Source organism: Pecten maximus, chromosome 14 (assembly GCF_902652985.1).
Source record: "Pecten maximus chromosome 14, xPecMax1.1, whole genome shotgun sequence".
Lineage (NCBI taxonomy): Eukaryota > Metazoa > Mollusca > Bivalvia > Pectinida > Pectinidae > Pecten > Pecten maximus.
Genome location: NC_047028.1, coordinates 2192686 through 2336864, shown reverse-complemented (window position 1 = coordinate 2336864; position 144179 = coordinate 2192686). Strand labels below are relative to the sequence as shown.

At 36.0% G+C, this 144179-nt stretch overlaps 4 protein-coding genes across 15 annotated transcripts in view; 1 reads left to right on the top strand and 3 right to left on the bottom strand.

Moving 5' to 3' along the window:
- LOC117342310 overlaps positions 1–20269 on the top strand; it is a 21754-nt gene extending 1485 nt beyond the window's left edge. The window contains exons 2-9 of one of the 2 annotated variants that reach the window (XR_004535787.1): positions 1061–1177; positions 1817–2182; positions 3091–3301; positions 6683–6816; positions 12141–12284; positions 12908–13078; positions 13315–13878; positions 14208–20269. Coding sequence is in view for 1 of the 2 variants with exons in the window: in XM_033904429.1 (XP_033760320.1) it covers positions 1090–1177; positions 1817–2182; positions 3091–3301; positions 6683–6816; positions 12141–12284; positions 12908–13078; positions 13315–13745 (1545 nt within the window). In the remaining variant the exon portion in view is untranslated. Of the gene's footprint in view, positions 1–1060; positions 1178–1816; positions 2183–3090; positions 3302–6682; positions 6817–12140; positions 12285–12907; positions 13079–13314 lie in introns of both variants that reach the window. The other variant, XM_033904429.1, reaches the window with a different exon arrangement.
- A 19332-nt stretch (positions 20270–39601) lies between these two features.
- LOC117342818 lies at positions 39602–42005 on the bottom strand. The gene is made up of 2 exons (XM_033905077.1): positions 41902–42005; positions 39602–41165 (listed from the first exon to the last, which is right to left on the bottom strand). The coding sequence occupies exons 1-2, from the start codon at positions 41935–41937 to the stop codon at positions 40263–40265; spliced, it is 939 nt and encodes a 312-aa protein (XP_033760968.1). The 5' UTR covers positions 41938–42005; the 3' UTR covers positions 39602–40262.
- Positions 42006–47540: 5535 nt separating this feature from the next.
- Positions 47541–99995, bottom strand: LOC117341963 (ankyrin repeat and MYND domain-containing protein 1-like). 10 transcript variants are annotated; one of them, XM_033903861.1, is made up of 22 exons: positions 99914–99995; positions 98150–98420; positions 97596–97690; positions 91363–91509; positions 90330–91001; positions 86957–87331; positions 86262–86542; positions 85473–85644; positions 84583–84615; positions 79678–79818; positions 78882–78983; positions 78222–78329; positions 77673–77804; positions 77126–77233; positions 75697–75862; positions 74637–74826; positions 73811–73888; positions 68154–68308; positions 66808–66891; positions 60563–60687; positions 53116–53156; positions 50924–51035 (listed from the first exon to the last, which is right to left on the bottom strand). In XM_033903861.1, exons 2-21 carry the CDS (start codon positions 98355–98357, stop codon positions 53142–53144), a joined length of 3387 nt encoding a protein of 1128 aa, XP_033759752.1. In that variant the 5' UTR covers positions 98358–98420; positions 99914–99995; the 3' UTR covers positions 50924–51035; positions 53116–53141. The 10 variants fall into 10 exon arrangements, with proteins under 10 accessions (XP_033759745.1, XP_033759746.1, XP_033759742.1 ...); XM_033903854.1 differs by lacking the exons at positions 53116–53156; positions 73811–73888 and adding an exon at positions 73987–74001 and having other exon boundaries at positions 47541–51035; XM_033903855.1 differs by lacking the exons at positions 53116–53156; positions 73811–73888 and adding an exon at positions 73987–73998 and having other exon boundaries at positions 47541–51035.
- A 9776-nt stretch (positions 99996–109771) lies between these two features.
- LOC117341938 lies at positions 109772–143181 on the bottom strand. 2 transcript variants are annotated; one of them, XM_033903815.1, is made up of 5 exons: positions 142929–143181; positions 114387–114456; positions 112893–112976; positions 110932–111176; positions 109772–110396 (listed from the first exon to the last, which is right to left on the bottom strand). In XM_033903815.1, exons 2-5 carry the CDS (start codon positions 114397–114399, stop codon positions 110232–110234), a joined length of 507 nt encoding a protein of 168 aa, XP_033759706.1. In that variant the 5' UTR covers positions 114400–114456; positions 142929–143181; the 3' UTR covers positions 109772–110231. The 2 variants fall into 2 exon arrangements, with proteins under 2 accessions (XP_033759706.1, XP_033759705.1); XM_033903814.1 differs by lacking the exon at positions 142929–143181 and adding an exon at positions 115722–115847.
- Between the last annotated feature and the right edge of the window lie 998 nt (positions 143182–144179).

The following is a 144179-nucleotide window of genomic DNA, read 5'->3' as shown; positions in this document are numbered from 1 at the left end:
TGCTTGTCAATATCACTGTCAAATGTTAAATATATTGATAAAAGTAAATATGTGTTTTCTTATTATTAGCAAATATATCTCTACCTATTGTCTTTAATTCTGGCATATTGTGGCACTTGACATTTTATAGTCTACAGCACATGTCTCTGGTAGAATATTGATGGAATCTTCCTGTGCCCGTACATACTCCCTACATTGTCCCCAGTCTCGGTATAGTTGTTTGGTAAACGATGAAGCATGCTGAAATGAACCCCCCATAATGGCATGGTCAAGTGAAGCCACCTTATAATTTGTTTTCAATTGACTTTTCTTACTTAATTTTTTATCAGTTAGCTTAATTACATATTTCTCTTAACACGATAGATAAAAAAATCAGGGTGGGGAGCGGTGCTTCACTTTACCATGTATGGCCATGGTAAAATTTGTGAAGCATTTCACTGTTTTCTTAATTTTGTGTTATCAGTAGTTTTTTGTTTGTGCCTCAGTGGGTACCTCTGCGGTATGGGGCCTCCTGGCTAACCTTATCCTCCATAATCTCAGGTTCCAGTTTGTGGAATTGGTTTTTTCCTTGATGTGACAGTCATGTGACAGTCATGTGACAGTCATGTGATGGTTATGTTATCCGCTGTGGACTACTCCAATATGTTTAGACATACATCTAGATCTGTTGCTGTCAGCCTTCACAGATGATGATGTCATCATGATCAACAGATTGTTGATGAGAAAAAACATTTAAATGCTACTTTGTCTTCAGGGTTTCAGACATGTACATGCGCCTAAATAATGCTGGTAACACTGTCTGTATGTAATTATTGTAGAACTAATCATCAGATTTCAAAGTTTTTCCAATTTTGCTATAATTACTGTTTTATCTGGTTATATCTTTGAAGATTGGAATGTGGAAACAAAGAATGTATTTCTTTGATACATATACATATAGTGAAATAAATACAGGTGTTTAATATGTCATTCTCATTTGAAAAGCAAAAAAAAAAAAAAACTTATTTTGTAGAAATGTTATTAGCTGTTATTCTTAAACAATATATTTTATTTTTTGCAGCAGTTTTAAAGATGATGGTGTAGGTTGCTATGAAGATGAAGGGTTGTATCAACAGTTTCTGCCTTGCTGTGATATATAATATCATCTGCAGGGTATCACCAATACCATATTGTAAAGGTAAGATTGATGTCAATATTCATGTGAGGCATCATTCCATTAATCATTATGTCTTTAAGTTGGTGAGTATGCACATGTATGTGAATACTTCAGTACATCAAAACCAGAATTGGTTGCTTTAGGTAACTGGTTTCTGTGACTATGTTCTGTCATCTTCATCAAGCAAATGACTAGTGAAGCTTATTATGTACTCTGAGATGTGGATCAGAAAACAACATGGCCGACAGTCAGCCTTCTTGAATTTTGACAATTGAAGATTGTTATCACTATTTCTCAGAAAGTATAGTACAAATCTTTTTCAAATTTCATAATATATAAGTTCCCATTTGTCAGTAGTTATGCATATTGCATTTTGGGATCGAAAGGAAATCATGGCCGACAAGCAGCCATCTGGGCAGATTGAAGAAATCTTTTTCAAATTTGATATGTAAGTTCCCATTTTTCTTTAGTTATGCATATTGCATTTTGGGATTGATAGGAAAACATGCCCGACAGGCAAGTTCCCCTAAGTCCCTAATTATGCATTTTGCATTTTGAGACTGATTGGAAAACAACATGGCAGACAGGCGGCCATCTAGGACTGAAAATATCTAAGGTAAACATAATTATGTGTTGAAACCATTTTACTTTATTTTCCAGATCAGTGGAGTAATGCCATGCCTGCCAATACGTCTACTTCAGAACCCTGTAAGATTGAACAGAAAACTGGCTCAGCAGTGGACATGTACTGTGATGTGGATTCCACAAAATTCAGTTCAATTTCCTGGTATCATAAATTACGAGGATCATGGGTTCCTATTGTAATGGATTATAATCCAGAATGGTATCAAACTGTTTATCTGACTAACAGCAATAGGAATCTGACTCTTCTCAGTACGTACATTGATGACTCTGAAGAGGATTATTATTTCAGCTATAACAATAATACAAATGGTACCTACAAGTGTGAAGCAAATCAAGGGTCTGTACCCGATGCAACACGAATCATTGAACTGGATTTATATGGTAAGTGAACTAGAGTTTTATGGTAAGTGAACTGGATTTGTATGGTAAGTGAACTAGAGTTTTATGGTAAGGGAACTAGATTTGTATGTTTATGAACTGGAATTTCAGGGTAAGGGAACTGGATTTGTATGTTAATGAACTGAATTTGTATGGTAGCTGAACTGGAGTTTTATGGTAAGGGAACTGGATTTGTATGTTAATGAACTGAATTTGTATGGTAAGTGAACTGGATTTGTATGGTAAGTGAACTAGAGTTTTATGGTAAGTGAACTGGATTTGTATGGTAAGTGAACTGGAGTTTTATGGTAAGTGAACTGGATTTGTATGTTAATGAACTGGATTTGTATGTTAATGAACTGGATTCGTATGGTAAGTGAACTGGATTTGTATGGTAAGTGAACTAGAGTTTTATGGTAAGTGAACTGGATTTGTATGGTAAGTGAACTGGAGTTTTATGGTAAGGGAACTGGATTTGTATGTTAATGAACTGGATTCGTATGGTAAGTGAACTGGATTTGTATGGTAAGTGAACTAGAGTTTTATGGTAAGTGAACTGGATTTGTATGGTAAGTGAACTGGAGTTTTATGGTAAGGGAACTGGATTTGTATGTTAATGAACTGGATTTGTATGGTAAGTGAACTGGATTTGTATGGTAAGTGAACTAGAGTTTTATGGTAAGTGAACTGGATTTGTATGGTAAGTGAACTAGAGTTTTATGGTAACTGAACTGGATTTGTTTAAGCATTGAACTGCTTTCAGTTGGAAATTACGGGCTGATGAATGCCAACTGGACAAAGGCAAATTTAACGAAGCGCTAGCGCGCTTCATGTTGAATTTGACAATTTCTGACCCTCCATTATGATAGTGAAGACCAAAATAATCCATATCAATCTTTTTTACCCCGCAGAATGTGCTGTGAGGAAACACGTGCTGGTTCATATAACTATGAAAGACAAGCTCACAAATTTGGGTGGGACTGTGAAGAGTTCGTGTGTGGCAGACTATGGTTGTAGGAGTGGCCCACCCTACTCTGCGGACTGGTATTTACGACAAGGGTTTAATTATACAAAGGTAGCCGACCTGAAGGGGACTAGGTACCATGTGAAGACAGCCATCAGGTGTGTATTGAGTCAGCCATCAGGTGTGTATTGAGTCAGCCATCAGGTGTGTATTGAGTCAGCCATCAGGTGTGTATTGAGTCAGCCATCAGGTGTGTATTGAGTCAGCCATCAGGTGTGTATTGAGTCAGCCATCAGGTGTGTATTGAGTCAGCCATCAGGTGTGTATTGAGTCAGCCATCAGGTGTGTATTGAGTCAGCCATCAGGTGTGTATTGAGTCAGCCATCAGGTGTGTATTGAGTCAGCCATCAGGTGTGTATTCAGACAGCCATCAGGTGTGTATTGAGTCAGCCATCAGGTGTGTATTGAGTCAACCATCAGGTGTGTATTCAGTCAGCCATAAGGTGTGTATTGAGTCAGCCATCAGGTGTGTATTGAGTCAGCCATCAGGTGTGTATTCAGACAGCCATCAGGTGTGTATTGAGTCAGCCATAATGTGTGTATTGAGTCAGCCATCAGGTGTGTATTCAGTCAGCCATAAGGTGTGTATTCAGACAGCCATCAGGTGTGTATTGAGGCAGCCATCAAGTGTGTATTGAGTCAGCCATCAGGTGTGTATTGAGTCAGCCATCAGGTGTGTATTGAGTCAGCCATCAGGTGTGTATTGAGTCAACCATCAGGTGTGTATTGAGTCAGCCATAAGGTGTGTATTGAGTCAGCCATCAGGTGTGTATTGAGTCATCCATCAGGTGTGTATTGAGTCAGCCATCAGGTGTGTATTGAGTCAGCCATCAGGTGTGTATTGAGTCAGTCATAAGGTGTGTATTGAGTCAGCCATAATATGTGTATTGAGTCATCCATCAGGTGTGTATTGAGTCATCCATCGGGTGTGTATTCAGTCAGCCATCAGGTGTGTATTGAGTCAGTCATAAGGTGTGTATTGAGTCAGCCATCAGGTGTGTATTGAGTCAACCATCAGGTGTGTATTCAGACAGCCATCAGATGTGTATTGAGTCAGCCATCAGGTGTGTATTGAGTCAACCATCAGGTGTGTATTCAGTCAGCCATAAGGTGTGTATTGAGTCAGCCATCAGGTGTGTATTGAGTCAGCCATCAGGTGTGTATTGAGTCAGTCATAATGTGTGTATTGAGTCAGCCATAATGTGTGTATTGAGTCAGCCATAATATGTGTATTGAGTCAGCCATCAGGTGTGTATTGAGTCATCCATCAGGTGTGTATTCAGTCAGCCATCAGGTGTGTATTGAGTCAGCCATCAGGTGTGTATTGAGTCAGTCATAAGGTGTGTATTGAGTCAGCCATAATATGTGTATTGAGTCATCCATCAGGTGTGTATTGAGTCAGCCATCAGGTGTGTATTGAGTCAGCCATAATATGTGTATTGAGTCAGCCATCAGGTGTGTATTGAGTCATCCATCAGGTGTGTATTCAGTCAGCCATCAGGTGTGTATTGAGTCAGTCATAAGGTGTGTATTGAGTCAGCCATCAGGTGTGTATTGAGTCAGCCATCAGGTGTGTATTCAGACAGCCATCAGATGTGTATTGAGTCAGCCATCAGGTGTGTATTGAGTCAACCATCAGGTGTGTATTCAGTCAGCCATAAGGTGTGTATTGAGTCAGCCATCAGGTGTGTATTGAGTCAGCCATCAGGTGTGTATTGAGTCAGTCATAAGGTGTGTATTGAGTCAGCCATTATGTGTGTATTGAGTCAGCCATAATATGTGTATTGAGTCAGCCATCAGGTGTGTATTGAGTCATCCATCAGGTGTGTATTGAGTCAGCCATCAGGTGTGTATTGAGTCAGCCATCAGGTGTGTATTGAGTCAGCCATCAGGTGTGTATTGAGTCAGCCATAATGTGTGTATTGAGTCAGCCATCAGGTGTGTATTGAGTCAGCCATCAGGTGTGTATTGAGTCATCCATCAGGTGTGTATTGAGTCAGCCATCAGGTGTGTATTGAGTCAGCCATCAGGTGTGTATTGAGTCAGCCATAATGTGTGTATTGAGTCAGCCATAATATGTGTATTGAGTCATCCATCAGGTGTGTATTGAGTCATCCATCAGGTGTGTATTCAGTCAGCCATCAGGTGTGTATTGAGTCAGCCATCAGGTGTGTATTGAGTCAGTCATAAGGTGTGTATTGAGTCAGCCATAATGTGTGTATTGAGTCAGCCATAATATGTGTATGTAGTCTGTCATAATATGTGTATTCAGTCAGCCAGCAGGTGTGTATTCAGTCAGCCATCAGGTGTGTATTCAGTCAGCCATAAGGTGTGTATTCAGTCAGGGATCAGGTGTGTATTCAGTCAGCCATCAGGTGTGTATTCAGTCAGCCATAAGGTGTGTATTGAGTCAGCCATCAGGTGTGTATTCAGTCAGGGATCAGGTGTGTATTCAGTCAGGGATCAGGTGTGTATTCAGACAGCCATCAGGTGTGTATTGAGTCAGCCATCAGGTGTGTATTGAGTCAGCCATCAGGTGTGTATTCAGTCAGCCATCAGGTGTGTATTCAGTCAGGGATCAGGTGTGTATTCAGTAATTACACATCTATGTACAGAAGAGGAGGGATATTGTAGTGACCTTTGTTATCAGAGTTACACAGCATCTAACTTAATTGTTAAATGCAAAAAATGATTTCAACTTCCAATAATTACAGTGCCAGGTAACTGTAGTAATGAAGCAGAGTACTGATACATGTACTTTAGTATATGCAGATTAAACAATGCATGAGCTAAAGACTTATATTGGTTCCTAAAATTAATTTTGTTATGAGTAAATTTTGGTCCAGAGATGGAATTTATTAGCTTGTCTGGTCCAAAGCACCTATAAGCTTATGCACTGCCGCAGTATTCTTTGTCTGTCATCTTTTCCTGAAAATTGCTTCTTGTCATGAACAACTGAGTGGATTTTGACCATATTTGGTCTGACGCATCTTAAGTGGGTGATTGGGAACCAATTTTGTATAATTGGTGGGTATGGCCCCCAGGGGCTTTAGTGGTGGAGTGCAATAGAGGAAATTTAACAAATTCTTTAAAATCCTTCTTCTGTAGGAATAAAAGGATTTGATCCATATTTGGTCTGAAGCATCCTTGAGTGAAAGGAAATCAATTTAAACAAGTCAACTGAATAAAATCAAGGTCAAAGGTCAAGGTCAAATTTTGTATCACTGGTGAACTGCTTTTTCCTAAAAGATATAACCCATAATCCACACAGCTGCCTACTCCCCCCCTTTAACACATCCTCATTGACATTGGTGAAATTTTCCAGTATTAGTACTGAATTTAGTATTTTAGAAACCATCTCTGCTATATTTCTACAATATGTTAAACATTGGCAAAACCTGCTATTTTAGTATTTCAATGATTAGACACGTTTACTCATGCATTTAGACTTGCTTATATTTGTCCTTTATATTTTGCAGTAACGCAGGACGTCATATCGTAACTACACTAACAATTGATGATGTACAGAAAGTTGACTTTGGGGACAATTTTGTCTGTATTGTTTCTAACTCCTCCAATTCCAGTACTGAACACCCTCTACATATCAAAAGAGGTAAAACATATAAATGTGGTTTACCACAGTGTCGATGAAGTTGTTTAATGGCTGATGACATGGCATGAAGTGGAAGTGTCTGTCACAAATTGTATTAAAATGTTTTGCAGGGACTGTTATGTACTCACAGGATAGGATTCTGATATCAATGATAATAATAACAATTTGGAGTTTTATATACAGCTATATCACAGCAACATATCAGCATCAAAGGGGTTCACAAATTATTATCTATGGTTATTGGGCCTGCAGGACTCGCACAACTAAATCAGCCAATCAGCTGGTGTTTCAACTGAACCAAGTCCCTGAGGAAAATGTGTTTCTTAGGTTTGTAGTTGTTTTCCTGAGTAAATAACATATGAAATGGGTACTTTCTATTTGCGAGGATAAAGAGTAGGGTCTTGAGGTTTGGAAAATCAAAAATATACACTCCTACTGAAAATAGAATGGCGTAGGATTCGAGGTGTAAAAAGGCGGGAATTCCCCAGGTGGGGGTTCCCCAGTGTACTGTTAATGTCAGGGTTACTGTTTTTCGAGTACTCGTGTGTTCTTATATGCCATAAAACATATACAATAACAGCAATAATCAGATAGAAAAAACTTCGAACTTTAATTTGATATAAATTTCACATCATTTGAACTTCAAACAAGCGAATGAAGGGATGAGGTCACTAGTAATTTATATAGTAATAACAAATATATGGTAAATTATTTAGTTGTGTGAGTCCTTCAGCAACCAGCTAATGTCTTTCTGAACTCATTGGGATCCTACTGTAGCCGAAACTGCCCTACCACATACTCATTTACAGCTGATTCGACTCAAACACAACAGAGTAAAGTATATTGTTCAAAGATACAACACAGGGCCCGAGCGGGACTCAAACTAGAGACCCTTTGGTCGTGTAGCCCTACATCCCTAGACCACCGCACCTCTAATGAAGTCCTCTAACAGACAAAATAGAATCAAACTGAATCAGAAACATTAACAAAAAACCACAGACATTATTAAATCGGATTGGATTGGGACAGACATTTATACAAGTTTACAGACATTATTAAATCGGATTGGATTGGGACAGACATTTATACAAGTTTACAGACATTATTAAATCGGATTGGATTGGGACAGACATTTATACAAGTTTACAGACATTATTGAATCGGATTGGATTGGGACAGACATTTATACAAGTTTACAGACATTATTAAATCGGATTGGATTGGGACAGACATTTATACAAGTTTACAGACATTATTAAATCGGATTGGATTGGGACAGACATTTACACAAGTTTACAGACATTATTGAATCGGATTGGATTGGGACAGACATTTATACAAGTTTACAGACATTATTAAATCGGATTGGATTGGGACAGACATTTATACAAGTTTACAGACATTATTAAATCGGATTGGATTGGGACAGACATTTATACAAGTTTACAGACATTATTGAATCGGATTGGATTGGGACAGACATTTATACAAGTTTACAGACATTATTAAATCGGATTGGATTGGGACAGACATTTATACAAGTTTACAGACATTATTAAATCGGATTGGATTGGGACAGACATTTATACAAGTTTACAGACATTATTAAATCGGATTGGATTGGGACAGACATTTATACAAGTTTACAGACATTATTAAATCGGATTGGATTGGGACAGACATTTATACAAGTTTACAGACATTATTGAATCGGATTGGATTGGGACAGACATTTATACAAGTTTACAGACATTATTAAATCGGATTGGATTGGGACAGACATTTATACAAGTTTACAGACATTATTAAATCGGATTGGATTGGGACAGACATTTACACAAGTTTACAGACATTATTGAATCGGATTGGATTGGGACAGACATTTATACAAGTTTACAGACATTATTAAATCGGATTGGATTGGGACAGACATTTATACAAGTTTACAGACATTATTAAATCGGATTGGATTGGGACAGACATTTATACAAGTTTACAGACATTATTGAATCGGATTGGATTGGGACAGACATTTATACAAGTTTACAGACATTATTAAATCGGATTGGATTGGGACAGACATTTATACAAGTTTACAGACATTATTAAATCGGATTGGATTGGGACAGACATTTATACAAGTTTACAGACATTATTAAATCGGATTGGATTGGGACAGACATTTACACAAGTTTACAGACATTATTGAATCGGATTGGATTGGGACAGACATTTATACAAGTTTACAGACATTATTAAATCGGATTGGATTGGGACAGACATTTACACAAGTTTACAGACATTATTGAATCGGATTGGATTGGGACAGACATTTACACAAGTTTACAGACATTATTAAATCGGATTGGATTGGGACAGACATTTATACAAGTTTACAGACATTATTGAATCGGATTGGATTGGGACAGACATTTACACAAGTTTACAGACATTATTGAATCGGATTGGATTGGGACAGACATTTATACAAGTTTACAGACATTATTAAATCGGATTGGATTGGGACAGACATTTATACAAGTTTACAGACATTATTAAATCGGATTGGATTGGGACAGACATTTACACAAGTTTACAGACATTATTGAATCGGATTGGATTGGGACAGACATTTATACAAGTTTACAGACATTATTAAATCAGATTGGATTGGGACAGACATTTACACAAGTTTACAGACATTATTGAATCGGATTGGATTGGGACAGACATTTACACAAGTTTACAGACATTATTAAATCAGATTGGATTGGGACAGACATTTACACAAGTTTACAGACATTATTGAATCGGATTGGATTGGGACAGACATTTATACAAGTTTACAGACATTATTGAATCGGATTGGATTGGGACAGACATTTACACAAGTTTACAGACATTATTGAATCGGATTGGATTGGGACAGACATTTATACAAGTTTACAGACATTATTGAATCGGATTGGATTGGGACAGACATTTACACAAGTTTACAGACATTATTGAATCGGATTGGATTGGGACAGACATTTATACAAGTTTACAGACATTATTGAATCGGATTGGATTGGGACAGACATTTACACAAGTTTACAGACATTATTGAATCGGATTGGATTGGGACAGACATTTATACAAGTTTACAGACATTATTGAATCGGATTGGATTGGGACAGACATTTACACAAGTTTACAGACATTATTGAATCGGATTGGATTGGGACAGACATTTATACAAGTTTACAGACATTATTGAATCGGATTGGATTGGGACAGACATTTACACAAGTTTACAGACATTATTGAATCGGATTGGATTGGGACAGACATTTACACAAGTTTACAGACATTATTGAATCGGATTGGATTGGGACAGACATTTATACAAGTTTACAGACATTATTGAATCGGATTGGATTGGGACAGACATTTATACAAGTTCACAGACATTTTAAAATCAGATTGGATTGGGACAGACATTTACACAAGTTTACAGACATTATTAAATCAGATTGGATTGGGACAGACATTTATACAAGTTTACAGACATTATTAAATCAGATTGGATTGGGACAGACATTTATACAAGTTTACAGACATTATTGAATCGGATTGGATTGGGACAGACATTTATACAAGTTTACAGACATTATTAAATCAGATTGGATTGGGACAGACATTTACACAAGTTTACAGACATTATTAAATCAGATTGGATTGGGACAGACATTTATACAAGTTTACAGACATTATTAAATCAGATTGGATTGGGACAGACATTTATACAAGTTTACAGACATCATTGAATCAGATTGGATTGGGACAGACATTTATACAAGTTTACAGACATTATTAAATCAGATTGGATTGGGACAGACATTTATACAAGTTTACAGACATTATTAAATCAGATTGGATTGGGACAGACATTTATACAAGTTTACAGACATTATTAAATCAGATTGGATTGGGACAGACATTTATACAAGTTTACAGACATTATTGAATCGGATTGGATTGGGACAGACATTTATACAAGTTCACAGACATTTTAAAATCAGATTGGATTGGGACAGACATTTACACAAGTTTACAGACATTTTAAAATCAGATAGGATTGGGACAGACATTTACACAAGTTTACAGACATTTTAAAATCAGATAGGATTGGGACAGACATTTACACAAGTTTACAGACATTTTAAATCAGATAGGATTGGGACAGACATTTACACAAGTTTACAGACATTATTAAATCAGATTGGATTGGGACAGACATTTATACAAGTTTACAGACATTATTAAATCAGATTGGATTGGGACAGACATTTACACAAGTTTACAGACATTATTAAATCAGATTGGATTGGGACAGACATTTATACAAGTTTACAGACATCATTGAATCAGATTGGATTGGGACAGACATTTACACAAGTTTACAAACATTATTAAATCAGACATATCTGCTATACATACATGAAGTACTTTCTAAACTGAATTACATTTGTCATTGTTTTAAACAGGATGACAATGCGTTAACCTAATCAACTTGATTGTCATTAATATCTGTATACTGTATGATATTTTAGTCTGTGCATCCAATCAATGAATTATGGAGAAATTGTTTTATTTTCTTTAGCTAATGCAAAAGCAAAGCTTGTCAAATCATGCAAATGTTTTCTCAGTTTGAACATTTGAGTAAATAACATCTGAAGGAAAATGTAAACATTATTATAATACTTTGGTGTATTTTCTCTATTGACACAAAGGGGCCGCGGTGGCAGAGTGGTTAAGGTGTCCCGACACTTTATCACTAGCCCTCCACCACTGGGTTGCGAGTTCGAAACCTACGTGGGGCAGTTGCCAGGTACTGACCGTAGGCCGGTGGTTTTTCTCCGGGTACTCCGGCTTTCCTCCACCTCCAAAACCTGGCACGTCCTTAAATGACCCTGGCTGTTAATAGGACGTTAAACAAAAACATACAAACCAAATCTCTATTGACAGCCAACAATATCAGAGATTTACAGGATAGGTTGATATAACCACTAACATACATGTTGTATATCAATGTTTATTTCAACATGTTATTTTTTAACGTAGATACATTTATCATATTTTGTTTAATTTTTTCTCAGGCTTGCTTTAAATACTTTCTCAGATATTTAATTGTTCTGCTAATTTTTTATGTGTCTGAACCAACTCTTATTGTCGGATTATAACATGCAGTACATATTTTTCTGTTTAAGTTGATATGGTGAGGAAGTAACTTCCATTTCCAGGGAGAAAAATGATGATTCGTTTGATTTTTTCTGTTTTAGTTGATGTGGTGAGGAAACAGCTGCCATTTCCAGTGATGAAAGTGATGATTCCTGTAATTTTTCTGGTACTCTTTTTAATTCTGGCCGCCATCTTGGGATATAAACGTCACAACATCAGGCTGTTTATACTGTCGCGTTGTTATGGTAAATAGCGAACGTAACCTTCATAAATACTTTTCTGATTATCTAATGTGTTGTTTAACTTTAATGAGTTAAGTATAGCTACACCTGTTTGTTAGTATTAATTAAACTAACGTTCACATCTTAATAGACATTACGGACTGGTGCTCAGTTATGCAAGGGAGGTAACTTCATCAATCAAGTGAACCCCAATGCTCTTCACTTTGCTAATGTGCCTTTAAATTTGTTAAAAAAGTGATGAGGTACCTTTCCTGCAACTGTTTGACTTATAGTTTTGAATGTGTCAATTCCAATTGTTTGAATATATTGTGATGGTTCATGGATATGGGCATTTCAGCTGTATAGAGTCCAATATCCATTGGCTACATCCTATAGGTTTAGTGGCTTTGTGGTTGAGCATCATGTCTTTGTACTGAATTTTAGCAATGTACAGCTGATGCTGCAGTAATGCCTATTGTTTTTTTGAGTCTGACCTTGGACTAATGTTATACCCGTTGTTTTTTAGTCTGACCTTGGACTAATGTCATACCCATTATTTTTTGAGTCTGACCTTGGACTAATGTCATACCCATTATTTTTTGAGTCTGTCAACATCTCTCTAGGATCTCTTGTGCTCTTACTTTCAGATAACAAACACCATCACACAAACAAAATTTTCATTCTGTTGGATGAAGAGGAGGAGATGAATAAAAAAGAGGGCATTTTTGAGGATCGAAAACTGGCATTGGAAATTACCAGGAAGTTTGAAAAGTACTATGAAGTTGCAACATCCTATACATGTTGTGATCCTGGTCAGGGTAGGTTGTTTATATATACAAATGTACATCCACTTGTAAGCTCTGTGGTAGATTATCACATTTATCAGGAGGCAGTAAGTTTCACGTCGTTAAGTTGTTGTGTCCAGTTTTGAGACTTTATAGTTTATTGTCTTGACAACACGAGGCTACAATGTCAATTATAGAGAGACTTCTACATTTGTATTTATAGTTCTGACCAGATTAATATTAGCTAATTATTCGGTTTTTTTATTTAGATCCAGCTGAGGGTCAGAATGTCGAGATGAAAAGTTCCAGCACCATTTTTGTCATTCTTCCGGATTATTCAAACGTAAAACGTTTTAGAGAAATGGACTCTCAAGTATCATGTTTGTGTAAAACTAAAGACATTTGCCTGCGGTACCTGACAATTATTGACAGACATGAAGCAGTACCAAGTGAACTAAAATATTTATATTCTCTGTCCAAGTCACTGGTGCATGTCAAAAGACCACAAAAACAAGACACAGATTCATTCTATAAAAAATTAAAACAGAGAACATCTCCACTTCCTAAGGAACCGAAATATCAACCAAACCATTTAAGACGTCAACTGTGTTGCTGCTGCATTAGAGACAAAAACCACCAAGTTTATGTCGTTGATGATACTAAGTTAGTTGATGTAAATCAAGAACAAGAGAAACTCTAGTTGGACTACGTCATCATTTTATAAAGATTGAAAAAGAAAATGATTTATACACATATTGCCATTTTTTAACCTTTGAGTTTAGTTGAAATGATGAAAACAGGTCATTATGGTGTGTGATAGATCACCAGGACAGGTCATTATGGTGTGTGATAGATCACCAGGACGGGTCATTCTGGTCCGTGATAGATCACCAGGACAGGTCATTCTGGTCTGTGATAGATCACCAGGACAGGTCATTCTGGTCCGTGATAGATCACCAGGACAGGTCATTCTGGTCCGTGATAGATCACCAGGACAGATCATTCTGGTCAGTGATAGATTACCAGGACAGGTCATTCTGGTCAGTGATAGATCACCAGGACAGGTCATTCGATCTGGTCCGTGATAGATCACCAGGACAGGTCATTATGGTCAGTGATAGATCACCAGGACAGGTCATTCTGGTCCGTGATAGATCAACAGGTCATTCTGGTCCGTGATAGATCACCAGGACAGATCATTCTGGTCCGTGATAGATCACCAGGACAGGTCATTCTGGTCCGTGATAGATCACCAGGTCTGGTCATTATGGTCCGTGATAGATCACCAGGACAGGTCATTATGGTCCGTGATAGATCACCAGGACAGATCATTCTGGTCCGTGATAGATCACCAGGACAGGTCATTCTGGTCCGTGATAGATCACCAGGACTGGTCATTATGGTCCGTGATAGATCACCAGGACAGGTCATTATGGTCCGTGATAGATCACCAGGACTGGTCATTATGGTCCGTGATAGATCACCAGGACAGGTCATTATGGTGTGTGATAGATCACCAGGACCGGTCATTATGGTCTGTGATAGATCACCAGGACTGGTCATTCTGGTCCGTGATAGATCACCAGGACAGGTCATTATGGTGTGTGATAGATCACCAGGACAGGTCATTCTGGTCCGTGATAGATCATCAGGACCGGTCATTCTGGTCCGTGATAGATCACCAGGTCATTCTGGTCCGTGATAGATCACCAGGACCGGTCATTCTGGTCCGTAATAGATCACCAGGACAGGTCATTCTGGTCCGTGATAGATCACCAGGAGAGGTCATTCTGGTCCGTGATAGATCACCAGGTCATTCTGGTCAGTGATAGATCACCAGGACAGGTCATTCTGGTCAGTGATAGATCACCAGGACAGGTCATTATGGTGTGTGATAGATCACCAGGACAGGTCATTATGGTGTGTGATAGATCACCAGGACAGGTCATTCTGGTCGGTGATAGATCACCAGGACAGGTCATTCTGGTCCGTGATAGATCACCAGGAGAGGTCATTCTGGTCCGTGATAGATCACCAGGTCATTCTGGTCCGTGATAGATCAACAGGACAGGTCATTATGGTCCGTGATAGATCAACAGGTCATTCTGGTCCGTGATAGATCACCAGGACAGGTCATTCTGGTCCGTGATAGATCACCAGGACAGGTCATTATGGTCCGTGATAGATTACCAGGACAGGTCATTCTGGTCCGTGATAGATCACCAGGACAGGTCATTCTGGTCCGTGATAGATCACCAGGACAGGTCATTCTGGTAAGTGATAGATCACCAGGTCATTATGGTCCGTGATAGATCACCAGGTCATTATGGTCCGTGATAGATCACCAGGACAGGTCATTCTGGTCAGTGATAGATCACCAGGACAGGTCATTCTGGTCAGTGATAGATCACCAGGTCATTCTGGTCAGTGATAGATCACCAGGACAGGTCATTCTGGTCCGTGATAGATCAACAGGACAGGTCATTCTGGTCTGTGATAGATCACCAGGTCATTCTGGTCAGTGATAGATCACCAGGACAGGTCATTCTGGTCCGTGATAGATCACCAGGACAGGTCATTCTGGTCCGTGATAGATCAACGGGACCGGTCATTATGGTCCGTGATAGATCACCAGGTCATTCTGGTCAGTGATAGATTACCAGGACAGGTCATTCTGGTCCGTGATAGATCACCAGGACAGGTCATACTGGTCAGTGATAGATCACCAGGACAGGTCATTATGGTGTGTGATATATCACCAGGACAGGTCATTCTGGTCCGTGATAGATCAACAGGACTGGTCATTCTGGTCCGTGATAGATCACCAGGACAGGTCATTCTGGTCCGTGATAGATCACCAGGACAGGTCATTCTGGTCCGTGATAGATCACCAGGACAGATCATTCTGGTCAGTGATAGATCACCAGGACAGGTCATTCTGGTCAGTGATAGATCAACAGGACTGGTCATTCTGGTCCATGATAGATCACCAGGACTGGTCATTCTGGTCCGTGATAGACCACTAGGACAGGTCATTCTGGTCCGTGATAGACCACCAGGACAGGTCATTCTGGTCCGTGATAGATCACCAGGACAGGTCATACTGGTCAGTGATAGATTACCAGGACAGGTCATTCTGGTCAGTGATAGATCACCAGGACAGGTCATTATGGTCTGTGATAGATCACCAGGACAGGTCATTCTGGTCCGTGATAGATCACCAGGTCATTCTGGTCCGTGATAGATCACCAGGACAGGTCATTCTGGCCCGTGATAGATCACCTGGACAGGTCATTCTGGTCCGTAATAGATCACCAGGACAGGTCATTCTGGCCCGTGATAGATCAACAGGTCATTCTGGTCAGTGATAGATCACCAGGACAGGTCATTCTGGTCCGTGATAGATCACCAGGACAGGTCATTCTGGTCCGTGATAGATCACCAGGACAGGTCATTCTGGTCTGTGATAGATCACCAGGACAGGTCATTCTGGTCAGTGTGAACAATCAATGCAGTTATAATATACATTTTCTGCAATGATACATATGTACCAGGAGCATTTTGTGTGATCTGTGACAAAGCCAAACTACATGTGATTTCTGATGTTATTTTAAGGCATCATCAAATATTTAATTTATTGTTTCAAAGGGCATTTTATATATTGTTAGCTCAACTTGTATCATCTCTGTTGAAGTCGGTGGTCCACAGTCCATCCGTCCCCGTCCATGGTCCACGGTTCATCCTTCCGTCTGTCGCCCATGGTGCACTGCCCATCAGTCTGTCGCCCATGGTGCACTGCCCATCAGTCTGCTGTCCATGGTCCACGGTTCATCCATCCGTCTGTCGCCCATGGTGCACTGCCCATCAGTCTGTCGCCCATGGTGCACTGCCCATCAGTCTGCCGTCCATGCATGGTGCACTGTTCATCCGTCTGCCGTCCATGGTCCACTGCCCATCAGTCTGTCGTCCATGGTCCACTGCCCATCAGTCTGTTGTCCATGGTCCACTGTTCATCCTTCTGCCGTCCATGGTGCACTGCCCATCAGTCTGCCGTCCATGGTCCACTGCCCATCAGTCTGTCGTCCATGGTCCACTGCCCATCAATCTGTCGTCCATGGTCCACTGCCCATCAGTCTGTTGTCCATGGTCCACTGTCCATCCGTCTGTCGTCCATGGTCCACTGTCCATCCGTCTGTTGTCCATGGTCCACTGTCCATCCGTCTGTCGTCCATGGTCCACTTTCCATCCGTCTGCCGTCCATGGTCCACGGTTCATCCATCCGTCTGTCGTCCATGATCCACAGTTCATCCGTCCGCCGTTCATGGTCCACTGTTCATCAGTCTGTCATCCATGCATGGTCCACTGTCCATCCATCTGTCGTCCATGGTCCACTGTCCATCCGTCTGCCGTCCATGCATGGTGCACTGTCCATCGGTCTGCCGTCCATGCTTGGTCCACTGTCCATCCATCTGCCGTCCATAGTCCACAGTTCATCCGTTCGTTGTCCATGGTCCGCAGTCCATCCGTCCGCCATCTGTCTGTTGTATGTGATCATGCATCCTTTAACAATTCTGTTGTTACTATTTCTTGAAGTACTTGATGGGCCAATCTTTCTCAATTTCCATACGAGTGTTCCTCTTGCTCCCTTGTCATACCTTTTTATTTTGGAACTTATTATCAAAATGGCTGAAAGGTGTCCACCTTGAATTTTGATGATAAAAGATGTTTACCTAATATATAGCTATACTTCTGTAAAATTACTTAATGGAATTTTTTCAATCTTTATATGTAGGCTCCCCTTGGTCCCTAGTTGTGCCGCTTAGATGTTGGAACTGATCAGGAAAGCAAAATTGTTAACAGGCGGCCATATTTGATTTTGACTATGACAGTTTGTTGTCACTATTTCCTGAGAAGTACAGGAAGGGCATTTCTGAACCTTGATGTGTAGGTCTTCGTCTTTAGTTGTGCACATTAAAATTTTAGTCTGATCTTAAAACAACAAAATAAATATTGTCTAACAGGAGGCCATCTTGAATAATTATCTCTATTTCTTGAGTAGTACCACAAGGATGTTTCTCAACTTGACTGGATTCCTTTCGTCCTTAGTTGTTTCCATTTGAGTTAGTGTCTGATCAGGAAAATAATGGTCATCAGGGGGTCATTTTGTATTTTTAGCCCACCATCATCAGATCGTTGTCTTGGTCATCAGGGGGTCATTTTGTATTTTTAGCCCACCATCATCAGATCGTTGTCTATTCAATCCATGTATTGATCAATTACTGAACTGCACCCAAAATAAACAAGTGAGCAGTTTGTGTTTAGAAGTTATATGCATTTTATTATAACACAATAAAACCACTGTATAATCACAAAAGGGATACAGCTTTAATCACTTTAAAGTTGATGTCCAGACTTAGCTACAAACCTTGTACTCTTTACTCACTATCCCATCATCTTATTGAAGAATTTTCGGTCGCATGATATTGATACAAAAATATGGTATTATGGACTGTAATGATATATTCCAATATTTCCTTTGACATTTTTCAAACAATTGTCCAATATTTTATTGTGTTACATAGTACTGAATATTGTCTGTCATCACTAGTACTGAATATTGTTTGTCATCACTAGTACTGAATATTGTTTGTCATCACTAGTACTGAATATTGTTTGTCATCACTAATACTGAATATTGTTTGTCATCACTAATACTGAATATTGTTTGTCATCACTAGTACTGAATATTGTTTGTCATCACTAGTACTGAATATTGTTTGTCATCAATAATACTGAATATTGTTTGTCATCAATAATACTGAATATTGTTTGTCATCACTAGTACAGAATATTGTTTGTCATCACTAATACTGAATATTGTTTGTCATCACTAATACTGAATATTGTTTGTCATCACTAGTACTGAATATTGTTTGTCATCACTAGTACTGAATATTGTTTGTCATCACTAGTACTGAATATTGTTTGTCATCACTAGTACTGAATATTGTTTGTCATCACTAATACTGAATATTGTTTGTCATCATTAGTACTGAATATTGTTTGTCATCATTAGTACTGAATATTATTTACTATCACTAGTACTGAATATTATTTACTATCACTATTAAATTGTTTGTTCAGACTTGATTATGGTAATACTGTATCTTTATCCCGTTTTCATGGTTGAGTATGTAAATATGAAGTAAGGTATTACATTTGAAGAGGACAATATCTGATTTTTAAAACCACAATACTTCATTTTAATGATGACCCTTTGGTCAATAAGCCATGTTTAATTCTAAAACTAAAACAAATTAAGAAATTTCCTCTTAACCGATGCATCAGATGAAATTTCTAAACCTTGTCGGTATTTACGGATTTGTAGGGTACAGGCCGTACTGTATGGAGTGGTATCAGACAAGTATACATACTCAGTGTCCGGTCGGTCATAAGGAAGCTTTCCTGTTTTACATACCGTACTACATTGTAATAAGCGTACCTGCCCCTATAGAAGTGTCCAGCCGGCCATAAGGAAGCTTTCCTGTTTTACATACCGTACTACATTGTAATAAGCGTACCTGTCCCTATAGAAGTGTCCAGTCGGTCACAAGGAAGCTTCACTGTTTTACATACCGTAGTCCACATAATAAGGGTACATGTCCCTATAGAAGTGTACAGCCGGTCATAATGAAGCTTTCCTGTTTTACATACCGTAGTCAACATAATAAGCGTACCTGTCCCTATAGAAGTGTCCAGCCGGTCATAAAGAAGCTTTCCTGTTTTACATACCGTAGTCTACATAATAAACGTACTTGTCCATATAGAAGCGTACCGCCGGTCATAAAGAAGCTTTCCTGTTTTACATACCGTAGTCAACATAATAAGCGTACCTGTCCCTATAGAAGTGTCCAGCCGGTCATAAAGAAGCTTTCCTGTTTTACATACCGTAGTCTACATAATAAACGTACTTGTCCATATAGAAGTGTACAGCCGGTCATAAAGAAGCTTTCCTGTTTTACATACCGTAGTCAACATAATAAGCGTACCTGCACCTATAAAAAATCCAATTTTTCCTTGAAGTGATGACAAGATGTATGGTTTAATGCCGTTACTTTACGGAGTGTTTTTTGTCACATTGTCTATATGTATATGTACGATATTCATATAAAACATGATGTTCAGTTTTCAGGAAAAAGAATGAATAAGAAATACCTTACATTATGTTATTTTCAGTGTCATGGACTTTTAGTGTGTTTTTACATGGATTTAGTGTGTTTTACGAAAGACAGATAAAAATAAACGCTGAAGATGATATAGAAATGTCCGTCTTGAGTTCAGAGGTTCCATGCACGAGTCATGGTTTACATTAAAATCATTCAATGTCAATATTTCGACCAATAAGTAGCCTCAGCGTGGTTCTATGGCAAGAGAACCCGTGAGGTTGAATTTGCATCTAAAATTTTACCAACTGAATTCCTCCATGTGGTTCCTATGGCAATGAATCCCATGTGGTTGAATTCGAATTCCCCTATTTACCATTTTGCATCCAAATCCAATATCTAAACTTCGACCAATCAGAAGCCTTGATATGGCAATGATACCCATGCAATGGAATTTGCAGTCCCCTAATACCCCTATATATCAAATACCAATTGTAATCGAAATCAAACAATATCTAAATTTTCACCAGTCAGTGGCAAGTAAGTCTGTGGCGGCCATCTTGGTAGACCGATCGGAAAATAAAACGTCATGCAGTTGCACACCCCATGATCTTGAAGAGCACCTGTGTCAAGTTTTTTTTAAGTGGGGGATTTAATAAAGTATGATAAAACAAGCAAACAAACAAACCTAAGTTCATCTTAGTAACAGATGTACTCGCGGTATTCTAATCGATAAATAGTGACATATACCATCAAAGATAAAAAAAAAATGTCATGCATATCATATGATGTCAAAATCAAGGCTCCTAATGTGTTGTTCATAATGACAATAACTTCCACAAGTGTACACACAACCTTAAACATCACTTCTGGTCTGAACATGATATTGGGACAGAGATCACAATTAACTTCGATATATTTTATGCAGATAGCTGTCAATATTCATCTATAACCAAAGTGTAGATTATTTACATCTGGGTGAGGGTTAGAGGTCAAATCTACATCCAAAAGTGTGTTAACGACTGGTGCAACTCGCTCGGCCAATCAGCCGGTGTTTCACCTGATTCAAGTCCCTGTGGAGAATATGTTTCCCTGGTTTGTAGCTGTTTTCCCGAGTAAATAACACATGAAACGGGTACTTTATATACCATACGAGGATGAATAGTGTGTTGAGATTTAGAAAATCACAAATACACACTGTTACTGAAAATAGAATGACGTAGGATTCTGGGTGTAAAAAGGCGGGAATTCTTCCCCAGTGCAGTGTAAATGTCTGGCTTACTGTCTTTCGATTATACATACCCGTGTGCCCTTAGCGGAAACTGTTGCATCACGGACATGATGAACTTAATGTACCATATATGTCAAAACAAGATTAATCCTGTCTTTGGGATGGAGATATTTGTGAAAAATATGTAAAAAAAAAAAAAAAAAAAAATGTACCGAGAATTGTGTCGTTTGTATTTTCTCTGATATTGTAAAATTGTAAGAAATATAGGCAGTGACAGCAAAATACAACCAGCTCACCGAGCGCTACAAGTTCAATCAGACAAGCAGAACAGACGTAGTAACGTCACTCGTGACGTACGTCCGTACCTGTAATAGACTCTCCGAAATGTGTGACCTCGCGGTACATAGTACCTATGTTTAAAACCCTATTGTGACCGTTCTCTGATAGATATAGAAAAACTAAAGATACTGTTTTCTTCGGAATTACATGCACTTGTGATGTGTGGAGTTTCAATAAGATGGCTTTATGCGTTAATTCTCTAGGCCGAGTTGTGCAGAAACCAGCAGTCAAAGTGTCGATTTTGGCGTGTTTGTACTCAAAATATCTCCATAACTAGATTATTCCTAGATATACGGGATATGCCTGGACATACATGTAGATCACACCGAGTCTTATAAGTGTGGAAAGTTTTATCAAAATGTATAGAGTCGCTTTTCAGTTAGCTCCAGAAAGTGGTCTGAACCTTCAATACACTACATTCCACACATTCTTGTGACGTAACACTCGTGACGTAACATCCGCCACCTCTCGATAAAATACGACCCTTTTTCAAAACCCTATTGTGGCCGTTCTATGAAAGATATAGAAAAACTAAAGATACGCTTTTCTTCAGAACTATCTCTTCTTGTTATGTTTGGAGTTTCAGATTTTTGGATTGAAACGCTGATTTTTAAGGACCGGTTAAACAGAAGCTACCGGTCAAAGTGACGATTTTGGCATGTTTGACCCAAAATATCTCATAAATACGAATTTCCACAGGGATACCAAATACATCCAGACCTAGATCGAGCCGAGTTTTACAATGGTTCAAAAGACCATCAAAATTGTATGTGCCATTTGTTCCGCTCCCAAATCGCTACAATAGCCGGCAAAATAGGCGAATTAGCTCATACTATCATTACGTTCCGTAAGGAACGATAACGAGTTATCGTTCCTTACTACACTTCATTCTTTATTTGACAAAGTTTGAAATTTGAACTTAATTGCGAAAAATATTTTGCCATAAAGATAATAAAATACCTAATACACATATCAGCATTGATTACAGGTTTGGTTTGGTTTAGTTTGTTTAACGTCCTATTAACAGCTAAGGTCATTAGGTCGGTTCTCTTCAGGGGTGAACGGGTTGTCTGGACACAAACACGTTTTGTATTATACAAATCATAATAATTTAGCTAATTTGGCTGTATGAAGATGGCCAACAAACGACATACGACAATCAACAATCAGGATGTTGTACCGGCTCGACATACGACATACGACAATCAACAATCGAAATGTTGTACCGGCTCGACATACGGAATTCTTATACTATCTTCTTATAGGATCTACTTAATTAACAAAAATAAAGTTGCGATTATAAATAATCGGCAATAATTCAATGATTGAGTGATGCCTCTTTGAAACAGTATTAACAAGCATGCTGGTATTGCTAAAGAAATACATGTCCCCTAACAACCCCGCTAAAAATAGTAACAGTGACCTTTCATCTTGACCAAAAAAACCCAAAAACTCAAACTTGATCTGAAGCTTCTCATACTTAAGTTTCATACCAACTTTTACGAAAGTGCGGAAAACTGAGTGGACGGACAGACGGACAAGATTGACTTGGTATGTGATGTAGTCTTTTTTGTCTGTGAACTTGTGGGGTGCAACGCACAAGTTTTAATGAACTATGGACATCACATTTAATATCCGTTCATTCCGTCGCTAAAAAAGCACATACGCGGTGAGATTTAATGATGAATTATGGGAAAACACAAAATTACTTTAAATTTCATCTCCTTCAGGCGCCGAAGATATTTGCACGGAATGGATCGTTAATTCACCCCACAAGTATATCATAGTGAGTACGGCGGAGAGGAAGCCTGTTGTCCCCCGGTTTCAATGGTAGGGGACTAATAAAGTGAAATTAACTTTGACCAAATAGAGGTCAAATAAGAAGGATTGTACAAAACTTGTTGATGTAATTACGATTGTGATTTTGTTGACAATCTAATAACTCAACATTCAAATAAACGACGCACCTCACTGAATCTCCAAATATAGAGTAATGGAGAAAATAAACTATTTAAACTTATCAAAATTGCTACGATAGCGAACATATTTCTGTCAAAGCTCCCAAAAATAAAGTTCTGGGATAGAATGATAAGAAGAGGGCTTAACGAAAAGATATACATAACAACAAAAACAGACAACGTCTTGAAAATGTTCCTAAAAAGCTTCAGACTTGCATTCTGCATTGTCGCTTCATTCGGGTTTTCTGGGTTAAACCTGAGATCATTCACCGATTTCTGTAACTTTTTTATTTTATATATCAGGAAAATATACATGCAAATTACACTTATGTAAATGGGAGTAAAAATGACAAAAACTCCGTTGTTAACGAAGGTACAATTGCTGAGGAAATCCTCGACGTTACGACCATCCATTGAACATTCATGCAATGCAATACCAACCAACACGGAAATGTAAAGTACACAAGTCAGCCACGTCGCCATTATCGTGACCGTTCGGTTTTTATCGTTCAGCATTAATACAGAATGTGGGAAGTGCATTATGTGGAGCGTACGTTCCAGACAAATTAGAAATGTTTGTGTCAATGATATCAAGAATGCAGACATGGACACAATCGTCGCTAAGAAACATCTCCATGTTGGAATGAAGTCCAGTGTGCTCTGGAAATAATGATCAATTATTGAAGATCCGAATAAAATATCGCTGAAACTCAGACAAAGGATGAAATAAACACTCGTCTTCTTCCTCAGTGTTGGCATCGTAATAGTCATCAGCCAGATGATAAGGTTCCCGACTGTAGACAACAGTCCCTGAATTAACAGTATCAGAAGTAGGTAGGGTTTAATTGCTGAAACCAGGTCCTCATCAGCGTGCGTTCCATTTCTATAGTATACCTAGAAAAGGTAAAGTATTATTAGTATTGATATTTTAAATTATAATTGACGATTGTAGTGTGATCACTTCCTGCTGAAGTTAAACGTTTTAACATTTCGATACGTGTACCATGACATACTGCATGATTGGCCAATTGATGTTGAAGACTTGTGCATCATGTACCTTGGAATTCCTTAGGGTCTTCTTTTTTTCTTTTTCTTTTTTTTTGTGCTCAGACTGTTGGGCTCATCATTTCAATTTTGCTGGATTTTTTCCCTTACATTCTCATTTCTAACTATTGCACACTCCATACTCCAATATATACTATGCGCATCATCCTGCACCTTATGCCAAATTATACACGCACTCACATACGCCCACATAGGATTACGCACACACACGGTATCATGCACACGCACAACACATTCACCTATACAGTCCACACCTGCTCAATCAACAATCTCAGTCACACACAGAGAACGTGCACGCATACAAAATATATTCACACAATATGCATTTTACATACTAACCCGAACCAACAATCTCAGCCACACACAGAGGACGCGCACGCATATAAAACATATTCACACAATATGCACTTTACATATTAACCCGCTTCCAAAAATAACCACACGTACAATACACATACAAACAAATACACAAAAGCACATGCTACATACTCAATTGCATTCACATATATTGTTCACATGCATTTTGTAATTTATCATAATGTTATTTATTATAGGTGCGTAGCACCAAGAGCCTCCAGGGTTATCATCATAGCACTTTTTTCTTTATCTTATTTTTTTTAATTACTTTAATTTTTTAATGATAATTTATACATTTATTTTTGTATTACTTGCATTCATTCATTCATTCATTCATTCATTCATTCATTCATTCATTCATTCTATAGTTCAATTGTTGTTTCTATAATAAAGTATTTAAAACATTCTGAACATAGTTTATCGTCACTATTTTCTTTTTCTTCGATTTAATGTACATTTCTAAATTACTTACTAATAATGCTTTTACCTTTTCAAAGATAGAAGCGTCAGTCAATATATTTCTATTGTATTTTATATCGTTTCGACATTTCCAAATAGTCCATTTGTATGCAATTAAAGCAGTATTAAGGAGTATAGACAGATTATTATTCTCTTCGTATCCCAAAATTACAATTTCTACCGTTAACATTTCTTCTCTAAATTCTGGGATATGTTTTAATATTTGTGATGAACACATGTTCAGAATATTTTGTACAGTGTTACATTCATAAAAAAGGTGTACAATATCTTCGATATGTGTTTTACAGAAATGGCATTTGCCATTTGAAAGACTAAACATGCTAATTTTTGATTCAGTGTAAAGTACATTGTGGACACATTTCCATTGAAACTCTTTCATTTGCATCGTAATAATAGTATTTGTGATATTTTGCCATAATAACTCCCAATTGAATTGTTTTTCAAATTCAAATTCCCATTTATCTTTACATCTTGGAATTTCGTCGGCTTTTATTTTACTTGTAATCATTTTTGGTTTAAGGTTTTTACATGCTATTGGCTTCCCATCTTTTCCAATTATATCTAGATTAGTGTCTATTATAGGATATACACATTCTATCACTCTAGTATCATTTCTTTTCAATATATTTAACCATTCTATGGGGAAAGCAATTTTGAATTTTGCCAATTCTGATATACAGTTTCTTTTATCTGTTAACATATTAAAAATTTCAAGATCGCCTTTAAAATTTTTTCTACGCTCGTCCCATAAATCTTTGATTGCAAAAATGTTACTCTTTAGAAAGGAATTGAAAAATATAGCCTTCCTTTTGTACTGAATGAAATGATTTCCAAATATAGGCTGTTCTAAAATTTTATTTCTACTAAAATCAGAGATGCTAGATTTTTGAAATTTTGCCCACACTTCTATAAGTGTTCTGTAAAAACTTGGAATTTTTGATGAGTCCATAACTCGAATAGGGTCTTAAATTATTGCATTTAAGAAACAATTCCTTACTTTAGTGCGTATCGTGTCGCCTCAAAGCCGTAACCACATATAAACAACAGTAGTGTCCCCGTGTAAACAACAGTAGTTACCCTATATAAACAACAGTAGTGACCCCGTGTAAACAACAGCAGTGACCCCGTGTAAACAACAGTAGTGACCCCAGGTAAACAACAGTAGTGACCCTTGTAAACAACAGTAGTGACCCAATTTAAACAACAGTAATGACCCTGTGTAAACAACAGTAGTGGCTCCGTGTAAACAACACAAGTGATCCCCGTGTAAACAACAGTATTGACCCCGTGTAAACAACAGTAGTGACCCCGTGTAAACAACAGTAGTGCCCCCATGTAAACAACAGTGTTGACCCCGTGTAAACAACAGTAGTGACCCCGTGTAAACAACAGTATTGACCCCGTGTAAACAACAGTAGTGACCCCGTGTAAACAACAGTAATGACCCCGTGTAAACAACAGTAGTGACACCGTGTAAACAACAGTAGTGACCCCGTGTAAACAACAGTAGTGACCCCATGTAAACAACAGTAGTGACACCGTGTATACAACCGTAGTGACCCCGTGTAAACAACAGTAGTGACCCCGTGTAAACAACAGTATTGACCCCGTGTAAACAACAGTAGTGACCCCGTGTAAACATCAGTAGTGACCCCGTGTAAACAACAGTAGTGACCCCGTGTAAACATCAGTAGTGACACCGTGTATGACGGAGGACATTGTTTTATTGAACCAGTATGTTGACAGGAAAGTGTAAAGTGTAGTGAGTGGATGATCACTTACCTGGTCGACGGTCGGGGAAGTCGTTGTGTTGTTTTGCATCATCTACAATTACTGTAACGAACAGTTTATGAGTCAGCGATCAGCAGCTGTTGAGAGATTAGATTAAATTTAAATACATGGTATTCTGGTATTGAGATAATGTAGCGAACGGCTATAAACTAGTCCGGGTTCCGAGGGAGACAGAAACCAGAGTAATGTAGGGAAGTCAGAGAAGCGGGTCACATTCGGCCCGAACTGAGTTTCAGTGTTCTTCTATTCAACAATGGACAATTATATCCGGAACAACAAGGACGTCATTTTATCACGGATGTGTTTATTAAGCGACGATGGGAGCTAGTTACATCATATCTGTAGTGAGGCACCCTTAAAGATAATATCAATATTCCCTGATAGTTCAGTGGTTACCACCTCCTGTTATTTCCATTGTATGTACCATCATATCGTATGTTATACGACATGCTATAGTCTGTTATACGACATGATATAGTCTGTTATACGACATGATATAGTCTGTTATACGACATGATATAGTCCAATACAACATGATATAGTCTGTTATACGACATGATATAGTCTGTTATACGACATGATATAATCTGTTATACGACATGATATAGTCTGTTATACGACATGATATAGTGTGTTATACGACATGATATAGTGTGTTATACGACATGATATAGTCTGTTATACGACATGATATAGTCTGTTATACGACATGATATAGTGTGTTATACGACATGATACAGTCTGTTATACGACATGCTGTAGTCTGTTATACGACATGATATAGTGTGTTATACGACATGATATAGTCTGTTATACGACATGATATAATCTGTTATACGACATGCTATAGTCTGTTATACGACATGATATAGTGTGTTATACGACATGATATAGTGTGTTATACGACATGATATAGTGTGTTATACGACATGATATAATCTGTTATACGACATGATATAGTCTGTTATACGACATGATATAGTCTGTTATACGACATGATATAGTGTGTTATACGACATGATATAGTGTGTTATACGACATGATATAGTGTGTTATACGACATGATATAGTCTGTTATACGACATGATATAGTCTGTTATACGACATGATATAGTCTGTTATACGACATGATATAGTCTGTTATACGACATGATATAGTCTGTTATACGACATCATATAGTCTGTTATACGACATGATATAGTGTGTTATACGACATGATATAGTGTGTTATACGACATGATATAGTGTGTTATACGCCATGATATAGTCTGTTATACGACATGATATAGTCTGTTATACGACATTATACAGTCTGGTATACGACATGATATAGTCTGTTATACGACATGATACAGTGTGTTATACGACATGATATAGTGTGTTATACGACATGATATAGTCTGTTATACGACATGATATAGTCTGTTATACGACATGATATAGTCTGTTATACGACATGATATAGTCTGTTATACGACATGATATAGTCTGTTATACGACATGATATAGTCTATTATACGACATGATATAGTCTGTTATACGACATGATATAGTCTGTTATACGACATGATATAGTCTGTTATACTTGCTAATGTCTATAACACACCACAACCAAATAGCACCCGTCGCTATGGAATGACAACACACCTCCACAAAATAACACCCGTCACTATGGAATGACAACACACCACAACCAAATAACACCCGTCACTATGGAATGACAACACACCTCAACCAAATAACACCCGTCACTATGGAATGACAACACACCACAACCAAATAACACCCGTCACTATGGAATGACAACACACCTCAACCAAATAACACCCGTCACTATGGAATGACAACACACCTCCACAAAATAACTACTGTCACTATGGAATGACTACACACCTCAACCCAATATAAAACGTCACTATGGAATGACAACACACCTCAACCAAATAACACCCGTCACTATGGAATGACAACACAACTCAACCAAATATAACCCGTCACTATGGAATGACAACACACCTCAACCAAATAACACCCGTCACTATGGAATGACAACACACCACAACCAAATAACACCCGTCACTATGGAATGACAGCACACCACAACCAAATAACACCCGTCACTATGGAATGACAACAACACAACTCAACCAAATAACACCCGTCTCTATGGAATGACAACACACCACAACCAAATAACACCTGTCACTATGGAATGACAACACACCTCAACCAAATAACACCCGTCACTATGGAATGACAACACACCTCCACAAAATAACTACAGTCACCGTGGAATGACCAGACATTGTTTATTAATATAGAATGTTTAGTACCTAAACGCTGTCCCCAGGTCAGGAGCTCAGATAACAGAGTTTTAGACAAAGAAATCAATATTTAATCTCCCTTCTTACAGGACTAACATTACCTCTATATATAATTACTGTGGTTACGTACTCAGGTTTTCAAAAGATGGACATTAATATGAGTATATTATTAAACGTTGATGTTTTCCCACTATTTGTTTTTGCTACAATGTAAGGTTGTGTGTTCATGGTTACCAGTTGTGACAAAACACGCCGTCAAACGGTATACGCTAGTATCGTTGTACTGGAAACTGTTGTCAAGCCATGGAAGTGCAGGTTTTCTGAAGTCTATAAATCTATCCTTATGTTTACATTCAAACACTACAGACCAAACCATATCAGACAGACTATCTGGTAAAAATGGCGTAGATAGAAAAAATACATCAAGAATATCAAATATGTAAAAACAAATACTTGACATACTGTTGTCATAGAAACAGTACACGTCTACACTAGCTAATAAAATTCTTATGAAATTCCAACACATTGTAATTATATTGACAAGAAGCAATATTGTATTGTAGTTGTTTTCCCCATCCTTCTCCAAAACTGCTTTAGAAAATGGAAAACTGTTTCTTTGGTATTTTATTATGTACGAATTGTGACGTCATTTCCTGGATACGTTAAGAATATTACTTTCTAGATAATATTAGTCGTACCTGCTTGGTCCCTTTTACTGATTATACTTATACCGAGCGATAGTCTAACAAACGGTTTCTAAATGGATCAGAAAAGATCTCCTATTCTGACGACTAATGATGAGAGGTCGGGTGGCGCAATGACAACTCAATCGTCTTTCACAAAGGCGTCTCATGTTTAATTCCATTGAAAAAAAACCAGTTTGGGGTTCACTCATTACGGTTAGCTTGCGTAATGCTTCTCGATCACACGGGTTTTCTCTAGGTTCTCCGACCCCCCCCCCCCCCCCCCCCCGGCCCCTTGCGCACATCCGGGTCACTAGAGTGATCACGGCAATTGTTGTACAATTGATAGATTACTGACTCTGCAGTAAAACTCGATCTATTTAAGAAGATCATATATTGGAAGAGCGATCATTTTCCTCAAATAAAATAATAATGAATTATACGATCAGATTATTTGAGAATGATTTTTGAAGTTCAATAAAATAAACCCACAGGTCAAAGTCCAATGTTCAGTGTTGTGGGAAACAACCTTTGTCAAAGCTTTCTATGGAAGTGTGCAAGACAACGAGCAGAAGGAAATCAACGCAATTTTGATGACGTGACCGAAGAGAGAAGATCGGTCAGCATCCACAATGATCCTCATAATGATCCCCCTCCCATCCCCAAATTTATCATCGCTGAATACGTTTGACATCAGACTCGAACAATGCTGAGGTTATCAAGAGCTGATATACTGTAACCGACGCATGCTAAATAGTGCATAGGATTAAATAATAGGTATGTTGGAAAATACATACAATTGAACTAATAGGTAACCTTTAATCTATTAGAGGAACTAATAGGTAACCACTAACCTATCAGAGGAACTAATAGGTAACCTCTAACCTATCAGATGAACTAATAGGTAACCACTAACATATCAGAGGAACTAATAGGTAACCACTAACCTATCAGAGGAATTAATACGTAACCACTAACCTATCAGAGGAACTAATAGGTAACCTCTAACCTATCAGAGGAACTAATACGTAACCTCTAACCTATCAGAGGAACTAATAGGTAACCACTAACCTACCAGAGGAATTAATACTTAACCACTAACCTACCAGAGGAATTAATACGTAACCACTAACCTATCAGAGGAACTAATAGGTAACCTCTAACCTATCAGATGAACTAATAGGTAACCACTTAACTATCAGAGGACCTAATAGGTAACCACTAACCTATCAGAGGAACTAATAGGTAACCACTAACCTATCAGAGGAACTAATACGTTACCACTAACCTATCAGAGGAACGAATACGTAACCACTAACCTATCAGAGGAACTAATAGGTAACCACTAACCTATCAGAGGAACTAATAGGTAACCACTAACCTACCAGATGAACTAATAGGTAACCGCTAACCTATCAGAGGAACTAATAGGTAACCTCTAACCTATCAGAGGAACTAATAGGTAACCTCTAACCTATCAGAGGAACTAATAGGTAACCACTTAACCTATCAGAGGAACTAATAGGTAACCACTAACCTACCAGAGGAATTAATACGTAACCACTAACCTATCAGAAGAACCTTGATATTAGCCTTGATATAGTAAATTAAATCTTACCTTCGTACGTTCGTGGAGCCACATCGAGTATCATATTTGTTTTAAAATCACTACACTGTGTGACAACAGTACTGAGATGCCAGATTGTCATAATAATTATCAATACCAGGAACCTATATACATGTATATAGACGGTATTACAATGACTGGTACCTTGTTAGCGGGCGTTAGTGAGAATAGTGTTATATCATACAACACAGAGACGTACATCACTAACAATTGTAACGCCCATACATTGTTGCCAACATTTATATTTGACATTATATACTACGGAATAGCCCCGTCCCTATATTATAGAGAATTCTACGATATTTTTTCTTTGTTCCTATTTTCTAGTTAATATGTGTTTACATGTACCAATATATGTTTCACTATATTGTATGGAAAATAATTAATCTTGTCCTCAAGCTTGTGTTTAATTCTTTGTGGTAAACACCAATTAGGAATGACACTCGAACTCTCCACTTGTTAATGTTTTGTTATCTAAATACCTTGCCGAGGCGATGACATCACCTCTTGTTACGTCAGGAAAAGTTCACTCACAGGTCCAGCTTTATTTACATGTGATAACGCCTCTTTGTGTCATTCATCTTAATCATATACTCGCATACGTGTCAATATGGACAGTGGTCAGTTCCATTTTATATGTTTACGCCAGAGACCCAGGCAGTTGGACTCCCAACCAGCAAATGGACAACATGTACACTACGGTTACCAAGTGTGATCAGAACTCCATCATTGGACTTGCTTAATTTACAAAGTTGGATCGCGAACTATATACATTGTATTTATTGGAATACCAATACATGTGGACTTAGTTATGCTGTTAATTTGTTAAACTGTTGATATTGTGATTTAAAACTATTTGAAGAAAGAATATAAGAAATCATTACAAACCGATTTGAACTCTTTATTTTGTGTCCTGTCATACGTCCGATCATACACCAGTCCGAATCTAACAGACACAGCAAACCGCTGTATTAAACTTACATGGAATACCAAGGTGGGATTCAAGCTTATGTTGAAAATCCATTTGAAAGCATTCACAGTAATTTCTTTCAAAGTTGCCTAAAAACAAACATTTTTCTCTAGTTTGGTTTTGAAGAGGCAAAGTAGGCCTGTTATCCTTTTTTATACTAAATGTGAAGGCTTGCCACAAAGAGACCCCTTTTCCTAAATATTCCATTTTTCATTGTTAATTCATTTGATTATCCCTTATACCTGATTTTTATACCAACTGTCACACGATTTCATACAAGATTACTTTTCTAAAATGTGTTTTATTTGTACATTTATTTAAAAAATAAAAAGTATGATTATTTTTACCTTTCCGTTCACAATGTTATGAGGAGTGTCCACAATTTTGATCTACATTTCGTGTACATGATCCGGTATCTTCTCTGAGTATTAAAAAACCCATTCAAATCTGTGGAATAGTTTTTGGACGACTTGAATAAGCCAGTGTCATCAGTGGCACAGAGTCATAAAGACAAGTGACAGAACCCTTTCACAAGTGCGAGTCTAGTATTCGTCCAAGGTTCCGAATTGGGAGGTTATTATTTTTGGGTGACCATAGGGTATTCGTTATATAAGTTTGATATGGATACAAACTGGTAACGTCAACACCGCGGATCTGTTCGTCGCCTTTCACTGTACATGTGTGTTGTAACTTAAAGATACTCGTTCTTCCCCTTGGAGAACGAACCCCTGCTGTCGTCGAGTATCTCCGTCAGATCCAAGGTAAAGACGAACCCCCTCGTGGGTTGTCATCCTTCTGTTTCACGGGGCCTGGATATACCAACAGGGGGTCGTGCCAAGACTGATGTGGCTGTTGCTGATTTACGAGGTTCCCGTCACGAGTGTCGAGGGATTGGAGAGATCAGTGAGCAGTTACTTGAGGAGATGGATGGGAGTCCCACCAGGCTTCACTTCTGTTGGACTGTACGGTAGATCATCAAAACTCCAACTCCCGATTTCATCTATAGTGGAGGAGTTTAAGGTGGCAAAATGCCGGCTGGTTATGACGTTGAGGGATTCGTCAGATTCCAGAGTCAGTGGAGCAGGCATCCAGACAAGAACAGGAAGGAAGTGTTCAGCATCAACATCAGTGGACCAAGCCGAGAGTATGCTGGAACTACGTGACGTGATGGGAAACATCTGCAAGGGAAGGCAAGGGTTAGGAATGGTGCACTTTCAGCAGTGGAAGAATGCAACAGCAACGGAGAGACGAGGAATGGTACAGACTGAAGTTAGACGGGTAGAGGAAGACCAACGGAGAGCGAAGGCAGTGGAGCTGGGCAAACAAGGGATGTGGCTGAAGTGGGAACTACCCGAGCGGAGACTGTCATGGTCGGAGCTGTGGAGGAAGGACCAATACAGGATAGCCTTTCTGCTGCGGTCAGTTTACGACACATTGCCGTCCCCATCAAATCTTCACCAGTGGAGAATGACAGAGGACCCTAGTTGCCAGCTGTGCTGAAAGCGAGGGACAATGTCTCACATACTGTCAGGATGTCAGGTAGCACTCACACAGGGGCGTTACAGATGGCGTCATGACAAGGTCTTGCGTGAATTGGCAGGAGTGGTGGAGGAAGAAAGAAGGAAAAAGCGCCCAAGGGCAACAACAGGAATAGGAAAGAGTGTTTGTAAAGCAAGGTGAGACAGTCGAGGGAAAGAAAAGCAGCTAGAACATCACGGCTGGACAGAGGACAGGACTGGGAGCTGCAGGTAGACCTTGACGGAAGGTTGGTATTCCCGTGCATCGTCAACACAACGCTCCGGCCGGACATGTTCCTCAAGTCAACAACGTCCAAGACCCTCATTGTAGTGGAATTAACAGTACCGTGGGAGGAGAACTGTGAGGAGGAGAATGAGCGGAAGAGCCTCAAGTATGCAGATCTAATGGCAGATTGCAGAGACAAGGGATGGAGTGTTTGGCTGTTTCCGGTCGAAGTTGGCTGCAGAGGATTTCCATCTCGTTCAGTGACCAGGCTCTTACAACATCTAGGAATGTTGGGGAAGGCAAAGTCAACAGCCATGCGAAAACTGGGTGAAGCAGCAGAAAGATCCTCATGCTGGATATGGCACCGTCGGAATGACAAATGCTGGAAGCCGGGATCCGTCGAGTAGAGGTTTGGCCACCACTACTGACCCACCAACTGGAGGATGTCGTGGTTCAGGGTCGAAACATCCGAAGATAGTTGGCAACCACCTGAAGACGAAGGATACCGGCAATCGAGCACCGAGGGGCAAAGCAACCAGGCATTAACAGAAGATGCCAGGAAAATAGGCAGCAGAAGATCAGCTGTAAGTTAACAATTAACAGACAATTCCGTGTAACCGCAACCCTGAAAGTATGTTTAATACTTTGTTGTCGTGAAGGGAATAGAGCTCGAAGACTGTTCCGACGGAGGTATCTTATAGAAAACACACTTCGCAGCAGTGGTACTGGTAGTTGTATTCGGACACCGCCCCGATCTCAATTTGCTCGATGCGTCCACTAAGTATCTTCTTTTTTTTCTCGCCCTTGCCATTAAGTGCGTGCTACACGTGTGTGCCTCGATTTGGATTCCTTTGTCAGATGTGTGTAAAGAAAAAGAAAAGAAAAAAAAATCGTATGTCTTCTTCCTTGGCCTGGTCATTGTCAACGTGCCATTGCCCGTTTTTTCTGGTGTCAAACATCCTAACTATCTCTCAGCTGTATGTCGTCCGTGTCCACGAGATAATTAAAAAAATGTTAAGACGACCGTGATCATCCCCGCGGCCGTCATGTTGGCGAACGGATCCGCCCCCTGAACAATGCAGTAGGAACTCACGGCACGCTAGACAACTTTTCTTCGGTATATCGATAACGCTCCTTTCAATATTTCAACAGTTCCGTCAAAAGATTACCGTGCAGGTAGGACGTGTGGAAATCGTACCTGCTGCCCCCCCCCCCCCCCAAAAATATTGCTTGATCGTACGAGGCGACAAAATTTTGGATCTTATCTTTTGTCTTCTTTCTTAACAACTTTCTTCTTCCTAATGTCTCCATTGACAATGCCTCACTTTTAGCCTTAAGTTAAGCTTTCGCCGCTGTGAGGAAGGCTTTAGGGTTCTGTCCCCTGGCCGAGACATACCAGAGTCTTTAAAATGATAGGTGCTACTCCTACTTAGCGCTCAGCATATTAGGAGTGAGACGACTGGTTCGCCCGTTGTCAGTATAATGTGACCGGGTGGGGTGTCCTGCTGGGTGTCTTCGGCAGTTGCTTCAGTGAGGTAGCACTATAAATCGGCAAAAGTTCCGGCCTATCACAAGGAGACTTAACACGAACATACGTCAGCCTCCCAAAACACATACGCACTCAACACACCATTGCATATCCTTAGGCCGTCCCTAAATAAAACCAAACCAAACCTAACTGTTGAGAGACTGAAGATTTCCTCGGTCTCTAGTGCGATTCCATTGTTCAAAATTCCGTTTCCCTTCACGGACATTTTTTTTTGAAACTGTAGTACGAGCGCCCGGATAGAGTCTCACGAAGTCTGTTTTTCCGGGTGTTGATGAGTGGAGGGGAACACCCTTACGTTATCTCGATCATTCTGAATATCTTGTCTATGGTGACCAATATCATGGATAAGAAAGATTGTATATATAGGAATCTAATAGGGGGACCTTTTTCACCTTCGTGTAAATCTGTTCAATTCTCAGAGAAATGGGAGCCCTGGGCGCTATCCCCGGCTTTGCCTAATGTTCCAGCACGCAGTAATTGTTGAACGCCGTGAAGTTGCGAGCGACGATATTGTATCAGATGTATCTGAAGCTGATGAACAACTCGCAAAAATCCCCCGAAGACTTGAAAACGACACAAGTGTTCGAGGTACACGGGTAGCCTACAAACAGATACTGCACGTGACGAGTCCGCACCTTCCGTGGTTTTTGCGGCGAGCGTACAATAACATCAGGCATTCGAGCATGCAGTCCGTACATACGCATACTCTCTCGGTTTTTCAGTTTTGAGCCGTGTACACTGTATAAGCGTTTTCGCAACTATGACGATCTCTGTGAGGTACTGCGTCAAAGAAAAGATCATGTAATAACCGCTTTTGAAGAATCCAGTAATGCTCACCGTCTATCAACACAAATACCGTTTTCTGAGTTATGTCCCTGAAACATGACTGTGTTCTGTTCTTCCATTCCGATTATCGCTGTGTTGATCTTCAAAAGACCTTCAATTCTATTTGAGTCGAAAATACTCACACTGGGTTCTGGGTCCAGACCAGATTTCTCCATGGTATACGAGGGATGATTGATATGCTGTGAGTCTCGTATTGAAGAAGGTACTCAAGGATGTTCTTTTTAAGTCCTACTATTCTCTGACTATATAGGGCCTGTGTACCCAAAGACTGGTCTCATTTGATTGGTTTATATCGACGAGGTAGCACTCTAAAGTAAACAAAACAATCGGCTTTTGCAAAATAGACAAAATCGGTGAAAGAACAGTGATCCTATATTTGAATAAAAAAGGTTTGACACCTAAGGATATCTATAATGATATGATAGCAACACTAGGGAAAGAGATGTCCCTTATATGCTACAGTGAAAAGGTGGGTGGTAGGATTGAAACGCAGCCGATAGAGCCTTGAGGATGACCCCCGTCCTGGAAGGCCTGTCAATGTTGCAACCCCAGAAATGGTCAATAAAGTTTATGACATTGGTATGACTGACAGACGAGTCACACAAAGATATATAGCCAGTAGAGTTGGCATTTCTCATGAAAGACAACATTCCATTCTGACCAGGGACCTTGCAATGAGAAAACTTTCGGCCCGATGGGTACTAAGAATGCTGACAGTTGATCAGAAGTACGCCATGCGCACATTATCGCGTGCTAATCTGAACCTTTTTGAGGAAGATCCGGCCAACTTTCTTCAGAGATTTGTCACTATGGATGAAAGTGGGTCCATCATTTTACCCCTGGGGACAAAATCTGAACCTTTTTGAGGAAGATCCGGCCAACTTTCTTCAGAGATTTGTCACTATGGATGAAAGTGGGTCCATCATTTTACCCCTGGGGACAAATAACAATCGAAACAATGGACGCACCCTGGCTCTCCCCCGAAGGCCACCCACAGAGGTGAGCCCAACTATTTTTGCTATGATTCTGTGTCATTGTTATCTGTATATAAAGCAAACAAAGCTCGCAGCATTTACTGTATTTCTGTATTATATATAAAAAAGGAGTGGAGTAAGTTTTTCCTTGCCATGGGACACAGAGTAAAAAAACTGTTCCATCAGCTGGGAAGGTTATGGCCTCGGTTTTCCGGGATGCAGATGGTATTCTGCTTATAGATTATCTTTAAAATGGACTGACAAACAATGACACATACTATGCCTCACTTCTGAAGCAGTTACGGGGAAATATTGAACTTACGCTCGGCAGAAAGCTCACTAAATGTGTGTTATTCCATCAGGACAATGCTCCTGTTCACAAGTCTGATCTCGCACTATCAGATTTCCTCTATTTCCAAAACTGAAAACAGCTATTGCAGGCATCCACTTTCAGTCCGATGATGATGTCATTCATGAAGTGGATGATTTTCTAAACAGCCAAGAAAAGGAGTTCTATAAAAGTAGCATTGAGTCCCTTTAACACCGCTGGCAAAAGTGTATAGATACCAAAGGGGAATATATTGAAAAATGATACAATATGTCCGGCAAAATCCAAATCCTTCAATATGAGGCTCACAACATATCAATCCGCCCTCGTATTTGGCCTTCTTCCCCTGCATGTTGTTGACTTCTTTGGGATACGAGGACTTGCGTGTTCGGGTACGTACAAAGTATAAGCAAGTTGTTTTCCCACAGCTTTGTCACACCTACCCTTCTATTTTTATGATCCCTAACAGACCAATATTTATCTTTCCTCTCTGCAAATTAGTTGCATACTTCTTACGATTCCCCTTTGGGAATGCAATAGTGCCTAGTATGACTTCAAGATCTCCATATTTCAGCTCGGTATCTGACAGGACCTAGATTGTACACGTGCTATTGTACAAACACGAGACATTTATGATCGCGTTACGGGTAAAAATGTATGATACATCTTATATATTATGTAAGATATCTTATGTTCTTGTTGAGAATTTTTATAAAACATGTTAGGATGTCTAATGAACAAACTGTAACGATATATCTATAGTTTATAATTGATTTATAATATATTTTTTATTAAAATTCCGATCAGAAATGTCATATAATGAGAACGGAATAAATAAAAACGTGCAGTACCTTCAGGGACTGATACAGCAGATACAGCAGATACAGTAGATCAGATACAGCAGAGGCAGAAAGCAATGAAACTATATTATACATTATGTAACAATTGTATTACAGTATACATTAAGTAACAATTGTATTACATTATACATTAAGTAACAATTGTATTACATTATACATTAAGTAACAATTGTATTACAGTATACAGCATGTAACAATTGTATTACATTATACAGCATGTAACAATTTTGTTACATTATACAGCATGTAACAATTGTATTACATTATACAGCATGTAACAATTTTGTTACATTATACAGCATGTAACAATTGTATTACATTATACAGCATGTAACATATTTTTAGACAGGATGTGCACAATTTAATTACATTATACGGGATGTAAACGATTCTATTACATTATAAAGCATGTAACTATTTTCTTACATTACACAAAATGTATCAATTTTCTAACATTATACAGCCTGTTCACCATTTTGTTAAATTATACATTATATAAATGACTTTCTTACATTATATATATGTAACAATTGTATACAAATAAATATGTAACAAGCTTTGATCACCGAAGCAAAACAAAGCAATTTTTAAGAGCTCCCCTTTGTAATCAAAACAAAGCAATTTCAACAGCTCCCCTTTGTAATCAAAACAATGCAATTTTAATAGTTCTCCTCTGTAATCGCATCTTCTTAAGTTTGTCATAGTATTAATGTTTTTATCGTCAAACAGAACGACACGATGACGATAGCAATACTATCCGGTACATTGTGTCACGATATACACATTGTAGTCTGAATAACAAACATAAGCAATGTTTTGTTCTTCAATTTGTTACGTTTTGAGCTGCAACAATTGTGATTTTAAAAATTAGTTTATGTTTTTTTGTTCGGTTGACCGTACGCTTGTGGACAATATAATGAATCAACATTTAAATAAAGCGACGCACCTCTTCGAACCTCCAAATGTAGAGTAATGGTGAACATAAGCTATTCAAACCCATCAAAATCGCTACAATAGCAAACATGTTTCTGTCATAGTTCCCGAAAAAAAAGTTCTGAGTAAGAATGATTAGAAATGGCGTAAACGAAACAACATACATCATAACAAAAACGGACAACGTCTTGAAAATGTTCCTGAAAAGCTTCAGACTTGAATTCTGGATTGCGGCTTCATTGGGGTTTTCTGGGTTAAACTTGAGATCACGCACCGATTTCTGTAGCTTCTTAATTTTATATAGAAGGTAAATATACAGGCATATAACACCAGTATACATGGGAGCCAAAAAGAAAAACACTCCGTTTTTAACATAGGTACAATTGCTAAGAATATCCTCAATGGTGCTATCCTCGATGGTACATTCTCGTGACGCAATAGCCACCAACACACAGACATATCCTACACAGACCACCCACGTCACCAACACTGTGGTCGTACGGTTTTTATCCGTTAGTAAAGATGTCGAATGAGGGAAGTGCATAATGTGAAGCGTACGTTCCAGACAAATTAGAAATGTTTGTGTCAGTGATATCAAGAATGCAGACAAGGACACAACCGCCGCTAAGAAACATCTCCATGTTGGAATGAAGTCCAGTTTGCTCTGGAAATAATGATCAATTGTTGAAGATCCGAATAAAAGATCGCTGAAACTCAGACAAAGGATGAAATAAACACATGTCTTCTTCCTCAGTGTTGGCATCGTAATAGTCATCAGCCAGATGATAAGGTTCCCGACTGTAGACAACAGTCCCTGAATTAACAGTATCAGAAGTAGGTAGGGTTTCATTGCTAAAACCAGGTCCTCATCAACGCGCGTTCTATTTTCAAAGTAAACCTACAAGTAAAAAGAAAAGCATTATCAGCATTGTTAATTAATAGGAAAAGCTTATCGAGTTTCTCAGTTAATGACTGGTTTTAGTGAACTAATTTACTCAGAAAAGGGAGCCACTTCAGGTCTAGTTATATTTTTTGGAGTGAAAAATAAGGTTTTATGAGTAATATTTTCACTCCGATAAGAATAACAATTTTCATATTTTCACACACGCTTTTAACCAATCAGGACACAGTGCTGATAGTAAAAAAATATAATTTCTTGATCCTGAAGCATTAACATCAAATCGCTCAAGCATTGCACGTAAAGTATTTATTAAATTATGTTATTCAGCGGAATAATAATATCGCAAAAGAAGAGAGCCGCAGATTTAATCTGACATCGGTAAACGAGACCACAAATCTAATGAATAGAACATTCCTTGATTTTAGATAAATTAGTCGTGTTTCATCGAATTGAGGAGTTGTCTGCGTGATGCCTGTTTCGAACTCCAAAGCCACAATGTACCTGACGTCATAAAATGTAACTATGTGTATATGGTATAGTATTTTCTTTGAATGACCGACGGATTTACAATTGGAAGTGACGGAGCATAGGTTACATACTGTTCTTGTAACTTTTAGAGCGCAATCGTGATCCCTGAGTAAACAGCAGTATAACCCCCGTGTATGGCGGACTACACAGTATTATAGAATAAGCAGGAAAAGGTAATAGGTAGTGGGTGGAGACAAACACTTACATGGTCGACGTTCGGGGATGTCGTTGTGTTGTTCATTTGCAGTATTTATAACAATGATTCAAAACTAGACGTCTTCAGCTGTTGACTAGAATAAAAAAAATGAGCGTAGCCAAGTTATAAATATAACGTCAATGCTATAGATACCTACAAAACTCAAGGTAGCAAAGGCAGACACATCAAATTCTGTCTCATTAAAGTCATACAAGTTTTTTTTTCAACTTATAGACGCCCTCTACCATCATACAAATACATTACATGAAAACATTGAGATAGACATAAATATATATAGTATCTGACAAAGACACAAGTTCGCAAGAAAGAGTACAAGAATACATATAGAAATCTATTGCTGGATTTGATGTAGTTTTGCTCATGTCGGAACACAAGAAAGTTTAGGTACATGTATACAGAAAGATCTGAATTACCAAACAATAGGAATTCTAAATCCAAACCAAACCTAAGGCATTTAAACTTTGAAACATATATAATCTTTCCAATTCATACAATTTGCAATCAAAGAAAAATTAAAAAGCATTTTCGCAAGGATGTCCACAGGTGTAAAACGGATCATTAATAGGATTTACTCGATATCAATTATATTTGTGAACACTACATGTGTGCCTCGATCTAATACATGTAAGTAAAATGTTTAAATTTCTTCCATCATAACTGCCGAAGGGAGGGGGAGATGGTTGTACATTTGATTTTAAAGAGTTTTTGAACAAATTAAGGGAAGGCAACGATCGTACAGATGTGTCTAACAAGTTTCCAGCTACGAATAGTGGAAGGTATCAACGAGAGATTTGTTAGAGAAAGACAAAATTTATTTTCTTCATAACAGAACTGTATATGGCATTTATATGATACCCCCCCCCCCCCCCCCCCCCCCCCCACTTGGCGCTCGCATTAAAATAAATTTCAAGATGCATATGGCTATCAGAATTTTTTCTAAAACTCTAAATCTTCATCTATGTCAATATAATTTGAAATAAAAATTATCTCAGTTTTGTCAAAAGTTAACAACTACGTTTTAGACCACATGTTTAAGTATTCAAGATCCCTATTTAAGACAGTTTGAATTTCAAGACGTGATGAGGAAGATATTAATAGAGACGTTTAATCAGCAAACAGACAGCAGCTGAGTCAAGGACATCAACAACATCAATAACGTAAACTAAAAACAAAAGTGGACAAAGGAGCCCCTGCTAAATTCAAAACTAAATGTGAATAAGAATTGTTTAAAAATACTTTTGGCGCCTGTCAATTAAATAGTTTTCTAGCCAGGTTTTAGCGTCACCACTAAATCTTTATGCCACACAAATATCAGAAAACCATACATATATGTTTTGTTTTCTTTAAGGGAAATACAAATGTTGTGATAATTTTCTATCAGCTGATATAGGGTTAATAGGAAGGTGAATGCATCGGTGCCTACTGATTGGATATTCAGGTGAGAGAAGTCTCCAAAGTTTTATGTGTTGGCTTGGTAATACTTGTAGATGTAAAATATATATAAAAAAGTGTTTTTCTAGCCTGTTTTTGTTAGGGGGGTTAATCAAGTCTGTAATTTGTTGTAAATTTAGGTGAATGTTTGGTGCTGAATTCAATACAAGATGGTGGCCCCCATATGAAAAAAGTTTCAAATCGGTAGAATCTGCAAATATACTTTTTACAAAAAATGTCATTCTTCAAAATTACGGCTAGTGGACCAGTGCTGATAACTCCATTCAAGCAGGACAGTGGTAAACATTATCGTATATGGGAAATCATTTGGTTCCGTGGTTCCTATACAGTTGAATAGGCATGCATCAAACCAGATTGGTATTTGTAAAACAGTAAGCATTTTACAAAATAATTATACAAATGTTTGTAAATTACACGTTCAAAAACTTTACAAACAGTAGATAAAATAGAAATCGGTCTATAATTTGAAGGTGAATGCTTGTCTCCTTTTTTAAACAAAAAGCGTGACTTTAGCTACTTTTCAAGTGGTGGAACACACCACAACCAAATAACACCCGTCACTATGGAATGGCAACACACCTCAACCAAATAACACCCGTTACTATGGAATGACAACACATCTCAACCAAATAACACCCGTCACTATGGAATGGCAACACACCTCAACCAAATACCACCCGTTACTATGGAATGACAACACACTTCAACAAAATAACACCCGTCACTATGGAATGGCAACACACCTCAACCAAATAACACTCGTCACTATGGAATGACAACACACCTCAACCAAATAACACTCGTCACTATGGAATGACAATACACCTCAACCAAATAGCACCCGTCACTATGGAATGACAACACACCTCATCAAAATATGTCTTAGTAAAATCCGAATTTTATCTAAATTACATAAGATATATCATAAAGGATATGAGCTGCTCATTTAATTCTCTTTATGGATATCTTACATGCTTAATGAGATATACTTTTTAATCTGAAGATATATTTTAAAGAAAGCCATATAAGTTATCTTATATAATCATGTACGATATAATGTAAAATTTGGAAAGTTACTGAATCAACATTTCTCCATGAATTTGACTTGCACTCGGAATTTCCGTCATAGAGGAAACTTCTGTCACGCCAAGGAAGTTTCAGGTTTCTGTAGCAGGAAAGTAGGAAACGATAAAATTAATCTTTTTTTTTTATGTTTTCAAACCCTATAGATATTAAAGACAGAAATATTAACTGATAAAATGGCGTAAATAGAATAAACCATGACAACGTTTAGACATCAAGAATGTCAATTATTTAAATGAATAGATAAATAAAGTCCTTGAAATAACGTTTTGATACAATCAGCATATGAATGTGTAAACGACATGATTTAATTTTCAAAACATTGCAGTCATAACTAAATGAAATATTTCATTTGTAGTCGCTACTTTAGACCTACTATAGAAAATGTAAAAAAAAACACTCACATAATACCATTGTTTCTATCGCATTTGTGGTGTTGAATTGTCACCTGTTTAGTCCCTTATAGTTTAGTCCGATTATACTTAAACAGTTCTGAGCGATACGCCTTTGCGTCAGCAAATGGGTGATCGGGTGGTGCAATAGTATCGAAAGACAATCGGTGTTTGTTTTCATGATCGCACGTGAAAAGATGTAAAAGGTTTCACGTGGGTTTTCTCCAGTTCGAACAAGCAGGAGTGATCGCGGCAGTTATTGTACAATAAATCCAACACATTAATGGCTCTACAGATTGAATATATGTAAAAATGTGATCCATTAAAGTCGATCAAATTACAAAACGATGAAGTATCAGATACTGATTGATTTTAGAAAGATTTTGGAGTTAGTCCATTGTTGAGAGTCATAGGAAACAACCGTTGTGAAATTATGTTGTGGAAGTGTGCAAGATAACGAGCAGATCGACATGAACACGCTTTCCTTAATATCTGACAGAAATATTCCGCAATACACAAAATAATTGGGAAGCTCGGTCAGTATTGACAACTCAAATATTTAGTACTTAAATTTGTCATCAGCGTCTGTTTTGAAATATAATCGCAATGATATATTTGGTAAACAAATAACGAAAGCTACTTACCTTCGTACTGTATACAATGTACGTCCAGGGAAACACATCAGGCATCAAACCTATACAGCGAGTGTCCGTCGTTCACACTACATAAGCAATACCTGCGGCCTGCTAGCTAAGACACTAGGGAGAATGGAGCCTTGTTAACAGGTTTTGATAATACGTATTGTATATAACGGTACGGTATATTAACAGTACCACGCGACTCACTATACCGGTGACTTTATTGTAAATGATTCTCATTCGTTGTTACCGAACTTATTTTTACAGTTATGAACTCATTAACGCTTTCTGATTATGCTAAGTTTTCAGCAAACTCCAAAATTTGCCTAAATTTAGGCATGTGGGAATGATAATAGACCCAACAAACTTTCACGTAATTTGGTGGTGTGAAGCGACGTAACTACCGCAATGCCTAGTTTAGTTGGAATCATGAGAAACTGAGCTACCTTTGTAAACACAATATTACTGTTAAGTCCAGAATATTAGCATCCCTAGTTTTAGGAGTTTGGACAATTGGTGTCCAGTACGTTATCGAAAAAGTAACATCATGGTCTCGCTTTCCGTCTAACGCTAGCAAAGAATTCACATCAAGTATGATATTTGTATAAAAATCAATTACATTGTGTGACCATCGTACAGTATTCAGATGCCTGATTATGATAATAATGAGCGATATCCACAACCTGCTATAAACATCCCTACCATGAATAGCGCCACGTTGGTAGGATACATAAGGCGTTATTGTGTAGTCATACAACACAAAGGAGTCAATCACTAACAATTACTCCTACGCATTGTTACCATATTCAATGTTTAACCTATACAGGGAATACATTCCTGACCTGGTGTATAAAAGATGACAGAAGTAACATTGTTGACCATTTCTTATTAATTAGTACTAATTGATAAGCACAGGTGACAGAAGTAACCTTTTTGACAATTTCTGACTAATTAGTAAAATTGGTCAGCACAGGTGACAGAAGTAACATTTTTTGACAATTTCTGACTAATCAGTACTAATTGATAAGCACAGGTGACAGAAGTAACCTTTTTGACAATTTCTGACTAATTAGAACTAATTGGTAAGCACAGATGACATTTTCATTATTGGTTCTCTATCTCTGACTAAAACATACTATTGCCTAAATTAGTCTCTAGACACCTAAAGTAAATGTTACTTATGTTCCATTGTCATTTGAATGTTACAGATAGTACGATTATCAGTTGGGCCAGCAATAATTAAGGATATTAATACACAACCAATGTGATTCCTATAGAAAACTGTGGCTAAAACAAGTCTTTAATTATGTGTGTCATCGATAAATACTAAAAAACGTTATAAAATCTGATTCTAACTTTGGACAAAATTCTGATAGATACCAATAACTGACCTGCAGGTAGGGCGTAGTATTTGTACATGCTGTCCCATTGCTTGTTATAAGAGGCGACTAAATTTAGGATATTATCTTTTCTTTCTAAGCAAATTTATTCTTCTTGTCTCTCTTGACACTGGCCTTTAGTTAAGCATTCGACCCTTTGAGGAGGGCTTTGGCTTTTGTCCCTCTGACAGAGACTACGGTACTAGAATTGTTCACCTCTTTTGGGGTGAGATTGGGGTGTGTTTTGCCTCGTGTTTGGGAACCTAACAATCTCCCCCGAGGGTCGAGACCCCTCTATCTCATCCCAAAAAAGTTGAATGACTAGTAATACGTATCCAGCGAACATCTGTTTGTTAGGATCCAGTACCTATATTTGACCATATCGTAATTACTTACTAGACCATATATATATACACTGTACTGACGAACCAGTAATAAAGAACAGAAACAGGTATGCTAATTCCTTTATATGAAGTTACAGACGTATAATTATTTTGGAGAATCGGTTTTGTGTATGTTGCTGTAGAAAATGAGATAGCATATCATTTACCAAGCATATTGGCATCGTTGTATATTCTTTTCGTATCAACTTTGAATTTTCTCTGTGCTTAAGTTAAATGCGATTTAGTTAAATATGTGATTGATACAATTGTTATATCAGTAATAACGACAGACAATTTAAGAATACTGAAATCAATTTTATTATAAATCAGCTAAAACTGAGTAACGTCATAGACACGCAGAAATGCCTTTTGTTGACATTTACAGATTCCAGTAGCAGGACTAGAAGAAGGATAGGAAGAAGAAAAAATATTTATTTCATTTGGCAGATTTTTAAAATAGCCATTAAATTTTCTGGCCAAATATAGCAAAATGCTTTAAGCTCTAACATAGTTTCAATAAAGTATTGAATGCATCAATTTTCAATGAATATAAATAAATAATGCATTTAGACTATATAATAAACACACGTGTTTAGCCTGTTAACCAATATCAACAGTTTCCAACTTTGAATTGCATACAATTATATGACATTTTTTTCGAGTAATTTAAGTTAAAGAGCTTAATTGTAAATAAATCGAATGCGAAAATACTGCTGATATGTGTAACAGCAAATATATGTTACATATGTAACAACACATGTATACATCAACAACAAACCTATATATGCATGTGAAAACAGATCGCTAATACAAATACATTACTTCATTTTGTCAAAACAAATGTAGCATTCGATAAAATTAAGGCATGTTCATATATGTATGTATATATATATATATGTGATATAAAAATAAAAGTCAACAAGAAAACGAAATAAAAGAATGACTTTGTAACGATTTACACAATAACATGTTCTTCATTATTCTGGACAAATCTCCACGCTTATAATTTTATCTCAAATCTTCTATAGTGGCATTTTCTATCATTCAACAGCGTTCTTTTACATGACGGATACTTAAAAACCCGGTACATGGAATTACTTATTTGTTCATATTTTATCCACGTTTTATAGATTTTGAATTAGAATTACTGTTTCGTTATTTACCTACACTCACGTAAAAAAATGTCACACTGATTATTTCAGGAATATATGAATACTCAATATTTATTGAAATAATTTTACTACGAAATGTTTCTTCATCCGTCTCCAATCTCTTAAATGCAGGTTGGAAACTTTCACAAAAACTTTTTATGGAAGGTTTTACAGTATCAACTCTTGTTCGGATCAATGTACACATGGAGAGTTACATGGAAATTTAGACATTTGATGTTAACACAGCGTTAAAGCACCGCGTTACATCTTTAATCACATCTATAACGACCAGTGGATGTATCTTACACAGTCTTGAAATGCTATCATTCCCATAGTAAAAAAAGGTTCTCTTACACCACCATCACTAAATAAAACTAGTCATAAAGGCACTTTTGTCTACACATTGAGATACAAAGATATATAAATGTCTTCAGAATTTACAAACTCTAATATTTCTAATAGGTTCAAGGTGTGACCAACTTCGTCTTTAGATATTGCGGCATTTAAACAGTGAATATGAATTTCGTGAAAATATAATTAGCATGCTTTGATTGGATGAGGCGACAGATCTTACTTCCTTTGGCTGTCCAATTACCCTGCTTGTCATCGTTGTTGTGACAATTGAGATTCTTTAGAATACTGAATATGAATGGTACATATGTACGATGATAGCATTAACAGAGAGTCTGGAAGTAACCATAGAACTGTGCTCAGAAATCCAGTTTAAATTGCAAATCTTATTTGCATGCGTTTGCTTAAGTGATTGGTCTAAAAGATGAACTTTCGGAATGAAATAATACCTATATATGATAATCTAAACGGTACTCAAAAAGGTTTTGTAAAAAGTGACATATTTCCATTGTAATTCTCTAAAGTCACTACAATAAAAAAAATGTATGTAAAATATTTCAGACAGTGCAATTTTTACATTCAAAATGACAGGGTGAAATTGTTATATTCAGCAGTGTTGACCATGAAAGACTATCTATCACAATTGCATTCAGCAGTTAAATCAAGGAATGATTAATTAATCATAGAAAATTGACAATTTTCCGTTATGTTTATCACAGCAATTAAAATACTGAAGATTAACTATCAATAAAATACTGTCATACATAAGTATACGTTCGCATGTCAGTCGACCTTCCAATATTTCTGTACCAACTACATGTAACCTCGCTAACCGTGACCTAGTGAAACATCTATATAAAATAGTGAAAAGATGACAAATGTTATCACGTGAACAATCCTGTAACGCTTTGGCACCTATCTAGGTAAACATATTGCAACTCAATAGTAATCATTTAATCCGTTATGATTGGCTGGTGCTTACTTTCTCAATTGTCCGTAAATTGTCGCAAACGAAATAAAATTTCAGTGAAATTCATTTTTCCAAACACTTTGATCACATGCCATTCATAAGCGGATATAACTTTTTCGACTCATTTACCTTAAAGAAACGAAAGTCTGACAGTGCTTGACAGCAGTTTAAACGTGTTCATGTTTTTATTTGAAAAAAGTACCTAACGTTTCTGCGCGGTCTTCAAACACCACATGATGTAGCCTGAAGCCATATAAATACATGATTAGTTCTTCATATCTCGTACGAATAAGTCATTTTGTCGCAAAATAACAAAATACTCAAAAATCAAAGATATCAGAAACCTATCTTTAACTGAAAACTAAATATATTTGCATAATACTCAGAACAAAATTCCGTTTCAATTATGGTTATTTGTAAGGCTATCACAACAAAAGTAACTCTGCTTTAAATAATACCAGGTACCTACCTTAAATGTTTCTAACATAGAACAGAATGGATATAAAAGTATAGGAAATGTGCAAGAAAGTGTAAACTTGAGCAAAAACTATATGGGAAGCCATGGAACATACACTTAAACAATTTTAACAGCGATAAACTATTTCTTAATAATAGGGATAATAGTTAGAATAATAAAATAATAAATACGCAAATAAACAAAATAAATAATACCTATACAACTACACGTTGGCCACATGATATTATTTCTTTAACAAACAGAACACAATGCAATACTTTGGAACATGATTGAATGCGCCTTCGACTATGGATTAAGTATACATCCATCTTCAACACTGAACAGTACAACTAGGTTTTAATGATGAACGATTGCATACCAACCCTACATAGCAAAATAAAATGGATAATTATGATATATTCACCAATATAAAATAAAATGAGGTCATGATTGCATAAATTCACATATTTTGGGTGAAACTACTTTTTTTACGACATCCATGTTTTCCTTCGGATATAACCATCTATTTTTAGAAAATAACTTCAAATCATTTCAAGGATACAAAAGATACAAGCAATGCTAAGTTAACATACTGGTAGATGTATCCTCAATTTCATCATCAACACGTTTTCCAAGAACTGGCGAAATGAAATAGTTTCAACAAATATAAATTAAGAGAGACCCACGCATACTTTACAATAAACCAGCAACATTCGTTTCTATACATAGCTATAGTTATGTATAACGACACCAGGGGGCGGGCTAGTCCAGCGTCTCTTCCCTTTTTCAGATTGTGTCATCCGCCGCATTGCATCAGTACCTATGAACTGGCCCCCAGCACTCCGACTGAACCCCTTATAGGGCACCTGTCAAAGAAACACATCAAGAATGAGGCAGCCTGTATAGTCTGGTATGTATTTACCGATAATCCAACAGTACAAAATAAAATAAGGCATTACTACAACTACTTAAAACTACTACTACTAACACTAGGACTACCACTTCACATGTAAAAAGGAAATATATAGTATTGCACTGTTAAAAAGTCAACTTAAGTCACAGCAATGAACACTATGATAACATTTTCAACACATGTTACGCTCGACTAAAACGCAAATTAGGAATGAGTTTCCAAAGAAAAACAAATACATGTATGCTATGTACTATTATCTACTGATAATACAGTTAAAAGATATTTGTTAAAAAAAACCCACAAAGCTTTGAAACGCTTTTGCTACGTTTATGCCAGACATACGTCAGGAGGGTAGATATTGAAATACATAATACCGTATAGCCGGTTAATTTCGCGGGTAAACAAAATTCGCGTTCTTCGTTTAGAAAAAAAAATCGCGATTTGTCAATAAAACGATATATAATTTTTGCGAATATTGCTCCCGATGTCGAATTCCAAACTATTTAACACGTGATTATTGATTTAATATGTCAAAACCGATAATAAATTGTGACGTTTCGACTTAACTTTTGATCCGACAAATGAATACTCTCAAGGCCCGGATCGCAACACAATAGTTGCGTTACGCTTATAAACGCAAGTATTCTGTGTAGCCATGTTTTTTTTTTATACCATCTAGCATATTATTTATAGCATATAAACTTATCCGAACAATTAAAATTGTTTGAAAAACAATGGGTGATTGGAGACGGCCAAGTCTGCTAATAGCGGCACAATATATGACGATAGTCTTAATTAAAGTTTATTTCGCGTAAAATATTAACCCGTGTTTTATCATTAAACAGATTAAGTTTTCGCGACCATCCCTGCAAACATAACCGGCTATACAGTAAGTGTATCTAATGTGATTATCATGTTAATATTTGCACAGCAAAATAACAAAAAGACAACAGGGACAACACCAGGAGATTCAATAGAAAGTACACAAAACTCAAATACATGTTGTATGTGTTTTTTTTTTTTTACAATTATTAGCACCCAGGATTTGTCCAAGCTCGGTAAACAGTATATTGAATAAATTGTTAGTGTCATACTTAGAGCAAAGAGTGACAAAAATAAAGTAGTTCACCAAAAGTAAAAAAGGTCACAAGTATTATCGAATTCTGTACAATTTGTTGTAATGGTAAACTATTTAAACAGGATTGCGGGAAGTAAATTTGTAATGTTTAATTCATTAAACGTCACTTAAACTGCAATAAGCTTACTCCCCATTGTTTGAAAGCTTCAGTGAAGAAAGGAGTATTAAGTGAGTAAATCTGAAGGAGATAATTTTACTTTAACTAAAAACTATTTTAACTTATTGACCATTTTAACCATGTACATAGTTTTACTATTAAAATATACTGTTTATGACAAGTCATTTTAATCGAAGGAGCCTATTGTCGACAATATGTTCTATTATTCAATTAGTTTTATACACAATTAACACGGCTTGCATATTACTTTTTTAAATATTCACTTTGTAACAATCTTTTTCTGTGGAACAACAGAAAAAAAGCACCTCTATACACAAAAGGATTTATAACTCAATTATTCATTTGCAGTAATACTTTTATAAGTCTATAGATAAACGGTGTTATATTATTTCAGAGGACCAGGTTGTGTTTGTGAACACCTAGCAACGATAAACACTTACTTTACCATTTCAAATAGTAGCAGTAATACCTATAAGATTCATGTACTTCAAACATTTCCGTCGACTTCAACAAAGATCAGTTTTTTACAAGGGATAACTGACGATATTGAATATTGCTGCATTCAAACAGGACAGGGATTATGTTTACAAGGGATGAGACACAATATTACATATACATTACTTCATTAGAGAATAGAAATTGTTTTGTTTTACAATGCATGAGTGACAATAATACACCGCTGTGGGGGAAAACAATAAACAACAAAACACATCAAACAGGAATTAGTATAAGAATGGACGATATAAACAGAAGGAGTAGATACAAACACGTGTCCACCTCATGTTATACAGCTTCCCAACTGTTTACGACGTTTTATCCTGCAATATCACCAACATCAAAAGCTTCGTTATAGAAAATGTTTTGAAAATCAGGCATTCTAAAATGCATTGTAAGTTAGTTGCTAAAAATACTAATTAGTACATTGCATATAATTATTTAGCTTCTGAAACAGTTAACTTCGTGTTAGAATATTAAAGATAATGTTATTTAGAACATTAAATGTAAGTAACCATGTTCTCCATACACAACATATTGAATAGAAGTACATGTAGTCACGTAGTCCTGACCAATAGAAATAGTCACGTAATCCTGACCAATAGAAAACGTCACACAATGTTGACCAATAGAAAAGCATCATAAGGAAATTCATGAAAGGCATAAGAGCTATTTACAACACCAATTTACATCCCAGTTATTTACAGTCAACGCGTTCAGTCAATGAATAAAACGGTTGGATATTTCCCATGCATTTTCTAACACTTCCTTATTCAATGTTAACGTGTAATTATTAACTAAGTAACATTCACTATTAATTCTTTCATGATTTTGAGTCTAACAATGTTAAAAAGTTTCGTTACATCAGTATTGGAACATTACTAACTCTTCCGGGACGCCTGGTCGTATTATCCTTGTCCTTTTCAGGAGTCTCCATAAAACTCTATATTTTTGCTATATGTTTAAGATTTTCAGTTTCAATAATGGTTTCTTTACCGTGACGATATTCTTTGTTGTGCTCCTATTCATACCGCAATACTTTCTTTTTAGTAAGAGAGAAATATACGAGGTAGGAACGCTGTCATATAGGGATATAAGGTACAATTTACATCAGTATTGCGTGACATTTCACAAGGAGCATTAACGTTTTATTTTCATAATACATTGGATACCGATTTGTCTGTCCTGGATTATGAAGGTTTCTACCACAATAGGTAGGTGTCATCCAACTCACAAGGCATGAAATAAGTATTTCAACTGTTGAATAACAAACTCTTAATGCGAATTGATTGGTTAACACAATGACCTTTGACCGGGACTATTTTTAATCACGTGGTTCAATGCGTTTTCATTTGCAAACATTTAAAGGCCGCCTCACGATGTCCCGGAAATGATAACGCACAAAGAATTAATTCGCAGTTGTTTTTGTTATATTCCTAGATTTTTTTTTTTTTTTAATAGATTTCAAGCAATTTATTGTTTTGGAAAGAATAAACTTGTTTATTATTTGCAATCATTTGTAATAAATTGTAATATTTCCAACACATTTCCGAAATATTCATTTTTGCATATTAATTAGCGGCATATCACTAGAAGTCATATCCTTACACCCCAGCTGATATTGTGAAAAGAACACCCGTTGACACAAAATAGGTCAATTCATCCTCATAATAGATTTTTCTATTGTGGTAGAAACAGGTCACACAATATTCTTTAAGTAACAAACACTGGAAAATGTACCTCAGGTTTACCTCTGGTAACACCAGTGCTTCACATATTGAAGATTGGTAAAATTAGCAGAGTGATGAAGACAAATAGGACATTGTCACATCAGTTTAAAACACGACCTATATTATAAACAGCTACGTCTAAGTAATGCTACACAGGTCAATTACAGTATATCATCAATTGTTCAAATCTCTTTTCAACAACATATTCTAATGTTATTGAAAGACATATAATTACAGATTTAGTAAACAGTGTTAACTAAAACCACGAACTATATAATCTAGAACTTAGAGTACAGTATACACAGTAAATAATACGACCTCCTTTTCAATTAAAAACATATACATCAGGGTTTCCCTGACTATGGTTGAGATAAAATTACGAGAACTAAACATAAACTTTTTGCTGCAATTATAAAGAATTGTCTGGTGTTACCATATCTACCCATACAAAGTATTACCAGACCTTTCATGTTCTTTATTTGAAAACTAGGATAATAGGTACTGGAACAAAATTATTATCAAAGTATATAATCCCACAAACAAAAATAAACATTTTTACCAAACATGAAGTTAAATCTCATTCAGTTACTAAAATTGAAAAAATAAAACACTAAGTTAACATAGCCAAAAATCACAAATCCCTACTCTACATTGGAGGCTGTGCTGTGATTGCATCTGTGAGTTCTACTACACACGTTAACGGAATCAAACAGATGATTATGTAACTTATGGCAAGTCGTTTTAAACCTTAATCCCATTTCCTCTTAAGGTAAAATATGCTTCAAATTTTTTTCTCTTAAGTGAAATACTTTGTACCTTAAGAAGTTACACTTTTTTGCACTTAAGTGAAAGAAATGTTATTCATCTTAAGAAAAAATCTTTTTCACTTAAGTGAAATAAAACATAACGCAAATGCTGCAGTTGATCATGAGTAGATAGTCCATCTATTTACCAATTATATGGTGTTTAATTTCTGACCAATTCAAGACCTTTTCTATACTCCATTTGTTGTTAGTAAAATCAATATTATTTCCCATATGATTTATTTCCCTTGTATTTTATTTCAATTCTGTTTTATTTCCATATGAAAATAATGGAAATAAAACATAATGGAAATAAAACATGACGGAAATGAAAAAGCTGTTTCACTTTAAGGGAAATAAAACATGGAAATAAAAATATTTTCACCTTAATGGAAATAAAACATAATGGAAACAAAACATGACGGAAATGAAAAATCTGTTTCACTTTAAGGGAAATAAAACATGGAAATAAAAATATTTTCACCTTAATGGAAATAAAACATGACGGAAATGAAAAATCTGTTTCACTTTAAGGGAAATAAAACATGGAAATAAAAATATGTTCACCTTAATGGAAATAAAACATAATGGAAATTAAACATAACGGAAACAAAAATCTGTTTCACTTTAAGGGAAATGAAACATCATAGAAAATAAACATTTTACCTATCAATAATGAACAACATTTCTAACATAGACTGGGGAGACTTTCTGGCTGTCTGAGTAATATTTTTACTGATGTATTATTTTGGTTTTAAAATCATGTCAATGGGGCTACATATATATAAAGGGGATACTTTCATGATGATCAAAAAGTAAACAAATACAAAGTGATGGTTGTTGATATACAAATGTGGTATGAAACTTGTTTGGAGACAGGTCTAAGGAGAGGGTTCATTCCATTATACAATAGGGAGTGGATAGGAGGACAAGGTCCAGGGGGAGGGATCATTCCATTATACAATGGGAGTGGATAGGAGGACAAGGTCCAGGGGGAGGGATCATTCCATTATACAATAGGAGTGGATAGGAGGACAAGGTCCAGGGGGAGGGATCATTCCATTATACAATAGGGAGTGGATAGGAGGACAAGGTCCAGGGGGAGGGTTCATTCCATTATACAATGGGAGTGGATAGGAGGACAAGGTCCAGGGGGAGGGATCATTCCATTATACAATAGGGAGTGGATAGGAGGACAAGGTCCAGGGGGAGGGATCATTCCATTATACAGTGGGAGTGGATAGGAGGACAAGGTCCAGGGGGAGGGATCATTCCATTATACAGTGGGAGTGGATAGGAGGACAAGGTCCAGGGGGAGGGATCATTCCATTATACAATGGGAGTGGATAGGAGGACAAGGTCCAGGGGGAGGGATCATTCCATTATACAATGGGAGTGGATAGGAGGACAAGGTCCAGGGGGAGGGATCATTCCATTATACAATGGGAGCGGATAGGAGGACAAGGTCCAGGGGGAGGGTTCATTCCATTATACAATGGGAGTGGATAGGAGGACAAGGTCCAGGGGGAGGGATCATTCCATTATACAATGGGAGCGGATAGGAGGACAAGGTCCAGGGGGAGGGTTCATTCCATTATACAATGGGAGCGGATAGGAGGACAAGGTCCAGGGGGAGGGTTCATTCCATTATACAATGGGAGTGGATAGGAGGACAAGGTCCAGGGGGAGGGATCATTCCATTATACAATGGGAGTGGATAGGAGGACAAGGTCCAGGGGGAGGGTTCATTCCATTATACAATGGGAGTGGATAGGAGGACAAGGTCCAGGGGGAGGGGTTCATTCCATTATACAATGGGAGTGGATAGGAGGACAAGGTCCAGGGGGAGGGATCATTCCATTATACAATGGGAGCGGATAGGAGGACAAGGTCCAGGGGGAGGGATCATTCCATTATACAATGGGAGTGGATAGGAGGACAAGGTCCAGGGGGAGGGTTCATTCCATTATACAATGGGAGTGGATAGGAGGACAAGGTCCAGGGGGAGGGATCATTCCATTATACAATGGGAGCAGATAGGAGGACAAGGTTCAGGGGGAGGGATCATTCCATTATACAATGGGAGCGGATAGGAGGACAAGGTCCAGGGGGAGGGATCATTCCATTATACAATGGGAGCGGATAGGAGGACAAGGTCCAGGGGGAGGGATCATTCCATTATACAATGGGAGCGGATAGGAGGACAAGGTCCAGGGGGGAGGGATCATTCCATTATACAATGGGAGCGGATAGGAGGACAAGGTCCAGGGGGAGGGATCATTCCATTATACAATGGGAGCGGATAGGAGGACAAGGTCCAGGGGGAGGGATCATTCCATTATACAATGGGAGTGGATAGGACAAGGTCCAGGGGGAGGGATCATTCCATTATACAATGGGAGCAGATAGGAGAACAAGGTCCAGGGGGAGGGATCATTCCATTATACAATGGGAGTGGATAGGAGGACAAGGTCCAGGGGGAGGGATCATTCCATTATACAATGGGAGTGGATAGGAGGACAGAGTGGCTGTAAGAATATAATATGATCAGTTTTATTTACCTTAAGATTAAAAGAATTTCCCTTAAGGGACAAGTATTTTGCATAATGTATGCACATATCTTTTTGTATCTAAGTGAAATTATCTTTATATTAAGGGAAATTAACATTTATTTGCATTGTTTTAGTTCACTCAACTGAAAAATAATTTCCCTTAGTGAAATTCTTTTCTTAAGGTGAATAAACCATTTGCATGATGTATTTCTCAGTTACGTGAAATTCTTTTTTCACTTAGGTGAAAAAAATATCCCCTATAGAGGAAATGGTATTAAATGTAAAAACAGCTTGCCATAGTAACTACGATATCTACTCATTGATCTATATATGTAACTACGATATCTACTCATTGTACATACACAGTGATAATGTATTCCAGAGGAAATGATCTATATATGTAACTACGATATCTACTCATTGTACATACACAGTGATAAAGTATTCCAGAGGAAATGATCTATATGTTCTAATTCAGTGAAACCTTGTTCTGTCCTGCCATCTATAGGATCAATTGACCGAGACATAAAACTTGCTCAGCTATGGAAAATTTTTCCTCCTTGCATCATTTTTATTGTAAATATAATTCAATATACAGCAATCATATTAATATCAATTATACACATGAATTTCTATCAGTGTTCTGGGAATTATTGTATTTTTGCTGTTATTGCTCAACATAAGTACAAATATTGAAAAAATTAAAATCACATGAATTAATATTTTGTATTTCTGGGATGTATGATGACAGGAATAGCATGGTTTCACAACTTACATATTTTAATATAAACATAGACGCACCAATGAAAGGTTAAGCGTCACAAACTCGACATCAACATGGTCAGTTTTAAAACCAACATCACAGTATTAACATGTACACTGTAACACCTTAAACATCCACTTACTTTTTGTTTGCCTCTGGTCTTTTTCTTTAAGATTAAATAAGTAAATAGTTTGATGTCACAGTCACACTTCCTTACACACCTTGTTATATCAGGATGTTCAAAGTCTTAACAGTTATCACTGGCAGGTGATACTATATAACATCTCTGGATATAATCACCTCCCCTCCCGCATTGTATCATGTGATCCGACCTTATTTTCTTGACTTCCCTTCTTAATTTCTTCACTTTAGCCTCATATCAAGTTTTAGAAGGACCAAACAGTTCTAAGAGCTGAAGTTTATTATTTGGTATGTGTATTTACATGTATGAAGGCCAATGACTACATCATGTCACTAGTGTCCCAGCATCATAAATATATTAAAGGATTTATAAACAAATCGCATACAAAACTTTCTTTGTACTCCTCGAACTATGGGCAATCTAGAATTAAACAAAATGGAATTCTCCGACTTGTACTGATCCCTTTATAGGTAATCATTAAGATATATCTTTCGCGCAATCCTTTAAGACTTTTTGTTGGAATTACGGAATTCCATTCTAATTTTCCAAAAATTCTCACTATCAAGATTTATATTCAGATTGAATTGAGTAAGATTACTCAGACTTTGAACATCAAGAACTTCAAATAGAATATATATAATAAACCTTTACAAAGCACAGCAATAACGGTCCCATTCCATCCTCTAACATGCATAGACCCAGTTCAACTTCGACATGCAGACATTTCTAACAATGTTATCAACGAACAGTACCTTATTTAACATTAGACAAAAAAAGCTTTTGTTAAATATGTAATAGTAACTAGGTCACAGTGACCTAGAAACTCCACAGTATTTTGTTACATCCTGTTACATAGTGACGTGTAATTCTGTTTATTTTGCAGTAAATACCCTTTAGGTTTGGTGTCTGTTGTTTTTCTTGTTCATATTCCCTAATTAATAAATTAAGCACTTTCAGAATATATGCACCGAATAAAGATAAAGTTTCACTCAAAGTTTTGATGAAAATTCAAGCAAGAAATGCTTGAAATTCTTATATGAATATTTAAAAAAAAAAATGTGTTGTTTCTGTTATATTTTCAGTATAAAGTTTTTTTAAAAATACATTTCATTCGTCTAGATTTATGGGTATTTACTACAAGTCATGAGTTCAGCAGCAGCAGCCCAAGTAATGATACAATGCCATGCAATCTGCTGCCATGCAGTGGCGGCCATGCCTGCCAATAACATTGGTATATAATGTGGAAAAGCCACAAACACCAATACCTCTGTGTACGAACGCTGAAATACGAAGCGAGGAGACAGAAGGGCCAGAGGACGTCTCCGCACGTATTTCTGTTAATAGGGTACATCAAAAATTTTATTTTGTTATCAAAAATCTGTTTTACATTCGTAAAGGAGTTGATGGCAAAATGAGTGATATCGATAAAATCAGAATTCACATGATTTGAAACAGGTCACTAAATAAAAATATACATGTAATTTTAAGCAGAAATTAAAAGAAAAACTTAAATTAAAAACAAAAGGGAAAAATACATTTTAATTTCATAAGAAAGCATGTACAGTTGACAGACAAAATGTTTTAAGGTTAAGAAAATATGATCTATCTGCATGCTATTCCAGAGTTTTAATGATAAGAAACTGTATTTTATTGTGAGTGACGAGTGTATTGAGTCTACAATAATGATACAACATCACTTATTGTATGGCGACACTGTAAATCATAGTTCCTATACTTACGTTTATTTTTACACCCTTTTGTAGCTCGGATACGGTTGTTTTCTTTCCCTTGTTGATATCGGTGGCTGGTGTGGGGCTGTCGGCCGCAACCCTTCTCCCCATTGGACTTGGACTGCGAGAACGCCCTAACAAATTTAAAAAAAATTCTATGACTAACTTTATACAGACATTTCATATTAATGTATTCGTAATTTTCATTCCATGACTTCTGTGTTTTTATCAGATTAGATTGGAATAGTAGGACTTAGTTCTCAAACAAAATATTTTAATTTCAATTTAACTATAACAAAATACTTGAACATTTTTTTTTATACATGAATGTACTATTTGAACTTCATGGATTAAACACAACTTTCATTCTGATTTGAAGGGTCTTACAATAAAACAGTCACAAAACAATAAAGACTTGGTATGTGAATAAAATTCTGTGAAAATTGGTGTATGGTGATGTTCTCCATGCTGCAGTGAAACAGCTTGTGTAGTGTAAACATGCAAGCAGACAATTCTAAACTGTGTTTGTGATATCTGACTATAAACACACAACATACAACAATTACTTGTGTGACCAGATTATATAATACCAAAGTAAATGATAAAAACATCTAGGTTTGGGGAAGCTCATCATTCACAGTAAAATCTACTGGGGTACCTCACAATTCATAGTAAAATCTACTGGGTACCTCACAGTTCACAGTGAAATCTACTGGGCTACCTCACAGTTCACAGTGAAATCTACTGGGCTACCTCACAGTTCACAGTGAAATCTACTGGGTACCTCACAGTTCACAGTGAAATCTACTGGGGTACCTCACAGTTCACAGTGAAATCTACTGGGCTACCTCACAGTTCACAGTGAAATCTACTGGGGTACCTTACAGTTCACAGTGAAATCTACTGGGGTACCTCACAGTTCACAGTGAAATCTACTGGGGTACCTCACAGTTCACAGTGAAATCTACTGGGGTACCTCACAGTTCACAGTGAAATCTACTGGGGTACCTCACAGTTCACAGTGAAATCTACTGGGGTACCTCACAATTCACAGTGAAATCTACTGGGGTACCTCACAATTCACCGTAAAATATACTGGGGTACCTCATAATTCACAGTAAAATCTACTGGGTACCTCACAATTCACAGTGAAATCTACTGGGGTACCTCACAATTCACAGTAAAATCTACTGGGTACCTCACAATTCACAGTGAAATCTACTGGGTACCTCACATTTCACAGTGAAATCTACTGGGGTACCTCACAATTCACAGTAAAATCTACTGGGTACCTCACAATTCACAGTAAAATCTACTGGGGTACCTCACAATTCACAGTAAAATCTACTGGGGTACCTCACAATTCACAGTGAAATCTACAGGGTACCTCACAATTTACAGTGAAATCTACAGGGTACCTCACAATTCACAGTACAATCTACTGGGGTACCTCACAATTCACAGTTAAATCTACTGGGGTACCTCACAATTCACAGTGAAATCTACTGGGTACCTCACAATTCACAGTGAAATCTACTGGGGTACCTCACAATTTACAGTGAAATCTACTGGGGTACCTCACAATTCACAGTAAAATCTACTGGGGTACCTCACAATTCACAGTGAAATCTACATGGGTACCTCACAATTCACAGTGAAATCTACTGGGGTACCTCACAATTCACAGTGAAATCTACTGGGTACCTCACAATTCACAATGAAATCTACTGGGTACCTCACAATTCACAGTGAAATCTACTGGGGTACCTCACAATTCACAGTGAAATCTACTGGGGTACCTCACAATTCACAGTGAAATCTACTGGGTACCTCACAATTCACAGTGAAATCTACTGGGGTACCTCACAATTCACAGTGAAATCTACTGGGGTACCTCACAATTCATAGTGAAATCTTCTGGGTACCTCACAATTCACAGTAAAATCTACTGGGGTACCTCACAATTCACAGTGAAATCTACTGGGTACCTCACAATTCACAGTGAAATCTACTGGGGTACCTCACAATTCACAGTGAAATCTACTGGGGTACCTCACAATTCACAGTGAAATATACTGGGGTACCTCACAATTCACAGTAAAATCTACTGGGTACCTCACAATTCATAGTAAAATCTACTGGGTACCTCACAATTCACAGTGAAATCTACTGGGGTACCTCACAATTCATAGTAAAATCTACTGGGGTACCGCACACAGTAAAATCTACTGGGGTACCTCACAGTTCACAGTGAAATCTACTGGGGTTTCTCACAATTCACAGTGAAATCTACTGGGGTACCTCACAATTCACATTAAAATCTACTGGGGTACCTCACACAGTAAAATCTACTGGGGTACCTCACAATTCACAGTGAAATCTACTGGGCTACCTCACATTTCACAGTAAAATCTACTGGGGTACCTCACAATTCACAGTGAAATCTACTGGGTACCTCACAATTCACAGTGAAATCTACTGGGGTACTTCACAATTCACAGTAAAATCTACTGGGGTACCTCACAATTCACAGTGAAATCTACTGGGGTACCTCACAATTCACAGTAAAATCTACTGGGTACCTCACAATTCACAGTGAAATCTACTGGGGTACCTCACAATTCACAGTGAAATCTACTGGGTACCTCACAATTCACAGTGAAATCTACATGGGTACCTCACAATTCACAGTGAAATCTACTGGGGTACCTCACAATTCACAGTGAAATCTACTGGGTACCTCACAATTCACAATGAAATCTACTGGGTACCTCACAATTCACAGTGAAATCTACTGGGGTACCTCACAATTCACAGTGAAATCTACTGGGGTACCTCACAATTCACAGTGAAATCTACTGGGTACCTCACAATTCACAGTGAAATCTACTTGGGTACCTCACAATTCACAGTGAAATCTACTGGGGTACCTCACAATTCATAGTGAAATCTTCTGGGTACCTCACAATTCACAGTAAAATCTACTGGGGTACCTCACAATTCACAGTGAAATCTACTGGGTACCTCACAATTCACAGTGAAATCTACTGGGTACCTCACAATTCACAGTGAAATCTACTGGGGTACCTCACAATTCACAGTGAAATCTACTGGGGTACCTCACAATTCACAGTGAAATATACTGGGGTACCTCACAATTCACAGTAAAATCTACTGGGTACCTCACAATTCATAGTAAAATCTACTGGGTACCTCACAATTCACAGTGAAATCTACTGGGGTACCTCACAATTCATAGTAAAATCTACTGGGGTATCGCACACAGTAAAATCTACTGGGGTACCTCACAATTCACAGTGAAATCTACTGGGGTTTCTCACAATTCACAGTGAAATCTACTGGGGTACCTCACAATTCACATTAAAATCTACTGGGGTACCTCACACAGTAAAATCTACTGGGGTACCTCACAATTCACAGTGAAATCTACTGGGCTACCTCACATTTCACAGTAAAATCTACTGGGGTACCTCACAATTCACAGTGAAATCTACTGGGTACCTCACAATTCACAGTGAAATCTACTGGGGTACTTCACAATTCACAGTAAAATCTACTGGGGTACCTCACAATTCACAGTGAAATCTACTGGGGTACCTCACAATTCACAGTGAAATCTACTGGGGTACCTCACAATTCACAGTGAAATCTACTGGGGTTCCTCACAATTCACAGTGAAATCTAATGGGGTACCTCACAATTCACAGTGAAATCTACTGGGGTACCTCACAATTCACAGTGAAATCTACTGGGTACCTCACAATTCACAGTGAAATCTACTGGGGTACCTCACAATTCACAGTGAAATCTACTGGGGTACCTCACAATTCACAGTAAAATCTACTGGGTACCTCACAATTCACAGTGAAATCTACTGGGTACCTCACAATTCACAGTGAAATCTACTGGGTACCTCACAATTCACAGTAAAATCTACTGGGGTACCTCACAATTCACAGTAAAATCTACTGGGTACCTCACAATTCACAGTGAAATCTACTGGGTACCTCACAATTCACAGTGAAATCTACTGGGGTACCTCACAATTCACAGTGAAATCTACTGGGTACCTCACAATTCACAGTGAAATGTACTGGGGTACCTCACAATTCACAGTAAAATCTACTGGGGTACCTCACAATTCACAGTAAAATCTACTGGGGTACCTCACAATTCACAGTGAAATCTACTGGGGTACCTCACAATTTACAGTGAAATCTACTGGGGTACCTCATAATTCACAGTGAAATCTACTGGGGTACCTCACAATTCACAGTAAAATCTACTATCATTATATTCAAACAAAATTTTGGATAGGTTAATCACCTAAGACACTTCCATCTATCTTGAATCTACTACATAGGTCTTGAGAAGAAGATTTTTGTAATTTGACTCACTCTGACCAATATTAGCGCTGCCAATCAGCCCTGGGGTGTTATAGGTGATGGCGTGTTACAGAGGACCATAAAATTAATATATTTGTTACAATAGACCAAAAAATGGAGTCAGTAAGCTTCGATTCACATTTCAAAGAGGTTTTAATTGTATAATTAAACGCAACACTCAGTTAGATGGAAGTTTTTGTCTTTTACTAAAGCTTGACTGTTGATTCTGAATACATGGATACCATTTGAATCAATCAGAAAAAAAATGTATTCTGGGTATAACAGGACATGTTCTAGCTCAGTATTCAGATCAAAGTCTCAAGTTTCTGCAATTGTATCTATTTATTCTAAAGAAAAATCTCCTGTTATAATTTTATCATTGAAATCTAAATCAAAGGATGAAATCAATCAAGAAAGGAAAATATCATCTTTGTATATTTCATTTTTTGCATATGATTTAATTTCTTATACATATTTTTGATAATAAAAAAGAGTAGGGTGAGTATATTCCAGTAAATTCTAACTCTGAATACAAAGTTGGATATAAAGGTAATATTTTAGTCCTAGATATGCAAAATTCTGAATTACTCTTTTCAAAATACAAGGATATTTTTATTGCTTTGAAGATGTTATAACAAAAATGAGCAATAAATGGTCAATTAAGATCAAATAGCTATAATTTTCAAAGTTTGGAAATGTGCGGTGTAAAACGCATGTAAATATACATGTGGAAAGGGCAGCATATGAAAAAGTCCATTTATATATAATTTACTTCCTATTTTCCTATTATTGAAAAATATGTTGGAGCCATGTAAACACCTGTTTCTTACACTTACGACCTTGATGATAACATACACAAATGTACAAATTATAAAAAGAGACGATACGATATGATTAGCTTTCTACATTAACCCTGCTGTGAATGTATACTGTCTAGTTAAACAGTACCTGGTTACAATGTATAAAACAAGTGATTGTGATAACAATGGGAACATAACACAATAGGTGTCAAACAGGGAGATAACTCTATGATTCCGTAAAACAATTCTGTGAAGTGTCAAACAAGGAAATCATTTAATGATTATGTAAAACAATTCAGTGAAGATTCAAACAGGGAGATAACTCTATGATTCCGTAAAACAATTCTGTGAAGTGTCGAACAAGGAAATCATATTATGATTATGTAAAACAATTCTGTGAAGAGTCAAGCAGGGAGATAACTCTATGATTCCGTAAAATAATTCTGTGAAGATTCAAACAGGGAGATAACTGTATGATTACATAAAACAATTCTGTGCATTTAGATTAGTTGCCATGAAAAAATAGATTTTAGTCTGAATTAATTAATGAGGTTGTTTCTGCATCAGAATTATACTATTTTAATTGAGCATGTAGCATTCTGCATAAATTATAGACATACTTACACATCTAACCAAGTATAGTTACCGACTGGGTTTACGTTCTGGAAATAGCAGGGAATACTTTCCCATGTATAACTGTATTTTTTCAGGTTAAATGGAAATTCTGCTGCTCAAAATGTTCCTCTAATATTCATGATTTTTCCCCATCTTGTGCAGCTTACTTTTTAAGTACAGACCATAATGCAGTATGAATAAACTTTTCTTTAGCGGGGTAATTTTTTTAACAATATACCTGTAGCATTAATGGTAATGCATAATACAGTACTCATACATTTTAAAATTCATTTTAATATTCATACAAAATAAAACTTAACATCTGAAAATGAAATCTATACGCAAACAGGACGGTAGTGCAGCGGTCTAATTATCGCGGAGGTATGTTAAGGTTTGGGGACGTGCTTCAGACCACAAACTGCAGACAACTTACGGCCTGAGTTTAAAAAGGCAACAGCTGCCCCAACTTTTTGTACCGCTGACAAGAGCGGGATGTTCTCTGGTACTTCTGGTGGACCTTAAAAACCCATTTATTACGATTTGTACTTATGATCATGGTAATGTAAACCGATGTATGATGAAATGCTGGCTTTAATGACAATTGACTGACATCAGTATAACAGGTAGGAGATTGATTGGTGTATATCCCATGATTACTATCATTACTGATGTATAGAGCATTGATATAATTATCGTATTTCTAGATAATAGTGTTCCCGTCTAAATGTTAAGATCACCTCTATTTCACACACACAAGCACACTATGACTATAAACTAAATATCACACAAATAAAAAGCAATCTGAAAATAAATTCTAAGCTAAAACACATGTCAGCAACCTAAAGGTTTTAGAGATATATAAGCCGTGTGTGTTAGATCGCAGCAGAAACGGTGCTGCCTTGCCTCTCCTTCCACGCCCACCATTAGACCTGGTCAGGCCGCCTCGCCCTTTGTTAGTCTGAGCTAGACTGCCCCGCCCACTGTTAGTCTGGGCTAGACCGCCCCGCCCACTGTTAGTCTCGCTAACCCAACTGTCAACGTTAGCACTCGACTTGTTTCTACCTGATGTCCATGACATACTGGCACTGAAAACTCCTCCTAGGGTCAAAGGTCAAAGCATGTTAACTATCATAATAGATCTCTAACATATCTATGGTTACATATATTTTAGTAGGGATAATATCATAGCAAAGAATTATGTAAGAAATCTATATACTTCTGTAATCAGCAAAATATCTATAAACAGCTATGGATTGTCAATAATGACAAAGAAAAAAAGAAAAAAAAAAGAAGAAGCATTTCTGGTAAAAAAAGGATACACTTGATAATAAAAGAGTACAGACTTAGTAAGTAGTAAAACGAGAATAGGGTAACAGGTTATATCAGGGGAGATAACTAGCTTAGAGGAATCATATCAACAGCTCAAAATAAAACACAAAGTAAACACACTGTCCAGCTGATAGTATATAGCTTGTACATTTATATAACTGGTCTTCATCCAACAAAAAATATCTAAAAAAAACTCAAAAAAAACAAGGAAAACAAAGGAAATATAAGGAAATCCTAGCATAAGTTATAAGAAATGAAAATAATTGAATGAAAAGTAGGTCCTATATGTTAAAATTAACAAATTTCATGTAGAAGTGGCCAAGAATAGATATGGGTATGGAGAGTTACCATATCATGGAGCTTGATTAACAAAGAGACATTCTAGCCTAAAATAGCCACAACCCATTATTTGATGGGTTTCCCCACAGACATCAGTGTAGCAATACGTACCTCCAATTCGGATACATTCCTCTTTGTGGCGTGCGTTCCAAGCCTTCAGTTTACACGCCTTACTACAGTAATACACTTCCTTACACCTCGTACATGCAGACAACCGCATGCCTACTGAACGACCACACTCGTAACAGTATTTGAAAATAGGCTTCCTGTAACGAAGAAATTGAATACAATATTGATGTCTGGTATACAAAATGATCACATAATGAGAACCCTATAATGATAAAAGTCTGTGAAAGGAAGAATCTACATAACATGGTAAGAAATCTAAGTATGTATTCAACATCTGAACGTAGTAAACTCTATAAGCCTTGTCTATATTATAATTTGCATTTGTCTATACATTTTGTATCATAATAAGTATTTCTCTATATTATAATTTGTATTTTTCTATATTATAATTTGTTTTTACTGCAAATGTCTTTTCAATATGAAAACTTTTATTTTCATATTAGAATACTTCACACTGATAAACAACAGATAAGTTAGTCATATGACAAAGGCATTTACCTGGCTTCATCATTTAAACTGATCGTTAAAAACACCAACTGAATATACAGCTACCACTAATTAGAGTGTCAATCTCATTTAATGTTCCATCAAAAATGGATAAACTCAGGAATTGAAATTAAAACCTGTTAATGTGTTAAACACCAATTAATTTTAACTTTAAAAACATTCCTCACCCACAAATTATGGAGGTTTATCCATGTAAACCGTTTACCCCTCTCTTTATATTGGGAGAATCGTCTCCCTCAATTGTCACTCCAAATTGTTATATTTGATTTCTGCATATTATTAAAAACCTTATGTCCAAATTGAAGTTGAATTAGTTCATATGACACCACAATATTGTCAAATAGAGCATTGTTTTTTTTGTGTTTTTTTTTTTGTATAATATATAAGCTGCTTACTTATATAAAGGTCTTGAAGACAATGCTAATTTTTACCACAATCTTCCTCTCCATTTCCGATTAAAACAATGTGGAGGTCTAGAAATTTAATTCACTATCAGATCTATAAAACATTGAACCAGGCTAAACTCAACATAAACTGTTAATCAAGTTAACTTTCTTTTTCCTTGAAAATCAAAATTTAATTTCACAATTACATTTTGTATTCATCGTTACAAGTGATTCAATAATTTAGTTTGGATGCCCTGATGTTTTCATTCTACAGCTAGGTTCAAAGATAAAGAATAATATACATTATATCACTTAACATTTTTCTGGCATTTGTATTTAACTGAAAGGTCTAGCTCTACAGTAACTGGCCTGGAAATAAATTTTAATGTCCAGTTAAAATCATATAAAAACAATGAAATTACTCAATATTAAATAATGAACACATTTAAAATATCAAAGGTATGAATGATATAACGTTATATAATATTTGAGGGTGTAAAATCTTTTTTTTTTTTTTTTGTATACAACAGTCACATAGATATTACACAACCATCCTCCTTTTTTTCTGACCGGCTATAGCGCAGATGGTAAAAATACAAATTCTCAAAAATTCTCATTTTACAAATCTACAAGTACTGGAAATGAAAGGAAAAAAAATATGTCATAAACGAACGCCAAACAACACTTCTCCACCGAAACCAACGCCAAACAGCACTTCCCCACCAATAACCAGACACTATTTACATATACCTCCTGTTATATATTTTGAATTAAAAGAAAAAAGATGATCTTGTAAACAAAACACAAATCATTCACACATATAAATACTATCCATTACACTTGTCTTGTCAACCTCTTTTCTGGCAATTATTTGGTTAATATTCAAAAGAACTTTTATAAAATAATCTTTGTGAATTAGGCTATTCACAAGTGGAATGGACAGTAACATGGAATACCTAGCATAAAACTTCACTTCAAATCATATCACAGGAATTAGGTATGTTTGTATCTCACTATTATATCACAGGAATTAGGTTTGTTGTATCTCACTATTATATCACAGGAATTAGGTATGTTTGTATCTCACTATAATATCACAGGAATTAGGTATGTTTGTATCTCACTATTATATCACAGGAATTAGGTATGTCTGTATCTCACTATTATATCATATCACAGGAATTAGGTATGTTTGTATCTCACTATTATATCACAGGAATTAGGTATGTTTGTATCTCACTATTATATCACAGGAATTAGGTATGTTTGTATCTCACTATTATATCACAGGAATTAGGTATGTTTGTATCTCACTATTATATCACAGGAATTAGGTATGTTGTATCTCACTATTATATCACAGGAATTAGGTATGTTTGTATCTCACTATTATATCATATCACAGGAATTAGGTATGTTTGTATCTCACTATCATATCATATCACAGGAATTAGGTATGTTTGTATCTCACTATTATATCACAGGAATTAGTTATGTTTGTATCTCATTATTATATCACAGGAATTAGGTATGTTTGTATCTCACTATTATATCACAGGAATTAGGTATGTTTGTATCTCACTATTATATCACAGGAATTAGGTATGTCTGTATCTCACTATTATATCACAGGAATTAGGTATGTTTGTATCTCACTATTATATCATATCACAGGAATTAGGTATGTTTGTATCTCACTATTATATCACAGGAATTAGGTATGTTTGTATCTCACTATTATATCACAGGAATTAGGTATGTTTGTATCTCACTATTATATCACAGGAATTAGGTATGTTTGTATCTCACTATTATATCACAGGAATTAGGTATGTTTGTATCTCACTATTATATCACAGGAATTAGGTACGTTTGTATCTCACTATTATATCACAGGAATTAGGTACGTTTGTATCTCACTATTATATCACAGGAATTAGTTATGTTTGTATCTCACTATTATATCATATCACAGGAATTAGGTATGTTTGTATCTCACTATTATATCACAGGAATTAGGTATGTTTGTATCTCACTATTATATCACAGGAATTAGGTATGTTTGTATCTCACTATTATATCATATCACAGGAATTAGGTATGTTTGTATCTCACTATTATATCACAGGAATTAGGTATGTTTGTATCTCACTATTATATCATATCACAGGAATTAGGTATGTTTGTATCTCACTATTATATCACAGGAATTAGGTATGTTTGTATCTCACTATCATATCACAGGAATTAGGTATGTTTGTATCTCACTATTATATCACAGGAATTAGGTATATTTGTATCTCACTATTATATCACAGGAATTAGGTATGTTTGTATCTCACTATTATATCACAGGAATTAGGTATGTTTGTATCTCACTATTATATCACAGGAATTAGGTATGTTTGTATCTCACTATTATATTATATCACAGGAATTAGGTATGTTTGTATCACACTATTATATCACAGGAATTAGGTACGTTTGTATCCCACTATTATATCACAGGAATTAGGTATGTTTGTATGTCACTATCATATCACAGGAATTAGGTATGTTTGTATCTCACTATTATATTATATCACAGGAATTAGGTATGTTTGTATCTCACTATTATATCACAGGAATTAGGTATGTCTGTATCTCACTATTATATTATATCACAGGAATTACATGTAGGTATGTTTGTATCTCACTATTATATCACAGGAATTAGGTATGTTTGTATCTATCTCACTATTATATCACAGGAATTAGGTATGTTTGTATCTCACTATTATATCACAGGAATTAGGTATGTTTGTATCTCACTATTATATCACAGGAATTAGGTATGTCTGTATCTAACTATTATATCACAGGAATTAGGTATGTTTGTATCTCACTATTATATCACAGGAATTAGGTATGTCTGTATCTCACTATCATATCACAGGAATTAGGTATGTTTGTATCTCACTATTATATCACAGGAATTAGGTATGTTTGTATCTCACTATTATATCACAGGAATCAGGTATGTTTGTATCTCACTATTATATCACAGGAATTAGGTATGTCTGTATCACACTATTATATCACAGGAATTAGGTATGTCTGTATCTCACTATCATATCACAGGAATTAGGTATGTCTGTATCTAACTATTATATCACAGGTATGTTTGTATCTCACTATTATATCACAGGAATTAGGTATGTTTGTATCTCACTATTATATCACAGGAATTAGGTATGTCTGTATCTCACTATCATATCACAGGAATTAGGTATGTCTGTATCTAACTATTATATCACAGGAATTAGGTATGTTTGTATCTCACTATTATATCACAGGAATTAGGTATGTTTGTATCTCACTATTATATCACAGGAATTAGGTATGTCTGTATCTCACTATTATATCACAGGAATTAGGTATGTCTGTATCTCACTATTATATCACAGGAATGAGGTATGTGTGTATCTCACTATTATATCACAGGAATTAGGTATGTTTGTATCTCACTATTATATTATATCACAGGAATTAGGTATGTTTGTATCTCACTATTATATCACAGGAATTAGGTATGTCTGTATCTCACAATATCTTGTAAGATTACTTTTCCTGATTAATATATCATATACATTGTATCTATTGTAATTATCATTGAAGTTATTGGCACAAAACACAAAACTATTGTTCCGTGAAATTCAATATTGGTTAAGGTGGTCTTAGTCACATTAATATTAATTAAATCTATTCATGTGGGACAGATATCAGGTGGTGGTCAGTATTAGCTATAAAACTTTCATTGGAAAGGTTAGTTATTAGTGCTGGTCCAACACACACAGTTACAAAGATGTGTAGAGGTACGTGCAGTGGACTCCAGTGAAAGGAGCTCTGTAGAGAGCTGGTTGAACCGTGCAAGTGGTGAATAAATTCAAGACTGGAAGACAATAAAAATAATCTACATCACTATGTCATCTACAGTTTAATGACCATGAGATCTTACTAAAATCAATAAAACTCAGACACCTCGAGAAAATAGCAGGTTAAACTAACTGGTAAGATTGATAAGATTTTTCAAAATTTCATTAATAATCTGAGATGTTCTGAAGATACTTTTTAATCTCATACTTCAGAAATATTATTTGAAAAATTCTTCATTGGTTTATAATTAATCTGTCATTATTTTTAAAAATGAAACAGTTTCATTAAATAACCTGGCAGATTGTTTGTTTAAAGCTTATAACTTCAAAATTTGAAGATTTTCTAATTGATACTGAAAAGATTCAAGGAATGATGTATTGATGATATCAATTATCTTCGAAAACCCATACAATAGAAATTTAACAATATTAATCAATGGGGCTGAATTATATATACATATTAAAACCACAATCATCTATGATACCTATACAAAACAAAAAAAGTCTACTCAACAGAAAAACTATAAAACAAAAATATTCTACTTAATAGAAAAATTACAAAACAAAAATGTTCTACTTAATAGAAAAATTACAAAACAAAAATATACATCAATGAAAGTACTATAGTTAAGTATTCAAAATGAAATTTTTAGTTCATAAATATAACAGAAAGAAAAACTACCCAAGGAAAAAGATGACTGAATATGGCCCACAGAACTGTCTATACAGAAGTACTAGCCAATTCACTACAGGATCTATAGAACGTGTTCTGTAAGTAAGTATCGTCCATACTAGGGGAGATAACTACATTAAAGATGACTAGTTTTCAAACCTGACATTGTCGGTTTTATTTGTTTTTCTGAAGTAAGATTTTGTTGACCTAGACCTTCGTTGTTTGTCAGATGAGGTGCTAAAAAATGTTACAGATGAAATAATTAAACGGATATGTGGAACAATGTGGAAACAACGGAGACAAACATTCCGGGGGCCAGGGGAGGTAACTGTTACCTTTGATGTGACCTTCTTTGTAGATGTAAATTGAAAATGAATTTAACATAGAAATTTTGAATTGAAAATAAATTTAACATAGAAATTTTAAATTGAAAATAAATTAAAGACAGCAATTTTAAATTGAAAATAAATTTAACAAAGAAATTTTCAAATTATCTTTTTATAGAAATTTTGATTTAAGAGTTGTTGATCATAAATCATGAATGATTCTTAAGTAACATTATAAACAGGAACGTTTTTATAAAGGAAAGTAAATAGTACTATAACATAAAAATTACAGTAAATTATATACACTTGAAAATGTTCTGAATATATCTATTAACAAATAATTAACTTGTGAACTACAACTAAACAAGAGATAAATCATAGATTTTTCTTAGTTTTTAAAAGGAAGAAGCAAATTATGATCCAATAGCATGATGTGCTAACTCTCTTAATTTCTAATCATAATCAGTATAATATTGAATATATACATGTACTAACTTCAAGGTCTCAGCATTTAGTGTCTTAATTACTTCTCGTGGAAAGCGTGAGAGAAAATTCAAATTAAGTTATTGTGCAAATTAAATATTAAGTTTTTTAACTTGAATTCATTGCTTAAAATCCAAATCTGTTGAATATGAAATATATGCTACTATAAAAATTACCTGGAGGGTAAAGTTCCAGGATCTCGTTCGGGAAATCCTCGGCCTATGATGGCGCCTTCCTTTGTGGTGGCATCAAACGTAACCTTGCTCTCACCACCAGGGTCACCTCGTAGAGACTTTGGACGTCGCGAATCTGAGGGAAGATCGGCTCCCGCACCAACATAAACAAAGTTTGGACTGGGACTGCGACCTGCAGTAATAAGACAAATAATAAAAAAAGGAATTCTCATTTTTACCGACGTCTTTATATGTAAGATTTAATATTGTCTTCTCCTTAAAGAGTTTAAATGAATAATATCAGAAATCTTTCTTTATTGACGATTTTAGAACTCTTCAAAACTTCTTAACCAGATTTGTTGAGATGTACAGGACGGATGCGAACACTATACTAGCTTGGTGGGACGTACAAATATAGGCATTTTACTGAAGTCTGTGATTTGTGGTTTTATTGCCCTGAGAACAGCCAGGGTCATTTTGACGTAGTGTCTCCTTGTAGTAGTGACTACCTCACTGAACAACATGCAGGAAGAATTTGCATTCCATCCAGATTAATTAGGTTAAAGTCACTGTCTTTCCCAGGGACAGCACAGACTGGTCTGTTTCTCAGCTTCCCAACAAACACAAACTGACATGGGTGGGGAGCGTCAGAACATCCACCTCAGATCATCACCCGAGGTTACATGGCGCTCTAAATGAGTGAGATATTGTGGCTCCTTTGAAGCCAGTGAAGTACAGAAAAGAGATTTATGTCAAATCATTTTAATAGGAAGGGACCTAATTCACCTTTTGACAAAAAAAAAAACAAACAAACAAAACAGCTATTGACATACCAATGCTATATTTTTATTTTGATACAAGTGCTAACTTTAATTTTGATTTGGAAAAGTGATGAAAATATCTTTGCCCTTCAGAAAAAAAACAGAAAGACATACACTTTGTTTCCAGTACACCTCCAAATAATTTTGTTGTTGATGCATAAGAAAGTGTTTTCCCTCCTCACAAAGAAAGTTGGTAAGTATGGTAATAATTCCTGGATTAGCCTTGATCACACAAAACTTACTCCTTTTGCCCAAACTAATTTCATCCTCAAGTCGACGCCTTTCGCGTTCCACTGCTTTGGTGCGCAGGATGTCTCCTATATGACCAAGCAGCTTACGACGGGCATTGTACGTTTCTCGCTCAGCATGCGTCAGTGCGTGGTAAGGCATATGTGCAATACGACGATCCTAAAGTTGTGATTGATAAAAATTGTGATTTTAACAAAAAAAATAAAATCATAAATATTAATCATGCAACTTATTCATCATCATTGAAGAGAATGAATTAGAAAAGAACGACTTTTTTAATCATGCAGAAATAAAACTGTGGTAAAGAGCAAGTGGTTGATGTTTGGTTTGGGGTTTCTGAGTGTGATGTGGTTAAAATAATACACAATCTGTTATAAAACATTGACAAGTATTAACAGGAAAGATGATCAAATTCAATTCTCAACAAGATGTCATACTGTAAATGTGGGTATTTTCGCGGGAGGTTAATTTCACACTTTTGATATGTAAACTATATGCATTGGGGTAATTTTCTAGATCGATCCATAAATCGTTTGTAGTTCGAGATTACGCAAATTGATTTAAAATAATACGCCTGGGAGAAATTTTCATGATCAAAAAGACTTCATGTAATTAGCGTAAATTTCTCCCCTCAGGTAAATCCATGTTTACAGTACATATAAATGTATAATCTTGATTATATGCAGTATTTAAGTAAGTATGTCTTATTAATTCCACCTCGGTCTAATTATATACTGACAGGGGTAATTCTACCTCAGTCTAATTATATACTGACTGGGGGGTAATTCCACCTCGGTCTAATTATATACTGACAGGGGTAATTCCACCTCAGTCTAATTATATACTGACAGGGGTAATTCCACCTCGGTCTAATTATATACTGACTGGGGGGTAATTCCACCTCGGTCTAATTATATACTGACAGGGGTAATTCCACCTCGGTCTAATTATATACTGGTCAGGGGTAATTCCACCTCGGTCTAATTATATACTGACTGGGGGGTAATTCCACCTCGGTCTAATTATATATTGGTCAGGGGTAATTCTACCTCGGTCTAATTATATATTGGTCAAGGGTAATTCTACCTCGGTCTAATTATATATTGGTCAGGGGTAATTCTACCTCTGACAACAGGATAGATATTTTGATACTATCAATGACAATTTTTCAACTAATTAGAAAAAGTTCTTTAAAGGTCAAACAGTCACACACAGAAATCTTCTAACCTAGCTGTGAGGGATATCCCTTCAACATTTTAACATAATTAGCTCAGTTTATTTAATTTTTAGTACCAACTCATATTTTGTCACTGAACTATAAAAATATTTCACGGGTTAAAAGATCATAAAGGATTGTAAGAGAACGTAACAGTGAGGTTGGTAGGGAACGTGAGTAGCCTCTGATACACACAACAATCGTACCTGGTTAAACATGTAGTAGGCGTAGTCCACAGCTGTACCGATCACACGTTTAGGGCCGATAGGTATAGGAGCTAGAATGTTAGCACCCGCCCGCACCAGCTTGTCAATCTGTTAAATGAAATACAACTTGAATATAGAAAAGCACTGATGCACAGCTGATTCCAATTTTGTCAATTGTTTTTCAATTTCACATCCTAATTACTTTGAAGTATAGGGTTGTAATAATAATAATAATAATAATAATAATATCTTTTATTTAACCAGGGTAACATATTTAGACAATGTCTAGTTTACAACATGGCCCTGCAAATAATGGAACATAATTGTACATGTAAAGCCAATGCCAATGTAGTTTGTTGGTGGATCGACAGGTTCTTCGCATTTCACCTGGATACCCGAAGGTATGTAGGATATTGATAAAATAATCTGAATTAACTAAATTGTTTCATTTTTTTCTTCATTATCTGCCAAATAAAACATATAACTTGATAGATAAGGTTTCAAGGTAGGTGATATTGCGGTACCAATTAGCTGTACATGTACATACCAGTTGTAAACGTCCATTTATCTGACGCCGATGTTCGTACTCTGTGGATGTGGCCGCACAGAGGGCGCTACCAACTCCATGGGTCAGACCGAGACTTGTATCCGCACCAAAGAGAATCAATTCATCTAAAGCCTGTACAAAAATAAATTTTAAATGTTTTAATTTAAAAAGGAGGATACTTGTGATAATATCGCATATTTGGTTTAAACTTAATCAAAGTATCAATCACTTATGAAATATATTTAAAAACATCATTGATCAATTTAAATGGAGATAATTTATCAGTATCTTGTAAGAACAATAATGTGTGTAAAGAAATTCAGTCACATTCTCAGTGATTTATCATATAACATACAAACACCAATCATACTCACACAGTACATGTGTATTTAGTTTTTCTCAACTAATGATGCAAGTGAAATATAATTTGTTTTTTACTTCCATTATTCCGTAAGTGATCATAACAATAAACTAAACCAACACAAATGAAGCCTCACAGCTTTTATCATACTTTTAATCATCAAAACAAATGGCTTGATCTGAACCTACCAAGTCATTCCCACAGGCTATAGTGAGGGCTATAGGTGAAAAGCCGTTACACGTGAGGTTAGGATTGGCTTTATGTTCCAGAAGTAGTCGTGTCACACGACAGGCAACCTGTGTAACACAATAATTAAATATTATATAGATTCAAAACACCGTGTCACACGACAGGCAACCTGTGTAACACAATAATTAAATATTATATAGATTCAAAACGCCGTGTCACACGACAGGCAACCTGTGTAACACAATAATTAAATATTATATAGATTCAAAACACTAGATTCACCCAGTCATGTTTTTGTATATGGTAATAAATGGGCTGTTTATTTAAGAAACTTTTACTCTATCATTATAAGTACCGTCCAAATCACTGCATATTTACCTAAACAATCTTTAGAAAAACATTTAAATTTTTTTTCCCTTAATCGGAGGAATAGATCTTAATATTGACTGTGCTGATTTTCAGTTTTGACCAGGTGAAATGCAGTTATACACATATTGAAATGTTCTGATTTATGTGATCTATGAAAACATGTTTTCCCAGTTTGGTACACCCCCCCCCCCCCCCCCCCTCTTTTTATTGATTTACATGACTGCTGACCAAAGGAAGTAACAATTACTGTTTGTTTTGTTGACTTTTATCATGTACCCCAATAAACCAACCTTGTAGTTGTCATCACGCGCACATGCTATCTGTAGGGGTGTGCGCCCTCCCAGGAGGGCCAGACTGTGTGGTAAGATGGCGTCCTTACTCCACTCATCCTCCTAAAACAAAAATCAATATAACATTGTTAATTATTTTTGTTGATTCTTATATTTACTGAGTTTTGTCATCATTTAAGAAGTTGTGTAATGTTATCCTACATGTATCCTCCTTATATCCATACCCACAATAATTTAAGGTCGTCCAAAACTGACATAGTATAACTATATCCTAAGTGTATTTAAATTCTTCATATTTGATAACATTTTCTTTTTTAACTTTCAGGTTCACTATTTTATATTGGATTTAATGTCAGGTATCAACTACACCTGTAGGTCAGAATTATTTACATGCTTCAGACCAAATTCCTGTAACTACTTAAAATAGAACTTTTAACATTTGGAATTCCAAGTTCTACACCGTGTTAAACCAGATTCATTCATTTAAACACTGGATAGAAATAATAACCCAATATAAAATTTGCAAGGGGATTCGTTTGTTTGAGATTTTTTAATTAGCTTTCATTAAGTTTGAGATTTTTTAATTAACTTTCATTAAGTTTGAGATTTTTTAATCAACTTTCACTAAGTTTAGGATTTTTCAATTAACTTTCATTAAGTTTGAGATTTTTTAATCAACTTTCATTAAGTTTAAGATTTTTCAATTAACTTTCATTAAGACTGTGATATTTCAATAAACTTTCAGTAGGTTTTATATTTTTTGATTAAGGTTCATTAAGGAAACAAAACATGTTACCAGATTTTTGTTGAGGAAGGAGTCGTCTTCAGCAGCCCTAACATCGGGGTCAGCCAGCGCGTTGAGGAGGAGTTCCGTTATAAGTACCCCTTCCTCGCCTGGGATTCCAGCAGCAATGTGTAATGGAGCCAGACCTCCTTTCTATAAAACAGATCAATTCTTAAAGATAAGGAAAATGGTCCCTTATTTTACAATACCATTAAGATAAGGAAAATGGTCCCTTATTTTACAATACCATTAAGATAAGGAAAATGGTCCCTTATTTTACAATACCATCCTTGAAGTATTAACTTCTCAACAGAAAAATGGTTATTTTACCAAAATGAGGCTCATTCCTTGAAACAAATAAATGTTTATAAACAAGCCATCTTAATGAACATGTATGGAATTACTATGAAAATATTAAAATAATTACATGTAAAATTTTCAATAGGAATCAATTTTAGAATATACATATATACAGTAATTCAACATGTTTATAATGAATTTCATTAGATGAGGGTAAATGCTAAAAAACATTTGGTAAATATCGTCAAATGGCAACTAAAATGGAGAAGCTACATGTACATCTGCTTTAAATCTTGATAAAATTATCAATAAAATCAAAGAAGTTATACACTAATGTCATGAAAAAATGCAATATTTTTGAAGAAACCCATCAACCTTCCATCACCTGATGTGAAATATGAAGAAGATATTTTCTGTGCTGTGTAACTTTATCTAAATCCCATCTCCATCTATCTCAGACTCAGTCATGTTCGACTAACACGTGATTGTAATCTTCCCGAGTAAAATATCATACCTGTGTTTCTGGTAATGATAAGTACATCATGTACAGGTGTACATATTACTACACTAAGCCTTTGGTAAGGTAGGACATCTCTCTGACAAGAAATGGTCTTTTTTTATAATTTAATGTAATATTTGTTGTCTAGTCTTACCAATTTTTTATCAAAAACTTCAAAAGATATTAATCTTAAAAATTATTTTTTTAAATTCCAAATGTTGAGTAAGTAGATGAAGCATCAGATGATCCAGTCTCTATATACAACTGTAAGTCAAAATTAATTCTGAATTAATTGATTGAAATATACTTTGGTCTTATCTAAATACCTAAAAACTTGCAAGGCAGTTTTTTTCTCCATTTTCTATTCAATTGTAAAGCAGGTATCATCGAGTTGATCAGAAACACAAATACAGTGTACATATTTATTTTCTGGACCTAAAATTGTTTCCTACAGGAATCGGATTGAAAATTAAAACATTATTTTTTCTCTTCATTATACAGTAAATCCTTACCAAACTTCCTCAATTTGTCCAGTAAAACATTCTTTAAATTTTTGTGTTGAAATATTAAATAAAGATTACAAAATTATGATAAAACAGAAAATAGAACATTAAATTATTCTGGAGCTAAAAGCAACTGTTGGGAAATGGACGAACGTGATATTAAGGATTTCACTGTGACATATAAAGTGACAGCAAAGCTTCGCTGTAACAGTGATATTCCTATGGCAGGTATGTGGGATTTCTAATGTGACTACATGTTTATCCTGATCTTTCTGCTATCTATAGTCTCCGGGAACACAACAGTAGATCACTTACATTTCACTGACTACAACGTTAAATTACTGTTCTAAATAAGGCCTTATCTATATCACCTACACAACAAATTCAAACATGTCGTTCCAACGTATAGTGTATTTCTGTTAAGAATCTGTTACTTAGGACTCACAGTCACCTTAAAGTACTTTCACATGTTTACTGACAAATTGAAATTAAATACATAATTTAAAGAAAAAGAGAGAGACAAGCATAATTTCCATTTCTTGGACGATGTATATTATTGATTACTGTTTCCCTCACTATATTGAGATCTAAGACAAAGGGAGCTTGTATATTATTGATTACTGTTTCCCTCACTATATTGAGATCTAAGAGTGGACAAAGGGAGCTTGTATATTATAATCAGGATTTCTTTCCTTTTAGTACAATTTTTTTAGATGTTACATGCGAAATATAAATGATCTGTTAGAGTAGTGATCTGTACATACAAGGATGACAATACAAGACAATAAAAAAATACTATCTATATATAATATTATTATAATGACTCTGTTTAATGTTCTAGGGCACACACTGATTTATCTGATACAAGTACTGTGGATATCAGTGATTTATCTGATAAAGTACTGTGAATATCAGTGATTTATCTGATAAAGTACTGTGGATATCAGTGATTTATCTGATAAAGTACTGTGGATATCAGTGATTTATCTGACACAAGTACTGTATATATCAGTGATTTATCTGACACACAAGTACTGTGGATATCAGTGATTTATCTGATAAAGTACTGTGGATATCAGTGATTTATCTGATAAAGTACTGTGGATATCAGTGATTTATCTGATACAGGTACTGTGTATATCACTGATTTATCTGATACAAGTATTGTGGATATCAGTAATTTATCTGACACAAGTACTGTGGATATCAGTAATTTATCTGACACAAGTACTGTGGATATCAGTGATTTATCTGATACAAGTACTGTGGATATCAGTGATTTATCTGACACAAGTACTGTGGATATCAGTGATTTATCTGATACAGGTACTGTGGATATCAGTGATTTATCTGATACAGGTACTGTGGATATCACTGATTTATCTGATACAAGTATTGTGGATATCAGTAATTTATCTGACACCAGTACTGTGGATATCAGTGATTTATCTGATAAAAATACTGTAGATATCAGTGATTTATCTGATACAAGTACTGTGGATATCAGTGATTTATCTGATACAAGTACTGTGGATATCAGTTATTTATCTGATACAGGTACTGTGGATATCAGTGATTTATCTGACACATCAGTACTGTGATTATCAGTGATTTATCTGATAAAAATACTGTAGATATCAGTGATTTATCTGATACAAGTACTGTGGATATAAGTGATTTATCTGATACAAGTACTGTGGATATCAGTGATTTATCTGACACCAGTACTGTGGATATCAGTGATTTATCTGATACAGGTACTGTGGATATCAGTGATTTATCTGATAAAGTACTGTGGATATCAGTGATTTATCTGACACAAGTACTGTAGATATCAGTGATTTATCTGATACAGGTACTGTGGATATCAGTGATTTATCTGACACCAGTACTGTGGATATCAGTGATTTATCTGATAGAAGTACTGTGGATGTCAGTGATTTATCTGACATACAAGTACTGTGGATATCAGTGATTTATCTGATAAAGTACTGTGGATATCAGTGATTTATCTGACACAAGTACTGTAGATATCAGTGATTTATCTGACACAAGTACTGTGGATATCAGTGATTTATCTGATAAAGTACTGTGGATATCAGTGATTTATCTGACACACAAGTACTGTGGATATCAGTGATTTATCTGACACAAGTACTGTGGATATCAGTGATTTATCTGATAAAGTACTGTGGATATCAGTGATTTATCTGACACAAGTACTGTGGATATCAGTGATTTATCTGATACAAGTACTGTGGATATCAGTGATTTATCTGATACAAGTACTGTGGATATCAGTGATTTATCTGACACAAGAATTGTGGATATCAGTGATTTATCTGATACAGGTACTGTGGATATCAGTGATTTATCTGACACATAAATACTGTGGATATCAGTGATTTATCTGATACAAGTACTGTAGATATCAGTGATTTATCTGACACAAGTACTGTGGATGTCAGTGATTTATCTGATAAAGTACTGTGGATATCAGTAGTGATCAAGTTGTGATTTTTACATTATTTTTGTTTTTTAACTGAGTTAAGATTTTCCAGATAAATGTGCATATATTGTAAAGAAATTGGATTTTCTATGTTTGTGCTTCGACTACAGAGAATTTCCAGATACAAGTATGAATAAATAAAGTCTATATTTGGATCTGAACTAAAATGAACAGTATTTTACCAAATATGTAAAAAGTAGTCATCTAACCCCTTCACTATTTTCAGATAAAAAAAATATACAAATGTAACAAATAACCATAATGAACTTTTTTCCTTTTTATATCTGTAACGATTTGTCAGTACCAACATGATATTTTGTAAACTGTAACATTTATTGAGACATATGACAAACACATATTAGTCCTATGAGAGGTGACCGACTAAAAACTCCAGTTAAATGTCCTTTTAAATATACTGAAATAAGATCATTCTAATTCAACAGGACAATTTTTGTCATTAAAAGAGACTTCCTGATATCAAATCAGTATTATCATTAGTAACATTTTAACCAATCCCTGTCTACAGAATACCACTTTACCAGTACAGAGTTCCATAATATACCAGAATTACCATATTTACCAGACAATTATCATGTTAAATTTGTTACATAATCCATATTTACCAGACAATTATCATGTTAAATTTGCTACATCATTCCATATTTACCAGAGAATTGTTACAACAGAAAACCATTTAACCACAAATTACAAAATTTTGCAATCACTCTAAAATTTTAACCATAGAAATTACCCCATATACTGAATGTCCAATTAAACTACCACATAAAAGTTTTTTACTTTTTAAAATATATACTAAAATCATATTTTTATGTGATTAATTACATAAATAGATCTTATTATAATAATTAAGATTACACGTTAAATTTTAAATGCTGGGTACCCTAGCTAGCCACTACACCATTATCCTGTAAAACTGTCCCACAATATTTTGAAAGTCATTGATAAATAAACTATAATGAATCATGCAGTATAACACCGTTTACCAATAAGGTTTATAGTAACTAATATCTCTAAAGAAAGAAATAAAAAAAACGGATCAAAAAACACGAAGGGAACAAGAAAAGTGAGACTCCTAGATAATGTACCGTCGTATCCTGGCCATTAATCAGTATTTTGAGCTGTGGAACAAATGAAATCAATCAAAGATCACATCAATCAGGCTCTATAGGGTCAGAAAAATGCAGAATGTCAAATGATAGTAAAAGTAATATTTCTTATAAATCACAAAATAATAACATGCTTAAATACAAACTACATGTATTGTATTGTAATATGATTTCAAATCTGGTCTGAAAAGATTCTTCATCAATTCTAATTTCAATAGGTAATACAACTGTAGGCTTTTCTTTAAGAGGTGATAATTTTTTCTTTAAATTTCAAAGAGAAAGTTAAAGCTCAGAATAGGAAGAATGAAGATAGAAGTAGCAATCTACTGTATTTCTCCTGCATTAATTAAGCCAGACAGCAATGACTGATTCAATTCCTCACTGTTTCATTTGATACATGTCCGTAACAAACAGGTATGGTTGACAGATTAAATGATGTTAAAACTAAATCATTTGGAAGCTAGATAGTCAAGATTATTGAAAGTGTTGCACTTTGGAAATATTTAATTTTTATGAAATACTACACAGGAACAATTCATACACATAAGGTAAAATAAAAGTATTAAAGAATATTGATATAAACATTTACTGGCCAACATGACTTTGATAAAGAGAGAGTTAAAATTGTGACCAATGGAGGCAAAATACATCCTAGCAAAAAAAAAACAACGAATTTTTCAGTGAATCATGAACCTATCTGAAGATATTAACAATTGAAATAAAGGTACATCAAATTTTATAAGCTGTTAACAATAACAAAATATGTATGTGTTCTGGAACTGTTGTATTCGTGTTAGAAATAAAGAAAATCATCATTACATTGTATTTGTGAGTAACGGAGGCTGTATGATTATCCTCCATGCCTTTACCTCTTTAGGAAGGGTGATAGCTGTTGAAGCGCCCTTCATTAGAAGTGTTTTCACAACCTCAACGTCTGCTGACTTGATGGCGAAGAAGAGCACGGGCATCGGAACACTAGAGGCATTAGGGTCAGCCCCACGCTTCAGCAGCAGATCCATGGTAATCTTCATCCTCTCCTTCCTGAAGTACATCATGATGGTTAGAATAGGGTTTCAAATCGGACAAGTCAGTAACTCTCCTAGACTGAACTTTCTTGTAAATTAAGGATGTGGAATTTTGAATATTTGTCACAATTATCTTGTTTTATTGATACAGATATACAAATATAGCAGATCTGGTTCAGACATCTTAACATGTCACAGCCACATAATCCTCTCAGAAAAAACTCCAAACGCTAGGATAACACATCCTTCCCCATATTACAAAAAAAATGGTTTTTACATATAATTTAATGGAAAAGTTTTCTAACAAAACACATAAGAAAACAAATAAAACGACTGTACAAGCAAGATAAAAGCAAATATTTTCTTTTTTTTTAAATACTTAAAATGTCCTCAGGAATATCCACGAAATACAGGAAAACCTGACAGTATATTATCATTTCTGCAATATTTATCTACAATAATCCTCATGATGTTTAAATTTATATCAGAACACCTTATTCCTGTTCCAAATTGATTCAGATATTACAGACATTAAAATGTACCACTTACTCATTCTTTAGATATATAACAGACATTAAAATGTACCACTTACTCATTCTTTAGATATTACAGACATTGAAATGTACCACTTACTCATTCTTACAAACAGCTAGATGTCTCACAGTACCAAGCTCCATACTATTGTGTGACCTTCGACCTCCCACTATCTTCTCATTGGTCGATAGCTGTGTGGCACACCGCTCAACAAGCTGATCTGACACCTGGATCTCGTAGTCGTGCAGTGTTGCAGTTGACTCGAACTCTGCTTCATCAGGTTTTTCCTCCCGAGCACTGCCAGGTTCTTCACTATCCACCTTCTCCTGTGACGGACGAGACAGGGACTTGGCCTCCTCTGTTGGGTCCATAATTCTCACCTGTTCATTAAAGTCAATTCAAACACAAATAAAAATGACGTAACAATATCTTTTTTGAATTACAGGCATCATATGATACCTGATGACTATTCATAGGAAAATAAAATTGATTCAGAAATATTTCATAAAAAAAAAAAAAAAAATGAAAAGTTTCAACATAATAATGTCTATATTAATAAGATTATTTCATATTGCATTTTGGAATAAAAAGCAAAAATTTAAATCTCGATATAGACATATATATATATAATTGTATTTGCAGCTTAAAGCTTTCAGAATGGCAAATATTTTAGATATATAAAAAAATTCAATCTAACAAAACAATTTATTTAAATTTCAAACACCATGTTTTTTCAGATAGATATTTTACTTGAACTAAACAGACCAGTAAGGATGTTACAAAATGATCCCCACCTGAGGTTTCGAAGGACTGCCCATACTCTGGTTGCTGTCTGTCTGTGGAAAACCACTGTCCACGCTAGTGTTGCTCTGATTGGCCGCGGCTGGTTTGGGTTTGGCAATAATACCTGGCTGGCTTGGTTTTGTAACTGCGTTACTCTGTTTTCTGTTTAAAATACCTTTAGGTTTTGTGGAAACTTTCTTATCTTTAGATTCCTGTACAGGAGGAGGACGTTCTAAATATCGCTCTGCGATGTTGTAGAGAAAACCATCCACAGGGTAAAAGAAAATGGTGCCTGCAGACAGCGCTGAACACCCTTCATCATTTAACTTGTTAACATCAGCTCCATGATTTAATAGGCAGTTTATCACATCCATATGCCAGTTTACCTACAAATGAAAAAAAGAACATATCAACAAGAATTTATTCAGCAAGTTTATATGTACTGATTTCTATAATAAATATTAAAACTCTGTTATTTCAAAGAGCAAGGCAGAACATAATCAGGAAAAATGGATAACATGAAAATTATGGTCAATTTTATGATTTCATTCCTAAAATAACTACCTTCTTATATCCGTTTCAAAGTTTAAGTGAAACCACAAAGAAATAAACCAAACAAAAAAAAATAAAACAACCTGTAGATGGATTCCCTTATAGAATCAACAGCTCAGTCTTTAAATGATAACTTCTTCAGACACTTTACATCAACACTCTGAATGAACATGTCTCAAAGTATCTTATTGACTCACTTAAATAAAATATATAACACAATGATGTAAACATATGATAACTGAAATAAGAAGTACATGCCAACATTGGAGCCCCCATAAGTATATGCCAACATAGGGAGCCCCCAAAAGTATATGGCAACATTAGGAGCCCCCATAAGTATATGCCAACATAGGGAGCCCCCATAAGTATATGACAACATTGGGAGCCCCCAAAAGTATATGGCAACATTGGGAGCCCCCAACAAGTACATGCCAACATAGGGAGCCCCCATATGTACATGCCAACATTGGGAGCCCCCAAAAGTATATGGCAACATTAGGAGCCCCCATAAGTATATGACAACATAGGGAGCCCCCATAAGTATATGCCAACATTGGAGCCCCTATAAGCATATAACAACAGGAGCCCCCATATGTACATGCCAACATTGGGAGCCCCCAAAAGTATATGGCAACATTAGGAGCCCCCATAAGTATATGCCAACATAGGGAGCCCCCATAAGTATATGCCAACATTGGAGCCCCTATAAGCATATAACAACAGGAGCCCCCAGAAGTACATGCCAACATTGGGAGCCCCCAAAAGTATATGGCAACATTAGGAGCCCCCATAAGTATATGGCAACATTAGGAGCCCCCATAAGTATATGCCAACATTGGGAGCCCCCAAAAGTATATGCCAACATTGGCGCCCCTATAAGCATATAACAGGAGCCCCCAGAAGTACATGCCAACATTGGGAGCCCCCAAAAGTATATGGCAACATTAGGAGCCCCCATAAGTATATGCCAACATTGGGAGCCCCCAAAAGTATATGCCAACATTGGAGCCCCTATAAGCATATAACAACAGGAGCCCCCAGAAGTACATGCCAACATTGGGAGCCCCAAAAGTATATGCCAACATTGGGAGCCTCCAACAAGTACATGCCAATATTGGAAGCCCCCATAAGTATATGACAACATTGGAAGCCCCATAAGTATATGACAACATTGGGAGGCCCCATAAGTTCATGCCAACATTGGGAGCCCCCATAAGTACATGCCAATATTGGAAGCCCTATAAGTACATGCCAATATTGGAAGCCCATAGAATAGCATGCCTCCATTGGAAGCCCCAGCAGTACATGCTCCCATTGGAAGCAGTAAACTCTTCTATTGGGAGCCTCAAGAAGTACAGCAGACCTTATTGGGAGCTGCCAGCAGTACATGCCCACATTGGGAGCCCCCAGCAGTACATGCCCACATTCGAAGCCTCCAGCAGTACATGCTCACATTAGGAGCCTCCAGCAGTACATGCCCACATTGGGAGCCTCCAGCAGTACATTCCCACATTGGGAGCCTCAAGCAGTACATGCCCACATTGGGAGCCTCCAGCAGTACATTGTACATGCCCACATTGGGAGCCCCCATATTTACATGCCAACATTGGGAGCCCCCATAAGTACATGCCAATATTGGAAGCCCCCAGAATAGCATGCCTCCATTGGAAGCCCCAGCAGTACATGCTCCCATTGGAAGCAGTAAACTCTTCTATTGGGAGCCTCAAGAAGTACAGCAGACCTTATTGGGAGCTGCCAGCAGTACATGCCCACACTGGGAGCCTCCAGCAGTACATGCCCACATTGGGAGCCTCCAGCAGTACATGCCCACATTTGGAGCCTCCAGCAGTACATGCCCACATTGGGAGCCTCCAGCAGTATATTCCCACATTGGGAGCCTCCAGCAGTACATGCCCACATTGGGAGCCTCCAGCAGTACATGCCCACATTGGGAGCCTCAAGCAGTACATGCCTACATTGGGAGCCTCCAGCAGTACATTGTACATGCCCACATTTGGAGCCTCCAGCAGTACATGCCCACATTGGGAGCCTCCAGCAGTATATTCCCACATTGGGAGCCTCCAGCAGTACATGCCCACATTGGGAGCCTCCAGCAGTACATGCCCACATTGGGAGCCTCAAGCAGTACATGCCTACATTGGGAGCCTCCAGCAGTACATTGTACATGCCCACATTGGGAGCCTCCAGCAGTACATGCCCACATTGGGAGCCTCCAGCAGTACATTGTACATGCCCACATTGGGAGCCTCCAGTAGTACATTCCCACATTGGGAGCCTCCAGCAGTACATTCCCACATTGGGAACCTCAAGCAGTACATGTCCACATTAGGAGCCTCAAGCAGTACATGTCCATGCTACTGGAGGATAGTCTTATTTCATTAGTGATCACAAATTCCTACAGCAACAACAAAAACAAACAACCAACCCTACAATCCTGGAGATAGGTCTGCTGTTGTTAGTGAATAAACGAATATGATTTTTACTGATGTATACAAAAAGACCTGATTGGCTGACTACATTTAAGGACAGTGACATTGACCTTTACATAATCAATATTTAGCTTTATCCATATCTTTGAAGAGAATACTGCCAGTTACTAACAAGAGTGAAGGCCTAACCGATTCTTGAAACGACCCAGACAGGACGAGTAGACAAATGACATTGTAACACTATAATCACACACCCCCTCTCTCCCCTAATGGTGGGGACATTAGAATTTAACAAGGGTCAGTTGAAGATTAAACAAAGGTTAGCCATAAGGCAAAAAAAATGCGGGGAAATTAATTCATGTTGAGTGTATAATGTACGTACTGTAGCACCGATTAGAGCTGTATGTCCGTTCTTGTCCGCCACATCAGGGTGAACAAGTCCAGCTGTAAAGAGATCCTCCACACGTTTAATATTCCCACACGTGGCAGCTTGTATAAGTTCCTCTGAAGCACTTTCCAGTGGTCCTTTGGGTCCAAATTTTGACCGGTCACCTTTTAAAATTTTCTGAACATCATAGGAAAGTTTTTTCAGGGCACTTTTATGCCAGTGAATATGCCTTTGCATTTTTATCACAGATGGTGTTTTGTTCCACGCTGGAACTTTTTCATCTCTGTCAGATTTTTCACTTTCACTTCTGGGAAAGAACTCTTTATCAAACATGTCTTTGTTCACAGTCAAACTCCGAGGGTCCAGCGGCTCACTGTAAAGGTCCGTAACTCTGTCAGACAAACGGCTTTCTGGTAAGCAGTCAAATATTTCAGGTGTTTGTAAAATTTCTTCCACATTTGGTTTTTCATCATCCTCCATAGAAATATACATGACATGTTCCTTGGGATTAAAGTCAAATTCTTTGTGTTTCTCCATTGTGAAAGCGCCATCTATTGCTGAACATAACTTAACGAGTTTTTCTCTTATCCATAAACCAACATCATGTTTACCATCGGAATAGGTCAAAACTCCAGGTCCCATTCTTTCATCATCTTTATATAAACCCTGCAGAAAACAATTTATTTACTGTAAGTTAAAGGACAAAAACCAGCTGTTTGAATCAGATTTTGAAAATTATTTTTTAACTTTTAACCAGCTGTCTGAATGATTATTGTTATTTTTTTTTTAAATAACATAACTATTATTCTTATTCTAATCAGGAATTTATCCCAAACCTAACATTACTTATATACATGTACCATATGGTATACCATAATACCCAGGATTTCAACACATACAGAGGAAGTGTCACCTTTTACACTACAGCCACTTATATAACATTTGTTAGCCTTGTTACTGATCAATAGACATGGATGGCCTATTACCACACATCAGCTTATATTAATGTTTAACTAGCTATCTGTACCTCAAATGTATTTCCATTAGCGAATCTGAACATTCCGTGTCCCTCCTTACGATCCATGTAGAAGGTTCCAGTGTAGTTGGAGCCATCATTCCAAGTGTATACCCCTTTACCATGGCGACGGTCTTTGAAAAAAGTACCGTCATAGGACTGGAAAACAAAAAGAAAACAAACCAATTAGTTACCTATTAAATTGTAGGAGAGTTTATATAATAGAAACCTGTTGGATGTTAAATTTCTAATGGTACAGTCAAACTTTCTTATCTCTAGATCTTATAACTTGATGTAGAACCTGCTTATCTTGAAGTACAATTTCAGTTCCAATAGTTAAAACCCTGTATAAGATATACTCAGTAACTGTGAATACTCAGGATATCTAAAGGTTTTTCATATCCTTAGTGACTTTGATATAACAAGTTTTGACTGTATATTCCTCAAGTCTACCCTGATGTATCAATGGGTATCTCCTATATCTCCTATTGGGAAATGATATCACTCCAATCTATCTTGATATAAATGAGTATCTCCTATAATATTCTACTCAAGCCTACCCTGATATATAAATGAGTACCTCCTTCTGGGAAGTAATGTATGCATGTAGATACATCGGAAACATTATGTATCTGGAGTTTCTGTAATTACTTTTTTTTATTTCTCTGAACCTGGTGTGCTAAAATCAAATATATACTTGTAATTTAATGTTATTCAAATAGAGGGACAACTATGTATTTTTCCATTTACAAGTGAACATGGCTCAGGATCAGGGGTTTTTATGGAAGTATAATTAGCCTTTTCACGTTAGTTCCATTCAAGGTGCAAAAGTATTGTAATTTTATATCTGGAATATAACAATTTTTTTTTGTTATTATGCATCCTGTATGTATACATCAAATAAATTTTATAATGTATCCTGTTTACATCAAATTAATGTCATAATAATGTATCATGTATACATCAAATTGAAATACTACTTGTATTATATTTCAGAATTAAGTTGTATTTGTGGTAACATATACAGGTATTTTTTTTCTAATACAGGTGTATATTATATATCTACCACCTTTAAGATATCATACGTATACAGATGTTCAAACACTGTTAATGTACCTATCAATTAAATAAAATGAAATTAGCCAACATCTATTAAAAGAAATAATTGAAAACTTATCTAGTTCCAATAACTTTACAAGTTATATTAACTTTTAGCTAAAATCTTAAATGTTTTATAACTGTTCTCATGTTTAAACACTCTAAATTTTTATTTTTATTTTGAAGGAATTTTTCACAGCGCCCAGAGCGACATTAAACCCTGGTCTATATATCAGTATATGGAGGTTGGTACCTCAGAGACAATCTTTAGAAGTTTGTTCAGCCTTTAGATATTTGTTTACACAACAGGATTTTAAATTTCAACACAATCTAAATCACATTAGCACAGTAAGTACATAAACACTATGGACTGAAGAAGATTAAATTGTTTAAAAAAAGATAAATAAATCTCCCTCCATTAATTAAATGTATCAACACATACATTGTATATATTCCTGATTAACAAGAGTACAATGGATCACAGGTATTTAAAGTACACATAATAAGGTTTTCCCAGCAAAAAAAAGTATCATGTGAATGATAATTGTAATTCTGTCCACAAGCTTGTAGACCTAATCTGCAAGCTCTGCCTAAGATTTCCATCACAAAATAATTAACTCATATTCTTTTACAATTATAACTAACAAGCTTAAAGCATACAATGTTAATGTATTGACTAAGTTACAATGGCTCATAAAGGCACCATTGTTAGACAGTGGTATAGATTAATCTTCCAATTGGGACAATCAGGTTCAAAATTTACATGCCAAGGTCAATCTAAACATGATAATTAGAAGTTTAAAGTTCAACTTTTTTGTAACATTGAGTAACGGTTTATCAGGAAACTATATACCAGGGTCGTACCTGTAATAGTGTGAGAAATTAGGAACGGTTTATCAGGAAACTATACCAGGGACGTACCTGTAATAGTGTGAGAAATTAGGAACGGTTTATCAGGAAACTATACCAGGGACGTACCTATAATAAACTATACCAGGGACGTACCTGTAATAAACTATACCAGGGTCGTACCTGTAATAAACTATACCAGGGTCGTACCTGTAATAATCTATACCAGGGACGTACCTGTAATAAACTATACCAGGGACATACCTGTAATAAACTATACCAGGGACATACCTGTAATAAACTATACCAGGGTCGTACCTGTAATAAACTATACCAGGGTCGTACCTGTAATAAACTATACCAGGGACATACCTGTAATAAACTATACAAAGGACATACCTGTAATAAACTATACAAGGGTCGAACCTGTAATAAACTATACCAGGGACATACCTGTAATAAACTATACCAGGGACATACCTGTAATAAACTATACCAGGGTCGTACCTGTAATAAACTATACCAGGGTCGTACCTGTAATAAACTATACCAGGGACATACCTGTAATAAACTATACAAGGGACATACCTGTAATAAACTATACCAGGGTCGTACCTGTAATAAACTATACCAGGGTCGTACCTGTAATAAACTATACAAGGGACATACCTGTAATAAACTATACCAGGGTCGTACCTGTAATAATTTAAACTATACCAGGGACGTACCTGTAATAAACTATACAAGGGACATACCTGTAATAAACTATACCAGGGACATACCTGTAATAAACTATACAAGGGACATACCTGTAATAAACTATACCAGGGTCGTACCTGTAATAATTTAAACTATACCAGGGTCGTACCTGTAATAAACTATACCAGGGACATACCTGTAATAAACTATACAAGGGACATACCTGTAATAAACTATACCAGGGTCGTACCTGTAATAATTTAAACTATACCAGGGTCGTACCTGTAATAAACTATACCAGGGACATACCTGTAATAAACTATACCAGGGTCGTACCTGTAATAAACTATACCAGGGTCGTACCTAATTTTTATTTTTTAATTCATTTTCCCACATTATGATTTCGATCCACAATTTTACAATTTTAATCCACTCTTTTACTTCTAACATCTTACCCTGAGCACTCATTGATCAATCTATGATTTATTTTCATGAGTCCTTTTCCACTATATTGCTAAAAGCAATTGAGTCCCACACTCATTAAAAGTATTTCAAGAAATTCTGTGAGTACAGGACTCGGGACTTTAATTGAAGATGTCAAATCATCAATTCCACTAAATTCAAACCTTTGTTACAAGTTGCATTAGAATTATGAAAAAACACTGATGTTATATTTTTTAGGAATCAATAAAATCTGCAATACTCCAACAAAAACTGCAATACTCCAACAAAAACTGCAATATGTTGTTAAAGATACTGTAACGCATATGAAATAACAAAGTAAGCCTTGATTTTTCTTATTATATAGATAGACAAAGAAAAGCATGCATACTAATAAAACATGTAAGCTTTCCATAAATTCTTTTATCAAATTCTGGGTGAAAAAAGCCAATATCTCATTGACCAATTTTTACCCAAACACAAAGGCAGAAAAAAAAAAGTGAAATAGACACATTTTATAGGGAAATTTAACAAAGAACTTTAATTTGGCACAGGTCAAAAATATTTAGATGCATCTACAAAATTCGTGAGGAAAAGTATCGAGCTTCATTTCATCTGATAAATTATTGATTTACCAGTATGAAGGAATATTGATCTCTTATAAACTCTTAATGGACGATTGTGAAGCTTGTAAAGGTGGTCTTATCAGCTAGAGCCTAGAAAGTTATCGTAAAGATTGTAACATGTTGTTTCTCTATCAATGAAGTCATCTGAAATATGTTTACCTAGTCATTTCTATACCAGTTCCCTAATGTAGGAAAACAAATTATCAGAGAACGCTTACTTATTTAATATACAAGGCCCTTTGTGTACAGTCAGCATATGTAACTAGATCCAGTCGGACAACCTTATCCATAGATCCTGATACATTTTATACATAGAAATGTTTTCACCCAGACACATTTTCTGCTATGTATACTAATATTTCCAGTCAGTAATCAACCATATTTTCATACAGGTTTTATTCTACTTTTTAGCTGCCTTTCCCAACAATGTTCAAACAAAATGTGGACCAAATCCTGTCCTATAAGAAGAAATAATCTAGAGGTTTGAGAGAGTCACACCACCTTTATGATCTCCTAAGCCAAATAATGCTCCGACCAAATATCATCCAAATCCATTCAGGGGTTAAGGACTAAATTTATATTGCAGTGGTGATTTAGGAGATTTTGATGGACGCTGGTTGGTCCTTAGGGCCAGGTGAGCTTAAACTTACAAATTTTCAGTTTCTTTCTATTTTATCTATTCAATTATAGATATACATGTACATACAATAAAAAAACAAAAAACCATACCTGGTAGATATTTGTTTTGCTTGTCTTTGGTGCCACTGAACGATAGCTATCATATCATTTAGTGTTTATTTACCTTATTTATTACCATCTACATTTATACTGTTTATCACTATAGCTGAATGGCCTTTACCGTTTTTATGACATATAAATACCTAAACTTTCCTCCTTTGTATATTGAGAATCTGACCATCTAATAAGAACTGTGAGAATTACATGTAGTAACAACAAAATGTATGTGTGCATACATGTATTTTAACATGTACAGATATTAGCAGCTACTAGCTATACTTTAGCAAATATAGCTAGCAATGACAATTTTAGGTCAACTTTGAGCAAATTTACAAGCAAATAAAATAAGGGAAGGAAATTTAGTGATGTGTCTTAAATGTTTGTGGTTGATATTAGTATGACCTTCCGATGCCTCTTTTGAGGTGGCAACTAGAAGGTCGTATTGAGAAAACAGTTTGAGTATGGGACCGGTATGAAACCAATGCATATGACTTATATAGTTCAATTCAATATATGCTTCAAAAGAAATATTTGAGAGTAACCCGAGTTACTGTGTAGGTGCTAATTCTAAACAGTGTGTTAAATTCCTATTTAAATTGACTATATTTCCATTCTGGTGTTATGTAAGTAATTTAGATATCTAACTCAGGTGTATGAATATTTTATTCTCAATGAATACATATTGATTGCTATTATATCCGGCTCCCTTGTGCAGTCATGCAACAGATCCACGACACGTAGAGCGCGACACGCAGAGGAACGTTAGTTTCCCTGGCTGGTAACAGGATCTTATACATGTAGATCTGGTAGAGAGAATATACACCCCATCTCTACCTGGTACAGTGGAGTAATACACTAATTGTAAATCAATCAATGATATATTACGGTCAAGAGAAGACATTCAAAATCTTGTGACAATTTATAGTTATATTTTACTCAGATCTATAACTGTAAATTCTTTCTATTAAACTATGAAATTTACTCATCCTTTCTTTTAATTATTTGGTTTTAATTTCAACACAGCAACGTTTGGTTTCAGTTTTAACCATGTGAAGATTTGCAAGCTTTATAAACAATTGGACCTTTTAGGATCAAATTTCTGCCTGACAGAATCTATCATATCCTTACATAAAAACTAAAAAGACAGTGCACATCTAGTCAGCACTTTATTACAGAGGTCTACTTTTCAAACCATCAATGGAAAGTGCTGAACTCTTGTTTTTCTGTTGAACAAGTAAATACTATGATTGCTCTAGCCTACACAGCTATTCAAATGGGCACTTCTATTACACTACCAACTTGAAAAAAAACTTGCTTATAAAACCCTAAGTATACAATAACACCACCACTGGAAACAGGATTATAATTTCTGGCTCCGGAGACTGTCATCAATTAAGTTTTCAATGATTAACATTTTCAAAAATTAGTGATACCTACATGTACATTACTTATAGGCGATAGATTGTATGAAGCTCTGACTAGTTACACAGACGCACTAAATTACTTGGGTTTTTCATTGGAAAATCGCGGCCATTATACAGTGACAAGAATCTACATGCAAGTCCCAAGTCATGTAACCATAGGATTTCTGGAAATACTTCAATTTAACAGACTCGTAATTTTTAGCAATACAGTTGAAAACGACTCATGAAAATAAAATGTAGATTGATCACTGAATTATATTTCATAGAAGTAAAGTTAAAAATACTTGGCCACTAAAACTTCAGTTCGAATTTCCTCAACTATAAAATTTAATGTTTGTGCCTGATCGATGATAACAATTCGTTAAGATACCTCTCCATTACTCCAAGTCAGTTTTCCCCGGCCATGTCGCATATCATCCACGAAGTCCCCATCATACCGACTCCCATCTTGCCAAATTTGAATGCCTGGAAATTGTTAAACAATAATATTTGTGTTTAATTTTAAATTTCAAACCTTACACACTGACAAGCCTTTATGCTGAACTGCTATGATATCAAAGCTATAAATAATTACGTTTTAGAAGCAGAATCACATTAAGAAAAAAAGATAATTTATATTAAATTCATCATTATTTCCTTGATGAAGACTTAAATGACTTATACTGTATGATAAAAAGTTGTCAGGTTTTGGTCTTTTAAATGAAATAAAACTGGCAAAATATATAACAAGTGCTGTACATAATATTATTGAAAAAGATACAATACTTATCTAGTTTAATGAACCAATTTGCTTCAAGAAGATACAATGCTTTTTCAATTTAACACTATTATCAGCTTATTATTATTATTTTTTTTTTTTACACTTTTCATGTTTGAAAGTAGGAATTGTAATGAAGCTTGTATGCTCATCCCAATGAAACTCACCTGTCCCATGTCTGAGATTGTCCATATAACCTCCCTCATACTGAGCCCCATTTGGCCAGGAAAATATCCCTTCTCCACACTTTTTGTGATTTTGTATACCTCCTTTGAAGGAAGCTCCACTTTTATAATCTACTTTTGTTTCTAAGCTTTGAAATTTTGCCTGGCGGAGTTTTGGGAGAGTGGAACTTGAACAAACAGACACAGACATTGTTGTTTTTGTTCAGAATCCTGTCTGTCAGCACAACATCACATCAATCCAAGGTCACAAGCTCTGGAAAGAAGAAACACAGATTACAGTCAATAACACATCAGACTGTTGGAAAAAGTTTGTACCAAGGGAAGTAGAAATGTCACTACATGTCATGGATTCATCAGACTTACAAAGTCCTCACTTACACAGCTCTGGTCAGACCTCTACTTGATAACCTGTGGTTCGCTTGGGACCATTACAAAGCTGAAATATTACCCAGCTAAAGGCTGACCAGGGAAAAGCATCTGGATATATCTACACTAACTATCACTTGAGAACTGCAGGGTTTGTCTCGACAATGGTTGACTCTCGATATCTGCAGAGTCGTAGGAGGAAGGCCTGGCTGGTCAACTTCTATACGAGTGACGATCATTTACAATCTCAAAGTCATACCAGCTAACCAACACCTAATTACCAAGGCCGACATACTTTCAGGAGGACAATAAGGGAGATTGATGATTATTTTAAGGAAATTTTGCCTAAAATAAGGGAGATTTGTGCACGACATGAATATCAACATTTTTACCCAATTTTAAAGCAATAAACTAATTTTGAAAGTGATAAAGAATATTTATATTTATTTGGGATATTAATCATACTGTATATGCAAACAACAAAAAGTTATATAAGATAAAAAATGCAATAAGAAATTAAGAATACATTTAGATTCTGAGGATATGAAACACAAAACGTTTCACAGTTTTATGCATATTACATAACAGCATTTGAAAAGGGTAGATCATAATTACATGTAGCTAAAGATTACGATTTGGAAGAAGAAGAAAAAATCCAAGACTTGGGGGGAAAAAAACATGTATTTTCTGGTTATTGATAGTGTTTTCTGTTTCCTGGACTGTGCATGTGAGGACATTATTTTGAAAGATTCTGATAGGATATACAGTATACAGTAGTCTTACAAATGCAATGATAACAGTTTGTGAGATTAAAAGTACTACCCCCCACCCCCACCAAGAAAACAAAACACACACAAACAAAAAATGTGTCTGATCAATATAACTAAGCTTACTTGCACATGTGCATTGCATTATTGTTGAGCTAACAAGTAGAGCTTTGCATTACCGGACATAAATGAATGCGCATGTAGATCTATATAATATAAAGTTTGTTGCATAAAATTGAAATCCTGCAATTGCTAAGACAGTGTTGCAATGAGTCTTGATTATAATCAATATCTTACAGATCTAATGATGTGATTATCGTTTGAAATACATATCATGTAGGTATGATACAAACTAAATCGTGTTTATAACACAATGACGGTCAATAGGCATATTTTTTCTATCATTGTCATGAACGGAAATAGATAGCATACTTGCACTGAATTTGAAACCTTACCTTACCATGCAAAACTTACACTTCATTTGCCGAGAGAAAGTTTAACCTTCCGATAAGAATTATGTAAAATTGAAATTACACCCAGTACCATACACTTATAAATAAACCATTGACTCTTTGTGAAACACGTCACCAGCAATCTCAACAGTTGACATTACCTCCAACTTCACAAACTGTGAAAATTGGGTAAACAATCCGCCATTACTCGCACTGCCTTCCGCTAAGACCGTGGCGTTGTTGTTGCTACGCGACTTGGCAAGGGAAGTAACTCCCACAGTAAGAAACAGGTGCTCGATACCATACAAATGAATCTTACCTGAGGAGGAGTAGTGCAGGTATAATTTAAGAAATACATATATTGTACTAATCAAAATAGTCCATTTTGAAAAAAAACCCTAAGATAAATAAATAAATAAACAAAAATTAATAAATAAACAAATAAAATCTTATCGTGTTTGGTATTCGGTATTCAAACATATATATATATTCAAACAATATTTTAGAATTCTAAAGTTACTATATACATGTATATAGGCCTAAACCATGCAATTGAAAACAGATATCTGTCAAATTCTTTTAATGCATCTAGTGTTGGGAATCGCTTTAAAAATTCACGATCGATCATCACAGTCTCTTAAGCAATCGATGATCAAATCAATTATTGACCTACATGTACATGTATCATGAACAGAAAGGGAAATACAATGTATATGCAAAAAACATTTGGGGAAAATGTTGTGTTTTATTGCATATTATAGCTATGTTGTTGTAATGCATTTTATTTCAGTGATTTTATTCTCTCTCCCCCCTTATCCCCCCTTGACTTATCATCAATTACATCGACGGAACAAATACATATATAGGACTGTATTTGGGATTACGTGTGTGTCAGGGAGAGGAGATACATCCAGCAATGTTAGTCTGGTTATCGATCAATATCATATAATGTTAGAATATATTGAGGACCTGTATTTCAAAGATCGGTGGCTGTAGGCCTGGTAAATATTGACGAAGGATCGATAAAAATACACACTCTAATGACAAATATAATTCAGTTTTTATAACATTAAGGAAGTAGAATCAGTATCTGTTAATTAGACATCACTAAAGTTGTAAGATTATACCGATCTCGGACTAACGGGAATAGATAGTGCTCGGATATGTCTGCCTTGAGAGGTCGGTAGTTCGAGGCCCGGTACGGACAGATCATTTTTCATTACCCTTCCTATTACAGACCGGATGTCGTTGACCAAGTAAAAGCTATAGGGGAGTGAGAGGCTTCCTTACAGCTATAGAACCCGTGTTCTGGTTGTCTTTGGGACGCGAGCGAAGGTTTTGTGAAGGATGCAGTATTGTAAAAGTGGAGAGTATAAGGTCACCTAACTAGCTACATGTATATATAACTTAGAATAGCGGGGATAGTGTTAAGACATGTGTTAAATAAACTGTAGTTGATTTAATATACAAAAGACTGAAATCATTTACTTAAACAAAATAAACATCATTATGTACCTATATATCTAAATGCTCTAAAATGGATCTGAATATTATGTACGTACGTCACTAAATGAATAAAACTAAACTACTTTGCATAGAAAGATCGTGTGCGACAGTTTAAACCGTGTTTTATTCGTCAATATCCACTTAACAATATTTATACAACATATAAATGATACAAAAAGGAATCAGAAACAAGTGTCAATTAAGACACTTATATGATGCCTATATATATATAGGTTGACGTTACATAACAGCACAGACATGATAAAACACAACATCGTATCATATTGACAATAGAGTCTAATGTGAAAAAAATCAGCTGGAATTTGATCAAATAATGTTAATAAATAGGGAGAAAAACATGAAAATGGTATTTGTTGCTTCCATCTTGTTGAAGATATATTAATTAAGTTTGGATTTCAGTAAAGATTAATTTGTTATAATATCTGGCACTTTGACTTACAATAGATAAAATGGAAAGAATATAAAAATTAAGTATATATAACATAGCATACATAAATGACGGAGAAAGACAATTTTATGACTCGTGCCCTGACCGGGCCTCGAACTCACGATCTACGGCACGGGACCTATACTCTCCTAGCCTCTGACTAGACCTTAGTTTGATGTCATATCATGACCACCTAACCTCAAGGTATTTGCATACCAAAAATAAAACTCATTAACGATAGTCACCAGAGGACCCAAATTGGCACTCCTCCTTAGTGAGGTATTTTTCTTTCCCGGAAGGCCTATTAAGTGAGTTATGAGCAAATTTGTAGAATAACTCGCTGTATAAGTAATAAAATATGAGTTATTGAATTTTAAATACTATAATTACATAATGTCTGAGAGAGGTATAATGTATTTTTGATGAAAGTATTTTACACGTGGATGCGTGGTTGAATTCCAAAAGCTAAAAAAAATAGAAAATAAAGTGTTCATTGCATTTTTGGATATTAAAAAGGCGTTTGATACCGTCTGACACACGGGCCTTTTGCGTAAACTCAATTTCGGCATCAGAGGTCATCTTCTAAACACCATTCGCGACTCGTACAACATATGTCGAGTGCCGTGACGTGGTATGGTATGACGTCACAATGGATCCCTGTCGACTCCGGAGTAGGGCAAGGTGGTGTTTTATCTACCGTTCTCTATCAAACGTTTATTGACAACCTTCTCGATTGCTTAGGAAAAGGTAGGAAAAGGTAAAAATGGTGCCTATATTGATAAAATAAACTCTGGAAATCTAACATTGGCAGATGGCATTACCCTCGTCAGCACTTCTCGGCGTTCGCTACAAAACCTGTTGGACATTTGTCAGAAATGCAGCGCAAAGTGGAAGTTTGAGTTTAATGATTGGAAGTGTAACATTTTGGTAAATGGTAACTACATTCAAGGAATGGGAATGAAACATGGACTCTAGGCCCACATATCCTTGGGAGCTCCCACTCCCAAACCCACCTGGGTACACTCGTTTCGTCCAAATTGACTAACACCGAACGCGTCATGAACGCATGTGAGAAAGGTAGAAGAACCTTACATTCTATCGTCGCTATAGTTCCTTGTTCATTTGCAAGTCCAAACGTTAAAAAACAAAACAAACAAAAAACAAAAACAAAAAAGAAGAAAAAACCAAGAAACCCGTCTTACCGCCTATTCTTTTTGGATGCGAACATTGGGTTCTTCTTACTGTTTTCAACAATACGCCGTTAAACTTATACTTGGTTTTACCACGCCGTACAAGGTCAGATATCGCCGAGTCTCTGCTTGGCCTTTTCAGAATCACAGCAGAAATCGATCAGAGAAAACTGCCGTGTCTTCAAAAAATGAGGACAATGGGACAATCTTATTTGCCGTAGCAGATTTTTACTATACGTTTGTATTCATATATTGCAGTGCTGGCTAAAAATTCCACAATTAATCATGCTACAGGATACTTCCCAGACATAGTTAACGTGCTCCGGAGATACAATCTTGTTTCTGATTTGGAGACATATCTACGGTCTTAGCTTCAATGGAAACGTAAAGTGAAATCCACTATAAGGTCCAACAAAAATTCGTCCCTCAAGGAACGTATGGCAAATGCTCAAGACTTGACATTTTTCGGAAAGATCCACTTCTTATGTGTTCCATACAATGTACATAATGTTGCTTGCTGCGGAATCTCCATCCGACATTCAAACCACCTACTCCGTATGTTCCCTGTTGGCACTACCAACAGTTTGTCGGTTATTTATGTCCACACTGTTCACAGAATTTGGACCTCGCTGCAGTTCATCTCTGTTCCGTGTGGACAAACAACATTCTAAGACAAAACTTTATGGACGATATTCTGACCGAATTTGGCACCAATGTTCTTGTGTCAATTGAGAGCATACTATCTCCTTTACTCTCAGCTTATAAGGAGCGACCACAGGAATCATCTTCACAGAATGACGTGGCAATTCCCGATGAAGTCCGCTCGATTTGTTTGCGTTATGCATTGCTATTTTTAATATAGTGACTGTCAATCACTTTGACTGATTCAAACGGTGGATAAATTTATTCCTGTTATTTTCCTTACTGTACTAGTACCTTAATGCATTAGTTAATTATTGTCTTTCTTTCTTTTTTTTCTTTTGTCGATTTTTTTTGTATTCACACATCTCCTTCTGGAGGAAACAAAGTATGATGGTATCTACCTGGACGTGGTGGCTAAATGTGGCCCGTGATGGCACAGACGGTCAGAACATTATCTACCTGGACGTGGTGGCTAAATGTGGCCCGTGAAGGCACAGACGGTCAGAACATTATCTACCTGGACGTGGTGGCTAAATGTGGCCCGGGAAGGCACAGACGGTTAGAACATTATCTACCTGGACGTGGATGGCTAAATGTGGCCCGTGATGGCACAGACGGTCAGAACATTATCTACCTGGACGTGGTGGCTAAATGTGGCCCGTGATGGCACAGACGGTCAGAACATTATCTACCTGGACGTGGTGGCTAAATGTGCCCCGTGATGGCACAGACGGTCAGAACATTATCTACCTGGACGTGGATGGCTAAATGTGGCCCGTGATGGCACAGACGGTCAGAACATTATCTACCTGGACGTGGTGGCTAAATGTGTCCCGGGAAGGCACAGACGGTCAGAACATTATCTACCTGGACGTGGTGGCTAAATGTGGCCCGTGAAGGCACAGACGGTCAGAACATTATCTACCTGGACGTGGATGGTAAAATGTGGCCCGTGAAGGCACAGACGGTCAGAACATTATCTACCTGGACGTGGTGGCTAAATGTGTCCCGGGAAGGCACAGACGGTCAGAACATTATCTACCTGGACGTGGTGGCTAAATGTGGCCCGTGAAGGCACAGACGGTCAGAACATTCTCTATATAATATAGGAACAATGTAAATAAATAAGAAAGACAGAAAGGATGTTAGCTATATTTTAAATTATAAAGATAAAATAACATAAAACATTGTATAAACGACCAATGTACTAATCGACCAATCTAATATACAAGATGATTATGTATTACAAAGATAAATTTGATAAATTTTCAAAACGACAAATACTGTAACAATACGATAGCCCAAGTAAACACTGATGTGTTGATTAAAAAGGTTTTTATGTAATAATACGAATTTGTATCTTAATAAAAACAGGGACTAAACAACTGTTATTCAAATATAGTTTAAGTAGTGTGATTATTAGCAGACACAGATATTGTTTAAGAGGCAGTCTTTTACTCAACGGTTGATTAATGAGCTGGACGAAACTAGGGCTTTATTATACGTAGTAACCCCTAATCTGTAAAGATTTATTATATTAGAACCAAGTTCCTGCTGTACATATACCTACAATTTCTAATATTCATTTGGCATTTTGGATACAGTAAGATATAGATGTGTACTGTCGGTTAGCTTATAATAGTAATAATAACAATAGTCTTTATTTATACTTGATAACAAAATGAGTCAAAGACTCGTCTTAGATTTCGTCAAGTAGACATTAAATATACAGTATTTACAAATTGTACATATCACACAGAATCAAATAAGAAGACAGACAGACATATATGTATAATAAAGACAGCAGTAGTACATTAAAATCAGCCTATTACAACTTGTTTGCACTTTGGTTAAAAGATAAACATGAAGTTGTATTTCTGATCGTGTAAAGCATTCCATCTAGGTGGACCACGGTAGGTAAACGATTTCTTAAACAGTTTAGTTTTAAATGATGGTAAGCAAAACAAGTCATTTGTTGATCTAGTAGATCTTGATTTAGCATCTGAGGCACATCTAAAATTGTTAAAATACTCTGGAGCCACGCCATGTAAAACTTTGTACATTAAAACTGACCGGTTATAAAAAAAACACGTTCAGAAAAAAATAATCAGTTAAACATTTTAAAAATATTGCAAGATGTTGTAATAAAATCATATTTCGATATTATCTTAGCTGCTCTTTTCAGAAATTTGCCCAGTTTGGCGGAAGTATTTTGTGAAGTATTTCCCCAGATGGTTACATAATAGTTAAAATGTGGAATGAACGAAACAGTTAACATTTGTAAGACAGGAAGACTGACTGAGGACTCAAACGATTCAGTTGAAAAAAGTAGAAAGGTAGCTTTATGTACACATAATTCACCCACATTTACACCAGGAAGTTTTTCAGTTTTTACATTTTCAATCACAGAGTCATTATATTAAGACTGTGGTTTGTTTATCCTGACGTTGATATTTTTCAGAATTTTTACACATTTTGTTTGATCTAAACTATTCGGAAATAAGTTGAGCACCAGCATTTAATATTGGCTATTTGCAACCAACATTATCACGGCAGCATCTTATATGATCATTAATATTGTAAAATAAACACTTTAACATATATTATATGAATGTAAAATAGGTTGACGGTCCATTAATACAAATCTCACCATTATTGATGGCGGTGAAGAAGAACTATGTTGGCGGTGAAGAAGAACTATGTTGGCGGTGAAGAAGAACTATGTAATTAGAGTACTGTTTGTTATGATATTAACGCCTACGTACACGTAATAGCCACGGTCATACCAGGACGGTGTCGTGGAAACCATTAGAGTATTGCTGCAACATATAACACTTACAGGACCAATGATCAAATCATTCATTACTGGTGGACAAGTTGTTTTAACGAAATCATGAAACCATCCATGTTTGTAATACCCACATGTTTGTAATACCGACATGTTTGTAATACCCACATTTCTGTAACACCCTCATGTGTGTAATACCCACATGTCTGTAATACCCACATGTTTGTAGTACCCACATGTCTGTAACACCCACATTTCTGTAACACCCACATGTCTGTAACACCCACATTTCTGTAATACCCACGTTTCTGTAATACCCACATGTCTGTAATACCCACATGTCTGTAATACCCACATGTCTGTAATACCCTCATGTCTGTAATACCCACATGTCTGTAATACCCACATGTCTGTAATACCCACATGTTCGTAATACCCACATTTCTGAAATACCCACATGTCTGTAATACCCACATTTCTGTTATATCCACATTTCTGTATTACCCACATGTCTGTAATACCCACATGTCTGTAACATCCACATGTCTGTAATACCTATATTTCTGTAACACCCACATGTATGTAATACCCACATGTTTGTAAACCCACATGTCCGTAATACCCACATTTCTGTAATACCCACATGTCCGTAATACCCACATGTCTGTAATACCCACATTTCTGTAATACCCACATGTCTGTAATACCCACATGTCTGTAATACACACATATCTGTAATACCCACATGTCTGTAATATCTACATTTCTGTGACACACACATTTCTGTAATACCCACATGTCTGTAATACCCACATGTCTGTAATACCCACATGTCTGTAATACCCAAATGTCTGTAACACCCACATGTCTGTAATACCCACATTTCTGTAATACCCACATGTCTGTAATACCCACATTTCTGTAATACCCACATGTCTGCAATACCCACATTTCTGTAATACACACATGTCTGTAATACACACATTTCTGTAATACACACATTTCTGTAACACCCACATGTCTGTAATACACACATTTCTGTAATACACACATTTCTGTAATACACACATGTCTGTAATACCCACATGTCTGTAATACCCACATGTCTGTAATACCCACATTTCTGTAACACCCACATTTCTGTAATACACACATTTCTGTAATACCCACATGTCTGTAATACCCACATTTCTGTAATACCCACATGTGTAGTGAACTAGGAAATAGACAAGTTTTATATGTTATGTGTTCAAAGTTACCTAGAGTAGTTAAAGCTATACGCTATAGTCAGCCAAATCTATTCGAGTTGCTTCCCTTAGATCAGTAGTTAATTAACCCGTTTTAGGTTTACACCCTTCATTCTATATCAAGGTAAAATATAACCAAACGGTAGAACCTGAAAGTCAGTCGTTAGTAGGTAGCACACGGTCCGTGGGACTGTGGTCAGTGCCTAGGGCTGTAATTGGAAATGACGTTATGGGGTTTAGATACGCCCATATTTCGGGTTAAAGGTCAGGATTGGTCAATTTACCCCATCGTCAATTCATACATATTAATTAACCCTTAGGGGATATAAAAAGACTTGCGCGTTTTGCATAAGAAGTTTTCCAGTAGTTTTTGGACTAAACGGACCTGAGTGCCGTTCGGATGTAAATGTGTGTGAACTGTTAAGTGTGAATGCGCCGGCGATAGTGTGGAAGATGGATGAAACTGCATTGGATTGTATTGTACCTTCGGGATTTTCCTGTGGATTAATAAATATAAGTAAACTTTATATCCAGTGTTGAATTATGTTTATCACACCACAACCATCCCAAAAAGAACTTTCACGTCCCGTGTTCATGGAGAGCGGACGTTACACATGTATAATCAGTATAACCACATGTACATACACAATATCTGGATGAGATTTGAAACAGAAAATAATTATAATAAGAGGCCCATGGGCCTTAACGGTCACCTGATTTTTGAAATATTTCAGTAAATTTTAATGAAAGAATGAATTTCAAAACAAATAAAACAAATGATAGTCAAAAATGTGATTTCCCTATAACTATAGTAAAGTTTATCCCCTCCCATGGGGCAAACGCGAGACCCCAGGGCTAGGAAATTCACAATTATGGTAAAGCACCTTAAGACCCTTCGATCTGTGAAGAGTATTTAATTCTACCTTATTTGGGTTGTAAGAAGAAGATTTTGGAAATTTCAGTTAATTTGACCCCTTTTGGCCCCGCCCATCAGCCCCTGGGGGTCAGTCAGGGCCAACATGTACATCAAACTGTCATCCCAAGCTGATAACGTTAACGAAGTTAGAATGAATTCCAATAAAAATCCAACAAATAATAGTCAAAAATGTGATTTCCCTATATAAACTATAGTAAAGTTTACCCCCTCCCCAGGGGCAAACGTGAGACCCCAGGGTCATGAAATTCACAATTTTGGTAAAGCATCATAAGACCCTTCCATCTATGAAGAGTATTTGATTCTAACATATCTGAGAGTAGAGAAGAAGATTTTTGAAATTTTAGTCAATTTGACCCTTTTTGGCCCCGCCCACCAGCCCCTGGGGGTCAACCAGGGCCAACATGTACATAACATCAAACTGTAATCCCATGCTGATAATTTGAACCAAGTTAGAATAAATTCCAATAGAAATCCAACAAATAATAGTCAAAAATGTGATTTCCCTATATAAACTATAGTAAAGTTTACCCCCTACCCAGGGGCAAACGTGAGACCCCAGGGTCATGAAATTCACAATTTTGGTAAAGCACCTTAAGAGCCTTCCATCTATGAAGAGTATTTGATTCTAATATATCTGAGAGTAGAGAAGAAGATTTTTGAAATTTCAGTCAATTTGACCCTTTTTGGCCCCGCCCACCAGCCCCTGGGGGTCAACCAGGGCCAACATGTACATACCATCAAACTGTCATCCCATGCTGATAATTTGAACCAAGTTAGAATGAATTCCAATAGATATCCAACAAATAATAGTCAAAAATGTGATTTTCCTATATAAACTATAGTAAAGTTTACCCCCTCCCCAGGGGCAAACGTGAGACCTCAGGGTCATGAAATTCACAATTTTGTTAAAGCACCTTAAGACCCTTCCATCTATGAAAAATATTTGATTCTACCATATCTGAGAGTAGAGAAGAAGATTTTTGAAATTTTAGTCAATTTGACCCTTTTTGTCCCCGCCCCTCAGGCCCCTGGGAGGTGGGGACCATATAATTCACAATTTTGGTTCACCCTCAGCCATGGAAGCTTCCTGTAAAATTTCATTGAATTTAGTTCAGCAGTTTTTAAGAAGAAGTTTAAAATGTAAATTGTTTACGACGCACGACGCACGACGGACGACGGACGACGCACGACGCACGACGCCGGACAAAAGGCGATTGCAATAGGTCAACTGAGACTTCGTCTCAGGTGACCTAAAAATCTATCAGATTGGGAACAATTTAATTTAATGATTAATAATCATAGTTTGAATCTCTACATTTCCTAGATGACCGCCGATTCGACTGACTGCTCATTCATACAACGTTCCATTGATAGTCGACAGATTACGCCTCTTCCTGACATACAAACCAAGGCTAATGAGAACCCTAATCAGTATAACCAAAGCTATGACAATGCCTATGGTGGCCCCTGCTGGCAGAGGCAATGGTTCGTCGGTAACATGTGGAGCATTATAACCCCCAAAATGATAATAAAGAGAAGCAAAACAAGTAGAATATACGCGCTGATGGTTAGCAAAGAGTTAATGACTTTTGTTTTATTGTTTAACACGAGAAAATAGCCGTTTCATAAAAATGATAATATTTTTTTTAAACTTTATCAAGTACGACAACATCAACACCCATTTGTATTACAATCGTAGTCGATAAGTATACATCAGAATATTAGAACATATCATCGTCAGGCTCCTCAATACGTCCTACATTCACTTTCATGCTGAAGTCGTTGGTTGGCTGGAATAAGTCCATTGGTCGATGAAGATAAAACATGACAATCTTTCCCCTTGTGTAAAGCACACCGGTACTCCTTGACCAACAAGACACACTTTTCTGTCAAGGAATAAAAAATCAGGTACATGTGTTTAAGTACAAATTAAATATTGTCTGTATCTGTCATGTGACATAAAGTACCTGGGTAAGGCTAATGATACAAACCCCCTTGTGGCATGTATACCCGTCGATGTATGACATAGAGTACCTGGGTAAGGCTAACGATACAAACCCCCTTGTGGCATGTATACCCGTCGATGTATGAGAGGAGTTCTTTTATCATTACTCAAAATTTGATCAAAATGAAGTTGCTGGAAGAATGCTAAAATGGTTTTCATCAAGAGTAACAGTTACCTTGTCTTTGGCACTCTCGTTTGAGGTATTCTCATATTTGACCAGTAAAAGCATGAAGCCGCTAGAGAGATGACACCAGATAGATTTACTAACGTACTAAGTTCGATCGGAACGTAAATCCCTTCCTGACTTCGTCACGGGAAAATAAAAACAAATCCTATTCATACACATATGTGCTGCTGTCGACATTAATCAACAAAAAGACAAGGAAACCACATGCGTGCATTATTTGAATACTTACCAGTGGCGAACTGCTGGTGTCCTCCCCATCATAGATATCGAGTACAAAGCCACAGTCAGTTATAGAGACGGACGTCTGTGTAATCTCGAGTACGACATTGCTGTCCGTGTTATCCGTACCATCTATGATCACGTTACAGGTTATCAGAGGGTTGGGCAATACTTTAGATTTGTGGGCTCTGATCACAATACTAGAATTATAAATGGTGTGCCTTTTGTTGCAGTCATCTATCGAGTCGAGGAACACTGTAATGAAAACAAGCCCAGGACATGCAGGATCATCAAAATTTGAAGAACACAAAGAAATTTGTTAAGTGATTTTTACAAACGATATGTTATGTATATATATAAAACATACCGCTTTTTTGTACTTCTGTCATCAATGACTCTAAGGACATAACATGTGTAAGAGGCGACAGAAAAACCTCATAACAGGTCGACAGAAATCTGAATTGGGAGGTGCTCATTGAACCGTGTTACTCAAATAGGTCGACAGAAATCAGAATGGGGAGGTGCTCATTGAACCGTGTTACTCAAATAGGTCGACAGAAATCTGAATGGGGCGGTGCTCATTGAACCGTGTTACTCAAATAGGTCAACAGAAATCGGAATGGGGAGTTGTTCATTGAACCGTGTAAATGAAATAGGTCGACAGAAATCTGAATGGGGAGTTGTTCATTGAACCGTGTAACTCAAATAGGTCGACAGAAATCGGAATGGGGAGTTGTTCATTGAACCGTGTAAATGAAATAGGTCGACAGAAATCTGAATGGGGAGTTGTTCATTGAACCGTGTAAATGAAATAGGTCGACAGAAATCTGAATGGGGAGTTGTTCATTGAACCGTGTAACTCAAATAGGTCGACAGAAATTTGAATGGGGAGTTGTTCATTGAACCGTGTAAATAAAATAGGTCGACAGAAATCTGAATGGGGAGTTGTTCATTGAACCGTGTAAATAAAATAGGTCGACAGAAATCTGAATGGGGGGTTGTTCATTGAACCGTGTAAATAAAATAGGTCGACACAAATCTAAATGGGGAGTTGTTCATTGAACCGTGTAAATAAAATAGGTCGACACAAATCTGAATTGGGAGGTGTTCATTGAACTATGTTGCTCAAATGACTTAAAACGGGCAGATCAATGTCCTATTAACATGCGATTTGTTTAAAAGTGCATCCCCAACAAGAGAAGCATGGCTCCTATTGGTCGCCTGAGAAGTCATATTTTGTGAAAGATGGCCGAATATACAATTTGATATACTAAATATCTATTGCCGACAATATGCAGGTGCCATCTACGATCACACACGTATGGGTGTGTATAATGAGACCTAATACGAGCATGTCCAAGTGTAAACTACCCCGATTGTAGTCACGCACGGACGAACATCATCTTCGGGGCGAGGTGACATAGACACCTTTGCTTAGAGAAGTCAGTTCGTCACGTACATTCACAACAATATATACGAGTACATGTAGTACACAGTCTTCATGAGTGCATTTATGCTTTTTATATACTAAAGAGTGAAAGAAATACCATATACAATAACTACGTGTTTGTGTTCGTTTCCACCACAGTAGACAAGCTATTCCGAGGATGAATTGACCTGTTTTGTGTCAACGTATGTTTTGTTCATAATATTAGGTGTGGTGTAAGGATATGACCTAATTTGAAATGCCACTAATTGATGTGCAAAACTGACATATTCGGAAATGTATGGAATATTACAATTTATTACACATCAAAACAGAATAATAGGTAGGTGTATTATTCCGAATCAATAAATTGATAAAAATCTATATATATATATATTATATACCTCGTTCAATGTACGTGCTGTCTTAGGTAATGTCCATGCTATTTTAGACATCATAAACTGCATGTGCGGTATGTAACGTTACCAGAATGCAACCATGTTTATTATAGAACAGAATGTAGATTCTTAGATTGCTGTTCTTACCTGTCGTTTCAGCGTTAACCAATGATATGAGGCTGACAGTCATAAGAAGCAGTACATGTATACCCCAACGAGTTGGTCGCATTGCTGGAAAATGGAATTCTAATGATGTTTTTAGTTTATAATCATATATATACCAATTTATATGTATATAGCTTATAAACGCAAATGACAAAGGAAGACAACTTTTTGTCTCGTGCCCTGACCGGGCCTCGAACTCACGATCTACTGGCACCCAATCGCCTAGCCAGAAATACCCGCAGCTTATACCGCTGCGCCACATTGGCGTTCTTAAAAAAGAACGTTTCAATGGCGCAGTGATGGTCAGCCCGATACCCTGACATGATCATTGTGGAAGTCGTCTATAAGATGATATGAATACCTGAATCGCAATGTATTTACATACATGGATACGAATTGTACATATATTATAGATATTTCTCAATATTTTCAAATTGATATCTTCGTATCACCAACACATAATGTATATGATAAATTGTGCTAATAAATAGATATATAGCTTATTTAAGTCTGTTTTTTTGTTTGTTATTCTTTTATACATTCACTTTTGCAAGGACAGATTTCAATTTCTTATATACTATAGCTAATTATATATATATATATAGCAATTTATATGTATACATATATATTCGCGCCCGGATGGAATCACGCGAGGAGACTTTCTATGAGAGAAAACCAGAGTATCAGGAAAACCCCACTTGGTATACTCTTTTACGACCAAACATGGTGGAAAGTGAGTGTGTTATCACCTCCCAATAGAACAGTGTACTTGATGGCCTTCTACACACTACCAAATAACAATGACACTGATCATTGAAAAAAAGGAAAAACTGTATGTAAAGGTATGAAACCACTTCTATTAATAATCGACCACAAAACAGATGCACATCGAACGAAGGGGACATTCATGAATCTATTTATAGTTTCAGACAATTGTTTTCCCGTCACAAAACCATTCACCGGTTCTGCAGCACGAATTGCATCTCTGGTTACTTTGATTACTATATTTACATGTAAATACACAATAACATTTATAATCCATAGATAACTTAAACTGAGAAGTAGCAACTGGAATAAATATAAACCGGAAATCATCGTTCCATTGGCTCTGTTAACAGATATATACTTTCTTATAAATTACAATTTGATGAGGAATAGCAGAGACCAAAATTACAATCATACCGGAAATGCATTTGGTAGAGTATACATCTGTAGGTGTGATTTTGTTGAGAGATACCAATTGTTGTCTGATTTATGGTCCTACCATATATACATTTGTTTGTTGAAATACACCTGTAAATCAAATGTTAGTTATGTTCAAGGTTAACCTTACAGATTTCCATTTAAGTCATTGATTTGTACAGACTATTTTTGTGCAGACATTTCCACTAGATTTCTTTATGGTTTTAATGTTGAATCTGATTTTCATCCCGTTTAAATTTTAAAATATACAAATGCAACGAATTTTGAACATACCTTTTGTCCACATTATGATGACAGTAAGACACACAGGACCCCAGAACAGCTGACCACGATACTCGTATGTCTAAACATAGAAACAATCTGTCAGATATAATCTAGTTGTTAGAATACAATGTAACTTCTAACTCCAGCCCTTCACAGTCAAAAACCATCATAAAATCAGTATGAGATGCAGCTGCTAGGGCCTATATTGTTCAATTCTTCTCAAATAACATTTGACTTAAAACAACTTCTTTATGAGAAAACAAAGGGTTGCATAATTTCTGTAAAAACAATTGAAACCGTGAGCATAATCAATGCAGAAAATATGATACAATGTTCCAAGTTACATAACGAACCAGATGTTGACGCAGAATTCATTTGATGTCCTTAGGTACCGAGGTAAAAATAAAGATTGTTAAGACGGTAACTTTGAAATATTACATAACTCACCTTAGCTATCCCTGACATTTATATATATATATATATATTTTTATTTTTCATTCATTTTCACATTTTGTTTGCAGAACATTACATATACAAAGTACATGGATAGAGATAAACATTTACACATCCACAGTTACACTTTCACTCCAACAGACTTCTTGATTATTTGATTCTTATTAATTACAATCAATTCAAATGTCATTATGTCGGCGGAGTAAGAATAATCTTACAAATCTCGATTTAGATTTGTAGCTACGGTGTTGAAAACTGCTCTGTCTACAGTGGCGTTTTTTCAGCGAATTACGCCTCAAATATCAAGTTCTCCATACGAACTGTGATCGGTAAGTTTTCTATACATCGTTTCAGAGAAAACATTTTGCCGTAATGTCAAAAGTACCCTGTAATTCCGTCGAGGACCCTATGAGTCGGGACCAGGCCGCCCTGTACGTTAAGATTGTAATGGCGCCCACGGACGTATTGTCAACAGTCGATGTTATCGTGGAAGTTCATTCTGAGGCTAACCCTTCTCGAAACAAATGCACCAACACACCGCGGAAAAGAAACCTGTCCACCAGTGATATTTTGCAATGTAATGACTCAAAGAAATTAAAGACATTTCAAACAGAGAAGAGTGTTATTTCTCAAAACCCAAAGGTGCCCCATACGGCACCCCACATACCATCCCAAGGTCAGCCCATGGCCACCATGTCCTCTAAGTCCGTGGTCACGTCAACTAACAACAGTGACATTGTCTCGCTCATTAAGGACTTAAGCGAGAATATAAAATACAATTTCGATGAAATGAGATCACGTATAGATTATTTAGAGGAAAAAATCCAGGGAAATGTTCTGAAAACTGTAAACTTCCGCCTTGATACTGAAATGGAAAAGATAAAATCTGACCTATCAGCTGATCTTGATGATATGCAAAGTAACGTCGAATCTCAGATATCGGGAATGTCGAAAGTATGTAAAACCGTGCAAGCAGAAGTCAAAAATCTGTCTGTTACTAATGACAGATCGTTGAACATTGTCATTCGGAATCTACCAGAGCACTCAAGTGATAATGTCTCAAAGAAGGTTAACACTCTTATCAGCGAAGGCCTACAGTTACGTGACATTACCGTCAAATCGGCTGAACGTAAACAGTGTAAAAACCGTAATAAATCCGGAGTCATTATTGCAGTGTGTCGAACAACTGAGGATAAAAAGTCAATTTTTGAATCAAAATCTGCTCTTCGTGGAAATGAGCGATACAATGATGTTTTTATTAACAATGATGTGCCCGCGGAGCAAAGAAACTTGACCGAAAATTTAAGGAAAATTGTAAACACCTTGGGTAGAGACAAATTACACATGAATGGTTCAAGGGTCGTGAACACTACACACAATGATATTACAAGTGATTCATATGCAAATAAGGTACGATATGGACGCAGTGAGCGCAGCCAATCACGTGGCAGTCCTCGTGGCCAACGGTGGAGCGGAGATCGCACGCGCTTACCTGTTCAATCAAATTCGGAGCGCGATGACCCGGAACGGCGAACTCAAATTCGCTACAACAACTCATCCAGGAATGCGCGCAACATAAGGTCACGTAACAATCACAACAACATTGCACATGAACGTAAACAAAATTACACACGAGTTCCCAAGGATTCGACCAATATAGAGCAGGACTTAACCCCTCCTCGTACAGGATTTGGTCGTTCTTCGAATTCTCGTAGTTAGATAAAATGCGGCTTTTGGAATGTTCGAGGATGGAGTGTAGATAGCTGTGGATGCTGGTAATTTCTTAGAGAACTTATCGTCACAGCTCTATGAGCTTAGCACCCGAAGTTCAAATACTTTGTTCTATATATGTGGAGATTTTAATGGACGATGAGGAGATATTGACGATTACATATATACCTGGCGTCGATGAATTGGAACCAAGGGAGGTAATTGACTTTAAAATAAATAAACACGGCATCTTATTGTACGAGTTTCTGACAAATGTTAACTGTTGTATTCTCAACGGAAGGAAATCTGTCAAAAATAATTTTACCAGTGTATCAACTAATGGTTCATCTGTCGTGGACTATTGTGTCATTCCGTATGAACAACTTCACTTTTTTAATTCGTTTAATGTAATTACAGTCTCGGAACTTATACAGAAACATGGTAGTCATTTCGCCACAGTTAGTAAGCCTGACCATTCACTATTAACATGGACACTTCACTTGCAGATTCCTGAACGGAATGCTGTAGGCACCGACTATGGTAGCTCCGCTTATTTCCGGCAATACGACAGGGACAGCATCCCCAGCACATTTATGGATGATATTAACGATCAATTATTTAATTGTATAGCTAATCTGGAGGCACAAGTGGTGAATCAAGATAATATGGACACCTTATACAGTGAATTTATAGTAAATATTAAGCAGGAAATGGATAAGCATCTTCGATACAGGGACATACCTACAAGTAACGGTAAATCTAACAAACGCCGGAAACTACGTAAGCCATGGTGGAATGAAAATTTAACGTTATTATGGGATCGTGCTTGTTATGCAGAGAAAGCATGGTTGAAATCTACTAAACGTGATAAAAACCGTTTAAAGTCGGTCTTTGTACAAACACGTAGAGAATTTGACAAACTCACACAGAGAGCGAAACGACAGTATTGGTTTAAACGTCAAGCCGACATTGAAAGTTTTCAATCTGGTGATCAAAAACAATTTTGGAAGGAAATCGGTAAGACAGGTGTTGGTAATGAACGGCAAAAATCTATTCCAATGGAAGTGGTAAAAGAGGATGGATGTGTTAACTCCAATATCAACGATGTTCTTCATACCTGGAAAACAAGCTTTCAAACTCTTTTAAATCCAATTAACGCTCAAAGTATAGATACATCAGTCAGCGGAGAAGTTAAGGACACTTTACTCCCAGATTGTCTACAAAATACTATATCTAGGGACGAGATAGAAAAGGTTTTATTACTAGCTAAATGTAAAAAAGCTGTCGGGATAGATGAAATTCCATTGGAGGTACTACGTAACAGATCTGCTATAAACTGTCTGCTTGTTATTTTTAACAAATGTTTTGAATTCGGGATTATTCCTAGTTTGTGGAAAAAAGGAATTATAAATCCTATTCCAAAATCGTCAACAACGGATCCGCGGGACCCATCTGGATATCGTGGAATAACCCTAGCTTCTGCTGTATATAAACTTTATTGTAGTGTTTTGAATCAGCGCCTCGTTTTATGGGAAAGTGCGAACTCTATTATATGTGAGGAGCAAAACGGTTTCAGGAAAGGCCGTAGTACTATTGACCATTTATCGACATTGACGTCTATTGTGGTACGCGTAAGGCTCAGAAAAAATCAACTTTTGCAGCTTTCATCGATTTTCGTAAGGCTTTTGACTCTATCGATAGGATGTTACTTTTCAAAAAGCTTCATGACCTAGGTATTGGAAGCCGAATGCTTACAGCTATTACGTCATTGTACGAAAACGTATCTTGTTGTGTTCGCGTCAACAATTTGAATACAGATTTCTTCGCTGTTAATTGTGGATTGAAACAAGGTTGCTTATTATCCAGCATTTTATTCAATTTTTACATCAACGACCTCATACATTTACTAAATTCACAAGATATTGGAATTGATATAGACGGTGATAAATTGTGTGTATTGGTATATGCTGATGACGTCGTACTAATTACCGAAACGGAGGACGATCTTCAAACCTTACTTGAAACTTTGAACTTTTGGTGTGGAAATAATAGAATGTCTGTGAATAATGCTAAATCTAAAATCATGCATTTCAGACTACCGTCAGTCCCTAGGACAACCCGTTGTTTTACATGTGGAGATGTTGTGCTCGATGTTACCGACAAATACTCATACCTCGGTCTCGTTATTACGGAACATTTGGATTACGATATCATGGCGAAGGCAGTTGCTAAGTCAGTAAGTCGTGCGCTCGGGCTAGTAATAGCTAAATATAAATCATTTGGAGGTTTTCAGTTTAAAACTTATTCTAAACTCTACGAGTCACTGGTTTGGTCGGTTATCAACTATGGTGCAGCTATTTGGGGCTTTAAGTCTTATTCGTGCATTAACTCGATACAGAACCGCGCTGCGCGTGTCTTTATGGGACTTGGAAAATACGCACCTAATGCAGCTGTGCAAGGTGATATTGGTTGGGTCCGGACGGATGTAAAGCTTTTGGACTCAGTGTACACACATTGGAATCGTTTATACAGAAGTAATACCAATAGACTTAATAGAAAGGTTTTTGTTTGGTCCAGTAATAAAAGTGGACGTAACTGTCGAAATTGGAATTTCCGGATAAAAGAAAATTTTCGTACATTAGGATTTCCTGATAATCAATTAGATGTTTCAAATACCAATCACGATTTTAAAACTACTAGATCGCTATTTTTACAAAGAATCTTTGACAAATATGTTGGCAAATGGAAAGAAAATATAAGTAGAACCTCATCTGTCAGAAGAAACGGTAGAAATAAATTAAGAACATATCATACTTTTAAACGTGAATTTATAACTGAGAAATATGTTTATAATGTAATGGCACCCTGTACACGTGGCGTCCTTTCAAAATTCAGATGTGGAGTTGCTCCTATTCGTGTTGAGACTGGTCGGTATGAAAATTTAGATTTTAATTTGAGAACTTGTTTTAATTGTGCCATTGATGTGGAAGACGAGCTTCATGTTTTAATTCACTGTCCATTGTATAATGAAATAAGAGATGCACTGTTTTTAAGAGCCAGTCAACTAGATAGTAATTTTAATAATTTTTGTGATACGGATAAATTTAACTTCATACTCCACAACAGTGATATGTGTTTTTACAGTGCCAAAGCCTGCAAACAAATTTTAGATAAAAGGAAAAATGTGTTTTATAGGATTTAATCGTTTACTGTATTCTTTATCTTAATCATGTTTTTATAGTCTCTCATAACTCTATATAGAGTGGCCTCTATGTATTTTTCTTTTTTTCTTTTTAATATTGTACATGTATGTTGATATTCTTGTTTATATGTAAATATTTTATTGAGGGTGAGACTTTAATAAACTATTTGAATTGTATTTGTGTGTCAACATGTATTCGTTTTTAAAGCTACTTTTGGATATTAAAATTTGGATATTAAAATTTGTGAGCTTTTAACTCAAATGATACAATTTGTAAGACTGTTCAAATTCAGTTCTAATTTAAGACGTTTTGATTTGTTAATATTTTTACAAGTTTTTAGTGATAATAGTTATTCTTAAATTCAATACATATTGACAATCCCAAACTATATGTGTAACTGTTTCAGGATGAGAATTACAGAATGTAAACAAGTTATTGTCTATTTGTTTTAATTTTGTTTTGTTTTTTTGTTTATTTTGAATAAAAAAAAGTTTTATTCTAAATTGCAGTCATTGAAGTTTGGAACTTATACTAATTGGTATAGGTATTTAAAGGATATTTGTTTATTTCTTTCTATCTATCTTCATTATTATTGAATTTTTGATTCTATTTGTTCTGAGCAATAGGTTTAATTTCATTTTTATTATTAAAATAGTATATTTTATCTCGAGCACCATTTTAATATCTTAAAATTAATTTTAGATTTGTGGGTATATTGCGAAGTTCAACGTTTGATGTTTCTTTTTTCTCGTGAATTGATAAATGGCAGTTTTTTACTCTAGAAAGTAATACGAATTCATCAACATTGTATAGAGATTTAACTGTGTTCATGGTGTTAGGAATTCATCAACATTGTATAGAGATTTAACTGTGTTCATGGTGTTAGGAATTCATCAACATTGTATAGAGATTTAACTGTGTTCATGGTGTTAGGAATTCATCAACATTGTATAGAGATTTAACTGTGTTCATGGTGTTAGGAATTCATCAACATTGTATAGAGATTTAACTGTGTTCATGGTGTTAGGAATTCATCAACATTGTATAGAGATTTAACTGTGTTCATGGTGTTAGGAATTCATCAACATTGTATAGAGATTTAACTGTGTTCATGGTGTTAGGAATTCATCAACATTGTATAGAGATTTAACTGTGTTCATGGTGTTATGAATTCATCAACATTGTATAGAGATTTAACTGTGTTCATGGTGTTATGAATTCATCAACATTGTATAGAGATTTAACTGTGTTCATGGTGTTATGAATTCATCAACATTGTATAGAGATTTAACTGTGTTCATGGTGTTATGAATTCATCAACATTGTATAGAGATTTAACTGTGTTCATGGTGTTATGAATTCATCAACATTGTATAGAGATTTAACTGTGTTCATGGTGTTATGAATTCATCAACATTGTATAGAGATTTAACTGTTTTCATGGTGTTATGAATTCATCAACATTGTATAGAGATTTAACTGTGTTCATGGTGTTAGGAATTCATCAACATTGTATAGAGATTTAACTGTGTTCATGGTGTTAGGAATTCATCAACATTGTATAGAGATTTAACTGTGTTCATGGTGTTAGGAATTCATCAACATTGTATAGAGATTTAACTGTGTTCATGGTGTTAGGAATTCATCAACATTGTATAGAGATTTAACTGTGTTCATGGTGTTAGGAATTCATCAACATTGTATAGAGATTTAACTGTGTTCATGGTGTTAGGAATTCATCAACATTGTATAGAGATTTAACTGTGTTCATGGTGTTATGAATTCATCAACATTGTATAGAGATTTAACTGTGTTCATGGTGTTAGGAATTCATCAACATTGTATAGAGATTTAACTGTGTTCATGGTGTTAGGAATTCATCAACATTGTATAGAGATTTAACTGTGTTCATGGTGTTAGGAATTCATCAACATTGTATAGAGATTTAACTGTGTTCATGGTGTTAGGAATTCATCAACATTGTATAGAGATTTAACTGTGTTCATGGTGTTAGGAATTCATCAACATTGTATAGAGATTTAACTGTGTTCATGGTGTTAGGAATTCATCAACATTGTATAGAGATTTAACTGTGTTCATGGTGTTAGGAATTCATCAACATTGTATAGAGATTTAACTGTGTTCATGGTGTTAGGAATTCATCAACATTGTATAGAGATTTAACTGTGTTCATGGTGTTAGGAATTCATCAACATTGTATAGAGATTTAACTGTGTTCATGGTGTTAGGAATTCATCAACATTGTATAGAGATTTAACTGTGTTCATGGTGTTAGGAATTCATCAACATTGTATAGAGATTTAACTGTGTTCATGGTGTTAGGAATTCATCAACATTGTATAGAGATTTAACTGTGTTCATGGTGTTAGGAATTCATCAACATTGTATAGAGATTTAACTGTTTTCATGGTGTTAGGAATTCATCAACATTGTATAGAGATTTAACTGTGTTCATGGTGTTAGGAATTCATCAAAATTGTATAGAGATTTAACTGTTTTCATGGTGTTAGGAATAAAGTGTATACCTTTTTTTAACCATACATTATTACAAATTACTTTTTTATCTATTTTGATTTCACTATCAAACTTTATTTAATTTTCATGAATGTTTGTTTTGTATGTGTTGCTTGTACTACGAGCTTTACACAAGGCATCTAAAGCATCTTTCCAAGATATATTTTTAAAACAGTTTTTTATTCCTCCTTAAAATATTCAATTCCGGTATTTGCTAATTTCTGTTTTTATCAAATAATGATTCTATAACAATATCCCAATTCTCTACTTTATCATATGTACGTCTGGCCTTTAAGAGCGTTTATGGACGATCTTAGGTAAAGCATCTTGAGCCCTCTTCTTCATAGTTTTTTTTATAACTATGTTTCCTTTTACCTGGTCACGTTAACCATTCTACAGAAAGTCATAATACAGATTGGTAATTTCCTTAAAATATAATTCATTAGAATTTCAAAGTGAAATAAATGAATAATTAAATTGATATATTAATAAAGTTGTGATAACAACTATTTTACCTATTGGTGTTAGCACTCTTTTGTTTCATATTTTTTTTTTTTGAGTTTTTGTCAAGTTTACATAATATTCTATACCTGTCCTATAATAGGGCGAAGCGAGTACTTTACCATTTTAAGTCAAAATTTGTAGCAAAAGTGTTTTCATTATATTTTATACTGCCAATCCATACTACCTGGGTTTTGGAGAAACTCATTTTCACTCCAGAAATACTAGCGAAGAAAGTTAGAGATTTGAGTGTTCCATCTAAAGATTTCTAGGGCCATCTAAAATTAGATGTGTCATCAGCAAATTGTCAAAAGAGGGGGATTTTCTTTTCCCTGATAAATATACCTTTGGTGTTTGTTTTGTTTCTTACAATTATTGACATAATTGCTGCACATAAAATGAAAATGTAAGAGGTCGCCTCGTTCGATATGAAGGACGTTAACAGTTCTATCCATTAATAAATGTTTCGGCCAAATTCAAAATATTTCAAAGGTTTACTGATGACATTCCAGAAAGCTTTTTCAAAGTCAATTAAAAGTAAGAGTCCAGGTATAGTGTTATCTTCTGTGTACTGCATTTCATAAATTAAGCGTGTGCATGTTTTCACCTATATATCTACCAGGAATAAATCCAGTTTGATTATTGCCAATTAATTTACTTATAACAATTTCAAATCTGTCTGTTATTGATCCAAATGTTAACATATCCCCGATTTATCATTTGTAAATGTAGATACTGTATGTGTGTATTGTAAAGTATATCAACTACTTCCTTACAGACAGTTACCCTTATATCTTACTATCTCTTTATGTAAGCAATAATGGGCAATCAGTATTTGAAGGTGGCTATATGAACCAATTATGTTATTTTCATATTCATGCATGATACTTCCATAGTAACAAAGTATTTTCATGTCAATATATTTTTAAAAAAATTGAGATTTCAAAATCTTTCTCTATTTGTGTGTTCATGACTCTCCTCAATTGTCTATAAGGTATCATTACTATTTAAATCATCTTTGAGTTTCTTATTTTGGGCTAGTGTATGTCTATATTTTGTGTACTTTAAGACATATCAGAAATAAAACTGGACACAAACTATTTCAACTAATGCAATACAAATTTAATGAATGTTACACTAGGTAACTACAAATGTTATGTTATGGATCCCGCCACTCTAGCACTTGGTGTATATAATGTGTCACTGTCAGAGGACAGGTACTTGATTATATTACATAGGTTTTCTGGCTACAAGGTTATTTATGTACCTCTCCCTGTGGTCCGTATATAATGCAACATTTCCAATGATAGTATATATTATTATGTATTAACAATTCACGAAAATTTCAGCATATTTTTTCTAAAGAAAAGAAGGCAAAATCTATATTTTAAAGTAAGATGTAGCTATGGGAACATCCTACATGCATATATGTTATAAAGATAACAATATTGATACAATAAGCAAATTTCGCTAAAACACCTATTCTCGAAATTCAGCTAAACATGACATATCAATTCATCCAAAAGGACATGTAACACAGTAGTATTGCCAACTCACCCGATTAAAGCAGAATGCATTGAAGACAAGCAGCAAGTCTTTCAGTGTTCTGTTATTTCCCTTGTAATAACAGCGTACAATGCATATGATCAGGGGTCGACTGCCGAGGGCCGGGCCGGATTGCGAAGCTCCCCGGCAACAGCTATCACACTATGCACACACTACCACTCTTTTTTGATGTGTGTATAAGTATGTCGTTTGATAACGTACATCGCCTCAGACCGAGGAATGATCGAAAACCCCGTACGATCGTTGCCAAGTTTTTCAAGTTCAGTGACTTGGAGGAAGTCCTAAAAGCAGCTCCAAACAAACTGCGGGACAAACCCGAGCTCAGCGTCCAGCGGCAGTCCCCCCAGAAATCGCGCGAAGGCGGGGTGCGCTGTACCCATTGATGAGGGAGCACAAGCGTCGTGGGCACAGGGCTGTACTGAACTATGATACGTTGTATATAAATGGGGATCCCCATCGAGCCCCGCCTCCCAGACATCCACCCACTGAACCACCGCCTCCTGGAAATGGTGACCGCCATTAGCGTCACGCGACAAGAGGTCGGGTGATTGAGGACTTGAAATTTACTTTCTTAAACGTATGTGGTATCAGATCAAAAATATTGTAACCAGAGTTTATTGATATTATAACGTCTAATGACGTCACATTATTGGCTGAAACAAAAACTGATAATTACGATGTTTTAGAGTTACCATCAGGTTTCAGTTATATGGCGAAAAACAGGTCACATGCAAAGCATAAGTCAGGTGGAATAGTCGTCATATATAAAAATAAATTTAAATCATCTATTGTGTTACATGAAACTTTATCAGAGTTTGTACAGTGGTTAGATGTTCGTACCTGTAATAAATCACCTAGTCTACTTGTAGGTTGTGTTTAGTTTAAATCAATTTTATTGCATAATGGCAAATGGATTGGACAAAAGTTATGCAACTTACCAACGTCCTTTCCGTAACAAATGTGTATATACAATGTTTCACGTGACATAATTATTAAACTTTTTTTAAACAAAAGGTTGGAAAATGTAAAGCAGCGAAATAGATTGTGAACACCAAGTATGATATAATGTTTATCGTTTATACATGCAAGAGGTTTCAGTGGCCCTGACGGCGCAAGTAAAACACTACTGTTCATACACTCCGATCCTTCTACTTTCTAAGAGTTCGTCACATCCTGTGCTTAGAAGCTTTCTCCAGTCTGACGTTGTCCATCTTTGATCACTCCATGGAATACCTAATTACTTAACCTTACTTCGCCGGCAGGACCACTGAAACACGATGCAGTCTATATATGTAATTTCATGATAAAATAATATGATTTAAATGATACTTTAGGATACTTATGATATACTTATGGTGTTCGAAAAAGAGGTTTAGATTTATTAAACAAAAAAAATAATTGAAAAGGGAGAAAACAGTAAGGAGAAAAAAGAAAGGAAGAAACATAAGAATAGCACTAACAACCCGGCTTTTGATACAAATGGTAGATATCTTATTAGTAGAAACAAGCAAGTAGATACTATATGTTGAATCTTTTGGAATCTAGAATAAACGTTTGTACAGACCTACAGATAAGAATATTATGGTTAGTGTCTAGATTTGGGTCCCCAGACAAAAGATGTTCTACGGTAATTCTGTTATACCAGTTCAAGGAATCAATCATTTTGTTACGGGACTGTTCATGGTTTTTACAGTGTAGGAAGAAGTGGGAAGAATTTTCGCAATAGTGTCCACAGTCACAGATAGCGTTTTCTGAAAGATGGGCTTTATGAAGGTCGTGCTTTAAAGGACTACAGCGATTACGTAATTGACAATGTAAAATATTGGCTTTTCTTGAACCATATTCAAGGAATTGTTGAATTTGTGGTGGATTAGTATCTTGGTGAGTTAGAAAGGTCTTAAATTGTCTGGTGGATTGCGATGATTTTGCTTCAGTTGGTAGGTTGTTCCAAGAATTAGTTGTGTTTGGGATAAAAGATGATTTTGTAATTTGCAGTCTATAGTAAGGATTTTGATAGTCATCTCTGTTTCTTAGGTTGTAGTTAGTATAGTTAGACACTGTGTGTGGGAGTAGGGACTTTAGGAAAGAAGGAGAGTTATCATTACGAATATTATAAAACATACACAATTTTCTATTTTTCCGTCTATCAGCTAATGACTGCCACCCTAGTTCACTATATATAAACTCTTTCTTAGTAAAGATAGGTAAACCGGTTATGATTCGACCAGCTTCGAACTGCATATTCTCAAGTTTGTTAGTTAAAGTGGCATTACAGTTGTCCCATACTTCAGAGGCATACTCAAAAAGTGGTCTAATAAAAACAAGGTATATTTTTTCTAAATTTTTCCTTTTTAAAATGTATTTTAATTTTCGTAAAGTTGCTATGTATTTTATGGTTCTGTTTATAATGTCTTCGATATGGGTATTCCATGTACCGCCACTGTTAAGGACTACACCTAGATGTTTGTGACTGGTTACAATAGGGATCGGCGTGTTATCGAAAAGAAATTTAGGGTTAGAAGGAATTGCGGTATTAGAAATCATGATTATTTCCGTTTTAGTGGGATTGAAAGTCATTAACCATTTTTTCGACCAGAGATTCATTTGTTCCATGTCAAAGTTTATTACCTGTTCAACATCGAGTAAATTTTTGGAAGAGTGTGTTAGTGCGGTGTCGTCGGCAAATAGTCTTGTAACAGAAAGTAGTGTGTTGGAGATATCATTAATATAAACCAGGAAGAGAAGTGGCCCTAATACTGATCCCTGAGGAACTCCAGCTTTTATGGATAATTGTGAAGAAATAGAATTTTGCAGTACAACTGATTGACGCCTGTTTGTTAAGTAATTTTTTATCCAATCCAGAAGTTTGTCTTTTATCCCATATTTTTCTAGTTTTATTAAGAGACCCTTATGCCAAACTCTGTCGAAAGCTTTAGAAAAGTCACAAAAAACAATAGCAGTATATTCATGATTCTCCAGGGCAAGAAGTATGTTGTGATATAATTCGATTAGTTGGTGAGTAGTAGAGTGGTTAGGTAGGAAGCCAGACTGTAAGTTATAGATAAGTTCATTACTAAAAAGATAGTTGTAGATGTGCTTGTGGACAATGCGTTCAAATAGTTTTCCAAGACAGCTAAGAAGTGAGATGGGTCTATAGTTATTAGCAAGTTCAGGTTCACCTTTTTTGAAAATGGGAGTGACATAGGCAAGCTTCCATGATTCGGGAAATACAGAAGTACGAAGAGATTCGTTGAATATAAGAGTAAGCGGCGCAACTATTTCCGGGGTAAGTATTTTTAACATCTTATGGCTAATACCGTCGGGACCAGCGGCTTTGTTAGTATCTAGAGTATTGATAGTATCAGACACTTCTTGTTCAGTTATAATTATTTCGGAAAGGGATGTGTCAGTCTGGGTTTCAAAGTAGGGTGTATCATCATCGGGGTTGTCCAGGTTAGAAACAGATTGAAAAAAGTTGTTAAGAATATTTGATTTTTCAAAGTTGTCTGAAGTAAGGCAGTTAGTTGTTGGATTTAGCAAAGGAGGAAGATCAGAGATTGTATTACCTTTCAGCAGCATGCGCATTAGTTTCCAATAAGTTCTAGGGTTAGCTGACTTATCATTTATTTGTCCATCAATATTCTCGTAGAAAAGAGCCTTAGCGTGTTTGAGCATATTACTTACTTTGTTTCTTGCACGTTTGAATTTAATTTCAGATTGTGGTGACTTAACTCTTATAAAGTGTTTCCTTAGTCTGTTTCTACGCTTTATTGCCTTTCGTAGATCTCCGTTCATCCATGGCTTGTCATTTTTATTCACAGTAATAGTTTTTTTAGGAATATGCTTTTCCAAAATTCTAGTAAGGGTATTAGTAAAGATATCAGTTTTTTCACTTACATTTTCAACATTGGAAAAAAGGTTATTCCAGTTTACGTGAGCAACTTCAGTTTTAAGGTTCAGAATAACTGCTCTGTTAAAAAGCCAAATTTTTCGCTTAAAAGAATTTTGTTTGAGCAAAGGGGATGATATAGAGACAAGAACTGCTCTATGATCACTTATGGTTTCTAAAACAGGTATAACCATGGATAGATCGGTTCTGATAGAGTCACTAGTGAAAAATGGGTCGATTAGGGATTGACTTGTATTAGTTACCCGTGTTGGGCTGGTGACAATGTTAGTTAGATTATATAGTTGGGTAAGTATGCTTAGATCGTTGTTATTACCTAGTAGTAGATCAGTGTTAGTATCGCCTGTCAGTAGAACATGTGGAGTGTAATTAAAAGCTAGATCAAGGGAGTGTTTAAGTCTTGTCCAGATGCCTGAATTTGAATGTTGCCAGGGGGGTTTGTAAAGTACACAAAGGAGATATTTATTATTGTCAATTTGAAATTCAATCCACATTATTTCATCATTTTGGGCTTCAAGGTCAAATCTGCGTTTGGGTAGCACTTCATTAGTTGTGTAGATCATTATTCCACCACCAAAAGCGTTCCTATCTTTTCTGAATATGGTTGTGAAGTTTGCAAGTGAAAGGTCAGAATCAGGGACTGAAGGATCTAAATGTGTCTCTGTTAAACACAAGATATTAATGTCATCAGTAAAGCTATCAAGGAAATCAATTTTATTTCTAACACTGCGTATATTCAAATGCATTATATGAAGTGAATTGTCAGGGTGAGAAAACGATTCAGTGTCAGATGTATTAGATGAGGATGAGCTAGCCGCTGGTCCTGGGTTTGTATGTATATCACCAGACAGGAGTAGAATTAGAATCAGTACAGTAGCAATATTGTTAAGGTTTTTATGAATATGTAGAAAAATGAAAAGGGTAAAAAAAATAGGCAAAAGTGTAAAGTTTAGATAAATAAGATCGTGATATGAGTATGTATCGTTGCTAAGTCTGTAGGTTAACTTTAAACTAGACTGTTTAAAATAATGTAGTCCAATAGCACATCTCCATGCAGACAAAGAGCATCCTGTCATGGAGGATAGAAATAGTATAGAGTTTTGACAAGGAGATTGCTAATGGACTCCATAAGAAATAAAGCGATATCGATTTTCAAATGGCCAGGTTGCAGAGTATACTTGTGAGAAGGCGGATTATAGATAGAAATGAATAGAAGAATGTTGATTGGGGACAGAGAATTCAAGGAAAATAACATACAGACGTATTTACAGCAAACTAAAGAGACATAAGAGGAGGAGAATAACGTTGAAGCAACAAAAATTATCAAAATGTTACATGTGGTTCATACATATACTTACAATCGGGACATCAAAGTTCAATATAAATTTATGAAGAAGTGCATAATAATAGTGTGAGCATTCTAATTTACAAACAACTTCACAAATACAAATCATAATTTACATCATAACTCAAGTTAACTATGGTTACCTTCTCAGACTTGTTGGTTCATACAACTATACACGTATGTTTAAGATTCCAAAAGCAAATGTTAAAACACAGTAACAGCATGTCTTATTTTATTACTATTATTTAATTGGCCGGTACTGTCACGTTTTTTGTGTGTGTGTGAATAACAGCCTGTAGTTTATAAACATAATAAGAATATAAGCATTGCGTATACATCCAGGACATTTTCCCAACAAATCGTAAGGCTACCATGACTATCAAATTTAGAGACTGCTATTGAAAAATAAAATGTTGTGCCTATTAGTATATAATAACTGTTATCTATATTATATTTGATATTAACTTATTTTTAATGTTCACAGTTTGTCACATTCTGATTATGTTCGGATAATATATAACTTGTTAAATCGTAAAGTATCACTATACGAATTTGACTTTTATTTACCATTCCAGTATACAGCTACTTCGTAGATGGAACATACGCACATAAATATAAACTGTAGGTTCTTATATAAGTACTACATAATATGTGCTGGTATATACATATGTAACATATCGTATATCATAAATTGGTATAGTAATTACCTTTTATATAGCATGCGTTCTAAGAACAAACCTGTGACAAACTGGGTGAACATCCTTCTACACATGTTACATATGTCATTATTACTTTATACATGTATTATACATGCGTATACATGTACATTTTTATACATTATTCAGTATAATCAATGGACTATTTTACATTTGTCCATTTTATTTATATGTTTTCTGCAATAACATGTAGTCTTCATATATAATCACTTTGTAATAATATGAACTGTATATTTGCAAGCAAGTATCGTTGACAACACCTGCTAAAGTCACACACATTTCTACGACACAGCGCAAGTCAACCATGACTACCGAACATACATTGCACGTGTACATTCCATTCGCGATCAGTTTATTACACAAACTCAAAATAGCGATTAGCTGTGCGTTGTGTCGTGTGCTATGTGCGTATACTTGTAGTTTTTTTACCTGTAATTTTGTAAGGGGAACATTTATGTCCTGCATGATAAAATACGTACTTAGAGTACAGAAGTAAAATGTATTACCTTGGGTATATAGATATCACCTATTATAGTGTACAAAAATTAAGCACCGGTGACATACACCGTATTTTGATATACAATATAAATTATAAATCATATATAATTATATATGATACGCATATATACTACTGTTCAGTGTACATATTCATTTTAACATCGTATTCAGCAGTCCAAGTAGACTATATTATATGTTTGTATATATACTATCAAACATTGTACAAATGTACATATTCATTTTGACCTCATATTCAGTATTCAAAGTATACTATATTATATGTTTGTACATGTTCATAACATCATATTCAGGTGTATACTTATAAACACATTAGCATCAGTAATTCAAATAGGCATTCGGCGTTTGAAATTATATTACTGGTTTAGGTATAATTGTTGTTAATTGGTAACAGATATCAAATAGAATAACCTCGTTAGCATGGTATAATGTGTAATTTGACTACAAAAGAAAAGTATAGTTGTGTAAAAATAATGATTCACGCACTTTTTACCCTATTACGTTGTTATTAACAATTTACAGGTGATAAAAAAAAACAACTGTTTTTACATGTCATCTGTAAAAAATCCTAGGAACATATAATGGTAATGCTCGTTAGTGTATGACAGTATTTTGTGAGTTATATCTGTAGTTACTAGGCAATACACTTATAAGTTTAAATAGTACACATAGTAAACATAGTACATGGTTTTATATTATATACAAGTTCAGTTTTTGGAGTTTTACAGTTTAGAGTTAAAAGTTACAGGTTGGCGATGTCGTCGTACTGTTTGACTAGTACTTTTGGGGAGTCATGCTGGGTTCTGTAAAATATCCGACCGTCGTTGGTCCAGAATGAGTGGATCTTTCGCTCTCGCTTTGCTCTCGCCAGGCCACTGATGATTTTTTGACGTATTCGGGTCAGATCTTCCGTTACGAATACACGCGCACTGTTTGACTGCAGATTTTTTAATTGGGTAGGTTGTGTGTATGTGCCACCAGAAACATCAAAGTATACCTCTAATGAAGCGTTTCACGATATTGAAAATGAAATGATTAATCTTATGAAAAATGAACAAAAAATTGTGCTAGTTGGAGATTTTAACGCCAGAACCCAATGTTGCGATGATTATGTAATACCAGACCAACAATTTGTTGAAGTGTCAAATTTAATTGAAACGAATGAAATGCATAAATATTTATATGATTATGAAGTTCTCCCTCAATTAGGAGTACCATTACAAAGATCTAGCCAAGATACTTCAAGACCAAACGCATTTGGCATAAAACTACTGGAACTTTGTAAAAACAATAACCTGTATATTGCGAATGGCAGAGTCGGCAATGACAAATCTACTGGGAAAAATACATGTAAAAATGTAAGTCTTGTAGACTATTTGATCGTATCGTCGAATGTATTTCCTGTGCTTAACGATTTCGAAGTTTTGGATTTTAATCCTCTAATATCAGATGTTCACTGTAGATTAGTATTCTGTATCCATTGCTCGGAGATAATTACTGAAATAGAAGAAAAATTCATATCCGCCGTGAAAATTGGTAAGTGGGTTAAAGAAAAACAAGCGGATTTTGTATACAATTTGCAGTCTGAGAGCGGCGGTAAACTGCGCGATTTAAATGACGCAATCGAGAGAATGCATGAGTCTCCCACACCAATATCGCAAAATGATATGAACGATGTTGTGAATAGTCTTACAGACATCTTTAAGAAAACGGCAAAAAGTGTCTTGGGTACGAAACAGACGAGAATGGGTAAAAAAACGGTTACACTAGGGAAAGATAAACCGTGGTTTACACGCGAATGCGCAGATAAAAGAAAGGAATTCCATGAAGCTAAGAAACGGTACAAAATCCTCAAAAATAATGAAAATCGTAAAAAGTTAATCAAGAAAAGTAGAGAATATAAAAAAGTAATCAATGCAAATTATAGAAAGTTCCAAGAAAAAACTGAGAACGAAATGAGGAAAACCTCCATGTATGAACCGAAAGCATTCTGGGATATCTTAAATAGAATTGATAAACAAGATAATGCACTGAGAGTTGACATGCCAATTGATGAGCTACATGATTACTTTAGAAATTTAAATCTGAATCCCAATAATAGTGAAGACGAATTTGAACTTCCGGTCGAGACTGATATACCGATATATGACAATATACTGAACGGCCGAATTAACAGTAAGGAAATATTAGACGCTGTTAAAAAATTAAATAATAATAAAGCGTGCAGAATTGATGATATATATAATGAATACATTAAAAGTACCATTGATGAAATGTTGCCCACATACCATAAACTTTTTAATATTGTATTGGAAACGGGCATAATACAAGAAAGTTGGAGCACTGGCATAATTAAACCAATTTTTAAGAACAAAGGTGACCGCAAGGAACTAGATAATTACAGAGCTATAACGCTCGTCTCATGCTTGGGTAAAGTTTTTACGTCGATAATAAATTCCAGACTTTATACTCTATCAGATGAAATTAATCTTATTAGTAGCGCTCAGGCGGGCTTTAGAAAAGGACACTCGACCATAGATAATATTTTCATTTTACACACATTGACATCTTTGTATCTATCTTCCGGTAAAAAACTCTATTGTGCCTTGATTGATTTCAGGAAGGCCTTCGACTCGGTTTGGCGTATAGGTTTATGGCAAAAAATCATAAAAAGTAACATAACTGGGAAGATATTCAATGTTTTATATGGTATGTATTCAAACACTAAATCTTGTGTGAAAAATGGTAATGAAATGTCACAAATGTTCACCTCCAACATTGGTTTAAAACAAGGGGAAAATTGCTCTCCGTTTTTGTTTGCTTTGTATTTGAACGACTTAGAAACTTTTTTTATCGAAAAAAATGTTGATTGTTTGTCTAAGATTTATGAACTATGTCGTGACAATATTGATATGTATGTTAAACTGTTTATTATTCTATACGCTGACGACACCGTTTTAATGTCGGAAACAGCGACTGGCTTACAAGCTATGTTAGATATGTTCCATGAATATTGTCAGATATGGAAACTTGAGGTTAACACAAAGAAAACGAAAGTAGTAATTTTTTCAAAAAGAAAAACGAAAGGAAGAAATCGATTTATGGTGTTCAATAAGCAACTAGATATTCAAGATACTTTTTCATACCTAGGTATACTATTTAACTATAATGGAAGCTTTACAGCTGCCAAAAAACAATTGTGTGTTCAAGCCAATAAAGCACTTTTTGCTCTTTATCGTAAGATAAGAAATATAAATTTACCTGTTGATTTACAACTGAAGTTATTCGATTCACTAGTCACCCCAATATTATTATATTCATGTGAAATATGGGGATATGAAAATACAAGTATGTTGGAAAAAATACATCTACAGTTCTGTAAAAGAATTCTTGGTCTACGAAAAAATACATCTAATTTGATGATTTACGGAGAAACTGGCAGGTATCCTATTACTGTTAATATTAAGCTAAGAATGATAAAGTTTTGGTATATTTCTAACCAATAAAAGCAAATTGTCTTGTACTATATACAAATTGATGTATACTCTCCATGTAACTGGTCAGACTGAGTTTAAATGGATGAAATATGTTAAAAATATTTTAGATAGCGTTGGACTAAGTTTTGTCTAGATACAACAGAGAAATTGTGTACCTGATATTAAATGTCTACAGTCAATTATTACTCAAAAATTACAAGACCAATTTATACAAACATGGTTCAATCAATTAGAAAACACGTCGAGAGGACAAACATGCTCTATATTTAAATATCAGTTTGGCTTTGAAGATTATCTTCTGCGACTAAATGTAAAAGATAGGAAAACTATATGTAAATTTAGAACGTCAAATATCAAACATCCGGTTGAAATCGGAAGATGGACTGGAATCCAGCGACAAGATAGAGTATGTCCACTTTGTAACGCTGGTACTGGAGATGAGTTCCATTTTTTATTTGTGTGTAACAACCATAATGTACTCCAGTTGCGTAGTAAATATATCCCAAATTACTACTACAGAAATCCTAATTACTTTAAAATGAAAGGAATGTTCTCAATCTTTTATAAGAAATTGTATATGAATGTCAGTTTATTTATCCAAAAACTAGTCGAGTTATTATAACACACCTTTATCATCCAGCATTGTGATTATGCAGTATGTAAGCTTTATTATATTAATAATTATATTTATGAAAGGTTAAAATGTATTTTCCCACATTTCCTCTTCAAATTATATTATATTTTGCCTGTCATGCATCCATTCTGTTGAAAATGTCTGACCTCTTGTTATACACTATTATGTGTGTCTGAGTGAAAAATAAAATCTTGAAAATCTTGAAATCTTGTTTTGAAATTGTACATCACAATATCGCTCCTAGACCTCTAATGGATGTATAAACCAAATTAGAAGGGTGTGGACTTACAAGCTTTCCAAAAACTTACGCCAAAATCTTTAAGTGAGATTTGGTGCCAAAAAGGTTAAGTCACAAAATGGTGAAATGCAAAAAAAACAAAAAAACAAAAATCACAATTTTTTTTCTGCGTGATTTTGCTATTAAAACATCACTCCTAGACCTGTAATGAATGTTTGGACTTACAAGACTTCCAAAAACTTACCCCAAAACTTTAAAGTGGGGCGGGACGCCGACGCCGACGCTGTCGAAAGTATTCCTAGGTCTAAGGAAGCACGCATCAAATATCGAAGTTCATGGAGATATGGGCTGGTCATCTTGTTTATCAAAACAGCGTAAGGAAATTTTCAGGATGTATTCCCGACTTCAAAACGTAGATACACACAGGATTTTACATGAAGTACATTCATGGTCATCTAGAAGAGGCAATGCGTGGGAAGCGCGTGTGAAGAAACTCGCGATTAAATCAAATATATTACATATACTAAACAGTAATACCATAATGAGAGTAAAAATGCATAACATTAGCAATGCACTCATCGCGTCTAATGAATATACGTGGTTCAAAAATCTATGGAAAATCAATGAAACCAGGGAAACAAACTTCGGACATACAGATGTTTCAAAAAGGATTATATTTCTGAATACTACGTCACATCCCATATGCCACGCCACTACCGTAGCCATTTATCTAAGCTAAGACTCGGATGTCTACCTCTAGTGATAGAGACTGGTCGTTACACAAACTTACCCGAGGACCAGCGATTATGTCCATTCTGTATGAACACTGTTGAAAATGAAATACATTTCCTATGTGAATGTCCTACTAACAACGATATACGTGCTGAGTTATTTTAACAATCTAGTATACTGTGTAACAATTTTCATTCTTTAAATGCCAGAGACAAGTTTGTATATATTTTGCAAAATAATGATCTTCAATAACTTTTATCGAAATCTATATATTTTATGATGAAGCATAGGCATTCGCTCTTACGATAAATTAGGGAACAAAACTTATGAATATTTAAACGTCGACATAGGCTATGTTTTATCAGATAAAAAGGTCTGACCATTTAATATTCAAAGAGAATACATACTTTTCAAGTGTCTCATAAGCCGAATACGGCTGGACATCATATACATTTTGAACAAGCTTTTATCGTAACCCAATGTACATTTGTAATGTGACAATCAAATAAAATATTATTGTATTGTTGTATTGTATTAATTAATCTTTCATCAAGCTACTTAGGCCCCAGATATTACTGTACATGACCGTATCTCTAAACTAGACATGGCCGTCTTTCCTGACCACTGTTAGTTGAATTAATTGTTATTTTAATTAGAGTGAGATTGCTTTGCCTTCAGCCCACACACCTGTTGTACTCGCCCAGTCTCAACAGTACAAACTACTTTCGACCATTTAGACAATATTGAAAACCAATATGACTTTGTTACACGATTTCCCCGGTTTGACCAGGGCTTTTTTTAGATCATTGACTCGTCGGGTTGACAATTACAGGGTTTTTTATCACTAATATGCTTGGTATATTTTTATTTAACATCCTATCAACAGCCGTTGAAGGTCATCTAAGGACGGCCTCCCGTACGTGCGACATGCATGCGTGTGGTGAGTGTGTCTGTGTTTTGGGAGACTGCGGTATGTTTGCTTTATGTCTCCTTGTGATAGTCCGGAACTTTTACCGACTTATAGTGCTACCACACTGAAGCATACTGCCGAAGACACCCAGCAGGACACATCAACCAGTTACATTACACTGACAACGGGCAAACCAGTCGTCCCAATCCTTGTATGCTGAGCGCTAAGCAGGATTAGCAACTACCATTTTTAAAGACTCTGGTATGTCTCGGTCAGGGGACAGAACCCAAACCCTTCCTCACAGGGGCGAACGTTCAACTGAAGACCAAAAGTGAGGCATTGTCAAGGGAGAAATAAGGAAGCAAAACTTACTAAGAAAGAAGAGAAAAGATAAGATCGTGCACGTATTCGGGATGGGGCCTTTTTGCTTCATTTTGGGAAGAACAAAAGGCCCAATGGGCCTGAATCGCTCACCTGCTTCTAGAGCAACTTTGAAGTTGATATATGTTATGTATATGCAGATAATTACTAATGCAGACTACCACTTTATTTAAGCCTTCATTCCTGCATACTATTGGCCCAATATAAGGTATGAGGAGTCTCTTTGCTAAAGAAAAATCATTTAAAGATTTTAACATGTTTGACCACTGGGACCTTGAATGTAGGCCAAGGTCATTCATTTGAACAAACTTGGTCGCCCTTCTCCAAAACATGCTACAGACCATATATTAACTCCCTGTGCCTCTTGAATAAGAAGTTCTTTTAAGATTTTAGCCTATTAGACCCTGTGACCTTGAAAGTGAGTCAAGGACATTCATTTGTACAAACTTGGTAGCACTTCACCAAAACATTCTAAATGACCAATATTAAGTCCCTGGGTCCCTTGGTTACTGAGAAGAAGCTGTTTTAAGAGGTTAGTCTTGAAAGAAAATCAGGGTCATTCATTTCAAACTCGGTAGCACTTCACCAAAACATTCTAAATGACCAATATCAAGTCCCTGGGTCCCTTGGTTACTGAGAAGAAGCTGTTTTAAGAGGTTAGTCTTGAAAGTAAATCAGGGTCATTTATTTCAATAAACTAAGCCCTTTACCAAATCATGATTCAGGCCAAAGATCAAGTCCCTGGGCATATTAGTTATCTAGAAGTTGCTTAAAGCTGTTAGCCTCTTTGACCCCTGTGACCTCAACTGTAGGTCAAGGTCATTCATTTGAAAATCCTTGGTAGCCCTACCCCAAGCATGCTACAGACTTTATATTAATTTCCTGTGCCTCTTGGTTATTGAGAAGACGTTGTTTTAAGATTTTAGCCTATTTGACCCCTGTGTCATTCATTTGAACAAACTTGGTTGCCCTTCACCCAAGCAGGCTACAGGCCCAATATCAGGTCCCTGGACCTCTTAGTTATCAAGAAGTTGTTTAAATATTTCAGCATATTTGGCTCCTGTGACCTTAAATGTGTTGCAAGTTAATTCAATCGAGCAAACTTTGTAGCCCTTCACCCTAGAATGCCTTTGGTTTGTTTTTGTTTAACGTCATATTAACAGCCAGGGTCATTTAAGGACGTGCCAGGTTTTGGAGGTGGAGGAAAGCCCCCCCCCCCCCCCCCCCCCCCCCCCCCCCCCCTAGCATGCCACATGACCAATATCAGGTATCTGTGTCGCTTGGTTTTTAAGAAGAAGTTGTTTAAAGGGAAAAAATGACGATGGACAGACGATGTATGCTGCACCATGGCTTAATCACACTTGCCCTTCGGGCAGATGAGCTAAAAAGTAAGGAAATTTTCAGAACTGAACGGCAAATTGGGAATCTGGTTTAAATATGTAATTAATTTGATCGGGAATGGTACCCATTAGCAAACCCAATAAGACTTAGGAAAAAGCCTATAATAACCCGCGTTTTTGGATTCATGGGTGTATCTGATATATATAGTAGATGGAAATGTGAGGAAATTGGTGATGGGACACAGCTCACAGGAACATTCATGAAAAGGGAGACATGGTGGTCATGACTGCACAAATAGCAAGTGTTCCTAGTTATATCAAACAAAAGTGGTGAAAAGACATCAAAACTCGCAGAGTGCGTTAAAATTCAGTATTTACTTTTTAAAAGTAGGCCAAATGTCACAGTCACGCAGGTTTGCAAATGTAATACCAATGATACCAATGATGTCTTTTCATAAGGAACACAGGTGTGAAATACCTAGACTTTATCCTCATAAGTACTGTCATGATACTGTTTATAAAATCGGTATCCTAGCTTCTAGACGAGGCCGACACCAATGCCAGGGGTATAGTTATATATCTCCCCTGGATCATGTGAGACATAATTCTCATGAACATCCTCAAAACTAAACTATTGAATGAGTACCAAAAAAAAAATACAAAAAAAAAAATTAAGATCAGTTCAGAAGTAAAATGTTCAAGCCTGGTCTATATGGTACAAAATTTCACCTTTTGGCCATTCGTAACTTTCAGTTTTCTTGGTGAGTTTTGTGTATTTGTAGATATCTACAATTCTGACCAAATGTATTTTAATAAACTAAGATAAAGCAAACAAAGGGTTATAACTCTTCAAACTCTTGAAAATCTGGTGCTGAATTTCTGTCATTTTAAGAAGTATTTCTTTACCAAAGTCGAATAACTTCTTGTGTTGAAGCCAGAGGAAGCTCTGGTAATTGCAGACAGGTCACTGACCCTTGATGGGATTGATTTAGCTGTAAAAACCAGACCAAAAGGTTCTGCAGTCCAATTTTACGTCAAATATTTTAACATTTAAGCGAACATATTTTCTACAATCCTTTCAATCACGAATTTTGAGATATATTGAATTAAGGATTTAAATGTCTGTTCAGTCTGTATCACATCTTAGCTTCAAAGGAGGACCAAGAGAAAAGTTTGTGATTGATCATTTGGTAGAGATAACTGGCCATATTATAACTGTAAAAGTTAACAAAGGTAAATTTTCAAGTTTCGTTAGTAAAGTGCCTCTGTTAGATGGCGGTGGAGAGAAATTAAACAGAAGACTAAATCTGCCAAGGTTAAAAAGTACAAAATTATGAACCCTTGACTATTGACGACATAATGAGATTTTATTGTATAATATGTTATTTCTTTTCAGCTATCCTCCAGTGAAATTACACTAGAAAGTCAGCATATCTGCAGTTCTGGGCTATTAAAGGGAGACAAACATGAACGTTCCATAGACTCCCAAAACACAAATTAATACACAATCTCACCACATCTATGTATCTTGCAAATGGGGGAGGTCATCATTAAATGACCATGCATGTTTAACTGTTAATAGGACATATAGTAAACAAAGCCAAACCGAACCGTAAGTTTATGTTGACATACAGATCTTAATTATTTGGATAGTTTTATGGAAATGATGATTTATATTTTTAAACCAATGACTGAAATGCTAGTAACATTGTAAGCATATGAATCAATGATCGATTGTCGTGAAGTATTGCTATGATAAATATTTTAATGTTTAATTACCTGACCTGGAAAGCAGTTGTACCAAACTGTGACAATACTAAAAGTGCCTCCTATTGTTATCAGCTATCAAACCCGTGGTCCAGGTTACATATAAATGGTATGCGGCATCTTGTGTTGAGTTTGACCTGGTTGTTAACGTCGGAAGCACGCGGACTGAGAAGTAATCCGAAGGACTAACTGACAAGGGTCTGTGTCAGTTAGAAGCTGGCCCTGAGATTCGTAAAAAAAACTCTCTTTGTAGATGACAAATTGTATGGTCTTAGGGAGATAATTGAACTATTATATACGAGTTATTCCCCTTCATTGCACTAGAAAGGTATGTTGTGCTGTTCATCACTGGAAATAAAATATGATTGATTAAGAGAGTTCCCCAAACTCACCTCTCAACTATTACATGGTGGAGAATTCTTTTCTGGTTTGGTGTTCAACTACTACTATCTAACTTTTTATATTGCATTTCGTCGTGTCGCCGGCGAGTCTTTGTGCTCGTCTCGGCTCGTCGGCCAATCATATATCACACCACATGTGTTTTTTGACGGGAAGGTACGGACATTTCACACTAGTATTATGAGTAATAGATCCACTGTCAGTATGCATCACCTAGTGACATGTATGATGTGTCAGGTATTGATATTAATGCAAGAAGAAACTTTCCATGTGATTTTAGCTGTTTGATAAGTCTATGTATTTTATCCAATACGCCGTGTCACCAACATGATGATAGATGGGTGACTTTTACAATATGAGTGTGACTTTCTCCTCAGTATCATTTGATTTACTTCGTTTTTCCAAGGAAAAGCATTCCTTTATCCTGATTTGTACATTTGAATGATCCAATATCCTGATTATTGTACCTGGCGTCTAGCCATGACCCCGGGATTATGCTGACGGTATTTTCGTTCAGTTGTTGCCTTTTTGCAGTTAAATTTTCATTAACGTTTGATCTCGGTTCCAGTTCCAGTCTGACAACTTCAACTTTAATTTATTTATGCTGATTATTATTGCTCTTTTGCCACATCTTGATTATATTGCACAACATAATTGTTTTTCAAATGCTACTGAATGTTTCTTTCTCTCAGATATATTATATCAGAAACATACTAGTAATTAATTGATTTTATATACAGTACATGTTGTATGTAGAATTATAGCACATGTTTTTTTTTAAGAAACTAAGGCCATACTGAGGTATTTTTCAGCACGTATATAAAGCTACTATAAGGCTGATAGGGATAAATATAAGGCTGGCAGGTTAGTATTGTAGATTATTTAATTGTGGTAAGTTTTATTATGATCAATTTCTCTATAACTTAAAATGATCAATTTCTCTATAACTTAAAATCATATGGGCGCAGCTGATGATACTGTAATAGTAAACAGTTAGTTGAGTATTACCAGAACAAACTGTATATTCATGTTTGACATTTAGATACGTATTGTATTTAATTCGTAATTTGTACTATTGAATATTGAATCTTAGTCTCGATAAAATGTTGCTAAACTTTATCTATAATATCAAAAATTCATCTTTGAAACCGATGGCTAAGACTTATAATCATGGTTAAATGATATTTAGGCTTACTGTTAGTATTATTTTTGTTATTTTTACCAGAAAAAGTATACAGTGATACAATTGACAAATTGTTCAATGATTTTCAGGAATGCGATAGTGTACTTGAAGTATTGCGCCAGCTCATGTAATTCTAAGAGGTTTATGTGTAACTTTGGTCTGCAGTAATTTTTCATTTTTACCCAATTACATTTTGAGTATTCGCTTTCACTAACTTTGACACAACAGTATAATAATCAGGGGTCGAAGGGTCCTCTATGTATGTCATATTTCCTACTTTTCATTAAAACAAATTGTGTTCATGTAAAATCATTACATAAATGATACAGCTTTTCAGAAAATCTCATAGAATTTGTATAACACCGAGTGTATATTCATTACTTTCATCTGTTATTGTAATCTCATTAACATAACTGACATAATTGTATGGTCTAAGGGAGATAATAGAATTATTATTTACGAGTTATGCCCCTTTATTGTAAATCTCTCAGTTTGGTTACTAAGATAGATTTGTCAGTGAATAATCCGAAGTGTTCTGATGTGTATATCGCTTTTAAAGCTGTCTATGGCGATTTAACACCAGAACTCGTCCCATACAAAAAAAAAAAAACGAGCATTTTTTTCCGACCCACCCTCAGGTCGGCGTTTGAACAACATTTCCCCTTATTTCCTTCAACCTGACCCATCCAATGTATACGTGATTAAGAGGTGAGACGGTATTGTATTACCTTACATACATATCATCGTTCATCAAATTTATCCGTCCACATTCTTTCAATCCTGTTTTCAGCATAGTTTTGAAAATGGCCGCCATCGCCAGGACACAAGATCTCGCGAGATTTCAATGTAAACAGATCGGGCAAAAGCCCCTCTGGTGATATTTGGGTCACGTGATTAGCTATGGTGGTAGCTTTGAAGTTCTTTTAAAACGAGATGGCAACGCACGTGGTCGGATATATTTAGTGAACGATTATCAGCGAGTAAAATATGCATATAATCTAATAAACTATTATCTTACCTTTTAATCGATGGATACCTTTTATGTAAGGAAGGCTTTGGGTTCTGTTGTCCCCTGGCCGACACATACAAGAATCTTTAAAAATGGTAGTTGCCCCGTGTTCCTTCTTAACACTCTGCATTTTACCGTTCGGTTTGGTTAAGTATTGTTTCACGTCCTATCAAGAGCCAACGTCATGTAAGGGTGGCCTCCCCTGTATGCGAGATGCGTGTACAATTCATTTTACTGAGTCGGCCCACTGTTCGTAAAATGTGACCGGGTGGGGTGTCCTGCTGGATGTCTTCGGCAGTATGCTTCAATGAGGCAGCACTATAAACCGGCAAAAGTTCCGGCCTATCACAAGGAGACAAACCGCAGCCTTCCAAAACACACATACGCACTCACCACACGCATGCATCTCGCACGCACGGAAGGCCGTCCTTAAATGACCTAAGATGTTGACAGGACTTTAAACAATAATGAACAAAACTTAAAGGAGAACATTTACATCAGGCTCCACCAAGATGGCGGGAGGTAACAACCAACCACATCTACGACAGACTTCCGTGTAGGTTAAATCTAATCTGATCATTATATGATATTTTATTTTAATCTGATGTGTTATGATGTGTGACTCAAGAATTTTGTATCGTTGTGTATTTGGTAACAAACGGGACATATTTCGGAAATTTAACGGACATATGACCAAATGCTTTTGAGATGACCCCCATATTAGTCTGTGACCGTATTTTTTAATCTATAACCCTTTTTGTTGACATTTGGACGATTTTCTATAGCTATTGTCATTGCTGTTGGTATTGAAAGCTACCAAAGCCGATACGGGTCTGGTAGATTTTGTTTTTGGTGGTCATATGTAAGTAGCTATAGACCGAGTGTTTGTGAGACGTTACGTATGTAGAGTAGATAACTCTATATAGAACTACAACATTACACGAGGGATTGTTTAATTACAAATCTATTAGAGTAATTTTCAGCAAATTTTATTGCACAGAAAAGCAATCTGAGTCTTTACACACGCCTTCTTTTGTTTTAGTAAGTTCGCTAATTGTTAATTAATTAACTTATTTATTCATTTATTATAATTAATTATTGGGTTTATTACTGGATATGAAATCAATATAACCGGTTCAATAACTATTGTCGTTATTGCCGCTATATGACCTTACCAAACAAACCAGAAGGTAGAAAAAAATGTATTCAAAGACGAATACAATATATAGACATCATCTTCCAGGGCTATTTTCCAACAAA

Bases quoted from the DNA above. Each gene is read 5' to 3' on its own strand.
- LOC117341963 (XM_033903851.1), bottom strand. From the start codon at position 98,357: ATGTCTGTGTCTGTTTGTTCAAGTTCCACTCTCCCAAAACTCCGCCAG. The intron at 66,892-68,153 runs GTACGTATTGCT...TGGGTTTTTAAG, and splicing joins GGAATGTATCCGAATTGGAG to GTCCACCAGAAGTACCAGAG. The intron at 51,036-60,562 runs GTAAGTATAGGA...TTTCTTTGACAG, and splicing joins AAAAGGGTGTAAAAATAAAC to GTGCCCTATAAGGGGTTCAG.
- LOC117341938 (XM_033903815.1), bottom strand. The intron at 111,177-112,892 runs GTAAGAACAGCA...TTTTCATTACAG, and splicing joins GGTTAACGCTGAAACGACAG to TGTTCCTCGACTCGATAGAT. The intron at 110,397-110,931 runs GTAAGTATTCAA...ATTCCTTGACAG, and splicing joins ACACCAGCAGTTCGCCACTG to AAAAGTGTGTCTTGTTGGTC.
- LOC117342818 (XM_033905077.1), bottom strand. From the start codon at position 41,937: ATGAACAACACAACGACATCCCCGAACGTCGACCAT. The intron at 41,166-41,901 runs GTAAGTGTTTGT...TTTTACTTGTAG, and splicing joins CATCCCCGAACGTCGACCAT to GTTTACTTTGAAAATAGAAC.